Source organism: Microtus pennsylvanicus, chromosome 21 (assembly GCF_037038515.1).
Source record: "Microtus pennsylvanicus isolate mMicPen1 chromosome 21, mMicPen1.hap1, whole genome shotgun sequence".
Classification (NCBI taxonomy): domain Eukaryota; kingdom Metazoa; phylum Chordata; class Mammalia; order Rodentia; family Cricetidae; genus Microtus; species Microtus pennsylvanicus.
In genome coordinates, this window is record NC_134599.1 from 6,378,871 (window position 1) to 6,522,382 (window position 143,512).

The window sequence follows — 143,512 nt, forward strand, 5'->3', positions numbered from 1 at the left end:
GCAAAAGCATGTTTGTCCTAAGCACTGAGCAATCTCTCCAGCCCTGTCTTAGTTAGGGTCACTATTGCTGTGATCAAACACAGGAGGAAAGGGTTGGTTTTGCTTACATTTCATCTAACTGTTCACTGTCAAAAGCGGTGAGGGCAGGAACCTGGAAGCAGAAGCTGATGCAGAGGCCATGGAGGGATGCTGCTTATTGGCATGCTCAGTCTGCTGTCTTATAGAACCCAGGACCACCAGCCTAGGGATGGCTCCACCCACAATGGGATGGGCCCTTCCCCATCAATCACTACTTAAGAGCATTAAGGCTTGCCTACAGCCAAAATTATGGAGGCATTTTCTCAACTGAGGCACCCTTCTCTCCAATGGCTCTAGCTTGTTTCCAGTTGACATAAAACTAGCCAGCACAAGCCTAACATCTCACCACTTCTGAAGCTGTGTTTACTACAAAGCAACTACTGCCATTGCCTGAGGCTGACATGCAAATCTTCCTTGCAAGGCCAAGCCTTCTGTCCCTCCCACCTAGCATGGTTTAGAATCTATTTCAAGTCCTTTATTTTTTAAACAATTTGGCATTGCATTTTTTTTCTGGCCCTTTTACGAATAATATTACTAAAAATACGGATTGAAAGGGCCCTTTCCGGTTAACACATTCCTAAGGAGCTTTGTCGTCAGTGAAGCTTCCCCTTCGTGTCTAACAGTCACTTCAACTTTACTCAGCAATTATTTTGAATTATGTAGGGTTTCCCCATCTGGAGTATTGTCTGCTTCTCTCTATCACTTAAAAGTGTATAATTCCTTTCTTTGGAATGGATTTAATACTGAATAAAGTAGAAGTAATTTATTTTTTTAAAGGTGTTGTCAATTCCTGGGACACAGCTCAGTTGCAGAGGATGTAACATGGGCAAGGACCTGTGCATGATTCCCCAGCCCCGAAAACAGAAAGATCTGTGAACCCAGAGTATCCAGTTCCACCCACAGAAACCCCAGATTGCAAGTGCAAGTCTAGGTAAGGCATCAGTTGTGAAAGGATGAATGTTAGTATCATGGAGAGTGCTTCTCTGTAGGAGCGTGGCATGTCTCTGGTTTAAACGGATTTTGTTTCATGGTTTTCAACAGGGCTGCATTTTTTTTTTATAACTCATTTATTGACTGTGCCCTGTCCAAGTTCCTCTTGGGTTGCCTCAGATTTCCGCTGGTAGCCACGCCCCTCCCCCACCCACCAGGGTGGAATCCCTGCCCATCCACTGTAGTCACTGGGCCATTGCTTTTCTTTAGGTGTTAGTGCCATAGCTATAAAAAGTTTAAACTGTTTACATCATTAACCCTGGCAAAGTGAGAAGGGCTTCTGCTCTTTTGGGAGGAGAATGGCTCTTCCTTGGCTCACTTGGCATGCATGGAATTTATTCACATGGGTGCAGCTCATTTGTGTTATGGCTGCGTATCACTGCTCTGGACAGGCGTGCTAACAGCTTCGACTGTTGTTGGTAAATATTTCGGTTGTTTCCCAGTGTTCAACTGTCCCGAGTCGTCTTCTAAAAATGCTCTCATGTGGACTGATAGGGGCTTCTCCAAAGCACCGTTCTTTACAGCTTTTGTTTGTTTAGTAAAAGAATTTTTAAAGCTAATTTTTCATAAATGTTAATATATATTAGCATTGAAAACAGTTTCAGTGATCAAAGGTCTTTAACTGTGAAATTTCCTCAGAGTATTAGTTAGTGCCCAATTGACCAATATGACAAAAACACATGAGAACATTTGTAAAATAGTTCATCAGAAACTTTCAAGTTTGGGAAATGCACCTATCAATGGCTGAAGGCAACTTCACATAGATATGATGTCATACTGTTCTAGAATGAGACAATGCTTGGCATTAAAGCTATTCCTGTTTTTTCCTCTTGGTTTGGCCAATGCTGGCACGGAGCAATCTTTCCACATAAATAAATCAGCAGGAATGGGAACAATCTTTCTATGGTGATGCCAGCCAGTTCTTTGTGCTCCTTTAAGATAAACGCCCCAGACGGTATGGAGGTCTAGCGTCAATTTTTAATGGTCCATTAGTGGATACACCTGCCTTCCTTTTGTTGAAAAAAGGATGGTGGAAACTGCTTGGCTTGCAGAAGGATTCCCTAGCCAGCCATTCTGCTTCTCAGTATCTGGATGTGTACCCAAACTGTTATCAAATGACTATAAATTCAGCCCTGACTTGAGAAGCATTCTGCTTAAGCTAATACATCTAAAATGTTTGGGAAACTTGAAATGTTGTGAGTTTTAATAGCTTAATAGTTACTGTGAATCTATTTAGAAAATGTCCTGGTTAGGTTTTATTATCAATTTGATTCAACCAAGAGTGCCCTGGGAAGAGGGACCCTCAACTGAAGAACTGCCCAAATCAGATTGACCTGTGGGCATGTCTGAGGGTCAATCTTTTAGATTTCTAAGGATGAGGGGACTGGCCCATTTGGGGGGCAATATCCCTAAGCAGGCAAGCCTGACCCGTATAAGATAGCTAACAGAGAGAAGCCAGAGAACAAGCTAGCGATCAGTGTACGTCCAGGGCCTCTGCTGCAGTTCTTTGGGTTACTTCAGTGATAGACTGCTTTCTGGAAGAGGAAGCCAGATAAACCCTTTCTTCCCCACGCTACTTTTGGTCTTGGTGTTCACCATGTAACAGAAAGTAAGCTAGTACAGAAAGCTTTGGAAGTGGAAAGATGTCCATACCTAGAAGAAGAAAAGATAGTACACTGAATTTGATTCATACATCACAAAATGTCAACAGTTGTCATCTAAACCCCTATTCCTTTTGGTAATTTAAAAGGCAGTTTTAGATACTGTAATAAATTCTCCACATAATACCAAAAAGGTGGGAAATTTGTCCTTTATCATTATCAGTTAAAAGTTCAGCAAACATCTTGTGTTACTCAGTTTGCTCACACATGTAATAAAACATCCAACACAGAACTGCTTTAGGAAGAAAGGAAGAAGGAAGGAAGGAAGGAAGGAAGGAAGGAAGGAAGGAAGGAAGGAAGGAAGGAAGGGTGGGTTTGCGCGGGGAAGGGCATGCACTCCATGTAGGGAAAGGCATAGCAACACTAGCATACTGTGGCGTGTCCCATTGCATCTGCAATCAGAAAACCGGAATTCAGCTGGCTTCCCCATTTTCTCCTCTTTTTATTCAGTTTGTGATTGTGGCTCATGGAATGGTGGTGCTCATGTTCAAGATGGAGTCTCCTCCTTGCTTGAACTCTTTAGAAACACCCTCATCGACACAACATAGACACGTTCTCTGGGCAATTCTAAACGCAGCCAAATGGACAATGAAAACTGAACATCATATATGTCCTAAGTGCAAACATTCAGGGCTCAAAGTGCTCCAGCCGGCTTATATGAGTGCTGGAGGCCCTTTCTTCCAGGGGTATATAATTCTTTCTCTCTTGTCTTGGGTGTATAGTACCGCCTGTCTACCATGCAATGGTTCATGAGTCAGGCAAGGGACTGGAGACTGAAACACACAGAGAGACAGAGACACGTGTCATCCTTGAAACAAGAATGCCAATTTTATTATGTTCCAGGGTAGCTTATATAGGGCTCTCCTTTACTAATGGCCATGCCCTGGCCCTCAGGATTTTTCAGCTGTACCCCCCCCCAGAAACCACTCCCCTGCCATCAGGAAGTCATGAGGATCTCATGCCCAGAGCAACTGCAAGCACAGAAAAACAAACTGTTTACTCCAGCAGGAAAAGGGTCATAGAAAATCCAGGGTCTGAGGGTCTGCAGTCCCCAACACCTGGGGATTACAAAATGATGTCACCTCAATTTTACTAACCCTTCTGTGAGTGACAGACCTGGGATAATCCTATAAAAAAAAAACTTCTGCCCTTGGGGACTCTTTCAGAAAATACGACTCCAAATATGCTACTTTGGCATAAGAAACACTATAAGCTGAAGACATGAAACAAATAGGAGGTGCAAGAAGATTGCTCTGATACTTGTTGCTTCCAAAAGACAAAAAATGAAATTCCCTTTTGGAAGATTCCCACCCCATCTACCCTTTACCAAGAAGACAATGGCATTCTTGTCATGATGGTAGATGAGGCCGAGGAAAAACTTTACAAACCCTTATGTTCCTGTTCACTTCTCTACCTAATTGTGTCTGCTTGTCTTATCACAGCTTCACAGATCACTACTTTCCATCCAAGCCAGTATATGTGTATTGATGCTAACTGCTTCTTTAAGTCTTCAGTTCCTCAGGAAGGCATGCTCTGGATAAAACTTGTATTAACTACATTTGCATCCTTTTCCTCTGCTGAGCTATCTTATGTCAATTTAGTTCTTAGGTCCAGATCAGGTAATGCTACGAAGCTGTCAGCAGTTGTTGCAATAGCAATTATTCCTATGACAGTAACAAAAAGTCATTCAACAAAACATTTTGTCCTTTTTAGTAACCAAGGACTCGTATTAGATGTGATACCAACAATAGGCCTCTCTTCCCAGGGTCTGGTCAGAGTTACAGGTAACTGCAATCCTATCCTAGACTTCAATAGAGTAATAGAATATAGGGACTTATTGAAAGGAATAATATTATTGATGCACATATGCAATTTATAATCAAAATAATCAACACTATCCAGAGTAAGATTAATGTTGAGGCTATCTCTAGGGAAATCATAGGGTAACTTTACACAAGAAGCAATATGAAAGGAGTTATTAAAGTCAACGCATAATTATTGGGACAGGTACAAGTGAAATTACCAGCCCATGTCTGTATAGAATTTAACGCTGGCAGATTTTCTAAGTATGTCATTGTTGAAATTACAGTTAATTTTTAAATCAAATCCTAGGCCTAGGGAGAGCTGGGCCCCCAGTTGCCAAGCCGTGAACTTCGCGGTTCAGAGTGGAAATAGTGCTAAGTATGAATATGCCACAGAGCTGATAATTATAGTTACACCACTGATGATTATCTGAGGGGCAGTTAGAAACACATCTTCCACGAGGACCCTAATCGATTAACATATGCTCACCATGTGGAATGATTTTTCCTTTTTCACGTCAACATTTTCATCTGGACCAAAGACTAGGGATATATTTATAATTTTTATACAAAAGAGTAGTATAAACAGAGTCTAAACTACATGCAGTACTATTGGATGTGGTTTCCATTATCATATTGACCAGAGAAATCCAGAGAATGGCTTGAAATCAGACCCATCTGATTGGTAATTCTGGTGTCTGGTAAATGTAAGCCCATATTTCCCCTCTAATCGGTATGCAAATGTTATAGTGTTCTATGCAAAAACACAGTCCCTTCTTCAGATGGATGAATGAGTCTTTTGCATTTCCAAGATTGAGGCATAAGCACAGAGTCATTAGTAAAGATGACAGAAGCTGAATCCATCTAACCTATGAGCTGATGTAAAGGAAGAAAAGGACCATAAGACATGTTCAGAAGCCCCAAAGGCAGATGCTTAGCATCACCAGAGAGTCTCTGGTGATGTAAGGATTTGTGCTTTATAGAATGTCTTCTCCCTTGGTGCACAGGGCCTTAACTTGGTCCTTCTCATGATAGGGTTAATAATATCTCCTTTTGTGCTACAGCTGGGAGTTTGCTATTTTTCTGGTGACTTCCACTATCTTGTCCTCTGCCTCCTCCTTGTTGGCCTGGGGCCACAGGAGCCAGAGAGGAACCCACAATGCCTCAGTAGATCCATCTGCATTGACAGATATACATCCCCTCCCAATCCCCTCAGCCAGCTGGGCTTCCAAGCCTCCAGATGTTTACCACACAGGCCCATTTAAAGGTCTTTCAGAATGTTCTTCAGAGGAATGTTCTCGAGCTCTTGAACAGGTATCACCTTGAGGCAAATTTCAAAAATTTAGAGTAAACAAGAAAAGTGCAAGAATATTCCTTAGTGCTTCCCCTTTTAAATTTTAAAATAATTATTGTCTTGATAGTCTATGTGCCCTTTCAATTATACCCTGACCTTGAGGGTTATAAAAAATACCTGTATCTATGCAGATGTGCAGGTATGGCATCCAAGGCATAAGAGCAAAGTGAGTGACATCCATTTTCCATAATTATTAGTATTTTAAATCTGGGATTAATTCTAGTACATGATTGTGACAATATAAAGGAACACAAACAGGATACTCTTGCTCAGATTGTCTCTCTTGTCTAAGCAGGCTGTGGTATTGTGTATGAAGTCTGTTAGCACTGGTGTGCAGGTGTTGATGTTCCTGTTCTGGAAAAGTAAAAATAGGGCAAGTTAATGCATTAGCTTGCTTATTTCCTTCTGCAATAAAACCACGGAGGTCAGAGTGTGTGTGAGTACTAGTATAAACAATGTGTGCAGATTGTTGCTGTTCCTGTTAATGTAGGATTCCTCTCTGTATGCTGTGAATATGTTTTATTACCATTGGTTAATAAAGAAGCTGCTTCGGCCAATGGAAGGGCAGAATTGAGCTAGGCAGGAAAACTAAACTGAAGGTAAGGAGAGAGGTAGCAGAGTCAGAGAGATGCCTTATAGCTGCCAAAGGAGAAAGACGCTGGAACTTTATCGGTAAGCCACAGTCTCATGATGATACATAGATTAATAGAAATGGGTTATCTTAGATGTAAGAGCTATCTAGAAATATTCCTAAGCTATTGGCCAAACAATGTTGTAATGAATATAGTTTCTGTGTAATTATTTATGTCTGGGTGGCCGGGAAACCAACACACAGTCTCCATCTACATCTTGTAGTAATAGGAGCATACCAGGATGTGAAGACAAAATTAAAGCAGTTTCTATTGCTGGAACTAATCCTGCAACATAAGGAGAACCTCAGTATTTAAGGGTTTGTGAACCAACTGCAATAAATGAATCAAAGCAGCCAGTTACACTCTTTAGGCTGAGGAAAAGGAGTATTAAGAGATTGAAGAATATCTGGACCATGAGTCCCTCCTATACCATTAGATGAATCGCCAATAAAATAAGGAGCTGCCTGTGGAATGGGAGGGTGTTAGACAATTTTTTTTGTAATCACAAATTCAGAGAAAATCCCATAGTTTTCCGGTAGGATAAATACAGAAGAGGGTAGGTGCAAGGGAATAAAGTAAGGAGGATGCTAAGGTCCAGCCCCTGAGCCAGCCAGCCATTCTGCCACTCAGCCAGTCATGTAGTTAGAATCATGGAAGGAAAAAAAGATAAAATACCAGAGGCAAGAGGTAGATGAGATAATTTAAGAAAAGCTGGCTAGAAACAAGCCAGGCTAAGGCTTATAAGAAAGAATAAGGCTCTGTATGTGATCAATTTGGGAGCTGAGTAGCAGGTCCTCCAGAAGACAAAAGCACAAGTGACAAATCTTTACAGTGTCCAAGACCATTATTCTACAGCATCAGTGACCCAAAATTGAACAGGACCATTTTTCCTTTTCTATATGCCTTCTCAACATCCTTTTGGACTCTGTCCCAAACTTCTTCATCTGAACTTCCTTCTTCTGGAAATAAGATATTATGATCATAAACAACTTTCAAGCAATCTAATAGTTGTAAGTTTAATACTCGTACTCCTTTTTTAAAAAGTGATGCACAAGCTTGACTTGAAGAAAAAACCTCCCTGGTTTCTGTCCCATTATTCTCAGTCACATCCTTCTGTGAGGGTTCATAATCTCTTATCTCATAGACCCAAAGTTGTTCTGTAATGTTGGGCACCCATCTTCAGCCTATAGGCCCGTAGTATCTGGCAGACTTTTCCATAAAGCAGGAAATTTCAAAGATAGTTTCACCTATATTGGCAGTTTGTCAGTCACTTTCTTCTGTGTCCTGCAGAATGACTAGCAGACGGAACCCCAAAGGATCATCTCACCTTTAGGCAAGTTCAGCAGTCATTTTTCTGTGAGTCCTGCAAGTCCAGTCAAGTAGTCCAGGCAAGAGCAATTTCTTGCCCAAATGGCTAACAAACTCCTTAAGGAGCTTCTTCAAGGTTCATCATCCTCTTGAAGTAGATTGGTGCTTCCAGGAGCAGATGTGTTTCATTTCATGAAAAATCTAAGTTCTTAAAACATTTTAAGTGCCGTATTCTGAAGGTCTCTGAAAGATTTGAAGAATACCTAACTAACTGAAATATGTCTTTATATATCTAGAAAACCTAACTAACATGACTACAAGCTTGACTATTATAGATAATTATCTATTAACCTGCATTTCTTAATTATATATTATATTTTTAAATGAGCTGCACAAACACAATACCTTAATCAAGAGCAGAGATATACATAAAACAAAATGGACCTTAAATTTGTATCAATAGACCAAGATCCATACCAATGCAAATCTCTATAGCATATTCCCCTTTAAATGTAAACAAGCATTTTTTAATTTATTTATTTATTAAAGATTTCTGTCTCTTCCCCGCCACTGCCTCCCATATCCCTCCCCCTTCCCCAAACAACTCCCCCTCTCTCATCAGCCCGAAGAGCAACAAAAGTATATGCTCATAGCAGCATTGTTTGTAATAGCCAGAACCTGGAAACAACCTAGATGCCCTTCAATGGAAGAATGGATGAAGAAAGTATGGAATATATACATATTAGAGTACTACTCAGCAGTAAAAAACAATGACTTCTTGAATTTTGCATGCAAATGGATGGAAATAGAAAACACTATCCTGAATGAGGTAAACAAACATTTATAAACAATATTTGACCCTTTCCAGCTTGGCCACAGTCTCTCTCCACCTAATTTTCAAACTTACACTTTTACTTATGAATGCTGTGTTAATATGTTTGTGGTCGAATCTGTGTGTGATGTGTGTGTGAGGGGATTCCATCAGTTTTCTTCTGCTAACTTCCACCTGCATTTGTCAGAAAAGGTGACAGCAGCTGAGGCAGAGCAGCACCTGTCCCAGGACTCCAGGTTCCAAACTGCAACGGGATGGAGCTCAACCGTTAGGCGGTTCTTCAGTGAGTGACATGCTCAGAAGTCATCGACTACCATGGAGTAACTTAAGAATGTGATGACTCAGGATTACAGACATAATTTTAATGCAGATGTGTAGTGGAAAACACTGAAATCTCTCTCTGGTTGGCAACTGTCTAGACATAATTGCTTGTATTTCTTTAAAGTTTCACCAGAGCCTACCCAAAAGAAGCCAGAATTATCCCATGACTTCTATAGATCTCTGCTTTATCTTATGTACATAATGCAGTCCTGAAGTCTTGTAGTCTTACATTATTCCTTATCATGTATCTCATGCCCTAGCATTGTACATATAGTTTTCAATAAATAAAAGATTTGTCTGTGTCTTGGTTGGGGTTTCTATTGCTGTGAAGAGACACCATGACAATGGCAACTCCTATGAATGAAAACATTTAATTTGGGTGGCTTGCTTACAGTTCAGAGGTTCAGTTTGCCATCGTCACAGTGGAGAGCATGGTGGCATGGAGGCAGATGTGGTGCTGGAGGAAGAGCTGAGAGCCCTACATCTTGCAGACAATAAGAAGTTGACTGAGACACTGGGTGGTATACTGAACATAGGAAACCTCAAAGCCCGCCTCCACAGTGATTCTCCTACAAGGCCATACCTACTCCAACAAAGACACACCTCCTAATAGTACCATTTCCTATGAGATTATGGGGGCCAATCACATTCAAACTACCACATTCTGCTACCATGGTCTATCCAGAAATCCTTATTTTGGCCCTTTTCCTCTATTTTTGACTGATGGTTGCTTACAAACAACAAATGTGTGTATTTAGCACATCTTTTTCTCACCTGCTGTCTCCAGGACTACAGCACATATCTATAAGCTCAGACCTCATCCTAAAGATCCGTGCACCTCCATGGTTTATATCTTAATCTTTATTTGGAGTCTCCCAAGGAAAACTAAAGAAAAGTGCCAAGTATCCAAGAGCCCCCACCTAGTCATGAAATCACAGAGATAAAAAAATCTAAATAGGAAGGGATGCTGCCCTTCCGGGCCAAGATCAAATTAGCACCAATCTCTAGAGTTGCTGATGAAGGCAGGGGAGGAACAGAATGTTCAGTGTGGGTCACAGGACACCAGGCATCTGTAAATGTTTTCCAGGAGACTCCACATGAAGATGAATGGACCAATGACATCCCATGCATGGAGCCTAAACACAGGTAAGCATTCATGTTAAAGCAACAGTAAAACGTTCCTTTATGTAAAACAACAACAACAACAAAAAACAAAACAAATAAAAAATCAGTAAAATGCTCCCTCAATTAGAGGAACTAGAGGCCAATGTGTTGCAACTCTGGAATTGTCTCTGTTGATCTTGGAAAGTTTAGATGCCAAATTTGTTGGCATGTTCACTATTCAGCTACATAGATCTCCGCCTCTCTTTCCCCTGGTCTTTGCCAATATACAGTCTTCTCATGATCCCAGGGGCTCTGCAGGAAAACATCCTGTGACTTTTCATGAATCAATGTCCCTTCCTTACAGTCTTATAGAGGCCGCCACAGATGCTGTGAGTTCATGGGGGCAGCAGGCTAGTGTTGACCAGGAGATGCTGTTTATTTCTGACCTCTTGCTCTTCAATCTCTCTGCTCTTCTTTCACAGTGGTCCCTGCTCATAGGGAAGGGAGTGATGCAGATGTCATACATGTGGCTGAGCACTCCACTGGCATTGACTCTCAGCATTGTGAAACATTGTACATTCTGTGTTACCCAGACTACACTGCACAGAATCCTGATGAGGTTGGAGATCGCAGTAATTCATGGGAGTAAACATAGCAATTTGGTTGAAATTCGATACATAACTGGACAGAATGATCATAGAGAAGCACAGTTATTCAGGTGCAATATCCACTGAGGATGGGATGAGGACAAGCTTGTGCTCCCAGGATTCCCTGCATCTCAAGCTGGGTCGCCCTGCAATGCACTCTATTGTGAGTCAGGCTTTAGGTTTATTCATTATTTATCTGTATATGTTCATGCTATTCCCTCTGAAACTAAGGACCACTGGTCTTGCAGGCAAACACTCAACTAATAAACCCAAAATCAACCACAAGCTAAAATATTACTTGTGCACGGAGGTAAGGGAGTAAACAGGTATAGTGAATTTTGTGAACATGGACAAGGAGCAGAAGATGGCACCTTGTAGGTGAGTGCTAGCAATAAACCAAGATACCTATGGAGAATCTGAGATGATGAGGCAGAGGGTGAGTTCAGACATTTGAGATGAGGATGCAGCATTGTCATCTGTGTTCCTGCTCAGAAAAGCCTGAGGGCAGGAACAAGATGTATGTAGGTGATTCCCATGGAGGTGTCTCTGTGAAACACTTCAAGCTACCACCACAAATCTAGGTGTTTCCAGGGATGCCTGACACAGCTTGGGAGAGAACAAGGAGGGATCAAGCTGGGAAGTCACTGAGGCCATGATGCCGTTTGTGATTCCCAGAATGAAGTGAGGTGAGGCTTCTGTGATGTCACAGGTAAATCCCTGCCTTAGCAACAACAGTGTTCTTTGCCTGAGGACAACACAGAATCCACAGAGGAGGGGAGGGATTCAAAGCAGGCCCAAGTGACTTGGTGAGTCTAGGCTGTTTTCTTTGAGGGAAACTAGCTGAATTCAGGACATGAGTGACTCACTCAGTGTGAGACCTTTCTTCATTGGGACCTTAAATATGGAGACTAAACAGAGCGAGGGACTGGAAATGTTCCTGCCTGAGGACAGGTCATTCTAAGCAGGATGTGAAAGAATAGCATGAGAAGTCTCATAGCAGTGGGCCTAGCCCCCAAAGACCACAGGGAGAGAAACCCTCCTCTCACCTGAGAGAGGGGCCTTGGAAGGAAGCTGCACAGGTGTCAGTGGAGCAGGACTTCCACCTCTAGCCTAGGAAAGGAAGGTATTCAGAGATGTGGGCCAGGCTCCAATGAAGTAAAGAAGAGGGCCTGGGCCTAATGCTTAACCTGCAAAGGACTGAGCCCAAAGATGAAGAGATGTGGGCCTGGGCCTAAATTTTATCCTAAAGAGGTATAGGCCAAAGATGAAGAGATATGGGCCTGGGCCTAAACCATTCCATGAAGAGGCCTGGGCCCAATGAAAAAGATATGGAGGCCTGGGCCTAATCCGTATCCTGAAGAGGCCTGGGCTCAATGAAGAAGTGATATGGGCCTGGGCCTAACACTTTTTTTAGAAGAGGCCTGGGCCAATGAAAAAGAGATGTGGGCCTGGGCCTAATCCTTTCCCTGAAGAGGCCTGGGCTCAATGAAGAAAAGATGTGGGCCTGGGCCAAACCCTTTCCTTGAAGAGGCCTGGGCTTAAGGAAGAAGAGATGTCAGCCTGGGCCAAATTCTTACCCTGAAGAGGCCTGGGCCCAATACAAAAGAGATGTGTGCCTGGGCCAAATCCTTACCCTGAAGAGGCCTGGGCACAAAGAAAAAGAGATGTGGGCCTGGGCCTATTCTTATTCCTGAAGAGGCCTGGGCCCAATGACAAAGAGATGGGGGCCTAAGCCTAATTTTTTCCTGAAGAGGCCTGGGCCCAATGAAGAAGTGATGTGGGCCTGGGCCTAATCCCTTCCCTGAAGAGGCCTGGGCTCATGAAAAAAAAAGATGTGGGCCTGGGCCGAATCCTTACCCTAAAGAGGCCTGGGCCCAAAGAAGAAGAGATGGAGGCCTGGGCCTAATCCTATCCTGAAGAGGCCTCAGCCCAAAGAAGAAGAGATGGTGGTTTGGGCCTAACATTTTTCCTGAGTAGGCCTGAGCCCAATGAAGAAGAGATGGGGGCCTGGGCCTAACCTTTTCCTGAAAAGTCCTTAACCCAAGAAGAAGAGATGTGGGCCTTGACCTAATGCTTAAAATGAAGAGGCCTGGGCCCAATGAAAAAGAGATGGGGGCCTGGGCCTAATATTTTTTCTAAAGAGGCCTTGGCCAAAAGAAGAAGAGATGTTGGCCTAGGCCTGATTCTTACCCTGAAAATGCCTGGGCCCAACCAAGAAGAGACAGGGGACTGGGCCGAACACTTCCATGAATTGGCCTAGGCGAAAGATGAAAAAATGTGTCCCTGGACCTAACCCTTTCCCTGAAGAGTCCTGGGCCCTAGGAAGGAGAGTGTGGACCTGGGTTATTCCCTAACACTAAAGTTGCTATGACCCTAAGAAGAAAAATTGTAGACCTGACATATTGATATCAATAAGAAGACTTGAGACCAAAAGACAAACGGATATTGGTTTGAGACTTTCAAACTGAAGAGGGCTTGGCCTTTAGAAGGAAAATGTGACCCTTTCCCTGTTCAAAAAGCTGAAGAGGCGGTTTTTGACCTGGGTCATTCACTAGGCCTAAGGAGACCTTGGCCTGAATAAAGAAGAAAAGTTGGACTGGGAATACCCTTATCTCTGAAGAGGGAATGTAACCAGGTAATCATGACATGGTTTGAAGCCAGTCATTACCTTCATGTCAATTTCTTTGACCACACCACAGCCTCATTTGTGACCAAGGCCATGCCATGTTCACCAAGACAACTCGAATCCTCACCAGTGAGTGACATCAGATCATAGGCCATGAACTCGATCAATAAGGAGATCATCTGACAGCTCCTTTTGGTTCCGTTGCAGTTTGTGGGTTATAGTCGTGATTGTCCCCACACAGGCAAACTTCTCACCAATGTGGCATGGCTTTAAAATAATCTGGACCCCACATGAATGTCAAACGACAGGGACACAGCTTGGAATGGAGGGTGAGCGGGCCGCACCCACGAAATCCTCTGTGTCCAGGTCAAGAAGAACTGTTTGACCTTTTGTCTGATTTGGACATATACATGTTCTACACTCTATAATACCATGAGTTAGTTTCTGAAGAATAAGATAAGATCAAATGCCATAAACTGATATCAGTCAGTCCATGCAAGCTCCCTGATTACCAGTAAGTCAAGTCAATGTTAAATTTAGGGTGTGTCAGCCACTCCCTCTCTTTACAAGACCCAATACTTGTCTGACAGTAAGGGAGCCAAGACCAGAAACCATGACTTGAATGTTACAAGGACCCTCTCTCCTTCGTTATAAGAACATGGTCATAACTAAATATCAAGAGTGATTAAATGGCACATGGTCCTACCGTGACTTTAACTGATTTTTATCCGTGTCTAGGCTCTTTTCACCAAGCATATTAAATGCAGAAATGAGTTGATGACAGACCACACATGGATAGCAATGTGGGCTGTGGCTCACTTTCCACCAAGATACCTGTGTCAGATTTGTATTCTCTTCCTTAAATCCAAGAGATATTCTCACCATGGAGAGGACTCAGGAGTATAAAACATGGCCTTCATCATGTATGATAGACACCAGAGACATAATCTGGACAATTTGGCAAGATGGGTGTATGGGCTGCACCCATCATGTGCCCAGCTGTCTCCAATAGATCCAGGAAAGTGATCTTTTTTGTGTTGGCCAACACCACAGTCAGAGAAAAATGGAATTACCAGAGTTGGTATTGTGGTATGTGACATCAGCCTCACAATCTTCCAGACTGTGGTCCAAATCTTCATTTCCTGATATAGCAGTTTCCCCATCTTCTCATTGCTGACTTTGTCCCTCAGCCTGACCTGATGAGAAACATCAAGTAATCCATTGGATTAAGATGACATGACCCAGGAGTACAGACATAACTTTAATAAAAATGTATAACGGAAAACCCTGAACTTCCTCCTCTGGGGGCATGTTTGGTGGCTATTCTAAGACTAGACATGTGTTTCTGTGTTTCTTCACAGGAACCCACCTAGAAGAAGCCAGAGTTATAACCTGATGACTACAGATCCCTTATAGGTCTAAAGCCTTGTAGTCATCAGTCTTACTATGAATTGCCGTTTCTACATTTTGTATATAGTTCTGAATAAATATGTTGATATGCTATTATGGTTGACCTTGACAATTCTATTTGTCCCTTCCTTTTTTTCCTGAAGATCGGTGAACCTCCATCCATGGTTTGTATCTTTGTCATTTGCAGGAATTGCTTTAAAAAGCAAAAATTTAGTGAAAGGGGCCAAATAGGCAAGATCTCTCACTTAGCTGTAAAATCACCGGGATAAAATTTCTAATTTGGAGGGGCTGCTCCCAACCCCATCTGGTGCCAAAATCTGATTCAAGTTTCTGAGGAAGGTGTTGGAGGCAGAGGAGTAACTGAAGGTTCAGTGTGGATCACAGGACACCAGCATCTGGAAATTGTCCTCCAGTGAGACTCCACATGAGGAAGAATGGACTCCAACTGATGTCCTCTGCATGGGACCACAACACAGTCAGGTACAGTCCAAGTCAGAGCAACAGTAAAATGTGCTCTGCTCCTTCAATTAGAGGCCCTAGAGGCTGACCTGTTGCATCTCTGGACTTGTCCCTCATGGTCTTTGGAAGTACAAATTGCAGATTTGTTTGTGAGTTCCATATTGGAATAGACACAGTGAGGGTGTCTCCTAGAAATGACATGGAACCTACACCCAGGGTACCACAAAATACGGAAGCCAAAATGAAATAGAAAGATGGACAGTCCCATTGGACCTGCTTTTGTGGGTAGAGGAAACCTCATGGGGACACAACCCGAGACAGTGGGCTATAGGCAACTGAGAATTGCTTATAGAGGGAGAACTAGCTGTCCCTAGAGATGAGTCCTTCACCTGGTTATGCAGTATCTAGTACTCAGACCTGACATCTACACATGCAAACATCATTGAACAGGCACAGCCTAGTGGAGTCATACATTTATGCATTTTTCTAAAAATTTGTATCAATAAGAAAAAACATCCCATGAATTTTCAGGAAAGAGAAGGAAAAAGATAAGAGTTAGAGCAAGAAAAATAGTGCAAACGGTGAGTTTTTATTTTCAGTTTACAAATTACAATTGTAAAATTTTAGGAACTATTTAATGGGAGACTTTGGCTGGGTTAGATACTGAATATTGTATCATTTATGCTGTGAAACAGATTTCCTGTGTAGGTATTGTATTTCAACACTCTTGTCTCTATACCTAGATCTCTTTTCTCCCAAGGAGACACAAACACATACATTACAGCATCATGTTAGACAGGCGGTTTCTATAGCAACGGGGGGAGCCATCTGGAGCCTTTAAATCAGCTGACATCAGGGCATAAAGCTCTATCCTGTCCTACAACTCTTCCACCCATACATTTCCACAAGCCCATCTCTCACAGTAAACCAATGGCTACTATGCTGCCTGCATCTGGAAGGAAAGCCACACAGAGAGAAGACCACAAGCACACTCAGCTTCTCACTGGAGCAGCAAAACCCTGGTCTGCCTTTTGTTTCAGATTTGTACAGGTACCTGTGTGAGTCAGACTCCAGAAAGCCAGAAATTGGCCTATAATTTTTTTAAATTTCTTATTTTAGTCACCTGAGAAGAATTGATTGAGATATGACATTCAATTATTTCCCCATGCTATGAATACACTTAAAATGCTTTTTTAAATCTTTTTGTATTTTAATCACCTTTATAACTGTGTACTATATGGTTCTTGTGTTTTTAAATATTTTTTCTGTCTCTGACTAATGAAATTGTCTTTTGTAACTTACAGTCACAACCTCTTTATTAGGCTGGGTCACCTGTCCCTTAGGCTCACTTGCTGGCCAGTATCTTTACATTATATTTTATCTTCTGGCACCTCCTATTGGAAGAGAACCCGCATGTAAATGAGCAGTCAGGATGTATTGTACAAGAGAAGAGTAAATAAAAAGAAAAAAAATCCTGCTTCTACCATAATATATTCCAAAGTTGCAGGGACAGGTCATTCCATGTAGAATCATATCTCATGGCAAAATAACAGCAGTCATAGTCTAATGACTTTTTGATCCAATATTTTTATTTATTTATTTTTAATCCTGGTCACAGTTTCCCCTCCTTCGTCTTCTTCCGTTCCTTCCCCTCTATCTGCCCCATCCACTCCTCCTCTGTTTCTATTCAGAAAGGAATAGCTCCCATAGGTGTCTACAAAGCATGGCATATCAAGTTGAGGTTGGACTAAGCTCCTCCCTTTGTATAAGGCTGGGAGAGGCAACCCAATACGATGAATAGGTTCTCATGCAGTAGTTCAAGTGTTAGGGACAGGCCCTGATCTCACTTCTGGGTGTGGGACCAAGTGTAGAACACGCTACACAACTGTCATACATGTGCGGAGTGCCTAGGTCAGTTCCATGCAGCCTCCTTAGCTGCCAGTGGAGTCTGTGAGCTTCAGGAGCCCAGGTTATTTGTTTCTGTGGGTTCCCTTGTGATGACCTTAACCCCCAAGGCTGATACAGTCTTTCCTCTCTGTCATCAACAGGATTCCTGGAGCTCCTCAGCCCAGGGCTTGGCTGTGAATCTCTGCCTCTGCTTCCATCCGTTATTGGATAGAGTATTTCCGATGGCAATTAGGAGAATCACCAGTCTGCTTACAGTAGATGGCCAGTTCAAGCACCCTCTCCACCACTACTAGGAATCTTAGTTGGGGTCATCCTTGTGGGTTCCTGGAGGGTTCCCTGGCAGCAGGTTCCTCCCCAACCCCCAAATGGACCCCCATCAAGAAGTCTCTTTTGCTGTTCTCCCCTCCATCCTGCCTCCACCCAGCCTCTTGCACCCAGCCCACCAAATCTGCTTCCTCTAGTTCCCATCCGACCATCCCCCCAACCACACCCCTCCCAGTTAGCCCAGGAGATCTCTTCTATTTCCCCTTCCCAGGGAAATCCGTGCATCCCTCTTTGGGCCCTCCTTGCTATCTAGCCTCTCTGCGTCTGTGATTTTAGGTTGGTTATCCTGGGCTTTCCTCCTAATAACCACCTATGAGTGAGTATACACCATGTTTGTCTTTCTGGCTCTGGGTTACCTCTCGGAATAATTACCTGGAAACAACGTAGATGCTCCTCAGCCGAAGAATGGATGAGGAAAATGGTACATTTACACAACGGAGAACTGCTCAGCTGTAAACGTGATGACCACTGTTTGTAAAAAGTATTTCCACATAAAGCAAAAGCATAGCAATTGAAAACTGACTGCTATTTTAACACTACACCATCCTGCCTTCTTATAATAGGATTTTACACTGTTTCTCTCTTTCCCTCTACCCCTTCCTATTCCTCCCTCCCCAACCCTCAGTAAAGAAATTGAGCTTAGGGTCTTGCCACAGCCCTCGCCCCTTTTTTCTTTGGTTGTCCATTTAGTTCCCCACAGAATTTTATCTGTCTGTGATTGGTTTTTTTATTTGAAAGTTTGATTACCTTACTATACAATTCTACATATATATATACATTAAAACATTTTCTGTGAGCCGGGCGGTGGTGGTGCACGCCTTTAATCCCAGCACTCAGGAAGCAGAGGCAGGTGAGTTCGAGGCCAGCCTGGTCTACAAGAGCTAGTTCCAGGATAGGAACCAAAAAGCTACAGAGAAACCCTGTCTCAAAAAATAATAAAAAAAACCCTTTTCTGTGACCATATTTCTTTAACTGTGAAATTTTCTCATATTATTAGTTAATACTTAATTGATCAAAATGGCAAAACTTATGAAAACATTTGTAAAATAATTTGTCAGAAACTTTCAAGTTTGAGAGGTGTACCTCTCAATGGCTGAAGGAGCCTTCTTTAATGCACACACACAGGCACACACACACACACACACATGCACGCACACACGCACGATGTGATACTGTTCTAGAATGAGACAATGCTTGGCATTAATGCTATTCCTGTTTTTTCCTCTTGGTTTGGCCAATGCTGGCACAGAGCAATCTTTTCCACACAAATAAATCAGCAGGAATGGAAACAATCTCTCTATGGTGATGCCAGCCAGTTCTTTGTGCTCCTTTAAGATAAACGCCCCAGACGGTATGGAGGTCTAGCGTCTGTTTTTAATGGTCCATTAGTGGATACACCTGCCTTCCTTTTGTTGAAAACAAGATGGTGGAAACTGCTTGGCTTGCAGAAGGATTCTCTAGCCAGCCACTAGAGCCTGTCTGCTTCTCAGTATCCGGATGTGTATCCAAACCGTTATCAAATGACTATACATTCAGCCCTGACTTGAGAAGCATTCTGTTTAAGCTAATCTCTCTAAAATGTGTAGGAAGTTTGAAATATTGTGAGTTTAGTAGTTTAATAGTTATTGTGACTCTGTTTCTAAAATGTCCTGGTTAGTTTTTATTGTCAAGTTGATACAACCAAGAGTGTCCTGGGAAAAGGGACTCTCAACTGAAAAACAACCTTCAGTTGGTCAGATTTACCTGTGTGCATGTCTGTGAGGTAATCTGCTAGATGGATAAGGATGGAGGGGAGTCCAGGCCACTGTGGGGGGGGGAACCATCCTGGGGTGCATAAGGAAGCTAACAGAGCAGAAATCAGGAGCAAGCTAGCATTTGGTAATCCCCAAGACACTGGGTCCTTGGGTCCTGTGACGGATGCAGAGTCTGGGGGATTAGAAATCGATGCCACTTCAATTTCCCCGACTCTTCTCTGAGTGACAGATTTGGGATGGTCCTACAGAAAAGAAAGCTTCTGCCCTTGGGGGCTCTTTCAGAACATACAACCCCAAATGTGCTACTTCGGCATAAGAAGTATTTCAAGCTGAAGCCATGAAACAAACAGCAGGTTCAAGAAGATCGCTCTGATACGTGCTGCTTCCAAAAGACAAAAATGGAATTCCCTTCTGAAAGACCCCCCCACTCCATCTACCTCTTACCAAGAAGACAATGATGTTCTTGTTGTGATGAACAAACCCTTACGTTCCTGCTCACTTCTCTGCCTAATTGTCTTTGCTTGCTGTCTTATTTAGGGTTTCTGTTGCCATGAAGAGACACCATGACCACAGCAATTCTTACAAAGAAAACATTTAATTGGTTTGGCTCATTTACAGTTTAGAGATACAATCCATTATCATCATGACAGGGAGCATGGCAGCATGCAGGTGGACGTGGTGCTGGAGCTGAGAATGCTACCTCTTACCAGCAACGGGAAAGTCAGCTGATACACTGGGCAGTATCCTGAGCATAGGAAACCTCAAAGCCCGCCCTCACAGTGACGTGTTTCCTCTGACAAGGTCACACCCACTCCAACAAAGCCACACCTCTTAACAGTGCCACTCCCTATGAGATCATGAGCCAATTACATTCAAACTACCGCACTTGCCTTATCACAGTTTCACAGATCACTACTTCCCATCCAAGCCAGTGTATGTGGATTGATGCTAACTACTACTTTAAGCGCCTCAGGAAGGCGCCCTCTAGGTAAAACTTGCATTAACTACATGTGTATCATTTTCCTCTGCTGAGCTATCTTATGTCACTTTAATTCAGGTCCAGCTGTGTGAGGGAGGTCTGAGGTAAAGATTTGCCCCCCTTTACAGGTTTTTTGGACACATCTCCTTCTTTTTCAATCTGTTTATTTTTTCCTTACTTTCTGCACATTAATCTATGCTACAGTCATTGTGTATTGGTTTCCCCTCATCTCTTAGTTCTCCACAGAGTGGACTTCAGGTACCAAGACCTGAGCGTGGGCTGTGTTCACTATTGCAGGACATCTCTTCCCGGAGTCAGTAGACGGAGCTCGGAAATGCATGAAGACCATGTGCGGGCAGCCACACACACAAACCCTGCATTACTTTCTCTCCAGGGCAACAGAACCAAGAGAATATGATCAAAACCATGGGTTTATTAGCATGATCAGAGGAGAGATGATCCCACGGAAGCTGCCTGCAGGCTACAGCTACAGGAAAACCAGAATAACTGTGGCCAAGAACACAGTGCCAGACCCAGGCGAAAGCCTACAGGTGCTACCTGGCCAAGGTGAGGCAGGAGGTGGAGAGGCAGAAGCGGGAGCTGGAGAAGCAGGAAGGCAGCTGGGTCCTCAAGCTCCTCCTCCAAGGCAAAGCGTGGATGGTTTTGCACTCTGGGACTTGTGCTAGTTTTGTATTGGGCATAGCAATCCTCACTGTTATTTTTATGCTCATATATTCTAATGTTTGATGCTTTGTACTTTAGAGAAGTTTCTAAAGTGTCCTGCAGGATTCCCAGCTATCAGCATCACCTTCAGAAAACCACGCTCCAGGTCTGCCAGACTTTGCTGCCCTGAGCCTCTTCTGTTTCCCCTTTAGAATTCTGGTTGGGATTAGGCAGAATTGGGGGAATCCTGCAGAATAGGGGCAGGAAGGATTGGAGGAACCAGTGGAGTCAGGAAACACAGCCCATAGAATCATCTGACGGGGATTCATGGGGGCTCACAGAGATCAGGGAGCCTGTAGGGGTCTGACCTACCTCCTCTGCATATATGTTATGGCTACGTAGCTTGGTGTTCTTGTGGGGTTCCTAACAGTGGGAGTAGGGGCTGTCTCTGACTCTTTTATCTACCCGTGGGACCCTTTTCCTCCTACTGGGCTGCCTTGTCCAGCCTTGAAATGATAGTTTGCGCTCTGGTCTCACTGGAGCTTGTTGTGCCATGTTTGGTTGATCCTTGGGAGGCCTCTTCTTTTCTGAAGGGAGGTGTGTGGGGTGGATCTGGAGGAGAAGGGAGGTGGTGGGGAAAGAATAGGGGGAGGGGAGTAAGGGGCAATTGTGGTTGGAGTGTATGAGAAAAGAATAAAATAAATAAATACAACTCTATGACATACTTTTAGCATACCCCCATATTCCCTATCTTTCTCCTCCCATTAGTTCCTCTGCTCCCCTAGAAAATGTCACTTCTTCCATGTCAGGTAGATACACGTGATTTTTATTTATTATATAAAAATTTAGAATCCACAAAAGAGAATTCAATATGAAACTGACTTAATTTAATGAATGTAATTAACTCCAGTTGCATCTATTTCCTGCAAATGACACAATGTCATTGTTTTTCACGGCTAACTAAAATCCTGCTGTGATGTCCACAGGTGCTGTGTGCAGGTCTTGCTTAGGGAACCGTAGTGTACTAAGAGAGAGGCGGTGTCCTCCAAGGATGAACTTCCCAATAGGTTATCAATCCCATGTGGTCATCCCTAAATACATACACATATTAACCATGATGCATGGACTCAGCAGGTAGTACTTATGTGTGCATGTGTGTACATGCGGGTATATAGGTATAATACAGAATAAGAGGTCATGAGGTTGAGAGGAAATAGGGAAGACACGGAATTAGATGATGTAACTATAGCTGTCATACTAGAAATTCTCAAAAATAAACGTGAAAGGGTTCCATTGTGCTTATATATTATCACATTTATTTTTCCATTCTCCCATTTTAGACCACTTAGGGTGTTCCATAATTGATCTGTTGTTAACAGTGCTGCCATAGACACTGATGTGTGGCTGTCTCTGTGGTGTGTTGACCTGGAGTCTTGGATAAATATGCTATTGTATATTTCATGTTGCAACCTCCACCACACTGTGACACACAGCAACCATTCACATTCCCAAAGGAAGAAGCGGAGGGCAGTATGGAAACACTGGACCCAAACTGAGGAAGTCAGGTGTATTTCATTCTATACTCTATAGCTGGATTACATGCGCTATCTATTTCTAGTGTCTTGAAGACGCTTCATGCTGATTTCTGTGGTAGCTGGACGAGTTTACATCCCCACCAGTATCTGAGGGTGTCAGGTCCCATGACCCTGGAGCTACAGGCGGCTGAGAGTGAGTGCTGGGAAACCAACTCTGATCCTCTGAAACATACACTCAACCTCTGAGCCATCCTTCCAACCCCCAAGAAATTTGCATTTCTCAAATGGTTAGTGATGCAGACATTTTTCTTGTGCTAATTGGTCATTTGTAGCCCATCTTGAGGAGAGTCTGTGTGTTAGCTCATTTATCAGCTGTGCTGTTGGATTTCTTTCTATCGAATTCTAGCTGTTTCTAGGTATTCATCTGATTTCTTCCTTTTCTGAGTTCTTGGTACATCTGGATCTTAATCCTATGGCAAATGAATAGCTGTGAAGGTTTTGCCCCATTCTTAAGGCTGTCTCTACTCACTCAGTGATTGTTTCTTATACCATACGGAAGCTTTTGAATTTCATAAAACCCCATCTGCTAATCATTGGCACCGTTTCCAGAGTGACCAGAGCCCTTGCAGAAACCCCTTACCTGAATCTTGAAGTAGTTCCCTTACTTTTTCTACAGTTTTAGCTCTTACATCAAGACCACGCAGTTTGAGCTGATTTCACAGACTGAGAGGCAGGGACACAGCTTCATTTTTCTACAGAAGAATACCCAGCTTTCCCAGCATCACTTGCTCTCTTTTCTCTGATGTATGGGTTTTTTTTTTTTTTGCTTCTTTGTCAAAAGTCATATGTGTGGGTTTGTGGGTTTGTGTTGTGGAATATTAGTTGATGATGTGTTACATTTGTTTATGCTACGAAACATTTGTTTAATGATGCAAAAATATGTTCTTTTATGTTGCATTTGTTTAACTCTGGGATGCTGTGTTACTTCACTTATCTAAAACACCTAATTGGGGAGCTGGAGAGATGGCTCAGTGGTTAAGAGCATTGCCTGCCCTTCCAAAGGTCCTGAGTTCAATTCCCAGCAACCACATGGTGACTCACAACCATCTGTAATGAGGTCTGGTGCCCTCTTCTGGCCTGCAGGCAGACAGAATACTGCATACATAATAAATAAATAAATATTTTTTAAAAACCCACCTAATTGGTTTAATAAAGAGCTGAATGGCCAATAGCTAGGTAGGACTGCCAGGCAGAGAGAATAAATAGAATAAGAAAAAGAGAAGAGAGTGGAGCAAGAGAAAAGGAGGAGAGAAGATACCCAGGGCCAGCCACCCAGCTACACAGCAAGCCATGGACTAAGAAGTAAAGAAAGTTATATTGAATAGAGAAAGATAAAAACCCAGAGGCAAAAGGTAGATGGAATAATTTAAGTTAAGAAAAGCTGGCTAGGGCTGGAGAGATGGCTCAGCAATAAAGAGTACTAACCTGCTCTTCCAGAGGACCCAGGTTCAATTCCCAGCACCTATAAGGCAGGTCACAGCTGTCTGTAACTGTAAGATCTGACACCCTCACACAGACAAAACACCAATGAACATAAAATAAAAATAAATTATAAAAAATTTTAAAGAGAAAAAAGAAAATCTGGTTAGAAATAAGACAAGTTAAGGCTGGGCGTTCATAAGAAAGAATAAGTCTCTGTGTAATTATTTGGATGCTGAGTGGCGGACCTCCCAAAGAATAAAGAAAAAAACCCCACAGATTTGTGTCTGGGTCCTCTATTTTATTCCATTGATCTGTGTATCTGGTTTTATGGTTTTTTTGGGGGGGGTTGTGGGTTTTTATTATTGTTGTTACTATGCTTCTGTAGGATAATTTCAAATCAGGTTATTGAAACCCCCAGCACTGTTCTTTTGCTCAGAATTATTCTTTAACTCTCTGGAATCTTTTTCCTTCCATAAGAATGTTATTTTTTTCTATTTCTTTGAAGACCACTGAACTTTTGATGAAGACTGTATTGAACCTGTGAGCTGGTTTTGGGAGTATTGACATTTTCACGCCATTCATTCTCCCAGCTTGTGGATATGATCCATCCTTTCATCTTCTGGTTTCTTCAGTTTCTTTCTCTGTTTTACAGTTCTCATTGTCTAGTTCTTTCATTGGATAGCTTTATTCCAAGGCATTTCTCTCACTGACCATGGCGCTGCCTTTTCCATTAGACTGGCTGGCCAGAGAGCCCCGGGATCCACCTGTCTCCCCCCCCCCATCAGTTCTGGAATTACAGATGTGCACCGCTGAGCTTGGATTTTATGTGAACACTTGTTTGGCAAGCACTTTGCTCACCCACCCTGAATCCATCTTCCCAACCTGCTTTTCACATTTTCAAGTTTGTGTGTGCACATGTGAGTGCAGTGCCTGTGGAGGCCAGAAGAGGGCGTGGGATCACCCAGAGCTGGATCACAGGCTGTTGTGAGCTGCCTGGTGTGGGTGCTGGGATTCAAACACTGCTTCTCCAGCAGAGCAATATGTGATCTTAAACCCTGAGTAGTTCTCCAACTCATTTTCACCTTTTTCTAATGGTTGAAGAATTCAGGAGAATAATGTTCTAGTTTCACACATGAAAATTACATGTAATTCAAAATTCAGTGCTCATCAAGTTTTATGAGCACACAGCCTCTTGATCATAGTGGCTTTTGCCTGCATGTGGTGTCGAGCAGCTATACTGTACTCTCCAGTCTTCCAAGCCCAAGACACCCACCCTCTGGCTCTCTGTATTACTGAACTTAGACTTTCTGGTTTCTGTGTTTCTTGACTGATGACCCTGCAATCCCTGGGGTGAGACCCACCCTGATCCTGTAGCCTCTTCACTCCGTTCCCCACTCATGCCCAGGCCTCTTGACTCCATTCTCTTGTATACCTTAGCTCCCCCTGCTTCGTAAACACTGTCCTTATCCTTTCTTGGGGCTGGAAAGAGGACGGAGACCTGGCTTTTACAGCTCTAATGAGATCAGGGTGGACTTATGACTAAAATAAGATTCTGTCCTCAGCTTTGTGTGTTAACATCCCCTCTGTAGGAAGTGGGGCACTAGGTGAGACACACCCATTGCTACACAGTCCAAACACCCTCCTTTTTGAAAGTCCCCAGTGTTATAGTTTGGAAAACAGAAGGAGGGAGAGTCACACCATACAACAGGGCTCACATGGGAGGCTTATTGGAAGAGGAGAGAAAAGGGACAAAAAGGGGACAGATAAGGGGGCAGAAAGTGGGACAGAGATCTGTTTCTGGGGGCAAGAGTGGTGGAAGAGGAAGAGACAGGAGGTGGATAAGGCCTGCCTTTTATAAGGAAACTTAGCCAATGTGCACGGGGTGCTCTTAGTGCCTGCAGCTGAGGGTGCATCCTGTCATGATCCCAAGGGCAGGCCAGTCCAGATGCCTGAATACTAACATTCCTCCTTCTTGTTTATTATAAAAAGGTGAGGAGTTAGAAAGGGGTAGCAGGGATGAGGATGCCGTGTTCTCGAGACTGCTTCCTGCTGACCTGGGGGGGGGGGAGGGTGTCGGTCACCTTTGGGGAACCTGGGATATCTGGGGTGTTGGCCATGTCCTGGGGTATCTGTCTGTTTCACTTCACTTCACTGTCCAGTCTCTGTATAACAGTCAGGCACCACGTGGACCTGGCAAAATGCTGTTTGAAGTGGGATTAAGGCGACTCCCTGGAGCTCACGAGAACTTTTGAATTTACACAGAGATAAGTTTTAGGCACATTAGAAAGCAACCAAAGAGAATTTGAAACCCTGAGCTTGTGGCTGTGATACTATAGTGGTAGAGTATAATGTTTAGTGCTCCGCCAGAGCTAGACTGATAGCTTACCAGAATTCCATCAATTAATGTCAAGATTGTGAACAGTAACAGAGCAAGAGAGAGAAATCTGGAACATGTTTTGTTCTTTTATACATCTCAGATGGCTTTCTCCTTGTCAGCACTTAAGCTTTCCCGTCTTCACATAAACAAACCTGAAAGCCCCTGGTCCTTCCCCATCCCCACAGCATCAGCTCACACCCTCTTTCCATCTGATACCAGGGACAGGTGGTTGATGATTGAGGGCAGTCAATAGTAAAAAGTGGAACAGAATAAACTTGTGCCACACTGGTAAGGCTGTCTCCTAAGAAGACACGGAAAAGGGACGGGAGAGATTACCAGGGCCACATGGAAACAGGAGAAGGGGGCCTGTGAGCAGGGACTGAAGGAGCACAGAGGCCAGCATTGCCCTTGGCAAGCCATGGGGGCCTCTGCCCAAATGCCCAGCTCTGGGAAAAGGACCCTCTCGGGAGACCAGAAACTCCATTATAGAATATATATCTTGTTTATCAAATCTTATTTATCAAACATATGACATCACTTATTTAAGTTCTCTGGAAGCTTGGTGTTGAACACTTGGCAAAGACGTAAGTACTTAGGTGTAAATCTCTAAGTCAGCTTTTGTTAATCTGAATAGACCTTAATTTTTTTTAACTTCTTTTAAAGTTTTATTATTAGCATATATGTTATACATAATACTTGGTTTATTATGCCATTTTTTTATTTTTTTCCATTTATTTATTTATTAAAGATTTCTGTCTCTTCCCCGCCACCGCCTCCCATTTCCCTCCCCCCTCTCCCAATCAAGTTCCCCTCCCTTGTCAGCCTATAGAGCAATCAGGGTTCCCTGCCCTGTGGGAAGTCCAAGGACCACCCACCTCCATCCAGGACTAGCAAGGTGAGCATCCACACTGCCTAGGCTCCCACAAAGCCAGTACGTGCAGTAGGATCAAAAACCCATTGCCATTGTTCTTGAGTTCTCAGTAGTGCTCATTGTCCGCCATGTTCAGCGAGTCCGGTTCTATCCCAGGTTTTTTCAGACCCAGGCCAGCTGGCCTTGGTGAGTTCCCAATGGAACATCCCCGTTGTCTCAGTGTGTGGCATTTTCATGCATTTTTATAATACATTTTGTTCATTTTCAGTCCCCAACACCATCTCTTATCCCTCCCCACTCCTGTTCATATCTTTCCTCTTCTCAAATAGTTTACCTCCTGAATACACTTTTATAACCTTAAATTTTTATCACGATATAGAGTATATTCTAAATCAGAGTTGAATCACATATAACTTTACATTTCTATCATCATACAAAGTCCTTACCAACCCAAAATGTTTGAGGCATGTTGTTTTCTTAGTCTAAAAGGAGATAAAATGAACAGAGGGATCAGGAGTTCTGAGGTGATTGATTGAGAAGGCAGAAGCTGGCCAGTGAGTCATCACCCAAAGGCCCAGGGGCCATGGCGTGCTGAGCCCCAAGAGACACGTGGGTTGCCTGATATCAGGGCTTGTTCCAGAGGTGAGAAACCATGGCGGAGAGACGAATCCTCACTCTTGGGGAATGGCCAGACAAGGGGAGGCTCACCAATCACGCCCATTTTGGTTGGCGGGGCTCTGCAACCTGTTAGTTGGACAAGTGAGGCTGTCATCTGTGGACCGGGATCCGGGGTCTCGGCATGCCTCAGGCTGCCAGTGGGCAAGAGGAAGCCCAGAAGAGCCTGCTGCGGGTCCGGCGCCAAGATTATAGTTTAAAAATCAGCAGGAAGGAGTAAAGCCAAACAGCAGGGCTCACCGTGGAGATTTATTGGAAGAGGAAAGAAGGGTCAGGAAAGGGGGCAGAGAGAGGGCCAGAGACTGGTCCCTGGGGACAAGAGTGGTGGAAGAGAAGGAGTCAGGAGGTGACAAGGCTTGACTTTTATGAGGGAACATGGCGAATGTGCATGGGGGTGTTCTTAGTGGGTGCACTTGAGGAGCAGCCTGTCAGGACCCTAAGGGCTGGCCAGTGCAGATGCCTGAATATTAGCACCCGGGCCTTTATGATGGAACTACTTGATTCACCCTCACGACTTCAGAAATACGTTCTTTTTCTTTCATACTTGATTCAAGGGATTCAGATGAGCGTGTAACTGAGGTACCCCAGTGCAGACAGGAATGTGAACCTTGGGAGAGGGCGCTGATGGCAGAAATCACCTAAAAAGGCTCAGTTCCACTGGTTAACATACAAGATAATTAAAATGCCAATAAAAATCAAACCACACCCAATAAGAAGGGCAGCTGCTGCGATTTGGGAGCACGAGCATGTCCTGACTCTGCAAGGCATCTTAGCCACCCAGCTGCCCTCCTGCTCCTCCAGCTTCCGCTTCTGCCTCCCCACCTCCTGCCTCACCTTGGCCAGGTAGCACCTGTAGGCTTCCTGGTACTCACTGCAGCCATCACTAAGGAGCACATGAGCATGAAGGAAGAGGTCGTTGCTATGGAAAGAGCCCTCACACTCCTGCTCCAGCCCCCTCACCAGGGCCATGAGCTCTGCCAGCTGTCCCTGCTGCTCTTCCCCTGAGGCCCTGTTATTAAAGGCACAGTACCTTCTCCCACACTCGTGGACCAGGCTGCGCAGGCTGTGGTTGTCAGTGTGGGTCACAAACTCATCCAAAGTCTCATTTGCCAGGTCTTCCTTGTGGGTGAAGAGGACGATCATGTGTCTCATGACTCCTGCCCCGAAGATCTCCTTCACCCTCCTCACGGCTAGGGTGTCCTGAGCTGTGAAGCGTCCCAGCTGGGCCACCAGCAGCAGCACGTGGGGTCCTGGGGCACACAGCAGGTAACAATCTCCAATGTCCTTGTCCATGTCTTGGTTCTGGGCCTTTGACTCAAAGATGGGGGGCGTGTCTACCACTAGCAGTCTCCTTCCCTTCCATGTGCCCGTCTCTGCCTGGCTGCTCCTGGTCACTGACTGGGCTCCAAGCCTAGACTCAAATGCTTTTCGGCAGAGGATGCTGTTCCCTGTGGCGCTTTTCCCGCAGCCAGATTTACCCACCAGGAGGATCCTCAGGCAGCCTGCTTCTGCTCCACAGTAGGCTTCCCCGCTCCCTGTGGACGAAAGTAGGTTTGTGCCTCATTCAGCAAGTCTTCGGGCTTTGATGTCCTGGGTCCTTGCAGATATCTCCTGAAATCAATTGTCCTCATTCCCAGAAAAATAGGTGCCATTCAAATGCTCCCAACTGTTTGCCTGTAATTTTAGGTGGTCCTGGGCTTTCATGAAGTCCCTGTTGGGAGCCCATTCTAGGACACATGGGCAGGGGGTGGTACTGCCACAGGAAGGAGAGGCTCTGTTCCATCTGGACCACAACAAATGTGCCATTTCTGAAAAAAAGGTCCCTGTGCTCTCCCCTGGAGGATGCTCAGGGCAGCTCCCCAGAAAACTGGTTGTGAAATAAGTATGCATTAGTTAAGGAGGAGGCAGAGATGAAGTCATGGCTGACAGCCACCTCTTTTACCCACAATGCTCCAGACTTACTGTGTGAATGTGCTCAGCTTATCCCCACCCCCCTCACCCCGAGGTTACTCCAGGTGTAAGAGCTACAGTGGCTCACACTCAAGAGACAGCTGGATTAGCCTAGGAAGCAAAGGGGGCACTTGGATTTGAGGTGGGGGACGGTGACAGTTAACATCAGGGAAATGATACAAAGTGGGTGGGTGCAGAAGGGTGGGAGAGAAGATGGTTAGAATCAGAAGCAGACATCTATTGCTGGGCGTGGCCCAGGGCCTGTAACAAGAGGAGCGATGGAGGGACACCATGAAGACAAGAGCTCAGATCTCCAGCCTTGAAGGGGTGAGGACAGGGGGCTGTCCTGTGTCCAAATGAGTTTTAAGTGCCCTGTACACTCCTAAAAATCTGTCATGGGGGAAAGCTGAGGGTGGCTCAGTGGTAGAGTGCCCATCCAACATTGTAAGGCTCAGGGCTCAATTCTCAGTATTACAGAAAACAAAATCGAGCTGATTCCCTTTACTCTGTGCTGGTTTTAATTTCCCTTAGTGTTATGGGGTATTCTGTAAGACATGATCACTTTAGGGCAACTTCCTTCCTTCCTTCCTTCCTCCCTCCCTCCTTCCCCTCTCCCTCCCTCCTTCTCTCTCTCTCTCTCTCTCTCTCTCTCTCTCTCTCTCTCTCTCTCTCTCTTTCTCTCTCTCTCTCTCTCTCTCAGCTGAGAGGAGATGAGGGAAGAAAGAGAATCTCTGTCGCTGTTTAGTTGCAGGCCCTTCTAACCCTGAACGTGTGTCAGAATCACGTTTCACCACATCGTGTGGAGGAGAGTGTCACCGTGGAGTGTGTGCGCGCATGTGTGTGTTTGCAAGCATGTGAGCCTGTGTGCATGTGTGTCTCTGTGCGTGTGTATGTGTATGCCTGTGTGTATGTGTGTGTGCATATGTGTACGTGAACACAGCAGCGGCTTGGACACAGAGATCTGGAGACACAGGGAACAAACGGCAGTTGTCTTCTCCTTCTTGATCTTGAGTGTCTGAACCTGTTTTGGGTCTCAGTCCCTTGAGGACCTTGGTGCTTTCTTACCTTCAACTATGGCTCCATATGCGCTCTTCCGGAGGCCTTCCATTTCTTCTGGAACCGAAACAGGAAAGAATTAAAGTCATGTCCACGTGGGAACTGGTGAGGCGCTTTGACTCAGGTAGCTCGGGGTAACTGTCCTCGTATGGCCATTTCCATGGCTAACTCTCGCGCCTATGTTGACTGCAAACATCTGTAAGTAACTGGCTGGAGTGAGGCAGGGGCATCACAGCACAGTGTGCTATTGCTCCTCCTCACTCGTGGGAAAGCAGGCGTTTCCTGCAGATGAACGAATGATCTTCTCCACTGTTGGGAGCTGTGAAACCCCAGATCCTGAATTTCTGGTAAACAACTTGTAATGCTTGCAGCTGCTCTGAGCGTGAGAACCTCAGGAGTTCCTGATGGCAGGGGAGTGGTTTCTGGTGGGTTTGGCTGGGGCATCGCTATCAGTTAAGGATCCCTATATAAGCTGCCCCTGAACACAATAAAGGGGGAATTCTGGCCTCGAGGATGACCTGTGTCTCAGTCTGTGAGTGTTGGTGTGTTTCAATCTCCAGGCCCTTGCCTGGCTCGCGAATGGTCCTGTAGTGCGGTGCCTTAAGACAGGTGTAGGGTTTCTACACTCCACCAAACTGGAAGTATAAAATGTCTGGAGCATTCTGTTATGATCAAGAACTAGACTTAAAAAAAACCTGAACCAAAGTAGATGAACCTGCCAGGATAGAGAAAATAATTGCTGTGCTGTGAATAACATTGGTTTGTTTGAAGTATCGGGCATTTCCAGCGTGGGAAAATGTTCCAGAGGCAAAGAGACAAATACAACAGGCTTTCCCTGGGAAGATGGCAGCTCCTCCAAGAACTGACCTGAAAGGAAGGAGGGCAGGAGGATTGGTAAGGCTGCCCAGAGTCACACATTTGCCTTATAGCTAACTCTCCCCAAATAGCTCTTTTTGCCTGTGTCTCTTGGACTTCTCACCCAATGGGTAGTTGAGGGAGATAATCCCTAATAAATCAATAAGCCTGCTGTTCTGGACCCACCTGGGGTGTCTGTTCTGTTTTGAAGGATTTCGTTAGAACCTGGCTTGTGTGCAATGTGGCTGTCACAACCCAACTCAGCAACATGAGTGGGGAAGCTTCTGAATCAGACGGACTACAGGAGACATATGTCCCACTAAAGGACAAATTCGTTGCCAGATATAAGCCAATGCCCACATGCCCAGAGATGAGACAGGGCACATGAGAAGGAGACACTGAAATGGTCACACAGGAGAAGAGACTGACAATAGCCTAGGAAAAGGAAGGGGAGGGGCGGGGCATGCGAGGGACAGGAACTGATGCTGTGGCTGTCAGCCTGCAGAGCACACACAGTGGGGTGATCGAGAATGGACAGATTTCTGCTCCAAAAGGAAAATTCTGCCAGTTTTGGAGGTGGGTGCAGAGGCCACGGGAGATTGGCAGGCGGCGTGTGAGCAGCAGTGGGTGACCAGGGGGCAGGTGTCACTCAGGAAGCAGGCAGAAGCTAACACACGAAATGAACATTCTTGTCTGAAGCCAGCCAAGCTGATTCACCAGGATGCTTTATTTTACCCCGCAGTGAGAACACAGCTCAGGGAGCCACTTTCTGAGAGACGGTCTTTCTGGCTTCCTGATGCGCAAGAACCAGGCTGGCAGCTATGACACAGGGGCAGAGCAAGGGCTGCACAAGCTGAGGACTTGACTCTGAGGCCCAGAACGCTAGTGAAAAGCTGGAGATGCTTGCCTGCATCTGCAATCCCAATGTCTCCCACAGCGAGGCAGCCGGTGAAGAGAGGAGACTTGGCCAGAAGCGGTCAGGCCAGCAAGCCCATGGTGTAGCAGCAACAAGAAAGATGCTGTTTGCACCAGTAGAAGGGCAGAAGTTGCTTCAGAAAGCTGTCCTCCTACCTCTACAAGAGTCCCGTAGCACCAGTGTGTGCTGCACTCTCTGACACAACTAAATTAAACAAAAACATCTTCTGTGACATCTGCTTCACCCATTGGCTTCTCCCCTCACCTTTATATCCAGGTCCTGGAGTCACAGAGCAGGTTGGTGACCAAGAGTCCAGGAAAACCACCCTCTCCCGTAAGATTCAGCTAACAAGGGGAGCGCTCACAGGAGTCTTGAACTCACGGCTGTTGGCCTGCCACAGTGTCTTGGGCTGTGTTATAGGAAAGGTGTGGGCTACGCAGACTGGAAAGAATTAGGGTGGTTTCAGAATGAGGTCAGGAGATAGAATTCACTGACTGGCCTTCTAGGGGAGGACTGGATCATGATGGAAGGAACACGGAGATTCCACCCTGGTCTGTAGAGCCTTAAGGCCCCGTGCTGACCTCTTAGGGGTGAAGCCTTTGTGACCTGAGTGAGCTTTGAGGAGTTTGGGGTAAAAACGGGGAAGAGTTCGCCACCTGCTGGGGGTCTTGGGAAAACCTGGGCCCTGGGACTTTAAGTTTCCCACCTGCCCAAGAGGAAGGAACATTGGTTCAGCTTTGTTAAACCGAGGGTTTCCGAAAGGCGCAGGCAATGGGGCGGAAAGTCCCAGCATCCCCATAGGTCTGGGGATGATGACATGGAAATTTCAGGGCCCTCCCCCACCGTGTGCTGTCGCTGATGCTCACTTCACTGTCCAGGGGACCCAAAGTACCAGAGCTCGCCTGAGGGCCCGCTAAAGAGCAGCAGAACAGGTCCCCGTTGGTCCTCCCGGCCCCCAAGTGGCTGCCAGAGCCTCCTCCTTACCCGGGCCAGCAGGGCTCAGCCTCCAGTCACCAGCGTGAGTCACTTGCAGGCAGGCAGAGAACCTGTGCCTGCTGGATGATGCTCTCACAGAAAGGCCACTCGCAGAGCCATAACTCCAGAGTCAGGAAAAGAAGAAAAAACACGGTGACAGCACACGCCACTGCCCCGCAGGCTGTCCCCGAAAGTCGGGGAAAAGGCCTTGAACGCTGACCTGAAATCCACCAGAACACAGCAGAGCTGCGTGGTAAATGGCCGCTTCCTGTGGAAAGCTGTCAGGCCGCCCTGCCCTACTCATTTCCTCTTCAGAAAGGTCTGAGCACACAGAGCACTGGGAGTCAGATGCTGGGCGGTGGAGGACAGCCCCATCCCCCAGGTTCCAGAAAGCCCTCTTAAGATTGGAAAATGCTGGGCCCTGGATTCCCCCCGTTAGCACCAAAGGTGAGCATCCATCGCCCCCAAGACCCTGGGCACCACGTGACCACTTTGTTTTTAGACGGGTCCCCTAAACGGGGGCAGAAAAGCACTGCTGGTCCCAGAGGGCCTGGACAGCCCCCTCAAAGAGCATCTGAGCTCAGACATGAGACTGGGCGCTGACTGCCTCTTCTCTGCTGTGTGGAGCATTTCTTTACCTGACTGCACCTGTTAAGTATTGAACCTTGAGCATAAAACCCAGCTCTGGCTTATGCAGGTGGTTCTCATCTCAGAATTCCCCCATGATGCTTTCTGTTGACAGGAAGTGTGCTTGGCTTTAGATTATGGATACTAGGATTTCAGGGGAGCTGAGGAGGTGACACGCTAAGAGACTGCAGTGAGGTGGGGTGGTGGGGAGAGTTTAAAACCAGATAGGTGCAGTCCTCTGCATCCATTTTCAAGAGGAGACATAACTCAAGCTGAGCATGGTGGCTTTTTCTTATCATTGTTTGTCAGGGAGCTGAAGCAGGAGGATTGCCTTGAGTTAGAAGGCAGCCTAGCCGTAGCTCTTCCTCCAGAGGATGTGGTGGCCCCGTTATTAGTGTCACTGTCCTTTCTCCTAATTGGTAGTGACCAGCTGTGTCTTTAGCCGGAGGGAAATGAGCTCCCCACGTCCTTCGGGCAAGAGGAAGGTCTGCGATGGGAGGAGAGGGCTTCAACCTAAGTTAGAGCCCATGTCCCTGAGGAGCAGGGTCTGACATTCCCTGATGTTTGCATTCCACCAGCTCCTTCTGCTCTTCACCTGGAGAGGAAAAAAGGATTTAAAAAGATAAACATCTCAAAGCAAAGGGGATAGGAAGGACAAAGGGGTCTAAGGACTTACGTTGTTTTTTTTTTTAAGAAAGAAAGAGAGAGAAAGAGGAAAAGAGAAAGAAGGAAGGAAGGAAGAAAGGAAGGAAAAGAGAAAAACTTCTGAGGGATGGTTATGTTCCTGTTAGAGAGAGTTTTTTCCATTTTGATTTTTATTCACCCCTCGGCTTTTATTTTTTCACACAGTTTCAACCTAGCAGACAGCACTGGAGTGAATTTGGTTCTGTTTGTTAGGGCAGGGTGGGAGGTGGGGAGGAAATCAACAGACTCTGATCCATCCTGGAGTTGTAACTCCAGACAAAGCCAGAATCTATCAGAAACCTAACTGTCAAGAGTTCACACATTAATACCCCTCTCCCAAACTAGAAATTGAACCCAGGGCCCTGAGCTAGGAACACCTGATCCTCCTGCCTCTGCCTCCTGAGTGGCAGGCATGTGCCATCAAGCCCATCGTGAAATAATCCCTTTGTTTAAAGAAAAAAAATGAAAAAATTTTGATAGCTTCCAAACTTGATATCTATTTTCACAGAGAAACAAACTAAGCCCAAAGAAGCCACGTGCCTGTGTTCTCTAGAAAGCAGGCAGTGACCCTTCTGTCCTCATGACTGTTATTTAGGGAGCCAGTTTCCAGACCCTGGACTTTGGTTTGAGCACAGGGAAGAAACTCCTGGCCGCCATCTTGTTAGAGATGTCTGTGGAAGGGAGGACAGGGGGACCCTAAGAGCCTCAGCTTCTGGGTGACTTAAGGAAAACAACTTTCTAGACACAACAGGGCAGGTGCACACGTGATCACAGAGGCTGTGGCGGCATGCCCAGCACCCGAGCAAGTGCAAGCCAGACATAAATGCCCCCTCCAACCAAGAAACTAGTCACAAATCATAACTCCTGGGGGAAGGAAAATGGATTCTCTTCAATGAAGTGACACTGGGTATATCAGCCCAGGGCAGGCCTCATGCTCAGGAGTATTGGCCAACAAATGCAGCTTTGTGCTGTTTTAAGGCATAAAACAAACAAAAACCATGGAATTCTGAGAGGAGGGAGGTGGTGGGGACTTGGGAGGACTTGGGGAAAGTGAGAGGATATGACCCAAATTTATTATATGAAATTACCAAAGAATAAGTTTTAAAAAGAAAGGAAAATGCTTGTTCTCTCTTTGTACTGCGATCTTGTCCCCATTTACAAACTAGCAGGAGTATTTGTTGTTTTAATAGAAGAATGACACACAGGGATGATGAAAAGGTCTAAAGGAAAACTTTAGTTAGACAAATTTTATTTTTTTTTAAACTCTGAATTATGTAGTTAAAGTTGAGACTCATCACCTCAAATTTGCAAAGCTGATACCGTGTTTCCCACAGTACTGCGAGCTCTGAGCAGAGATCTAAGTATTCCTTTTTTAAAATATTTTCTTCCTAGTTAAAACATCTTCTAAGACCAGCATTATCTGCTATTCTGGTCCCCAATGGTCTGAGGCGCCTTTCTGTAGACCAGCAGGTGGATCAGGAAGGCCACACCCAGGAAAATAGCCACGCCCCGTCTCCAGCTCTTCCTGTAAGATTTCTGCCAGTCCCACAGCCCAGTTAGCAGCCTGGTGTGCAGGGGCCTCTGCATGCGTCTTGCCACCATCTCTGCCACCTTGCTGACTTGGTCCTCGGGGTTAGAGCCCCGCAGGGTCCTCACCAGATCATACACTTCATTGGAGTAGTACGCCCCCCCGTGCTCCCTCACCAGGCCAGCGACCAGGCCCAGCAGCTCCTCAGCTTGTGCCTCGCGCTCGCGGGCAGTGGTTCGGTTGTTTAGGGCGCACACGCGGCCCCCGCACTCAGCCACCAGCTCCCGCAGCGCGCGATTGTCTGTGCATCGCACGTAATCCTGCAGAGACTCTCCTGCCAGGTCCTCCTTCCGAGTGAACACCACCACAGTCCGCGCCATCACCTGCTCCCCAAACACCCGCTTCACCCTGGCCAGCATCTGGCTGTCCTGAGTGGTGAAGCGACCCAGCTGGGTGACCAGCAGCAGCGCGTGCGGCCCGGGCGACGTCTGTAGGAAGCAGTGGGCTGTCTCCAAGCACGCAGGGTCGTTCTGTTTGACCTCAGAGCTGAAGACATCCGGGGTGTCCACCACCTCAACATACCAGCCGGCCCATTTCCTGTTGGCCCAGGAGCAGGATCTGGTAACAGGCACAGCCCCCAGCTTGGATTCGAAGCATGTCCGGCCCAGGATGGTGTTACCAGTGGCACTCTTGCCGGTTCCGGTCCTACCTACCAGGATGAGCCTCAGTGGGGGCCCCTTTGGGACCTGTGAATCCTTCTTCAAGCCTGAGGACCAGATAGGGCAACATTGAGTCAGAGACACGGCTTTTCCCTGGGACTTGCCTATGTTCTAAACTTCAGCCCGAAAGGGAACGAACCGCAGTGCCTGCTCCCCTTGGAAGCTGGTGCGCCCATCTGCTCTGGGCTCTCAGAGCTCAGGCTCCTCCCCATCTTCCCTCTCTGCCCTTGTATTTTCTGCACCTGTAGGTGCTCCTGCTGCCTTTAAGAAAGAGTCCATTATAACTCCTGGGTCTACCAGGATCATCAGGCCGACCTGATGCTGATTTGACCCTAATGTTTCCCCCACAGATGCTGGTCATCAAGCACAGGGGAGCCCCTCAGCCCCAGGCACAGGTTGGATGGCAGCCCACCAAGTGCTTGTGTAAGGGCAGGAAGTGCTCAGGCTAGGGCACACCTCTCCTATGGAAGTGGAGACAATGTGGGCCTTTCCCTGGGCTGTTAGAGAGGAGAGTTCACCTGCTTCCCTCTTTCTCCTCTCTTGTCTTAAGCTGGCTCCTTAAAGAGAAAGCCCTGCTTTAGATAATATTTTGTTACATTTTATCTATGGGGACGCCATATCACTGTGTCCTGTGGAGGCTAAAGGTCGAGTTTCAGGACTCAGTTCCATCCTTGCATCGGTGGGCTCAAGGGTTGAAGTCAACCCATCTGTCCTGGCTGCTTGTGCCTTTACCACAGTCATCTCCCCGACCCCCCAAATACTAAATATGCAGTTAGCCCTCTATTCTAACACTGGAGAACTGGTGAGTGAGGCTCACTCTAGTCCTGGGTTTCCCATCCTCTGTGTCATTTTTGTGTGAAGACCAGAGTAGGTTTAGGATCCTCCTTCATGCTGTGGGAACCAGTGATGGGGGAGGGGGGTCAAAGCTGTGAGCTTCTCTCAGCAGGGCAGGGGCAGAGACACAGTCAAATGAGTTCTGCTGTTTCATCCCAGGGGCTCCCAGATCTGAGGAAGCTCCACCCACTTCCTACCCTTAGCGCCCACACCAGCTGGGATGCATTGAGAGAAGGGCTGTTACCATAGGTGCTTTCCTTGTCTCTTGCCATCTTCCTTCCTCCCATGCTTCTCAGGACTCTCAGTCACGATTTCCTCATTCATGCGCTCATTCCTGCAGACGGGCAAAACCAACCACAATGTCAGGCTAAGTCTAAAGAGCAGGGACACTGCAATGCAAAGCAAGGCCTTAGGGGCCAGGTGAGCAGAGACATGGTGGGTGCCTTTGTCCACCACAGGAAAATCTGCTGTTCCTTCTTATTGAGAGCATCTGGATTTTTGAAGAATAGTTTCCGGGGGGACCAGAAAGATGGTTGCAGTGCTAGCTTGACAACCTGAGCTTGCTCTCCTGAGCCCAGTAAAGATGGATGGAAGAACCAGCTCCATGAAGTTGTCTTATGGGTTTCTGAGCCCTTCTCTTTAAGCAACTTCCCTTCCACCAAAGATGTTCTGACTGCACAGTTATTTGATACAGCCAAGCACGCTCTGGTCACGTATGCCTGGTCCCAGGAGTCCCTAAGTACAAAGCACGGTGTCCCCTCAGTCTGCTGCTCCAGCCTCATTTCCAGTGAACAGGCCTCGGTCTGTGACTGCACAGACCCCAGATTCAGTCTCTCCAGCCCTCGCTGGCTTTTCTCTGGCGAGAGCTCTGCTCCCACATTCTCACCTGAGTGCTTGTCTTCATTTCTCATCATTTCAGAATCTGTCTCTTTGTCTCCACTCTAGGTGATGGGTTTCCTCCCACACTCCCCCCTGTGGGCACCACACACACAAAAAAGGAAGAGGATAACTCAACACCCTGTCTCCCTAGAGGGGCTTTGGGAATAGGTTGGGTTAACACCTCTTCCCTCTCCCCAAAGCCTTTAGTAGAACTCACTCTATGGTTCTGTGTCTCTGTTCTGGGTGCAGGAATCAGCAAATTCCCACAAATGATGCAGAAATGAAGAAACAGCCACAAGACTGAGAGCAGCGAACAAGACTTCTGCAGGAGCTTGAAGACCTTGTCCTGGGGGAAATGAGGAAGCGTGTGCATGGACTCAGGGGAGGCCAGGGCAGGCCCCCAGGACTCCCCGGAGCTCAGAGTGATAGCCAAAGAGAAAAAAAAGACAATGAATGAAATCTTGGGTGACAAATGGCTTTTATTATCTGGGAATATAAAACAAGAACAGTTCTACATGCTTAAGAGAGCTCAGGAGTTATCTAGTTTCTTGTCTTGGTGTTTCTCGGAAATATTTAGGTGTTCCCCTGGACATCGCATCTCTTGGACCCGTCCTCAGTGGTTCTGCTAAAACAAGTTCCTCATGAGGTTAATCCACACCCAGCATTTGAAAATGAGCTATTTCTCCAACTCTTCACTGTAGACATGAAAAAACTGTGAGGTCCCTATAGTTGGAGCGGGACAAACTTCATTCAGGAAGCAAAGGTTTAAATGACAGGTGGGGACAGGGCTTGATGACCAAGTTCCATTCTCTGAGGTGTGTTAGAGCCCCTTCCCCATGCACACGCATACAGGTGTGAGATTAAGAGACTTCAGAGGGGTGCAGACTTGGCACATCAAGACTGGCCTTGAAGGCATGGTTTATAGAGACATAGAAGCATCTTCTGCGTTTGTTGAATGTGCAGTTTGAGGAATGGTATCTTCTAAACCGTGCTTTGCTCCTGGAATGGGATCTAGAATAGGTTTCTCATACTGTATGAATGAAGTTTGGGAAGAGACAAGATCTGCCCATCAAAATCTGTGTACTCCTAAGACTTCCTCTGAACTTGCTCAAGTTGAAACCCAGACCACCCCTCAGGCGTCTGGACGCCGGCTCTTGCCTGCGCCGCATGCGCTTGCAGGGTATGCTCCTGCGTAGTGCTTTGTAAAATGCCGGTGTGTAGGCAGCAGACACTTTGGTCTCACAGCCCAGCCCCCTCTCCACCCTGCTCACAGGCTCAGGCTCACCTTTTTTGGTGACAGATTTTAAAGTGGCCAAGAGAAGCCCCAGAGAACTCCTGCCTTCCCTTCAGCCATGAGTAAAGAGGTCTCTTGGTCTTTCGGTGCTGAGCAGAGAGGAAGTCACTGGGCGGCCTGGGTCCCCGAGATCAGGAAACCCAGAGAAAGGCCGGATGATGACGGCTTAAAGAGACAGAAACATTTGCCATGCAGCTGTGGTCTTGGCATTTCCCTACAGAATCAAGCACTGTGACCAAGGGTGTCTGTGTCCAGCGGGGTCAGTAGCATCAAACACGCTGCCATAGCCAAAGGAGGGAAGGAAGATTTAGGACTCCGAGGTCTCACTCTGTCCTAGACTTGGTTCCTGCTAATCTTCAGTTCTCTTTTGCTCTTTAAGGATTTCTCTTACTATAAATTATTTTCCAGGTTGAGACAGTAGGATGACAAATTTAAGAGCATTCTAGGGTACTTAAGAACACTCACCAGGTGTGGTGGTGCATGGCTTACTCCCAACACTTGGGAGGCAGAAGCAGGTGGATCTCTGTAATTTCGAGGCCAGCCTGGTCTACAAAGCAAGTTCCAGGACAGCCAAGGCTACTCATCTCAAAACAAGACAAAACACCAAAGACTAGGGGTGTAACTCACTGATAGAGCATTTACCTAGAATACCCAAGCTCCTGGGTTCTATGCCCAGTACTTAAGTAAACAAAAAAGAAAATTTAAAAAATAGAATGCCTAATATCACTGAGGCTGATATTGGCTATTAGTGATTAATTTTTAAATCAATGCATGCAGACTTCATTCATTCCTATTTCACTAAGTAAACACTTTTTATTCAGAGGTGTGAGCTATTTTTAAATGTGTTTTAATGGTGATTGGAATAGTTACATGATTTTTTTCTTTTGATATATTAGTATTGCAAAATATGCTGTTCCTATACGTGTATTTGTGTGTGTATGTATCCTTGTGCACGTGTGCATGTGCATGCGTGTAAAGATGGGGTTCCAAGGCTTATGGGCTGTTGAGGTGGGAGAGAGAGCGGTGATGAAAGGAGCCACTAGGGAGTCGTCTTGAGATTTATGGCTGAGAAGGGAAGGAAAGAACAGGATTGGGCAAAGACAAGTTAGACTGAGACACAGTCACAACAAATGGTGACTCCACAAGGCACTCTACAGTTTGTACTGATCTTGAGACTGAAGAAGAGGGGATTGGATTTTATAACTCTATCATCTGGTTATTAAATGTAAACTTCCCCTGGAGAAAACGCTTAACCTAGAGGCATCTCTCTTCAGCAAATGCAACCTCTGGGCATGGGCAATAGCCAGACACTGGAGACTGCCAGCTGGCCGGTTGGAGGGAAAGCCAATCTCTGGGCCGTTCCTATAGGTTGGGCATGCTGATATTTCTCTTGTTCCACCCTTTGAGCCTGTGTCTCAGCATAGCTTTAAAGATGTCCCCAACAAACGCAGACGTGTCCAACTCTAGGGAGATTGAGGCAGGAAGTATCATGAGTTTAAGGGCAGCCTAGGCAGCCCTGCCTCAAAATAAAAACTAAAAAGGGGTCTGGGCATATAGCACAATGGCATAATACTTACCTAACGTGTGAGGCCCTAGGTTCATCCTCACTAGAGGGGTGGGAACCTCCTCAAGGAACCTTCTTCCTGGCCCACCCTCTCCACTCTTGCCCCTGTAACACCACACTTAGAAGGAACCTTGACCTTGTGTCCTATAGCACCTGGCCATGTGGCCATGGAAGTCGACACATACAAGAGAGAAGTGAGGAAGAAGGACCAGAGCAGGGCTGAAATGAGTCAGCAGGGCCTCTGTGAACTTCTGATTCACAACAGTTCGTCTTATTCTGTGGTGCAGAGCAATTCTGGGAAATGATTCAGACCACAGACATATTAAGATACTATTGATAACCATCTTGTGGTTTCTTGCACAGCCCTTGTTTGTGAAGAATTTCTGCTTTGCGATGATAACAGTGTTCCCAGGGCTCGTGAGGCTCTGATGTTTGGCTGTGTGACTGGAGTGACAGGAGACTATGCTCTACAGTTTAGTTCAGATGATTAACTATGCATTCATGTGGCCGGTAGCTACCGTCTGAGCAGCAGTTATATTTATTTTCAGTGCTGGGGATCGAACCCTTGGCCTAGCACATAATGCTAGGCAAGGTCTGTAGCATTAAACAAATGTATCTCTGGCCCTCTTTTCTTTTTGGTAAAGATTTATTTATGTATTTATTTATTTATGTATGTATGTATGTATGTATTTATTATGTACACAGTGATCAACCTCCATGTATGCTCGCAGGCCAGAAGAGGGCACCAGATCTCATTACAGATGGTTGTGAGCCACCATGTGGTTGTTGGTAATTGAACTCAGGACCTCTGGAAGAGCAGTCAGTGCTCTTAACCTCTGAGCCATCTCTCCAGCCCCTCTGGCCCTCTTTTTACCTCTCATTTGAAGACAATGTCTCACTGAGTTGCCCAACCCAGCCTTGAATTTGCTCTGTAGCTGAGGCATGCCTTCAACCTGCCATCTGCCTGCCTCGGCCTCTCCAGCTGACTGGCATCACAGGCCTGCATCACAGGCCTCCAGGCTTGGTTAATGCAAACTTTTTAGCAAAATGATACAGAATACTGTAGGAGGGAAGAGGCGCAGGTAAAGATACGATAAAAATTGCAAAGCAAAAAGATCAAATGGATTTAATATTTATTAAAATCCCAAGCTGAGATGGGAAGGCGTGTTGCTGACGAGTTTTCCAGGGCTCCCTTGTAAGCTTCACTAGCCTGCTGCCCCTTGGGGAGGCTTAGACTTGGCATACTTTGTGAGGATTATGAGTTAAGAGGGTGTTTAATCTGAACACACCCCGAAAATATCCAGACTCTCACAATAAGATCAGTTGCTATAAGCTGCTCTCCCCTCACCCACTCTTCCAGAAGAAACGCCGCAGCAGCCCGGCTGGCGGTGCTCTCCAGAGAAGGCGGCTCTGTTGCCTCTGGTGGGAAGAGGACGCAGAATGCACACAGTCATCCCCCTGCTTCCGCTGCAAAGAGTCTGCTTCATGTCAATTTGGACTAAATTTGCTTTGAATCCCGAGACTTTGCACGTTGGGAAGTAAAGCGGTTTTTCTATGAACGGACAGCTTGTTGCTGGCTGTCAAAGTTTCACAGGAGAGACAGGTGCAGAGCCAAACACCCCCAGAGGCAGTTGTGAGAGCACAGTGACATCACTGAGAGGCGGGTGCTGCCAGCACAGGAAGCACAAAGTGTGTCTCTTGTGAGTTTTCCATCTGTGATGTCGGGTGTAGGTCACTGTCCTTTTCTTGAGAGTCATGAGGTAAAGACAGTGGCCACTTCCTTGGATCAGTTCACGGACGAAGCTTGGGCAGGGACAGTGCCATGTCCTGCTCCAGGGCGCCATTCTCACGCTGCACAGACAGCCATCTCCTCCTCACCACAAACCTCTTTAAATGCGTGCTCAGGAGTGGATGAACACATATTCGGTGGTCCTTTTTATGTGTGAGTTAGGGGCTGGAAAGATGGCTCATCAATGAAGAGCACTTGTTACTCTTGCAGACGAGTGGGTTCATTTCCCAGCACCCACATGATGGCTCGGACCTTTCAAAACTAACTATTCATAACTCAGTTCCAGGGGATCCAATGCCCTCTTCTGACCTCCACCCTCTCCTGCCCTCTGCCCTCTTCTGACCTCCACCCTCTCCTGATCTCTGCCCTCTCCTGACCTCCACCCTCTCCTGACCTCTGCCCTCTCCTGACCTCCACCCTCTTCTGACCTCCATCCTCTCCTGATCTCTGCCCTCTCCTGACCTCCACCCTCTCCTGACCTCTGCCCTCTCCTGCCCTCTGCCCTCTTCTGGCCTCCATCCTCTCCTGACCTCAGCCCTCTCCTGCCCTCTGCCCTCTTCTGGCCTCCATCCTCTCCTGACCTCAGCCCTCTCCTGCCCTCTGACCTCAGCCCTCTCCTGCCCTCTGCCCTCTTCTGGCCTCCATCCTCTCCTGACCTCAGCCCTCTCCTGCCCTCTGACCTCAGCCCTCTCCTGCCCTCTGCCCTCTTCTGGCCTCCATCCTCTCCTGACCTCAGCCCTCTCCTGCCCTCTGACCTCAGCCCTCTCCTGCCCTCTGCCCTCTTCTGGCCTCCATCCTCTCCTGACCTCAGCCCTCTCCTGCCCTCTGACCTCTGCCCTCTTCTGGCCTCCACCCTATCCTACCCTCTGCCTTCTTCTGACCTCTTCCCTCTCCTGACCTCTGACCTCCACCCTCTCATGCCCTCTGCCCTCTTCTGATCTCTTCCCTCTCCTGACCCCTGACCTCCATGGGCACCAGGCTTGCATGTGGTGCACATATATACATGAAGATAAAACACTCAAACACATTTTTAAAAGTCTTATTTGTGAGTTAGGGGCTGAAAAGATGGCTCATCAATGAAGAGCACTTGTTACTCTTGCAGAGGAGTGGGTTCATTTCCCAGCACCCACATGATGGCTCGGACCTTTCAAAACTAACTATTCATAACTCAGTTCCAGGGGATCCAATGCCCTCTTCTGACCTCCACCCTCTCCTGACCTCTGCCCTCTCCTGACCTCCACCCTCTCCTGACCTCTTCCCTCTCCTGACCTCTGACCTCCACCCTCTCCTGCCTTCTGCCCTATTCTGACCTCTTCCCTTTCCTGACCCCTGACCTCCATGGGCACCAGGCTTGCATGTGGTGCACATATATACATGAAGACAAAACACTCAAACACATTTTAAAAGTCTTTATTTGTGAGTTACTGTGATGTCATTCTTCATAAGAACCCACTCTCGTATTGAGTCTATTTTCTGGATGCTTGCAGGTGTAGTAGAAAAGATGAAGGCATTTAAGCCATCACCCACTGCAGGCAAACTTGTGAGTTTAGTGCTCATCCGATGGAGATAAGTGATAAACTCTTAGGCTGGCATTTAATTGCTTACACTTTATAGAAACCCTTGATAATTTCCTTATACTTTATAGAAACCCTTGATAATTTCCTTACACTTCATAGAAACCCTTGCTATATTGTTAGAGTTGCTTGAGACTGATTTAGAGAAGTTTGGATGGAATTTTAGGGCTTTGCAAAGGCTGGGGAATGCCATGATGTCCTCCTTTCTTGAGACTACAATGTAGGTCTTCTCAGTCTGGAGTTTTGCTATGTAGCCTTATGTTGGAAGCGTTCTGTTCAGAACAAGGGGTCCTCTAGTGTGAACTGCGGTGTAGTGGGAATGGAGCAGGTTTGGTGGGAGCCGTGGATGGGTCAGGGCTTCTGTCTGCAGGGCTTGCAGACAAGTCCTTAAAGGCACATGCGAGGTGGTGCCTCTTACAGTCCCATCTGAGCACATTCAGAGCCCCTACTTCAGTGAGTCGACATGGCAGAGCTGCTATGACAACGCAGTGGGCTCCTAAAATGACGTCTCCATGCGTCTGTGAACTCAGGGCTCACACAGAATCGGCCTTCTTCCCTGTTATTAGCCCGGTAATGAACAGAGCCGACCAACGTTGCCTTTAGACTCCTCTGACTTTGCAATGCTCTGCTGGTCTTGGGGAAGCAAACTCACCAGGGGAGGAGTGCTTCCGCCTTGGGAAGGTGTGAAAGAGTCCACTCCTGTCTCCACAAGTGCACCTCGGTGCTGTGGAATAATCCTTCTGCATACATGAGTATGTATTACTCTCATTGGTTAATAAAGAACTGACTGGCTGATAGCCAGGTAGGAATTCTAGGTGAGACAACCAAACCAGGAGAATGATGGGAAGAAGGGTGGAGTCAGAGGAGACATCAGCCAGCCATGGAGGAAGCAGGGTGTATAGAAAATGAGGTAACAAGTCATAAGTCACGTGGCAAAGCATAGATATGAAATATCTAATTTAAGTGCAAGAGTTAGCTAGTAACAAGCTTGAGCTATCAGCCAAGCAGTTGTAATTTATATTAAGTGTCTGAATCAATTATCTGGGGAATGGCTGTCCATTATTTGGGAACTGGAGGGTGAGACGGAAACTCCACCTAGACCTCTGAGAACATAGAAACAGGTGACAGCCACAGGCTCAAACATGTCCCCTTATTTAACTGTCTCTACTATCTGTGGTGGTTTGGACCACTCTAGGTGAGCCCCAGCAGAACTCAGTTGTACATTCTGGGCTTTGCTAGAACTCCTGATACAGAAAACCATGAATGTAAACAAGGTATTGTATGTCCTCAGATTTTCGAGTGACTTTCAGTGGAGGAACAGGCGGCTCAGTTGTCTAAATTGACTTCTTCAGGGAGAACAGCTAACAACTGATGCGGGCTGACAAGTGTGGAAAGCATTGCTGCACTGCTTACAATAAAATCATTAGCAAAGCGCATCTCACTGCTCTTGCTGATGTTAGCTTCTCTCAAATCTCTGCTCACCGTTTTATCTTTAACAATAGGTGAAATCTTCATTGTGATTTTCATACAGATTGCTCAATGTGGAAGTAGTGAGTCGTTTCAATATGCTCAGAACAATGTCTATTGATATCCATCTTTTGCATTTTCTGACAATTTCTCGGTTGCACTGTGGTTATTTTGATGTTGGTTGGTAGAGGTGCACTTTTGGCTCAAATGGTGGACAGCTTGTCTTGTCCTCTTGAATTTAGAAAACAAACTTCTAGGTTCTTCTACTGCTAGCTTATTATAACTAGTATCTAGAAGAACATTAATAGTGGCTGTGACAGCGGCCTCCCTATCGTCTTCCTGGTGTCCATGGCATGACATCAATGTTTCTTAATAAACAAGATGGTGACTGTGGTTGAGATGGAAAACTTTGCTACAGTTAGGAGGGTAATGGTTTATCAGGGTTTTAGCCTCTTTAACTACTGTCTGGCAGCTAAAGAGGTGGTCAGTCTGCACTACTTCATGGCTCTGGAATGCTTTAAATTATATGGAAATTTTTTCAAATATTGAATTTTATTTGCCCCATAAGACATCTCAATCGTTTAAGACTCTGCCAGATTCTGTTGGTTGTTAGTTTATTTAGTTTTTGGCAATGGCATTAATAAGTGATCTTGTATAGAGCAATTCTCTATTTTTAAAAAATTCAGTTTATTATTGCTATGTGTTTGGTGTTTTGCCTGTATGTTTGTGCTCCGCACACATACAGTACCCATGGAGGCCGGAAAAGGGCATCAGATCCCCAGAACTAGAGTTATAAATGGTTGTGAGCTGCCATGTGGGTGCTAGGAATTGAATCCAGGTCCTTCACAAGAACATCAAGTGTTTTTAGCAGCTGAGCCATCTCTCCAATGCCCAGTTCCTCTCTCTTTGATCACCTTAGTTGCATCTGAACCTGTTTTAGGAAAGCATAGATTTCATTTCATGTCTAGATATCTCAACCGTGGTACTTTTCTGACTGTTCCTCCACCCTGGAGGGATTCTGCTGCCATCTTTTCAGAAAGTAAGACTTTCTTATCACAACCTCCCCCTCTGACTTTCTTGGCTAGGCGTACCATTGAAGAGACTTCACCATGGTGAATGTTATTAGGAAGAATTCTGGGGTGCTCTGGGAGTTACAGGGGCTCCACTGATGGTGGTGGCAGTGAAATCACTTCTAAGAAGAGATAATGTTGTTTGCAGTGAAGCTGAAGAATTAACAGTGTGTAGGGAAAGGGATTAGATGTGTTTCTAGGAAGAAACAGAGCATAGCCCAAGAGAAGTGGCAGGAAGACTCCCTCAGGTCATCAAAGGGGTCAAAGGGCAGCGAGATCTACAGGCGGATGGCGGACATGGACAGGTCCTGACATTTTTCTTATAGAAAATAAAAAATCACCTCAGGGTTCGTCACGTCCCTTCCCCTCACTGTGCTTCACAGAAACTGGTTTCTGATTCTCTTACTGGGACCCTCCTCCACTTCTCGGCTTCTTTACCCACCTCCTCAGTGCATGTAAACAGGTGATTGTGGTCCAAGTGAGCAGAGGAGCCTCAGCTGAGACCTCTGAGGATGCTCGGGGGGCTTCTCGCCTGCTCTTTCCTCTGTTCAGAAGCTCATCAACAACCACCGCTTCCTCCCCAAACATGCTGTGGGAGCCCCTTCTGTTTTGACTTCTTATCCTTCCTGAGTTCAATTACATTGTATGATGAACTGTATGGTTAGGTGGTTGGCCACACGTGAAAAGTAACTGTTTCCGGTTAGATGTGTGAAGAAAACCATAAGATGGTGGCTACAAAGTCATCATGGATGGCAGAGAACTGTTCTTTTCTGGTGTGAGCAGGGGACAAAAATCCCAGCCACTCACTGGCCTCAAGGTCCTGAGTAAACATTTTCCATGAATGATGCAAAAATAAAGCTCGGGTAGGGACTGCGAGAAAACTCAAAGCAGCTGAGTAAAATGAAAGCAAACTGACCGAGGTTTCAGGGACTCAAGTCCCTAAATGGTGGGCATTGCTGGCCGTCCTGCTGAGACGACCCAGGGCCTGTTACTCCTGGATACACAGCATCACGCAAAAGAGATGAGATCTGCACGCCTAACACTAAGAGCCTGGGCTTGCACACCACCTACTTAAGATGCAGGGCTCAAATAGAACACTCCAAAATAAAAACACTTGGGGATAATTGTTTCTTTGGAAAGCGTGTAATTCTATTCTTGTGTTTCACCAACAATTACTGATGGCCTTGTTTTCGTATTCTAATCAATCTTCACAAAGGACACAGAAACTGAGCAAATACTGAAAGAAAATTCTAACACAACTGTGTCATCTCATCTGGAAGATCAAAAACCCAAATTCACAGGGCAGTGGGCACCTAACACTTTAGTCAAGTGGGATGTGGTGTTCATTCGAGCATTGACCCTCAGACATGAGGTCCAGGGCAGTTTCTCACAGCAAGTGTGGGGAGATGCTTTCTCCTCTCTCCTTATCCTTGTGAACCAACCCCAAACTATGCTCTGTGTGGCAGTAACTCATTTCCTGTGGGGACAGAGACTCTATGGAGTTCAGATTAACCAACCCTGGGAGAGTGAGTCGGAAGAGATACAAAAGAAAGCATGGAGAAGATTCCTAGGGGAGACAGTGATGTGTGGTGGTCATAGTGGTTAAGAATTTGATTCTGAAATCCAGAACAAATGTGTCTGTACTGTCCTAACACCATAGACTCTCCTTTAACAATAAAATCAGAATTACAAACTGATAAAGGATTATATTTTGGCTTTTCTGTTAGTGTGATAAACATCTCACAGAAGCAACTCAAAGGAGTGGTGTTTATTTCGGGTCATGGCTACAGAGGCATTTCAGTCCATCAGAGCGGGGAAGGCAGGGCAGGCATAGGGAGCTGAGTGCAGAGTGTGCGACCCGGTCTGGGAGCCTGACACTGAGTCTTCACTCTGGCTCAGTGAATTCCTGGTTCTGCTATCTCGGAAGTTTGCTGGTGGCTGAATGTTGGGGACCAAGAACCTCAGTCATTTGTCCCAGGTTTAAACTTAACTGTTCCAAGAAAAGATATTTAGAAGAAGGACTAGGGGAGGGGAGGGATGGTGGCTGCTTGTCCAGCTCTGAAACTGTAGGGTCACTCTGGGAGGTGAGCTAAGCTCCAAATGGTGGATCACGTCCAAAGGTGGATCAGGGGGTCTGGTCCCTGACACTGGCTTCCCGGAGATCTGCAGCTTCCTAATTCTCCAAACTTTGTTACCTGGATCAGGATGAAATTAACCACCATGAACGACACTATGTTCCTTTAAAATCCTTTTCTAGCCTGTCAGCGGAAGAGTCTGGCTTGTGTTTTTGATCACTTCCTGTTTCTCTTCTTACAGCGAGCTGCTCTTTGAAGGGCCGTTCTTGAGCTCAGAGCATGCAGAGCTGATGAAACATGGCTTGAAAGATGGATCGGCTTTACAGGGGAGCAGAGTCCATTGGTTCCTATGCTGCGGAAACCTTTTTCTGGCCGTTCTGTTCCATCTACAAAAGATACTGCCTCTCGACCCCACCAGGAGAGCCAGAAATTTCATGGGCGTGTAATGCCACAGGAGACAGGAAACAGCCATTCTTGCCTGTCAGCCAGCCCCGATGTAAGTCCCACTGTGTGTGTGTATGTTTACATGTGTGTATGTGGTGTTTGTCTTGTTTGGATTTGTATGTTTTCACATGTGTGTATATGTACGTCCTGTAAGTGTGTGTTTGTTTGAGGATATGCACTGTTTATAAACATTTGTGTTTGTGTATATGTGTGTTTACATGCCTGTGTGGTGTATGAATGTTGTGTATAGTGATTGCATTATATATGTGCATAAAACTTATGTTTCTGTACATATTGTATGTATATTTGTGCACCATAGGCATGTGTGAGTGGCTTTGTATGTACATTTCTGTTCATTTGCATGCATGTTTACATGTATGTGTATGAATGGGGTACACTGTATTTTTATGGATTGTATGTGTCATGTTTGGATTTGTATATGTGTTTATATGTGTGTATTATTTGTGTGTATATGTGTATGTGTTTTCAACTGCATAAATGTGTGCCACAAGTATATGTTCATGTGTGTTTACAAGTAGGCATGGTGAGTGTATGGTGGATATCATGTTTATATTTTTTACTTAAATTTTTTCCACAGAATATATTTTGATCATTTCCCCTTCTCCTTATCCCGTAATTTACCAATCAAACTTTATGCTCTCTCTCTCTTAAAATATAAAATTAAAAAACCTGAAAATCAAAATAATCAAATTAAAAAACCAGTAAGACAAAAAGAAAAGGCCAAAACAAAATTAAATGATTCATAAAGCCCACAAAACTGATTTTTGGTTTTGAGCCCATGCACAGCAATAGATAGCTAACACGAACTGAACTCAGCATCTTTGGTTGGAGGTTCTTCCTCATAACGTTTGTCAGAGCATTTACGACTTCCGGTTTTGAGTTTTTATGGGATTCTGTTACCGTGTGTGTCTACATCCATGTGTGTTTCTCCTATGTTTTCTTTAGCTCTTCTTCACCTGTTTGTTTGTTCACTTATTTTGTCCTATTCTGGTTTGTTTGTTTTTGTTTTATCTTTTTTGTTTTATTTTTATTCTTTATTTGGTTTCTAAGGGGAGACAGAAAGGGTGTGGATTCTGACCGGAGGAGAGGTGGGGATGATCTCAGGGGGTTGGGGGAGGGAAAACCATAATCATAATATTTTGTATGAAGAAAAAAATTCTACTTTCAGTAAAAGAAAAATAAGGGGTAAGCCCACAGAAAATCATGGAGCTTGTTTTGGATGATACATGTATTTCTATGTATGTCATGTGTGTTACATGTTTGTGTGTTTATGAACCTGTGTGTGTGGCTGTGTCTACACATTCATATATGTGTAAGTGGCGTGACAGAAAGAGCTGTAGCACGGAGCCAGAACTTAGTGCTCTGTGGTGTTCTTCATGCTTGTTTGTCTCGGTGCTGGGGACCTGAAGCCAGGGTCTTGCACACTCCCTGTAAGTGCTCTACCTCTGAGCCATGTCTGCCACCCCCCAGTGGGAGAGGGTCCCTGGGGGCACTTTTTAAATTTTACTCTCTTTCTGAGCAATGTAACCAGGGTGATAATGGCTCTCTCATCTGGGCTGGAGATAAAAATTTGAAGGTACCCTGCGTGTGTGTGGCACTGTCTGGGGAGGGCCGGGAAGACTCGGAGGACACGGCCTCCTTCCTTTGACAGTGCCGTGGGCACAGGGCTGGGTACGTAACTGTCGCCCTGGGTGGTTCCTGGGCTCTGCACCCTCCAGTTTCATCTGTTGGGAACTGTTTCCTGTCCGTTCACTGTTCTCCAAGAAACCAATGAGGATCAGTAAAGACACACTGCAAAGATTGAAGGGTCTGTAGCTTGTAGACCTCCGGGTCATAGAGCAGGGGACACAAAGGCATCCAAGGCAGTGGGAACGCTGCTCAAGCCAGGAGGTGGCTGACCAGAGCTGAATGAGGCCATCGACTTTGCCTGCTTCCTTGGGAGCCACCAGACTTTCTTCAGGTACCTGCATCCACGTGTTAACCCATCCACATTAAGCCAGCCATTTGCTGAGCATTGCAAAGCTGTGTCTTCAGTGGGTCCCACTGGCTTTTTCTGGGATTCAGAGGAGACAGGGCAATCTGCTGGTTGAATAGAGCAGAGCACCCAACAGTGCGGTGACAGCAAGTCCAGGTCCACACTGGGGCTCCCCACCCCAGAGCCTTCGTCCGGATTGTGTAGTCCAGGTCCACACTGGGGCTCCCCACCCCAGAGCCTTTTTCCAGATTGTCTAGTCTGGCTGTGAGGGTCCTGAGAAAGTCATGGATCATGACTTCCCAACCCTGTCGGGAATCTAATAATCAATCTAATAACAGCTCTGCAGGCTCCTGAGGCAGAGATGGTACTGCCCAGGAAGCGAGGAAGCATCAGAGTGGTGTTGGCAGCTCCTGGTTGGGATGCTGCAGCTCTAATGTGCAAAGAGAGCTAAAGGTGATCGGTAACTGTGACTAGACCGTGACATTGCAGAAGCAGGTCTCTTTAGATTTAGCCCGAAAATTCACCCTGAAAGGATACTGAGGACCAGGAATGTGAGCATCCTAGCCAATGATGGTGTCTCCATTGCACACTGAGGCGCCCGGTTCACCCCTTGCACTGTGAAGGTCCCTATGGCTGCCCCCTTCCTTGCCACTACTGAACACAGCCACCAGCTTTCAGCCATGCCAGTTCTCAGTCCTAAAGCCTAGATGGTTCTTTCTGGACTCAAGACCCAAAGTTGCACCCTCCCCAGAACTTCCTGACCCTGCCCATGTAGATCTTACATTGTCTGAGACACAAAATCAAGGCCATGCTACCTCTTTCTCCCTCTTCCTTACCATTCTTCTCCTCCTGATCCCATTTCTCCACCCAGGCCCTCAGTGCACAGCTCTGGACACTGCTTTCCCAAACCAATTCAGTGGCTCCTTTCTCCATGACAAATAATCTCTTTCACTCATGATGGAGGACACACCTTTGGGGAGTAGGGTTCCTAAAGCCCCCAGAAAGTGCCCCATACTCCTTACCTCATATTTACTTACCCCATACTCCTTACCCCATACTCCTCTTTCCCACTCCTTATCAAGCACACACACCCCCCCACACACACACACCCCACACACGTGTGAAATAACTTTCCTCTCACGAGGAAAAGACAAGCATCCCTTCAAACACAATCAGTTAAAGTTTATAGGCTGGAGACATGGCTCAATGGATAACAGGGCTTGCCATGAGTACTTAACCCTGAGTTTGATTCCTGGAACCCACGGGGGAGGAGAGCATCGTCCTCTAATCTCTCCGTGTGCGCAAGGCACATAACCGCCTGTGCATGCAAGTGTTCACGAGCGCACACGCACGCACACGCGCACAAATTTTATTTACATGTATTTAAATGTATTATTGTCTTCTGTGGATGGAAGAAGAAGAGTGTAAACATGGTCCCCGGAAGGACCCCACAAGGCAGTCGCCCCTGGACTCCGATCAAGGGCTGACAAAAGGTACACTGCTTTCCTAGCAGAGGAGAACTGGGAGGCGTGGAAGGGAACACCAGTGTGCAGACGGATGCGAGCCCACACCCTGAGTGCTGGCAGGGGCAGCTGAAGGCCCTCATTACATAGATTTACCCACTGTAGCCAAATAGAGCAAGAGGGCTCCTCTTTACACCAGGGAAAACCAAGGAAAGGGACCCCTGCCAGGTGGACGGCCTTAGGGGTGACAAATGCCGGTTCCAAGGAAAAGAGCCTTCGTATCTAAGCTCCTCCCTGAGAAGGACGTGCTGGTCTGGACGTGATAAGAAGACTGCTCCAGCTCTGGACGTCAGCAGTCCTTGTGTGTGGTTAGCTGTGTCCGATGTGTCACATGGGTTGACAGTGTCATGCAAGCAAGCAGAGTGTCACCAGTGGCCACTGGGAGGGACTGGGCTCTGTCTTCTCAGAGATTCACCTTTGCCACCTAACCTAAGGAGAGGGCATTTGGGGATGTTAGAAACCTACCCGTGTATTCTTTCTAGAAGAAATGATTTGTGACTCATTGCATTTTACCATGAATGATATTTTTCCTTATTTATTCCAAGGGCCAGGACCATCAGGGAAAAACAGCCCAGTTATTCTACCACATGGGAAAGTCACCAACACAAGCTAAGACTTTTTCACTTCTTACGGGAAGCAAAGCTAGTCATTACTCGAAAAGTCCCCTCTCTGCGTCTCACAGTGCATTTAGCTTTTCTGTTTGAGCTCCAGCTGCTGAAAAGAGTTCCTCTCTGGCCCTAGCTGCACCTTAGCTAGGCAGGCAGGAATGGACATCCAACGTCCGTGCTTAATTGAAACTTCTGTGTATCCACTCAGATTCTTTCTATTCCCTTTGAAAAAGCTCAGGAGAGCCAAGATGATTGCAGTTCAGCCTAGGCTGCAGACGTGCAGAAGCAAAACCAGTGGGTGCTGAGGTTTGAAGGCAGAACCTAGCAGTTTTTGGTAGGGTTAGCGCTATGTGATCTGAGACCCATCAGTGTCTCCCATGGGGACCACACTTGGAAACTGTCATTTGTCACTGTATGTGGTTTGGGTCCTAGGACCTGCAGGGCTGAGAGAAGGGCATTTCCTTCCCAGTCCCCAGCCTCAGGCATATTTAAAATTTTTTAGCACTGGATTAGCCAGTGTTTAGTTGACATATGAGTCTCCCTTCTCAGCTGGTGGCTCTGATGTCCTTCTTTGTAGGATGTTCACCTCTGCCTTCCAGGACACAGGCTGAGAATGTAAGCCCAGGGAAGACTCAGGGTCAGACGCCGGCCTTTGTCTCTGCAAGCTCCTCATCCTGAAACTCTGTTTTTCAGATGCGCAGGGGGTTATGACCTCTGATAAGCAGAGGGGATAGGTTCTGTTCCGTTTCTCTCTGATGGTTTACTTTGTCAAATTCTTCTAGGTCTGAAGGAGAAAGAGCTCACCCCAAAGAAACTGCAGCTCCTTTTGGTGGGGAAAACAGGAAGTGGGAAAAGTGCAACAGGAAACAGCATCCTTGGCAGGCAAGTATTTGAGTCCAAAATCAGCGCTAGACCAGTGACCTTGACCTTCCAGAAAGGGAGTGGAGAGTGGGATGGAAAGGAGGTTGAGGTGATCGACACCCCGGACATTTTGTCACCTCAGTATCAGCCTGAAGTGGCAGCTGAGAAGATCTGTGAAGTCTTGGCCTCTCCGGGGCCCCATGTAGTGCTCCTGGTGATACAGGTGGGCCGGTACACGGCAGAAGACCAGCAAGCTGCCAGGCGCCTCCAGGAGATCTTTGGAGAAGGGATCCTGGCTTACACCATTCTGGTGTTCACTCGGAAGGAAGACCTGGCTGGGGGCTCCGTGGAGGAATATGTTCAAGAGAACAACAATAAGAGCCTGGATGATCTGCATGTTGCGTGTGAGAGGCGACACTGTGGCTTCAACAACAGGGCACAAGGGGATGAGCGGAAGGCCCAACTGGAGGACCTTAAGGAGAAAATCGACTTGGTCTTGTGGGAAAACGAGGGCCACTGTTACACCACAAAACTTCCAAATGTTCCCAGCAAAGCAGTTTAACCACAGAGCAAGGCTCTGTGGAGGAATCCCTCTAGGAGTCCTGGCTGAAAGGCTGTCCCAGATCCTGATGGCTTCCGAGAGACCTGTAGGTTCCTGATAGGGAGGGAGGGCATCCTGACGAGTGCAGGACCACCATACACAGGAGTGTCTTAGTTAGTGTTCTCTTGCTGTGAAGAAACACCATGACCATGGCGACTCCTATAAAAGAAAGCATTTATTGGGACTGGGCTTTCAGTTTCAGAGGCTTAGTCCATTATCATCATGGCTGGGAGCATGTCAGGAAGCATGGAAGCAGGCAGACATAGAGCTGGAGAAGTAGCTGGGAGTTTACATCCAGATCCACAGACAGCAGTTTGAGGGAGACTCTGGGTTTGGAATGGACTTTTTGAAACCTCAAAACCCGCTCCCAGTGACAGACTTCCTCCAACAAGGCCACACCTCCTAATCCTTTCAAACAATGTCACTCCCTGGTGACCAAGCACTCAAATCTATGAGCCTCTGGTGGTCATTCTCATTCAAACACCACAAGGACATTCCATCAGCAGCTCTACCCTGTGTCCAGTCCTTGTATTCTGCTCCCTCTGTCTCCAAAGAGAACTTTCCAGTCCTTAGGTCAGACAGTCAGGTGTGGCCATGGGCTGAGGCCTCAGTTCAGGGGAGTCAGCTACATTCTGTGTCCAGCTACGTTGTTTCTTTCTGACACATGGGTCCTCCTTACACTTAGCCCATAGCACAGTGCCCTGACAGGGGACTTTCTGTCCCACTGATACCACATTTTTATGTTCTGTGTCTAATCTCTGAGACAAACATAGCTCTTTGCCATTGCCTGACTCTTTCTTTCATGTAAGTTCCACAGCTGCCTAGCCAAGGTCATCAGGGTTGAATCAACCCAGGGACAGCCATGGGCCAAATGGTTATATATTTCTTAAGTTTCATCCTTATCCATAAAGGGGGACAGACATTATGATTACAAGAGACCTGCCCTGTGTAATGGGTGGAAAATGACAACAAGACAGATGACTAGAGAGGCCGAGACCATCAGTTAGGGTTTTCTTCCACGATGTAAGGTGTTTTCATAGGCTGTGCTCTATAACCGTGTTCTAAGCACAGATGTAAGGTGTGTTCATAGGCTGTGCTCTATAACCGTGTTCTAAGCACAGATGTAAGGTGTGTTCATAGGCTGTGCTCTATAACCGTGTTCTAAGCACAGATGTAAGGTGTGTTCATAGGCTGTGCTCTATAACCATGTTCTAAGCACAGATGTAAGGTGTGTTCATAGGCTGTGCTCTATAACCGTGTTCTAAGCACAGATGTAAGGTGTGTTCATAGGCTGTGCTCTATAACCGTGTTCTAAGCACTGATGTACTTCCAAGCTTTTGAGAGACTTTGCTGCAATGACCACATGTGCACAGTGACTAACTCTGAACCATTTATGTCCTTGCTGGGATGAGGGGGGCAGCTAGTGCCTCTGCCATCTTTTGCGAGCTAAGAACAGTTGGAACAAATGCATGCAAGCAGACCACCATGCAAGTGCAAACCTTGCAACAGATCCGAAGGCAGACAGGACATGGCAGAGACTCCAAGGAGTCAGAAATCTGAGGGTGCCAACCCAGAAACCTTGCCTGTGTGCCGTCTCCCTGGGCTTCACCATAGGCTCCCAATAAAGTCATGTTTCGTGGGTACCACTCGCCTCTTTGTGATTTTTGTCTGACTTGGGAAAAGAACCTTGAATTGATTGGTAAGCACAGTGGCTCTGATATGCATGGCAAGATATATCCTGGGCTATGGAAGAATATGAAGAGGAGCCTAGAGAGAGGCTAAATCAATAAATTAATAAATATGACACTGGCACTTGATCCTCTTGAACCATAACAAACAGGTCTCATGGGCGCTTCCTATGGTCAGAATGAGCGGAGTTGGGCTAAGAACTGCAGATGCCAGCCTTGGCATAGGAGAACCATACCCTGAGGCTGCAGGGGTCTCCATCTGCATGAACTTGGGCAGAAAGGCCGTCTTCCCTCAAGTCACTCGTATTACCTCCCCTTTTTTCTTTGGGTTCTATCACCCAGTTTTAGATCTAGCTTTGGGGATGTGAGAGAGCAAAGTCTATTTCCATATTTCCATGAGCCTCCTTCACCGTGGTAGGTGTGTGGACGGCTGAAGGGAAGGTCTGCCTGTGTAAGTGATCTCTGCAGGAAGATCAATCAGAACAGTGAGCGGAGGGAAGGGAGTCTTTGAAAGAAGGGAACCTGCAAAAGAAGGCTAGGGGCTTAGACCACATGCATGGCAGGAACCTGGTTTTCACAAGATCACTTCAACAGAACAGAGGCGTCTTCCTGGAGAGATGGTCCTACAGATGACGTGCAGCCAACAGAAGAAGGAAGCAGGACATTGGCTTAGACCTCTTTTATTTATTTATTTTCATTTTTCAAGACAGGGTCTCATTATGTAGTCCTGGATGTTTTGAGACTCACAGTGTAGAACAGGCTGGCCTTGAACTCACAGAGCTCTGCCTACCTCTGCCTCCTGAGTGCTGGGATTAAAGGCGTGTGCCACCACCACCTGGCTGACTCAGACCTCTTCAAGGAAGCAGTTTAGCCAACTGTACAGGCTGCTGTGCTTCAGATGCCCCTGAGCATCTGCAAGAGTCAGGAAAGGTGGGAGTGTGGCCAGCTGATGGGAAGTTAACGAGAGGAAGAAGGTGACAGATGCCCGATTCCCCCTGTTTCCCCCTTCAGCTGTGCAGCAGAGGCTGGAGCTCTCTTCCTCACGGAAGGTTCGGGAGTGGGGTAGTAGGGACTGTGTGGATGGACTGTCAGGACTCAGAAGATGCTGCCTTGGGTTCTGCTAGATGCTTATCTGTAGGCCTGAGTCCAGTCTCCTCTGTTTGGCCAGAAAGAGGAAGTCCTAACCTCCCTTACCAGGCAAGGATATCATGAATCACTTCTTTAGCAAAAGGCAGAAATGGCCCTGTTTGGAATGATGCTGGGAAGTACCTGACAAAGCGCTTGCCCTTCCTTGTATTGTTCTGACTTCCTCAAACAGGAAACAGACTGTTTCCTCAGCCCTGGCTCCCAGCAGCCAGAGTTGATCAATACTTTTACTTCCTTGATTCTCTCCTCCCTGAGATAGCTGCATCACTGAAAGCTGGGCACAATGAATCAGGCGTCTTGATATCCCCAGACTGAATCATCCGCCCAAAACAAGTGTTTTTATTAAAGACAAGCCTGGCATCGTGTAATAATATTCTAAGGATGTGAGGGATCTGTATGCAGTGTGGATCTATAGTAAGGCACTCTTTTACTGATCTATAGTCAGGTACTCTATTACTGATCTATAGTAAGACACTCTATTACTGATCTATAGTCAGGCACTCTATTACTGATCTATAGTAAGGCACGCTATTGCTGATCTATAGTAAGACACTCTATTACTGATCTATAGTGAGGCACTCAATTACTGATCTATAGTAAGACACTCTATTACTGATCAATAGTAAGACACTCTATCACTGATCTATAGTCAGGCACTCTATTACTGATCTATAGTAAGACACTCTATTACTGATAATGTCAGGCACTCTATTACTGATCTATAGTCAGAAACTCTATTACTGAGCTATTGTAAGACACTCTATTACCGGTCTATAGTAAGACACTCTATTATTGATCTATATTCAGGCACTCTGTTACTGATCTATAGTAAGACACTCTATTACTGATCTATAGTAAGACACTCTATTACTGATCTATAGTAAGACACTCTATTACTGATCTATAGTAAGATACTCTATTACTGATCTATAGTAAGACACTCTATTACTGATCTATAGTAAGATGCTCTATGACTGATCTATAGTCAGGCACTCTATTTCTGATCTATAGTAAGACACTCTATTACTGATCTATAGTAAGATACTCTATTACTGATCTATAGTAAGACACTCTATTATTGATCTATATAAGACACTCTATTACTGATCTATAGTCAGGCACTCTGTTACTGATCTATAGTAAGACACTCTATTACTGATCTATAGTCAGGTACTCTATTACTGATCTATAGTCAGGCACTCTATTACTGATCTATAGTAAGACACTCTATGACTGATCTATAGTAAGACACTCTGTTACTGATCTATAGTAAGACACTCTATTACTGATCTATAGTCAGGTACTCTATTACTGATCTATAGTCAGGCACTCTATTACTGATCTATAGTAAGACACTCTATGACTGATCTATAGTAAGACACTCTGTTACTGATCTATAGTAAGACACTCTATTACTGATCTATAGTAAGACACTCTATTATTGATCTATAGTCAGGTACTCTATTACTGATCTATAGTAAGACACTCTATTACTGATCTATAGTAAGACACTCTATTACTGATCTATAGTAAGACACTCTATAACTGATCTATTGTAAGACACTCTATTACTGATCTATAGTAAGACACTCTATTCCTGATCTTTAGTCAGGCACTCTATTTCTGATCTATAGTAAGACACTCTATTACTGATCTATAGTAGGTACTCTATTAGTGATCTATAGTAAGGCACTCTATTACTGATCTAGGAAGGCACTTTATTACTGATCTTTAGTAAGACACTCTATTACTGATCTATAGTAACGCACTCTATTTCTGATCTATAGTAAGACACTCTATTACTGATCTATAGTAAGACACTCTATCACTGATCTATAGTCAGGCACTCTATTACTGATCTATAGTAAGACACTCTGTGACTGATAATGTCAGGCACTCTATTACTGATCTATAGTCAGGCACTCTATTACTGAGCTATTGTAAGACACTCTATTACCGATCTATAGTAAGACACTCTATTATTGATCTATTGTAAGACACTCTATTTCTGATCTCTAGTAAGACACTCTATTACTGATCTATAGTAAGACACTCTATTCCTGATCTATAGTAAGACACTCTATTCCTGATCTATAGTCAGGCACTCTATTTCTGATCTATAGTAAGACACTCTATTACTGATCTATAGTAAGACACTCTATTACTGATCTATAGTCAGACACTCTATTTCTGAGCAGGGAGGGAGGAGTCCTGAGCAGACGGAATGTGCTCCACAGCCTCACCAGCGAGGACGCTCTGTCGGGTAATGACTGCAGCAGGACACACTGTCGAAACGTGGAGGAGAAAGATATGCCCTTACAGTTAGGTCTAAAATCCCGCTATGCCAATCATAGCCTCTCTAGAAATAAGGCTTTGAGAAATCTTAATAGGAGCCTCTGTCAGTCAGAGGGTGCCCGGGAAGAATGTAACTTCATGGGCAGCAAGCGGAATGGCAGCATTAAAGGCAGGCTAGGATTGGGAGACCAGGAGAAAGTTGAACATTCTTCTTTTCTAAAAAGAAAGAAAGACAGAAAGAAAGGTAGAAACGAAGGAAGGAAGGAAGGAAGGAAGGAAGGAAGGAAGGAAGGAAGGAAGGAAGGAAGAAGAAAAACTATTCTTTTGTAGTGCTCACCCATTGCATTTGGCAGCAGATCACAAATGAACGTTTGGCACTGTTTAAATCAATGCAATCTGACCTGTTGAGCAGCTCTAGATGGTGGTGGTGTGTCGTCTCCGCAGTGTGCAATCTCTGTAGCTCTTTATGTTGATGTGATGTGGAAAGTCCTTCTGTATATGTATTGCTTTTATTGGTTTTTAAAGAAGCTGCTTTCAGCCAATGGCTTAACAGAATATAGCCAGGCTGGAAAAGATAGATAGATAGATAGATAGATAGATAGATAGATAGATAGATAGAGTAGGCAGAGTCAGTGAGACACCATGTAGCCACCAGAGGAGAAAGACGCAATATATCAGTTAGAACCTTGCAGGTAGGCCACAACCTTAATGGTAAAATATAAAATATTAGAAATGGATTAATTAAGATATAAGAACTAGCTAGCAATATGTTTAAGTGATTGACCAAGCAGTGATTTAAATAATATAGTTTCTGAGTGATTATTTCAGTTCTGGGCAGCTGGGAATGAATGAGCAGCCTTCCGCAATAGCAGTGGTGTGCATTCTCCGCAGTGCGCAGTCTGCAGCTCTTTATGATGATGGTGTGCATTCTCTGCAGCCTACTTATCTCTGCAGCTACATATACTATGGTATGCACTCTCTGCAGTGTGCAGTGTCTGAAGTTCCATATACTGGTGATGTCATTCTCCGCAGTGTGCAGTCTCTGCAGCTCCATATGGTGACGGTGTGCATTCTCCGCAGTGTGCAGTCTCTGCAGCTCCATATGGTGACGGTGTGCATTCTCCGCAGTGTGCAGTCTCTGAAGTTCCATATACTGGTGTGCATTCTCCGCAGTGTGCAGTCTCTGCAGCTCCATATGGTGATGGTGTGCATTCTCCGCAATGTGCAGTCTCTGCAGCTCTATGTGGTGACGGTGTGCATTCTCCGCAGTGTGCAGTCTCTGCAGCTCTATATGGTGACGGTGTGCATTCTCCGCAGTGTGCAGTCTCTGCAGCTCTATATGGTGATGGTGTGCATTCTCCGCAGTGTGCAGTCTCTGCAGCTCCATATGGTGATGGTGTGCATTCTCCGCAATGTGCAGTCTCTGCAGCTCTATGTGGTGACGGTGTGCATTCTCCGCAGTGTGCAGTCTCTGCAGCTCTATATGGTGACGGTGTGCATTCTCCGCAGTGTGCAGTCTCTGTAGCTCTGGTGGTCTCAGGCTTTCTCTGGCCCCGCCAGCTGTCCTGCAGGTCTCTGTGTGGGTTCCAGAGTCGGGTGGACTCTTCTCTGGACCACACTCTACCCCTCTCCACTGAGGCCCCTTATCTCCAGGCTCTGGTCAACATGGAGGTCTCAGCTGAGGTAAATGGTGTCAGTTTCTCAGCTCAGAAAGCATCCTTTGCACTGCCATGGTTGACTTCTCCACATCTGTTTCAACTGCTCTAAACTTCCCTGTGGCACGTGGGGATTGCTCCCCATCAGCCCAAGCAGCACACTGATATTGTTGGCAACACCTCAGGAGATAATTCACTACAGTGGCTTGGCAAACAAAGGGACGATTTGGACATGACGAAGGGAGGTCCTGAGTCTGTTTGGGGCTGAGATCAGCACCTTCAGTCCTGTTTCCCTTTGTTCCTACTCAACATTCTTTGAGAGCAGCCTCCAGCCTCCAAATCCCAAGGAGAAGCAAGAGAACAAGGCCTTTATTACCAAGGCAGAGGAAGTGCAGGAACCCACAATACTTCTGCTTATGTTTCCTGGTCTACATCTGCCTCTAGCCACAGGAAACCCTGTGGAATGCAGTACTCACGTGGACACTGCTTTCTAGGCAATGGTGTGGGTCTATGAACAAGGAAGGAGCAAAGGTGGTAAGGACAGAAGACTAGTGGTGGGTGCCCGGCACGTGACTCAGCTCTGCTCCTCACTCTGGAGCCATTGCGGTCGCATTGCCGGGGTCAGGGTGACTTCCTACAAGGACCCACTGCGCTCTTGTTGATTCTACATGGGAGCCAAAGATGGGTCAAGAAATAAACCCTCAGAGTGGGCGTCTGGTTCCAAACCACACAGAGCTTGTACCTGGCCAGACTCCTACAGAGACACCATGGATAAAGAAAAATCAACCAGACCTAGAGAAACAAAGGCATTTGGGTTCTTGAAATAAGGAAACATGCCGGGAGGTGGAGGCGCACGCCTTTAATCCCAGCACTCTGGAGGCAGAGGCAGGCGGATCTCTGGGAGTTCGAGGCCAGCCTGGTCTACAAGAGCTAGTTCTGGGATTGGCACCAAAGCTACAGAGAAACCCAGTCTCGAAAAAAAAAAAAAGAAAAAAAAGAAATAAGGAAACACACGCAGACATCCCCTGTTGAGTGCTTTTCTCCAGACCAAAGCTCAAGGGGGCGAGAAGGCCTGAAGTCCCTGTGAGGTTTTTATTTCCTGGAAAAACACGCAGAAAGACTAAATTTGAAGTACATGTTTGTTTAATTTATTCTGTTGCGTTAGCCTTTGGGTCTTTTCCTTAAGGGATGAGGGCTGTTCCTATACTGACCACTTACAGCTCCTCTGTATCAGATGTTACCACCTAGTGCGGGAATCTGGGCAGTGTTAATGGCGGTGATTGGAAAAGCCATAGCAGAGACGATCCACGCTGAACAAATGCCCACGCTGAGAAGGCTGCCATCTTTTCTTAAATTTGCGTTAATCCTAGAAGATGATCGCTGCTGTATACTTCCTGCGTATTTTATGACGTGAACACTGCACTTCACAAAAACATTCAGTGTTTGTCACAGATTTTTATCAGGTACCTGGCAATTGTTTAAATATAAAGTGTGGGCCAAGGTCTGATAATGCACTGTCCAAACACATCCCAGGTGTGACTGGTGTGGCATTTCTGTGCCATTTTAGGATGCCTCCCCTGAGACTGAGAGCCTGTGCTGGACCAAAGAAAAGGCATTTCCCCTGCTTCAGATATTCCTAGAAAATAGCAGGATTACGTAGGATTACGCTCCCTGGGGGAGTCTGTAAGGAATGAATACCTATGCTCCCTAAGGGAAATCTATAAGACATGGACACCTACGCTCCCTAGGGGAGTCTGTAAGACATGGACACCTATGCTCCCTAGGGGAGTCTGCAAGGAATGGACACCTACGCTCCCTAGGGGAGTCTGTAAGACATGGACACACACTAAGGACTGGGTCAAGTAAGGAAGAGCGTCATTTTTGGCCACTTTATTGCTCCGCCTAGCATGTGACTCTCAGGTCATTAATGAGAGTCCACAGCAGGGACCCACAGCCATCGTGGGCTTAAGTATCCCATTACCTGTGTGAAGGTTCCCCATAAAGGACCAGCATGATGAGACCTGTAAAGGAAGATCCCGAAAGAGACCTTCACTCGGTCTACAAAATGGAAAGAGAAAGAACGCCTAGGTCTTTTCTTCTCACCAGGGCCCCAAAGTGAGAACAATGGTCTCTGCTTTTGAAAATATAAGCAGGAAATGTGGTTCAGTGGTTTTCATCTGAGCCTGCTCAAGAAAGGAGCAGAGCCAGCACTGAACTTCCCGAGCAAGGAGACATCAAGAATTTCTCACGGCAGAGTTGCCTCTTCTCCCCTGGCATAATTCTTGCCACACTCACCATCTGGCACCAACTAAAATTACTTCCACATTTTATAGTGTTCAATCAGCCAAAGGCTTAGTTTAGTGACTCCAGAGTCTGGAACCCCAAAGACCACCAGGAGACCAGATCTGATGTAAAGATAGAGTCTTCCTAATTACGAGTTCAAATCCAGTCTCTCGTCCATCGGATGCAGTGGTGGGCTGGGGGTCTGCATGTCGCATTGTCACAGTCTCAGGATCGGCATCTCTGGACTCGGTACCTGTCCTGGCTTGATTGGTTATTGCAGCAGTGGGGAAATGGCTGCATCTGGTGCTGTGGTTCCTGCATTCCGACCTCCTCAGTAAAGCGCGTCCAGAGCCCGCTAGCCTCGCCTCTGTTTGCTTCTTTTCCTTATGGGGACATCTTGTGATTTCTTGTCTTTTTGTTTCTGTTTATTTTTTTTCAGTAACTTAGTGCACGGTCGGGGACACAGCACATCCTGCTGGGTCAGGGGCCTACATCCTGGAGGGTCTTTTCTGCAGCCTGTCATGGCTACCATATTGTCAAAAGCAGGGGCCTGGGTAAGGGCTTGGGCCCTCACTGTTTTATATTATAAAGATGTGAGTATTTAGGAGTCAGGTGTGGTGGTGACGCCTTTAATCCCAGCACTTTGGAGGCAGGGACAGGAGGATCTCTGAGTTGAAGGCCAGCTGGTCTACAGAGTGAGTTCCAGGACAGCTAGGGCTACACAAAGAAAACCTGTCTCAAAAAAAACAAACAAAAATTTTAAAAATTATATTTAGTATTTCCTCAAACTCCCCATAACTGAAGCACTGCTGTGTGACATTTCCTCAGTGAGCATTTGACTGCGTAGACTTCTGAAGTCGTAGGCCACATGGATTTTACTCTGTGTTGTCAAGAGTTGGGGTAACAGAAGGATCTGAGGTGACCTCACAGCCAGTGTACAGAAACCTGCAAGGTCCAAATTTCAATCAAAGACTCTGTCTCAACCAACAAAACAAAGCAGAGAGGGTCTGTGAGAGGACTGTGGGGGTAAAGGCATCTCTACCGAGCCTGAGGACTTAGGTTGGCCCCTGGGGCTCACAGGGTGGAAGGAGAGAACCAACTCCCACAAGCTGTCCCCTGCCCTCCATATACACATGCACTGTGTGCACGCACACACGTAAATAAATGTAATAAAAACATTAAAAAGGTAGAGAGTGACTGAAGGAGACTTCGCTGGCTTCCACATGCATGCTTACACACATGCACATGTACTAACTCACACACATACAAAATGCTTGTGGGGGACAAACATCTTAAGATCCGGGGATGTGCCCAAAGGATCAAAGCAAGCATAAAGTACAGATGACCATGGTTATTATTACACTGCTCAGTCTAGGAGCCCGTGAAAGAATGAATGGATAAGGGAAATATGAGATATGCACATGTGTCTGTTGAGGAAAGAATGCGACTTTATTTGCAATAGAATGGGTGGAATTGACAATTATTATGTTAAGTAAAATAAGCCAGACGTAGAAACACAAATATCACCCTTTTTCTCTCATAGGTAGAATCTGGTTATTTTTTTAAAGACATGAAAGGAAAGAGAAATGATTTGGGAGAAGAAAGGAGACTAGAAGGAGGGGAGAGGAAGTAACTGAGGAAAGCGGGAGCTGACTGGGGCTAGAGAGATGCCTCGGTGGTGAGGAGTGCTCGCTGCTATTCCAGAGACCCAAGTCCAGTTCCCAGCACCTATGTCAGGTGCGTTACAACTGCCTGTAATTCCAGCTCCAAGGGATTCACTGCTTTCTGTCTTCTTCAGGTACCTACACACACACACACACACACACACACACACACACACACACACACAAATAAACAAATAACCTTTCTTTGGTTTTTCAAAACAGGGTTTCTTTGTGTAATAGCCCTAGCTATCCTGGAACTCACTCTGTAGACTAGGCTGGCCTCGAACTCACAGAAATCCATCTGCCTCTGCCCCCTGTGTGCTGGGATTAAAGGCATGTGCCACCATAGCTCAGGATAAATAATTTTTTTAAAGAGGATGTGTGTTGTCAAGTCATAACACATATTATAAATTTATGAAAATGTCACAATGAACTCATCTTTAATAATTAACATACAGTAATAAAATAAATATTTTTCTTTTATTTTCTTTTTATTTATTCAATGCATCTTTTACATCATGCACCTCGATCTCATTCAGTTTCCCATCCCTTCGCATCTGCCTTCTACCACTGCAACCCCCCCCCAAAAAAAAACAACATTTAAGAGACAAGAAGAAATAAAGGAAAAAATTAAAAATCTCGTCATGGAAGCTGCCGTGTGACACAGTGAGTCACGCTGCAAACCCCTTGGGTCATATGTGTTCACTCGCAGGTGTTGGCTGCACAGGGTCATTGGTCTGGTTTGAGACCTCTGGTTTCTGCCACCCCATCCATGCTGGGCTCTCGCTGAGACTCTTCTTGGATATTCTGTTGTTGCCCTATGTTGTGGAGATCCGCAGCCTTGGGTCTGAGGGTCTGGTCCCTTCTCAAGCTCCAGCATCATAGATGGGGTGGATGTTGGGGCAGGCCAAGTCATAACCCTGGTTCTGGGCCTGGGCTGCTGCAGGGTTGGTCCACTGACTGTTTCTCCCTGACCTCACCACCAGGGTGAGCTCTCCAGCATTGCCCCAGCTAGCTCCCTCCTGCGTCACTGAACAAGGGCTGGGGCCAGTTCTCCTGTTTTCATGCCCTCTGAGTTGGCTCCCCCCACCTACGCCATCAGGGTCAGCTCTACATGTTGCCCAGAAGTGCAGGGCTACTCTCACCAACTGGTGAAAAGTACGGACAGCCCTCTGGCTCTTAGGACCCAGGGCCAGCTCCTCCACTTTCCTCAAGGGTTGATGGACAGAAGGGGGAGGCCATCTTTCCCTTGTCTCTGCTACCACAAAACAGATGAGAAATGGGGACAGAGCTCCCACGCTCACCACGTTGGGGCTGGCTCACTCACCCCTCAGCCAACAGGGCTGGCTCTGTTGTGTTGCTCCAGCGAGGTGCAGGGCCTGCCCTCCCAACCACTGCAGCGGCTGGGGCTTAAAGACAGCTCTCCCCTCTTCTTACCTCAGGGACAGCTCCCCCATTTGCCTTAGGTGTTAGTGGGTGGAGGGAAAAGGCGTCTCTCCCCGGCCCATGTTGCTCTCTGGCAGATGAGAAGTGGGCCTGGGTCTCTCACACCACGTTCTCAGGGCTGGCTCACTTGTAACAAGGTCAGCTCTGCCGTGCTGTCCAGATGAGCCGCAGGGCTCACTCTCCCGGGTGTTGCAGCCCGTGAAGGGATCAGCTCCCTTGTAAGGGGTGGGGGAGACATCTTTCCCTTGTCCTCACCACCTCACCACAGACCAGGGAGGCTGTACCAGCTTTGTCCCCCTCACATGCTCAGGGCGCTTGTCCTGTGCTGTCTACAGGGTCAACCCTACGGTGCTGCCCAGGCGAGGCACAGGGCCTGTTCTCCTGAGTGCTGTGGCTGGTGAGGGGGAGGGGAGGAGGGCGTCTTTTCCTCACCCATGCCCCCACATGGGATACAAAAGGGGTGTGTCCGGCTCTCCCCTACCATGCCCTCAGGGCCCTCTCATCCTTGCCCCTGATCATAGGGTCAGCTCTATTGGGATGTCCAGGTAGTGCAGGACCCTCTCTCCTGAGTGCTTGAGCCAGTGAGTGGTGTGGCCATTTCTCCCTAGTGCCGCTGCCAGTGGGGTCGGGGCCAACTCTGCACAGTCCTGTCCGCTCGGCTTTTGGTGGTATAAGGGGCCAGGGATATCAACAGAGACCACAGCTGTGTCAAGCCAGGAAACCAGATGTGGGTCCCAGCAGCAGCCCAGGCCCAGATATCAGCTTAGCACTGGGTAGCAATCAAACCCCTCACCTCTGCCCACTCCCTTCCTCTCTCATCTCTTGAGATATGCCTCTGTCCACAGGACATGAACCGCTCCCTCTCTCTCTCTCTCTCTCTCTCTCTCTCTCTCTCTCTCTCTCTCTCTCTCCCCACACCATATCTCGCTCACTCTAATGGTGCCCCTCTGACTAGTGATACAAAGTGCTGGGTGTGCCTGTGTTTTCTCCTTGGAGCCCAGAGCAAAGCTCAGACCTGCACGTGGGTCTCACTGTCCCGCTCAGTTCGCCATGACGCTGGGCACCCTCATCACAAAGAGATCTTTACAGTGCCCGACCGCCCTGTGGGGGCAGAGCTTCTTCTCGAGTCCTATGGCGGGCTGGGGCTAGAAGGTGTTTGGTTGAGTTCCAACTGTCCAGGCAGCATGCCAAGAGGTCAGAGGCATTGCTGGAGTCCTGTGACATGTCCTAGTATAAAGATTATTTTTTACAAAGAAGATAAGTGCATTGTTTACTTTGTTGTTGTAATAAAATACAATGGCCAAAGTAACTTATGGAAGAAAGAGTTAATTTTGGTTTCCTGTTCTAGATGGGAAGTCCAGAATAGTGAAGGAAAGCAGGGTCGCAGCCAGCCAGAGCAGGAAGCTAAGAGGCCACTCCAGCCGTAAGCATGAAGCCCAGAGTGCATGGTGGGTAGGGCTAGAAACTCACAAATGGAGTCAGATTTTCTTTGGGCCGCCAGCTCACAAAAAGTGACGCAGAGACTTATGATTAATTATGGAAGTTCCGCCTATACTTTGGGCTTGTCCCACTAACTCTTATAACTTAAATTAACCCGTTTTATATTTATCTTTGTTTTGCCTTGTGGCTTTTTACCTCTCTTCCATCTTGAACCTCCTGTTTCCTCTCTGTGTTCTCCACCACCTAAATTCATCTCCTTTCCTTTTCTCTCCCCTGGAAGTTCCACCTAACCTTTTCCTGCCTAGCTATTGACCATTTGGCTTTTTATTAAACCAATCAGAAGACACCGTGGCAAAGACACATCTTCACAGTGTGCAGAAAAGATTATTCCACAACACTCAAATCTGTCCCGGTGATGTCCTTCCTCCAGTAAGGATGCGCCTCCCATAATCTCTCCAAACAGCACCGCCAACTGGGAACCAAGTGTTCAAATACCCGAGCCTCTGAGGGACATTTCTCATTCAAACTACACAATATGTAACAAAATAGAGTTGACTGAATTATAGAAAAGAAGAAGGAAATTATGTCACTTGCATAAATGTGGATTGAATTATAGGTTATCACATCAAGGGAAAGAAAGCAGATTCAGAAAAGCAAATATTGCAAGTTTTCTCCCAAATATTGAAGCTAAAATGTTTTAAGGAAAATGAGGCAGGAACAGGTATGTTTGGGAAAGGGAAGGGGAGCAGAAGGTGGACAAAGAGAAGAGAAGGCAGCGTGCAGGTGTGAATGTGATCAAGGCATGTGTAGAAAATGTCAGGAAAACATCACTTTACATATTACTTCACATATTACCTCACATAACCAATACATGGAAAAAGAAACGCAGGGAGACAAATTCTGTCGCTTTGTATTCTTCAGGTTAAAAGAAAGTGAGCATTCTAAAATGCAGATCAGCCCTGTGCTACAGCGTAAATGTCAGAGGAGTTGGTATTACTACAGTCCAGACTCTTGCTTAGCTGGGAGCTCTGGAGGCATCCCCCAAAGGAGAGAGATAAGCCTTACACCACCACTAATATTACCACTCATGGTGATGGTGATATTAACTAACACACTCGGCATGATGAATAAATAAAGGAGCGCATGCTTCATTTCTTTGTCAATTTACACACGCTAGAGTCATCTAGAAGAGGGAAACTCAGCTGGAAAAATTCTCCATCAGCCTGGCCTGTAGCTCAGTCTATGGGGTATTTTCTTGATCAATGGCTGATACAGGAGGGTTCAGCCCACTGTGGGAGTTGCCGTCTGTTGTGGAATATTACTTTAACTATGTAAAGATATTATACATTTGTTTATGATGTGGATATTACTTTAACTAGACAAAAGAAGATGTGTTACATTTATTTATGCTAGTATGTAAAGATATGTGGCATTTGTTTGACCTTGCCTGCCTACAGCACCTGATTGGTCTAATAAAAAGATGAAGAGCCAATAGCTAGGCAATAGAGGGATACATAGGCCTTACAGGCAGAGAGAATAAATAGGAGGAAGAATCTAGGCTTGAGAGAGAAGAGAACAAGGAAGAAAGAGAGTGACGCACTCAGGGCCAGCCAGACACGGAGTAGGACATACAAAATGAACGAAGGGAAAAATCCCAGAGGCAAAACATAGATGAAGAGAAGCAGGTTAAATTGAGTTACAAGAGCTAGTGACTGGACAAGCGTAAGATAAGGCTGAGCACGCTTAACAAATAGTAAGTCTTCGTGCCATGATTTAGGAGTGGCTTGGTGGCCCAAAAGAAAGCCTGCCACAGCCATTCTTGGACAAGTGGTCCCAGGTTATATTTAAAAGTTAAGCTAAGCAAGCCATGGACAGCAAGAAAGTAAGCAGCAATCCTCCGTGGCCTCTGCATCAGGTCCTGTCTCCAGTCTTCAGTCCGAGTCCCTGTTCTGGCTCCCTGCGTGAAGGATTATACACTTTAAGATGAAATGAACCCTTTCCTCCCCGAGTTGCTTGTGGCTGTGTTGTTTATCACAGCAAACTGTGGTCCTCTATACTCTTTCCACCCCTCTTACATAATGCTCCCCGAACCCTGGACGCAGGAGCTGTGGGTAGGTGTACCAGTTAGCGCTGGGCACACCACAGTGAGTTGTTCTCTGCAGTTTGACTACTGACCTTCTGAAATGGTCACCTGCTGCTGGAAGCAGTTCAGAGAAACCAATTTTGAGATATGAGAGTGTTTGGGTTAAGGCTTTGCCCCAGCCCCTGAATCCATTTATCCGAAGAGTCTGGAATGTGGGGTGGAAGTTCCATCCCAAGCCCCCTCCCCTGGGAGTTGCCTCAGTCCAGACAAACATGTGGTTTTCCAGTCTTCCTTTCCCATTTCCTGTCTGGGGGGCTGGAAGGCCACTGGGGAGCATTGGTATCCATTAAAGTTGGTTTTTTTCTAATTCGGTTTGATTTGGTCTGATTTGGATTACTGCGTTGGCAGAGAGGTTTATTGGGGCACAAAAACTTTTCAGGAAGAAGAAAGTGAGCTGTGAGCTGTCACAGGTGAGCACTGGGAAATGTTGGGACGAACACTGAGGAGTCCTAGAAACTAATAAGTGAGGATAACTCGACTGGCTTTGAACTCACAGAGCTCTGCCTGCCTCTGCCTTCCGAGTGCTGGGATTAAAGGTGTGGGCCACCACCATCCGGCTACGGAAATAATTCTTGCTACCTCTATATGAGAGGGACACTTATGTAGCAGGAAAAGCTCACAGGCTTCAGAAATCTAAGGTACATAACATAATAAAGGTCCAAAAGGGTCGTGGTGTTTGACCAATGAGGAACTGAGAACGTGGCTCAAAGATTTCAGAGCCAAAAAGAGGACGGGACTAGGACAGCACTTGTCTCACAAGCTTGGGAACCTGAGTTTGACTCCCAGAACTTGTGTGAAAAGTTGAACGTGATGGCCTGCACTTGCTAGGGAGGTGGCAGTGACAGCATCCTCAGGACAGCCAGAACAGCCTAGCCAGTGAGCTCAAGGCCAGTGGGAAGCATCGCTGAGGGTGAGGCCTGAGATCACCCTCTACCCTCCACATACGCACATGTACCTGCACGTGCACAAATATGCACACACACATACACACTCACACACATATACGCACCTGCACATGCACCTGCACCTGCACAAACATGCACGCACACATACACACTCACACACATATATACACATGCACCTGCACATGCACAAACATGTACGCACACATACACACTCACACACATATATGCACATGCACCCACATGCTTAAGGAAACAAGGAGGTGCCAAAGGGATAGAGTAAGTCTGGTTTTAAAAGTACCTAAAAATTCTACCAATAAAACAAAATTCATCACTGCTATTACAGCAGCACTGTTCTCCAGGACAAAACAGACTCCAATTCTGAACAAGGATGAAGCAATAGAAAAGTTTATTATAAAAACAATAAGAAAATTAGCTGGGCTGGACAGAAGCAATACAAGCTGGATGTATTGGGGTACGGGGTGGGGTTGGAACAATCAGATCAGTTCTCAAGGAGAGAACTGATTTCACCAAACTGGTTAGAAGGTTGACAGAGAGCTTCTAGAGAGGCACACCTGAGCATACCAAACACTGCAGTGTCATCTATTAAATTGCTAATTTGTGCTCATCCTGAGTTAGTTGACTTATAAGATTTGCTTTGCCATCAAAGGGTAAATAGGGAATAACTTGAGTTTGTAACGAAACAAACTGACACTGAGAACTGTACGGTCATCTATTTCCGCCTAAAGATTACCTCATGCAAAGAATTGACCTTCTAGTAGAACATAGAAGACTCTTGTCAAAAAACCTGAGCAGCAGTGTATAGAAGCTGCAGTTGAAGATTATTGTTGAGAATCCAGAGGAGGATGAATGGGAACATCTTACAGTCATCTCCTGGGGGCTCCTGGGTGACTTTCTCTGAGGAAGAACGCAAGAGTGACGAGCATTAATACATCTGATTAGAGCTGTATTAGAGGATTGGTCTGTTTCTTTGCTAAGTCAATTGAACATCTGCCAACTGCCAAAGGTGCCTTTTACTCTTAGTTCTGGAGGACGGAAAGCAGAGCATTTGGCCAGTGAGGGGTGGGCAGGGTTATCAGGAACAAACGCAGAAAGCAGATGAGGTCTAGTCTTACAGACCAGGTCTTAGCCATCTTGCATAAACTGACTGATGATGAAGCAAGCAAGCTTCCATATTTTTAAGATCACTTCAAGTATCTCACTTTGGTTCTCCACTTCCCTCCTAGCATTTTGCTGTCTCTCTGTGTAGTAAGCCTCTGTTCTGGTGAACTCCCTCTCCATCTGTGCCTTTCTCCTCTCCCTCTCCAGCTGATCTTTCAGGTCTCTAATCTGCTCTTCATACTCGTCTCTTATCCGCGCTAGCTCTCTCTCCAACTCCTGTCTGTAATGCTCTTGCTTCTCCCGGGTTTGTTTCTGAATCTCTTTCTCAGCACTTCCATACATCTTGTTGGTAAAGCATCTTCCTCCATTTTCCATCACCATGCGCTGGACCAAGGTCAACAGCTGTGTTCTCTGGTCCTCCTGTTCAGCTCCTGACGCTCTGTTGTTGAACAAACAGTAGTGACCCTCGAACTTACGGATCAGTTCTTGAATGCCTTCAGGAGCTGACTTTAAGTACTCACGGATATCGGTGTCTTCCAGGTCATCCTTCCTGGTGAGCAAGAGAATCATGAATTTTCTAGCCTCATTTCCAAACATGCTTAGAATCTTCTGTGTAGCCTTATGGTCTTCCACGGTGTAGCGCCCCAATGGGACCACCAGGAGCAGAGCATGGGGCCCTGGGGAGGTCAGGGCAACACAGCGAGCGATCTCTTTTTGCGTGTCAACATTTGGTACCTCAGTGTCAAAAACACCAGGCGTATCCACGACAACAAGCTCTCTCCCACCCCAGATGCTCACCCTTTTCTCACAGACCTTGGTAATGGATTTTGCACAAATGCCAGAATGAAACACCTTTTCCCCGAGGATGCTGTTCCCTGTCGCACTCTTTCCTGCTCCCGTTTTTCCCAGTAAGACAATTCTCAGTTGGGAATTTTCCTGGTCTTGGTCTCCAAGCTCTAGAACATCAAGGAAATAAAACCAGTGTTAGACGCAGTCCCCAACAGTTAAACGCGCAGTCCCACCATCCAGTGCCTGCTCTCTTGCTTCTCTGCTTGCGGGCTTTCCCCCTGGCTGCCATCTCTGCCCTCCCAGGGTCTACAAACAACCCCTGGGTCTAAAAGGCCATCTTGGAGGACTTGACAAAGAGGTTCGGGTACCTCCCTTGATCTCTTTTCTTCACTGCTTCTTTTCAGTATTCTTTTGAGCTCTTCCTTCTGACCCTTTGTGGCTTCTAAGCCCCCAGAGGAGGAAATAAAAGTTTCAGAAAAGAACTGTGAGCTGCTTCCAACAACGACCCCACTAACGGAATCCAGCGCAGAACACAAAGGATGAGTTTGGGGCATCTGCCGGGAAGAATGTCTTCTTTCTGATTTATATTTAGAAATGACTTGTTCTCCTTACAGCTGAGAGCCAAGTAGGGGTGATGTACAAGTTTTAAGATAGCTCCTCATACTGGCCCAGGCCCTCTGCATGCATATATATTACAGCTGTGTAACTTGGTTCTCCTGTGAGACTCCCCTAACAGTGGGAACAGGGACCATCTCTGACTCTTTTACAGGCTTTTGGGACCCTACTCCTCATACTGTGTCGCCTTGCCCAGCCGTAATACATGTGAAGGTGCTTAGTCTTACTGCAACTTGATATGCCATGTTTTGTTGATGTTCATGGGAGACCCACCCTTTCCTGGATGGAGATGGAAGAGGAGGAGATTGGGGGTGGGCAGCAGGGAGGGACAGGAAGGGGGTGAGGAGCTGGGAGGGGAGGATGAGGAAGGTTGCAACTGGGATGTAAAATAAATAGATGAATACAAATAAAAATAAAATAAAGACTCAAGGGAATAAGGATAATTCCCCATGTTTGGAAACCAGAATCCTATGATGAAGAAATAATACAGCTGAGAATACTGCCTGAGACGACCTGAGAAGATGAGAGGGCAGCTTCCGCTAGTATTCATTTAGCTGCACAGCGGAGACCCCCATTTGAAAAGTTCTTGTAGGCTTTGGTTCTTTGGCCATAGGAAGGAAGGATGGGAAAAGGTCCCAGTCGTAGCTCCTGTGCCCTGATTGGCCACTGTTGGTCCCTGTGGAGATGAGCCATGGTTGGACTGCAGTGTGTGCCCCAGTCCTTCCCATCCCTGAATCCCTCCTCTCTGGGACGGAGATGTTCAGCTCTTCCCAGTAAAATGTAGCCAGTGGGACTGGCTCTGGAGGACACGATGACATGCTCTGACTCTGGAGGACCGGCATCAAAAGTCCCAAGAGCCTTTAAGCACCATGGGCTGCCCGCTCCTTTGACTCCTCTGCAGCCGCCGTGTGAAGACACCTGGACTAGCTTGCTGGACAGCAGCAGCCGAATGAGACCCCACCATCCTGGCCTGCCCAAGAGCTAGTTCACCACCCAAAGCTTTTGAACTACAGGTCGTGACCCCATGTGGGGCCACAAAACTGAACATGAGAAGCAGGAGGAAAAGCTAACAACAGTAAAGGATTCTGAATACACAGCAACTAAAACTCATTTCAAGATCAAAGGTTTAGTGAACGTGTAATGTCTCTCACCGCCTTCCCTGTGTTTTATGGTGAAACGACAACCTTGGTTCTGACCAAACACCACCAATACTTGGCCTCGCTCATACCATGCAGCACCAATAACCGCTGCCCAGAGCATTTTGGCTCAGATTTGAGACTATTGCCACTTTGTGTTGTGTACTTAGTGAGTGGCATTCTTACAGCTGATTATTGTAAAACTAAAATACCAGCAACCCTGGAAAATGTCCGAGATGCTCTGTCCTGCAGCAGCAAATATTCAGTCACACTCACATAAGCAAAACACGCAAACCTCCTCACTAGTGTGCAGCTATGCTTATTTTTTTGAAGTTGAAGAAAAATAACAATACATTCATTAACGTTAGATTTCTTACTTCCTTTGAGCATGCCATACACTTCTTCAGTGTTGCCAAGGACTCGTTTTTAAACCCAACTTGTACGTAGTCATAGTGTACGATGAATGCTTTAAAGGGATATAATACTGACCATCTCCATTGCTCACAAACTATGTTTTGTGGTGAGAACACTTAAAATCTACTGTCTTATCAACCATAAAATTCAGTATTAAGTATGTTCACTATGCTATGTAACAGGTTTCCAGAATGTATTCATCCTATCTAACTGAAACCCCTTACTACATGGGCAGAAAAAGATATGTTTTAATCTTTAAGAAATGGTAAATTATATGTCTGTCTCTGTGTGTGCGTATCAAAAAATTATTTCAAATTTCTTATCTTTGATTTGTAAACTGTTTTATGTACTTATGTACCTGAAGTCACATAAATGTTTCTTGAAAAGCAGCAGCGGGGGGCGGGGTGGGGGGAGTTTCAGCCCTGAAGTGCACACACCTGTGAGTCTGCCAACACCCTGACAGGAACCAGTAGCTTGCCAAGGTGCATCTGTGAGCCTATCGGGACTCTGATGGGGAACCACTAGTGTGTCATAAGTACATGAGTGACACATCTGTGAGCCTATCGGGACTCTGATGGGGAACCACTAGCTTGCCGCAGGTACATGAGTGAGTACCCAACTTTAACAGGTGTGATTCAGACCCCAGGAATGCCTGACTGACTCCCAACATCTGGAGCCAAAGAAATGGGTGATATTTGAAGGTACTACACTGTAAGGCAGTCTGATAAAACAGCAGAATCTCAACTGACATAATGAATATGGTGGACGAGGAGCTGGGCGTGCCCAGTGACACACTGATTTATTTGTTAGTTGGAAAATGAGGAACCTGGAGCAGGGACCCAGATGGGGTTCAATTGCCCCCACATTGTTTTCTCCTGATCCTCCTTTAGGAAAGGACAGAGATATCACCAGAGAAGCCACAACCAAAGAGGCCACAGGCAGCCTCTCTGCCATGTTCACATTGTAGGAAGGAGGAAGTAAGAGGCTGTGCTGAAGTCAGGCGAGGTGGTCCACTAGGGAGACAGGAGCAGGACGGCTGCCACACGCTCCCAGCTGGCCTGGCCCACAGTGTGAGAGTCTGCGTCCACACAAACAAAAGACGGAAAAAGAAAGAAGAAAGGGAGGGCTATGCCAGGGTGAGGACCACTGACAGGCCCTGTGGATTCTCCTGCTTAGCCAGATGGATGTCACCCTATGAAGAGAGCGAGAGCGCGAGGAGAGGAGGGCAGCGGCTGACAGGGCTTTATCCTGCTCAAGTGGGGACTGACCATCAGGGCAGGGGGGACTGCCCACCTCCGTGCCTGCCTCCCCACTTCTCCACGCCCCCTACCCCCAAACCCCCGCACTCCCACAGCCCCCACACCCCCATGCCCCTGCACTCCCACAGCCCCCCGCATTCCCACACCCGCACCCCAGCACCCCCACGCCCCCACACTCCCACCCCCGCACCCCCCACATCCCCACACCCCCGCAGCGCTCCAGCTCCTCTCACCATAGCCGGCCCTGGGCTTCCCGGTTGTGGACCCCACACCATCGTACTGGGCTGCCATTGTCTCTTGACTCTGCAGATAAAGAAACAGACAATGCATTTTCTGAAGAACACTCGGAACCCAATCTCCTGAAGCCAGCATTGAACTTTCGGCCATAAACTCCAGACTTTTATTTCTCCTGCTCCATACCCTAGACCTCACCTCAACACTCCATTTTCGGGCTATTCTTTTTCTTACACAAACTTAAATACTTGCAGCACCTCCTTGCACTTGTCCTGGCTCGGGACCTCTCTCAAGCGGTTGAGTGCTGTAGCGTCTTTTATAGGAGTTCCTTCAGCATTCCAAACTTCTGCCTCTGCTTCTCATTGTGACTTTTGCTCTTTCAAGGACATCTCTTATAAAGGCTGGCCAGGATAGAAGCCCTAACTACTCCCCACCTCCGGGATGGCTCCCTGGTGAATGACGTCACCATACAGCCAATGGCTCTTGCCGGACTAGGCACTCCATTACAGCCTTTGCTTCCTGCCACACATCAGCCCATCCCAAATCCTATTGACGCTCCTTTCATAAATCTCATTTGTCTCTTTGTCTCTACCTTCACACAGATCAAATCTACTGCCAAAATCTACTTTACTTGTCTTCAGGGTAACAGGCGTTGGTCAGATACCCTAGCATGAAGACTCCTGCCACACTCCTGAAACCTGGCAGTTGTGTCTTCGTGTTATTAGGTCCACAGTCACTCAGCATCAAAGAGATACATTGTCTAGACCCCAATCTCCCCTCATAACTATGTTGTCCTGTCTAGATGGAGAATTAACATCTTTCTTGTCATGTGAAAACAGGAAATAAGCAGAAAAGAAGCTCAAACCTCTCCAAGTTCTAGTACCCCATAAATAATCACTTCCATGTTTTGGGGTAACTGGACTTCTTTTTTATGATTGTGTGCAGATAATTTTTTATGAAAAAGAAACAGTATCACTTTATTGTCTACTGTTAAGATTCAGTGTTCTGCCAGGCAGTGGTGGTGCACACCTTTAGTCCCAGCACTCAAGAGGCAGAGGCAGGCGGATCTCTATGAGTTCAAGGCCAGCCTGGTCTATAGAACAAGTTTCAGGACAGCCAGGGCTACACAGAGAAACCCTGTCTCAAAAAACAAACAAACAAAAGACCTTTTTAACTTTGCGTTTTACTTTTCACTTTGTCAATGCTTTGAGCGCTCTATTCTAGCAGCGCATGGAGCTGAGGAAGAAGGTGGCTGAGGGGCTAAGAGCGCTTGCTGCTTTTACAAAGAGCATGGGTTCCGTTTCCAGACCCACATGGCACTCAAAACTGTCTCTAACTCCAGTTTCAGATGATCTGATGTCTCCTTCTGGCCTCCTGGAGAACCAGACCTGCACATGGTACATATATGCATACATGTACACGTACATATACATGAAATCAAAACACTTATACACATAAAGTAAAAATATCTTAAGGAAAAAATAGACTTGAATTTTACTTTTCTTGTTTGAATTCCCTAGCGACTTTTGTTCATCTTTAGAAGGTGGTTTGGGCTACCGAAATGACCCAGAGGTCTCGGCGTGATCATCCCTCTCTGAAGAAACTGACCTCCCTGTGCGCCAGGGTCCTCTCATCTCCTAGGCTTTGTGGGAACCCCCCTTCCTGGGGTACTGCTCCAGCCCACTGCTTCCTGAGGGGCCCTGTCTAACCCCTCTCCTGCAGCAGCACCAGCCCGAGCTGCCAGCTCCCGAGGTCACCTGTTTCTCACTGCTCAGGAGTGTTTCTCCGTCAGGGCATGGTGGGAGCATGAGATTGTTCTCTAACATTTGCTGTCTCCTCTCAGGCTATGTGACGGGAAACTTCCTGGGTACAGGCACAACACTGGACGAAGGGCGGTCTTGGTTCTTTACCTTCCTCTGTCGGGTGGTGGCCTGTGTGTGCAGCAGTCCCTTCCTCGTTAACCAATACACAGACCTGCAGAAACACCCAGCTCGTTTTGCATGCTTCTTCTACCTACTACCCATAAATATTGTTGAGAACTCTGGAGACGACTGTGTCCAGGACAGGCTGGAATGTCCTTTGTTAAGGAGAGAGTCTCCACACAGAGACCCATCAATTACAGATGTGAAACAGAAAGCCAGATGTTTTTTGTTTTTTATTTTTTTGAAAGAGGCTCATTTCTTTATGTCTGAAGAGGTGGATAGAAGACAGCTTCTCCTAAACTAGAAAGGGAAAACACTCAGCTCTTAATGGAGCTGGTACTGGCGATTAACAAGGAGAGACAGAGGCTGGGGGAGGGGCGGGGGAATATTTAGACCGAGTTCATATGTAAAACCAAGACCTGTGCTTTGGTAGGTGCTGATTTCGTTGACTAAGTTCCCATCCCTCAGGCTATGAGCAAACATCCTCTACTGGCTTCAGAACTGTGGTCCCAGTGAGTGTAACTTAGACCTCCCTGAAGGGAGCTCAAGTCTTCCGTGAACCCAGGAAAGAATGGTTCCCCAGGAAGCAGCTTGAAGGAAAAAGATAAGAGCCAGTGAGGACCCTGACCTGTGTGCCAGCTTGGAGGAGGACACTCGCCAAGCTGTGCCTGTTAGGGATCCCCCACCCCTACCTTTTCTTCTCCTGCTCCCTCCAAGCTCATTCATTCATTCTCTTCCTGGAAGAGCCAAGTTAAAATTGTTTCTGACCAGTGAAGGAACACTTTCTCCATAAAGAATGTACCCTTGCAGCAATGGACCCTGAGGCATACATGAATTTGTAGGACTCAGCCTTCAGAACAGATTACAGCCTAAAATTAGCAGGCAGGAAACACGGACCAATAAGCACAATGGTCTGCCAGGGGTTTTACTAGACACAGCCAACAGAGCAGCCCCCTCCTCACCAAGTTCAACACTCCCACACTGCACCCCAATTCTTACCTGGAAAGGTCCTGTGGCCTTCTCTGATTTTACAGTGGTGCTGAACCCAGAAGAGAGAGCCGCAGAGGAAGCGTGGGGGAGGAAGTGTGGAGACAGGAGCACACAGGGACCCACCCATCTACCCCGCAGCACTGCGGAGCTCTACAGTCTGGCGTTCTGTGCCATCTAACAAGGCTCCCAGGGCCGCTGGTAGCTACTGGACGCTCGAGATAGGAGAAATCAAATGAGAAATAAAGCATTTCAGTGGCTTGGCTGACAGTGACACTGACTCTCCCATGTGCTTACCTATTTACAAATTAGCGGGAGTGAGGGGCTCCTTGCCACTAGCAAATAGTAGAATCTACTTTTAATTGGGGTGCTTAGATAATTTATACTTCAGATAATTCACTGTGTGACTGGATTTCAGCGGAACCTCTCTATCATACCTCCTCCCCTCCAGGACCAGGAAGCACTTCAGAAAAGGGGTTGGAAAGATCGGAGGCAGCGGGCGTCTGCAGGAAACAGTACTTGCTCGGTATGACAAGGCCATTTCACTGTGGGGAGAGGGGACACAACGCCGGGAGGGAAAGGAGAGGGCTAGAGAAGGAATTCGAGGGGGGACTGGGGTGGAATTGATCGAAACACATTACGTGAATTTATAAAGTTCTCTAACGATAAAACTGATCATCCTGCTACCAGCTTCTCTGTCTGATCTGTTCTTTCTCTCCCTTTCTCTACTATTCTGCCTACTTTGTGGCTGATTCTTGGGTGACTTTGCTTTTATCCCTTCTTATTCAGGACAGCCCTTGTTGGGTGGGTGCTTCAGGGTCCATGCAAACCTCTTCGACTTGGACTAGTCTCCTTTCAAATTCTGTGCAGCCCTCCCGCATGTGTAGCAGAAGAGCCTGGCGTCTCCACACTGTTGTTACGTACTTGGCAGCTGCATGTTTTATAACCAAGGGACCGCCAGCCCTGGGTAGTTACTCGGACAGAGATCAGCAGGGAGAACTTAGATTCTGGATCCTAACACAAAGAACAGGAGCGCTGGGGAGGGGGAGTAGTGGGTCAGATTATCCAAATTTCAACCTCCAGGAAACCTATTTATTCGGTGACTTTGATTCCCCAGGTTCACCAGTGAAATCTGGTAACTTGGCACAGAATCACCAAGCAAGCAGGTGGTGCTGACATAGGTCCTGACCAAGTCCCTTCTTCACCGCAGGCCTTCTAAACCTTCCTCTCACCTTTCCACGTCCTGCACTGTGCACTGAAGGGCCCGTGAATGTGTAGCCTTCAGTAACCAGGATGCTGGGAGCCGAAAAGTCCCCATACGAAACTGACATCTTTCTCCAATCTGTGGACTCCCTTCTCCTACTTACACAAATCTCCAGTCCACCTCATTAGTTTTGCGGCAAAGAGACCAGAGGGTGGTTTTTCATTGCAATTCTCGAGAATCTGTGAACTCTATGTCAGCCCATTTCCCAGAACCCTCTGAGAGTAAGACAGTTGGTGTTAAATGTATCTGTGCCCTTGCAACGCTTCCTGCCTGCATCAGCCGCAGACATTTCCTGTCCCATCGCCTTCACCTGTCGTCTTACTCATCACTTGAGTTGTGGCCATTTCACGGGGGAGAAAGGTGAGGATGGAGAGACCATGCATCCTGCCAGTAACATGAGGTGGTACCCAGAACAGGCTGTGAGGAGAGGTTGAGAGAGGGAGAAACATCGCAGGGAGACCTCAGCACACTAAACTGTGCTCAGTGGTCTCCCTGAGTGGCACTTTGGACCGGCATTGGCCTACCAAAGAGCTTTCCTCTGCCTTCCACCTGAAGAGGGGACCTAGCTCTGGCCACTCAGCTCAGTCTTGAGTGGGTGTGTTGTGTGCACAGTGTCTCTGCCTTTTAGAATCAATGTGATAGGAGTTTTAAAAGCCTAAATTATTAATAAAACACCTAGCAAATTCATTATAAACATTATCAAAAAGACCAGTAGTTAAGAGCACTTACTGCTCTTCCTGAGGACCCGGGCTGGATTCCCAGCACTCATGTGGTGACTTAGAACCATCTGTAACTCCATTTCCAGGGGATCTGTCCCCTCTTCCAGTCTCTGTGGGTTCCATTTATACACATACATACAGACAAACACCCATCTATACAAAATTTTTTAAATAATCTACATGAAGGTCACAGCTGGGAAACCCCATTGATGCCATGACTCCCCTAACAGATTCTGGAACTGGTGAGGGTGGGGGAGCACAGTCTCCAGTTTTGTACCCACTGCTGAATGCTCCAGCCTCTAATGTATTGTCTCAACACATGGTCACATGAATAGTACGAGTTCAATTCTGTGAGACATAAAGCAAAACAAAGTGTTATAAATTTGGGGAGGAAAATTTATAGGGAAAAAGAGGGAGCGGGAAGAAGTTGGAGAACCAGAGGAACGGAATTCATTAATAAAAACAAAAAAATCAAAATATTTTTTATTATTAGTTATATTGAACCCACAGCTATTTAAAATACCCTTGAGAATACAGAATGGCCATGAGTAGGTCTGTGTAACCACGTGAAAGTATTTTGTGCATTTTGTTCTGATCTGTTCTATTTCCATTTAACAATGCATCAGAGATTTCAAAGTCAAGATAGGTTGGCTTATGGAAAGTCAATCACACCATAACGCTGTGGTCTAGCACCTAGCCCACGGCAGTGTTGTTATACACCATGGGCAGCCTCACATCTAACACGCCTACTAAAGGGATCCCAGGGCTATCAAGGGTATAAAAGTAAAAGCGCTAGCAGCGATGAGATACTTGACAAACACCTGGAAGAGGGGAAGGTGAGAGTTCACTGGACAGAGCACGGACATCCCGCAAAGCCCAGAAAGTCTAGAGGTGGGTAGCGACAGACTGAAGCACAAAACGCAGCTCAAGTTCAGAAACAACAGCTATAAAGAACCAGGCTACTAGAGGATGACGTTGGGGTTGGTGGAAACAGTGGGACCTATCGTCTCCTCCCTCCCCCTAATTCAGAGAACTGCACTTCATCTTCTCCCAGGAAGATGGTGAGAAGGTTTTCAAAAGATGAGAACCTCGCACAGAAGCCTAGGACATCCCAGCACGTAAGGGTTCATTCTGCAGCCATCTGTGCCTGCTCTGCCACCTGTAGCGGGACTCTCAGGCCCACTGCAGAGCTGCCAGACAGCTTTCCTAGTGACTTAAACGTGTGAGCGTGTGCGCATGTGTATGCGTGCGCAAGCTTATGTGTGTGCGCGCATGTGTGCGTGTGCGTGAGTGCATGCGTGTTCGTTCAGGAAATAGACGCTGCCATCAGGAGCTCACAGCAGATATGGACCTGGGTAGGGGAGGAGCTCATAAGAACCTGTCCACCCTGCTGAGCTAGCAACTGCTGATGGGTTCCGGAAGAGGAAGAGTCATTGTCTTCCATTGTGTTCCTCCTGATCAGCCCACCAGGCTCTGATAGATTGTTCGAAACCTATTATCACCCACACGAAACTAGTTAAACTCAGTGGATCACAATGCAAAAAACATACCAAAACAAAAAGACATGAATTCAATCCGAACACATTATATGCATGTATGTATGAAATTGTCAAAGAACAAATGTCATTAATATAAAAGAATGGCATTTACATCACGATGTCAACTTGTCCCAAATAATTGAAAGCAGTCCACATATCTTCTTGAAAATATACCCAAATATATTCTCTTCAGCCTTTTCCTTCAAATTTTCCATTTTCTCATCATAATTTTTCTTTGCAGAATCAATCCGTTTCTTCTTTTCTTCTTCTGATTTATGAGCACATTCCCTTTTTATTCTTTTGATTTCAGTATTGAGTTCCTGAGCGTAAGTTTCCTCCAGTTCCCTTAGACATTGTCTCAGCCTTCTGCCTATGTCCTCGTATATCTTTTCAAAGAAGTAAGAGCCCCCGTTCCTGTCCACCATTTGCTCTATCAGTTCTACCAGCTGCTTTACTTGATTTTCTCGCTCCGCCTCTACCGCTTTGTTATTAAAGGCCAGGTAGCGTTTCCCACACTGCGTGATGACATTATTTAGCTTGTCATTTGGCTCGCCTAGAAAGGCATCCAGGCTCTGGTCCTCAAGGTCATCTTTGCGAGTAAACAAGACAATCATGTACCTCATGGCTGCCTCCCCAAAAAGACTCTTGATCAGGGAGACAGTTTTTTGCTCTTCCTCCGTGAAGCGGCCCAGCTGCAGAACCAGGATGATGGCGTGAGGCCCAGGGCAGGAGTAGAGAACACAGCGACTGATTTCTGTACATGTGTCTTTCATGGTCTTCTTGGTGTCAAAGAGCCCAGGGGTGTCAACTACAACAAGGTTTTTCCCCTTCCATTCCCTGGATGCCTTCTGGCAGGTCTTGGTAACAGCGTGGGCAGAAATCTTAGACTCGAACTGACGTCTCCCAAGGATGGTGTTTGCTGTGGCACTCTTTCCGTTCCCAGTTTTTCCCACCAGAATGATCCTCATCTCAGTGTTTCTGTGGGCGGCCATGTTGAGGCAAGCAGATTCTGAAGGCAGGGAATGCTCAGATCTTAAGGGGAAGAGAGCAAAGTTGTCGATTAGATAAATGTGAACGGCCCCAATCCTTTCTTTTCTTCCCTTCCCTAAACTTTTGCAATGTTCTGTTATCTTCATGCACCCTATAGAGACAGAAGATGAAGCACTACAAGGGAGGAAATAGAGAAATCGAACAGCTCCTCCATAGAAGAATGTCCCTCCATGGGATTCTACAGGGAAATCCCACTGTTCCTGTAGAAGTCAGGGGATGACTTTGTGGGGTTGGCTCTCTCTTTCCACCTTTCCGTGGGTTCTGGGCACTGAACAGTGGTTGCCAGGCTTGTGCAGAAAGAGCCTTTATGTGCTGAGCCATCTCAGTAGCAACACCCTCCCCAGCACACTTTTAAAACCCTGACAATCTGGATGCCTTTTGAACTGTTTGTAATAACACAGAAAGGATATTTCTACTCCTGCTACCAGCCGACGCGCCATCCCCAATGCCAGGTCTGAGTGAGTGCACCCAAATCTCTGCTGTGCCCAGCCAGGAGCATGCACCAGGATGACCATAATGTTCAATAACTTACTATATATTTTATGAAGAACTAGGAGAAGCAGTCTAAGATGGCAAACATAAAGAAACAGTAAGAAAGCAGAAGGGCTCACTCCCCCGATGTGACCAGTACACAGTTGAATGTATGTCTTTAAATATCACATTGATGTCAGAAATATGTTCACTTATGATATGTTAATACAAAAGAAACACAACACACACAAAAACAAAAGCAAAACAAACAAGCAATAACAACAACAGCAACAAACAGGACAGTTAAAACAACCCTGAATAATGAGAGAATCACTGGGGCTGTCACCGCCTCAGATTTCAAGGCCGTGATGCAGATGCTACAGAAATCAATAAGGAAGGAGAACAGCAGACAGGAAGCCCTGGGCCACCCGCAACTGCAGGTTCGTCCTGCGCTGTGCCTTCAGAGCAGCTAATGTGGCCTTCGTGGCCCCACTCCACCTCACCCCAGGGACACACAGGCAGAGTTCTCTGTTGTCCAGTGGGAGGAGTCAGCACCCTGGGTTCTAACTCTCCTCTGCCCAGGATGACCGGGGGAACTAAGTCATCAGACTTTCTGAGGAAAGAAAAGTGACTTAGACAAATGATCTGAGCTGTCTCCGGGCTCTGAAGAGCCTGCCTTGAGTCAGAACTTTCTGAGAAGAGTGTCGGGCTACACTCTGTGTCCTGCACCACAGCTACCTATGGGCTGATGAAGGCTTCAGCTTGTTGATTCGGCTCCTTGCACCCCTGAACCCCCACCACTCCCACCAGCAGCACCCTCCCTGTGAAGCTGCAGAAACAAAACCTGCACCCCAATAGATGCCCCGTCCCCCATTGCCTCTCACACTTCCCTTCCCCTGTCCAACCAGACTCACCTTCTTCAGGAACTGACGAGGGCTCAAGGCTTCTCTGGGGCCTATTTGAGCTGTGCTCGCGCTTAACTGTAAAGCAAAACTGCTGCATTCCCAGCCTGCCAGGCAGGAAGTTCTATGGGCGGAGTCAATGAAGAGACTATGACCTTTAAAGAAGCAGAAATATTGTCCTCTAACTTATGGGTGCTTCTGCTTTGTCGAGGTTAAGCTTTCTGTCTGAATGTCTGCTATAATGCCAAGAATTTCAAAATCTGTTTTAAAAAATCTTCTGGATTGTTTTCTGTTTTTTGAGACACAGCCTCAGGCTAGTCTTGAGTTCACTGTGTATTGAGAATGGCTGGTGTGATTTATTTAAAAACAGCGAGAAGAGAGTCACACCGTGCAAAAGGGCTCACATAAGAGATTTAGTGGAAGAGGAGAGAGAAGGGGCAGAGACAGGTCCTGGGGGACAAGAGTAAAGGGAGGGAGGGAGGGAGGGAGGGAGGGAGATAGGATGTGGATAAGGCTCACCTTTTGAAGGGGAACTTAGTGAATGTGCACAGGAGGTGCTCTTAGTGGCTGCAGCTGAGGACATACCCTGCCAGGACCCCAAGGGCAGGCCAGTCCAGGGGCCTGAATACTAACAACCCTCCTTGTTACTCATCATAAAAAGGAGAGGAGTTAGAAAGGGGTAGCAGGTGAGGAGGGGACGAGGATGCTGTGTTCTCAAGACTCTGCTTCATGCTGACCTGGGGGCATCGCTAGATTTGGGGGACCTGAGAAAACTGGGGGGTGACTATGTCCTGGAGCAACTGGCTGTTTCACTTCCCTGTCCTGGCTCTGTGGAACCATCAGGTGCTGCTTGGACCTAGCAAAATGCTGTTTGAGCTGGATCCAAGTCAATTCCCTGGGGCTTAAAGCCCAGGAAGAGAGCGGATCTGTTGAGGGTGGAGCAGGTGGGTAGGGTCCCAGCGTGACGTGATTACCTTTCAGTGAGCTGTACCACTGAGCAAACATGTCACAGCAGCAGAGTTAGCCTAAGAGGCCTATTGGGGGAGGGGAAAGCGGAAGAGTGAAAGGAAGAAAAGGTGATTCCTCTTTCTGTCTATCGGGATTGCTGGCCGAATGTTGCAAAGGTCCCATAAAATATCAGGATATAGAGGGCTGGGAAGCAGATTTTTGCTAGGCTTATTCCCCATGAGTGAGGCAGAACAAGATCCAATGGCTTTTATCAAGTGAGGTTCAAGCAAAAAAGGCACAAACTACCCCTGAGAGTCGTCAAGCAAGGGGCAGGGACTGAAGGACAAAGTCAGAAGACCCAGGGGTCGGAGAAAACGAGAAAGCTAAAAGGTACCCAGTGAGTCATCAGGCAAAGGGTGGAGGCTCTGAGCCTGAGAGAGCAGTGGCGGTTTCCTGGTACCAGGGCTTACAGAGATCAAAAGGTGAGAAACCACACCCAAGAGACAAGTCCTCACTTGTGGGAACTGTCCAGAGGTAGGGAAGGGGGCGGGCCTCACCAATTGTGCCAGTATTGGATGAAGGGACCCAGTGATCTGGAAAAGCAAGGCTATCATATGTGTACCTGGTTCCAGAGTCTTGGACTGCCTCAAACGCCTGTGGGCAAGAGGAAGTGCCAACAGAGCCTTTCCTGGTCAGGGAACCAATATTGCAATTTACTAAAACAAACAAACAGTGAGAAGAGAATCACATCATGCAACAGGGCTCATATAGGAGGTTTATTGGAAGAGGAGAGAGAAGGGATAGACATCTGGGCCTGGGCTATGACCAAGTGCCAGGTATTGCCCCGGGCCCTGGAGCAGCCAAGGGGGTCTGAGCTGATGTTTGTGGCTCCTGTCGTCACTGGGTGTCCATGCAAGGGCCTGCAATGGGGTCACATTGGTGTCCAAGGGTCTCCCTGTCACAAGGGACATGGTAATCTGTGTGGCCCGTACAGCCATGGTGGGGGGTGGAATGTTATGGTGACAACCCGGCCTGGGCTGCTCCCGAGGACCATGTCTGGTCTGTGGTCCTGCTGCAGCCTGGGCTGTGTTGATGTTCCTGGTCCATGTTGCCACCAGGGCCCACCTGGATGCCTGGGGTGTGGACCCAAACCTTTGACCATGAGGGCTTCTGAGGGCCATGCTGCCACTGGGACACACTGACCTAGGTGACCTGCACTGTCCATGGTGCTGTCCAGGCCAGGGCTGCCGCAGAGGGCCATGAATCCATCAGTGGCAGCCAGGGTCTGAGTCGATGTCGAGGACCCCTGTCATCACTGAGGGCCATGTGGAGGACCAGAGTCTGGTCTGCCACCTCAGACCATGTCAGTGTCCCGGACCTTGCTGCTCCCAGGGCCATACTGATCGGGTGGCCAGTGCTGCCATATGGGGCCGTGGAGACCTCTGGATACATGCCATTGCCTAGGGCCATGTCTGGACCCCATAGAGCCTGGGATCTAGGGTGGTGTCCATGGCTCCAGTTGCCCCGGGTCTGGCCAGCCACTGGGACAAGTTGATGCCCAGGGGCCATGCTGCTGCCAGGCCATGCTGATCTGAGGGTCTGTGCTACCCCTGGGACCATGGTGACGTCTGACCTGAGCTTCTGCCGAGGCTACGTCTGGGTCTATGGTTCTGCTGCAGCTGGGGGTCTGTGGTGATTGATGTCCATTGTAGTAATAGGAGCGGCGGGGCTGCATCCCCAGCACCCCGGCTGCCTCGCTAGCTTATGCCCCAAAATAACAACACACAAATTGTATTCATTTAAACACTGCTTGGCCCATTAGCTCTAGCCCTTACAGGCTAATTCTCATATCCCGATCAACCCATCTCTAATAATAATCTGTGTAGCATCAGTCTTACCGGGAAAGATTCTAGCCTACGTCCATCCTGGGTCTGAACTTCATGCGTCTGCCCGGGAGAGGGGAGCATGGTGTCTCTGAGCTCACTTCCTCTTCCTCCCAGCATTCTGTTCTATTTACTCCTCCCACCTATGTTTTAACCTATGGGGCCAAGCAGTTTCTTTATTACTTAACCAATGACCTTCCTCCATCAGTCCATGGCATGTATTAGCAATGGGATCATTGGAACCATGCTGTGTTGAGACAGCCCTACCTTTCACCAGTCCTGGGATGGCTATTGGTTAGGCATTGCAGCAGGAGAGTTGGCCCTACCACTCAGGGGAGAGCTCACCCCTGCTCTCGGGAAAGATGGTCCCATATCTCACCATAGGCGTGTACCTCACCTGGGAAGCACACTAAAGCTGAGCCTGTGGTCGAGGACACAGTGACCCAGCCCTGAGGGCAAGAGAGTAACAGAGATGACCTTACCTCACGCTTGCTCTGCCACGTGGTGGGACGGATAAGGAAAAGATACCCTCCCTCCTCCACCCTTTGCTACCATGGCAGTGAAGAGAGCTGACCCCAGGGTCATGCAAGTGAGAGACCAAGTGCTCCCCTACACCAGCTGCAGCACACAGGGGAGCAGGCCCTACACTCTGCCTGGGCAGCACCCTAGAGCTCTAACCCTGTTGTCCGGGAAGGGACAGAGGTTAGCCAGCCCTGAGGGCATGAGAGCAGGAGAGCAGACCCTGTTCCTCCCTCGTGTGCCCCCTACAACAATCAGAATAGAGGACCTTGCCTGGGCAAAACAGTAGAGCTGGCCTGCGGCACCCGCACCACCTTTTACACTACATCTCTTCTCTAGGTCAATTGCTGAGCCCGAAGCATCACAGGTCTATAAAAGGAGAGATGTGGCCCTGGACCTGTCCATAACTCTGTGGAGGCTCAGGGCATAGCAAGAAACCAAGTAAGCTGAGACATTAGGTTAGAATGAAGGTACCCAGGCCCAGAGAATGCATGTTAGCCTGGGCCCATCATTTATCCTTAAGAGGCCTGAGGAGAATGAAGAAGAAATGTGGGCCTAGGACATTCCCTTACCATGAAGAGAAGAGGGTTCAAATAAAGAGATGTGTGCCTGGGTCAAACTCTTTCCCTAAAAAGATCTGGGCCCAGTGAAGAAGGCAAAAGGGTCTGGGCCTAACACTTACCCTGGAGAGGCCTGGGCCCAAATAAAGGAGAGATGTGGGCCTAGGCCTAACCCTAACAATGAAGAGGCCTGGGCCCAATGAAGAAGAAATGAGGTCCTTGACCTAACACCCTGAAGAGGCCATGGCCCAGTATAGTAGAGATATGGCTCTCAGCCTAATGTTTACCCTGAATAGGCCAGAGGTTAATGAAGAAGAGATGTTGGTCTGGGCCTAATGTTTACTCAGAAGAGGCCAGGGCTCAATGAAGAAGAGATGTGGGCCTGGGCCTCACACTTACACTGAAGAAGCCTGGGCCCAGTGAAGAAGAGATGTGGGCCTAGGCCTAATTTTTACACTGAACATGCCTGGGCTCAATAAAGAAGAGATATGGTTGTGAGCCTAACGCCATGAAGAGGCCTGAGCCCAATGAAGAAGAGTTGTGGGCCTGGGCCTTCCTGAGGAGTCCTAGGTCCCATGAAGAGGCAATGTGTTCCAGTGCCTAACACTTACCTTGAAGAGTCTGGGCCCAGTGAAGAAGAGTTGGGCTGGTCCCAAAAAAGAAGATATGTGGCCTAGGTCTTACACTTACCATGAAGAGGCCTGAACCCAATAAAGAAGAGATGTGGGCTTGGGTCTCATGTTTACCCTGAATAGGCCTGGTTTCAATGAAGAAGAGATGTGGGCCTGGACCTAACACTTACCCTGAAGAGGCATCAGCCCAATAAAGAAGAGATGTGGGCCTGGGCTTAATACTTACCATGAAGAGGCCTGGGACAATGAAGAAAAGATGTGGTCCTGGGCCTAACTCTTACCATGAAGAGACCTGGACCATTGAAGAAGAGATGTGGGCCTGGGCTTAATACTTACCCTGAAGAGGCCTGGTCCCAAGGAAGAAGATATGTGGCCTGGGTCTTATGATTAGTCTAAAGATATTTGGGCTCAATGATGAAGGGAAGTGGGCCTGGGCTTAAGCCTTACCCAGAGAAGGCCTGGTACCAATGAAGAAGAGATGTGGACCTGAGCTTAACCCTCACCCTGAAATACCTCAGCACAAATTAAGGTGATATGTGGGCCTGGGCCTAACACTTTTCTAGAAGATACCTGAGCCCGAAGAAAGATGAAATGTGGCCTTGGGTCTTTCCCTTAGACTGGAAAGGCCAAGCCCCAGTGAAGAAGATATATAGTCCTGGTATATCTCTAAATGTAGAGTTGTGGGCTCAAAGAATAAATGTGTCTCTGGGCAAACAACTGATCCTCCTCAGTCCTGGACCAAAACAATGAGATATGGACCTGGACTGATACCTCATATGAACAGTGACCTAAGCCATATAAAATATGTTTGCCTGGGCCTCCCTCTAATCCTGAAAATGTCCAGTCCAAATCAAGAGGAGAGGTGGGCCTGGGTATTTCCCTGACACTGAAGAATCGTTACACAAAAGAAAGAATGGATGTGGTCCTGGGCCTATTCCAGACACTGAAGAGACCTGGGCCTTAGGAGAATAGATGTGGGCCTGGGCCCTTCAATCACTGAAGAATGTTGGGACCAAAGAAAGGAAAAATGTGGACCCCAGGCTATTCCCTAACACTGAAGATGCTTGGGACCAATGAAAAGAGAGAGGTGAACCTGGGTCACTCCCTAACACTGACGATGCTTTGGCCCTTAGAAGAAAAGATGTGGGCCTGACCCATCTCTATCCATGAAGAGGCTTGAGTCACAAAAACAAAGGGATGTTGGTCTGCGCCTATCAATCACACTGAAGAGGGCTTAAGAGGGAAAATGTGACCTTTTGCCTGATCAGAAACCTGAAGAGACCCAGACCCATAGAAGGGTTATGGGCCTGGGTCATTCACTAAGCCTAAGGAGCCCTTGGCCTGAATAAAGGAGAAATGTGGTACTTGCCTAATCTGAAGAGGCCTGGGCCCAAAAAAGAAGATACATGGGCCAAGTACTATTACTAAACATGAAGAATCCCAGCCCTAAAATAGTGAAGATATGAGCTTGGGTGAATCTGTAATCCTGAAGAGGCTTAGGCCCAAAGAAAAAGAAGAGATGTGGGCCTGGGCCCATCCCTAACAGTGAAGACTCCTGGGCCCAAGGAAGAGCTGTGGGTCTGTGTATATACATTACACTGTAGATTCCAGGGCCCAAAGCAAGACGAGTTGGGGGTGAGGGCCTCTCCATGAACCCGAAGATGCCCAGGCCCAAAGAAGAAGAGATGTGTGCCTGGGGCTATACCTGACATTCAACAAGCATGGGCCTGGAGCACGAAGGCAAGTGTGAAAATACAAAATGAGCCAAGGCCAGGATAAATTTAAACAAAAAGGTGTGTGTCGGGCTGGAGAGATGGCTCAGTAGTTAAGAGGTCTTCCAAAGGGCCTGAGTTCAATTCCCAGCAACCACATGGTGGCTCACAACCATCTGTAAAGAGGTCTGGCGCCCTCTTCTGGCCTTCAGGCATACACACAGAATATTGTATACATAATAAATGAATAAATATTTTTTTAAAAAAAAAGGTGTGTGTCCAAGGTTCGTCAGAACCAGAAGTGTCCCGGACCTAGATCAAACAGAGCCCTGGGACAATTGGCTCAGATTCATTCTCCCCAGTAATCCCAGGACATAAGGAAGAGTGCCAAAGTCAAAACTAAAGTGAATCAACATTGTGTTTAGACCATGTACCATGAGGCACACTGGGACTAGGCCTGATTTTCAACTATTTTACATCCAGCTAAGACATCAATGCAGACACATCCCAGCTTGTTCATCCATAATCTTGGCCTCGACCACACTATTCCCTTTCTGATCACTACTGGAAGCTGACATGTTCGGCAATAGGTGTGCGGATCACACACACATGCTTCATTCCATGCAGACCACACCCTCAACATACGTAAGCAAGTACGAACCATTGCTGTAATGTGCCGTGGGCTCACGGAAATGATTTATCAATGTAGACATAGCATGCGAAAAGAAGAGTCATGCTGTGCCTGCAGCTGTCTGAGACAGACATAACCTTACCTTGAACTAAAGGGATCTTAAACTGAAATCTTTAGGAATGAACAGATCTCAAATGTAACTCACACGACAGCCTGTTTTCTAAGAATTGCTGACTAATGGATATTTGGTCTTCTGAGTAACTGACTCCTGGACACTTTATATCTGCCAAGATTCAGATCCTGATGATGACCACCTGATTACTAAACTAGGGGCCAGGCCATGAGGGGCCAGACAGACCTCAAAGGAAATCAGTTGGCTCCTGAAGCGCAGGTAGCCTGAGTGATCATCTTCAAGGGTGTGCAGGCCGCACCCTTGCTCTGTGGGTTCCAGGACACAATCCCACCACAAAGGAGCCAGGCCTTAAAGGGACCAACCCCATCTTAAGGATCAAAGGAAATGGACGCCCCAAGAACCATGACTTGGTCTGAAGTCAGGCATTATCTTCATGTCAATTTTCTTGGACACATCACAGCCTCATTTGTGACCAAGGCCATGCCATGTTCACCAAGACAATCGGAATCTTCACCAGTGAGTGACATCAGATCATAGGCCATGAACTCAATCAATAAGGAGATCGTCTGACAGCTCCTTTTACTTCCATTCTGGTTTGTGGGTTATAGTCGTGATTGTCCCAACACAGGCAAACTTGTCACCAATGTGCCAAGGCGACATCATGGCTTTGAAAAAAATCTGGACCACACATGAATGTCAAACGACAGGGACACAGCTTGGAATGGAGGGTGAGTAGGCCTCACACAACAAATTCTCTGTGTCCAGGTCAGGAACAACTGTTTGACCTTTGGTCTGACCTTGGACATGTACACATTCTACACAATATAACACCAAGAGATGCTTGTCTGAAGCATGAGATAAGAACAAAGGCCATAAACTGACATCAGTGGGGCCCTGTCAGCATCCTGATTACCAGTAAGTCAGGTCAAGGTTAAATTTTAGGTCTTTAACCTAAGACCCAGTACTTTGCTGACAGTAAGGAAGTATAGGTATTAGGTTTTCTTGGAAGTTCTGGTAGAATTCTGCATTGAAACCATCTGGTCCTGCCTGGGCTCTTTTTGGTAGGGAGGTGTTTGATAACAGCTTCTAATTCTTCGTGACTTACAGGTCTATTTAAATTGTTCACCTGGTCTTGATTTAACTTTGGTACATGGTACTTATCTAAAAAAATGTCCATTTCTTTTACATTTTCCAATTTTGTGGCATACAGGCTTTTGTAGTAAGATCTAATGATTCTTTGAATTTCCTCTGTGTCTGTGGTTATGTCCCCCTTTTCATTTCTGATCTTATTAATTTGCATGTTCTCTCTCTGCTGTTTGATTAGTTTGAATAGGGGTTTGTCAATCTTGTTGATTTTCTCCAAGAACCAGCTTTTTGTTTCATTGATTCTTTGGATTGTTTTCTGTGTTCCTATTTTGTTGCTTTCAGCCCTCAGTTTGATTATTTCCAGTCTTCTACTCCTCCTGGGTGAGTCTGCTTCTTTTTTTTTCTAGAGCTTTCAGGTGTGCTGTTAAGTCTCTAATGTGTGTTTTCTTTGTTTTCTTTATGTGGGCACTTAGTGCTATGAACTTTCCTCTTAGCACTGCTTTTATAGTGTCCCATAGGTTTGAGTATGTTGTGTCTTTATTTTCATTAAATTCAAGGAAGTCTTTAATTTCTTTCTTTATTTCTTCCTTGATCCAGGGATGGTTCAGTAGTTGACTGTTCAGTTTCCATGAGTTTGTAGGCTTTCTGGGGGTAGCATTGTTGTTGAATTCTAACTTTATTCCATGGTGATCCGATAAGACACAAGTGGTTACTACAATTTATTTGTATCTATGGATGTTTGCTTTGTTACCAATTATGTGATCAATTTTTGAGAAGGTTCCATGAGATGCTGAGAAGAAGGTATATTCTTTTCTGTTTGGGTGGAATGTTCTATAGATGTCTGTTAAGTCCATTTGGTTCATTACATCTGTTCTCTTATTTCTCTGTTAAGTTTCTTTCTGGTTGACCTGTCATTGGTGAGAGCAGAGTGTTGAAATCTCCTACTATTAGAGTGTGGGGTTTGATGTATGCTTTGAATTCTAGTAATGTTTCTTTTACATATGTGGGTGCTTTCATATTAGGGGCGTAAATATTTAGGATTGAGACTTCCTCCTGATGAATTGTTCCTATTATGAGAATAAAGTGTCCTTCTCCATCTCTTCTGATTGATTTTAGTTTGAAGTCAATTTTGTTAGATATTAGTATAGCCACACCCGCTTGTTTCTTTGGACCATTTGATTGGAAAGCCTTTTCCCATCCCTTTACTCAGAGGTAGTGTCTGTCTTTAAGTTTGAGGTGTGTTTCTTGTAAACAGCAGAATGTTGGATCCTGTTTTTGTATCCATTCTCTTAACCTGTACCTTTCTATAGGTGAATTGAGTCCATTGATACTAAGTGACATTAATAACCAGTGGTTGCTAACTCCAGTTATTTTTCCTGGTGGTAGTGTTTGTGTGTTTCCCTTCTTTAAGTTGTGCTAGTGGAGGGTTGTTAGATGCTTGTGTTATTATGGATGTTGTTGGCTTCCTTGGTTTGTGGTTTTCCTTCTAGTATTTTCTGTAAGGCTGGGTTTGTGGTTAAGTATTGTTTAAATCTGCCTTTTTCTTGAAATATCTTGTTTTCTTCATCGATGGTGAATGCAAGCTTTGCTGGATATAGTAGTCTGGGCTTGCATCCATGGTCTCTTAGTGTCTGCAGCACATCTATCCAAGACCTTCTGGCTTTCATGGTTTCCATTGAGAAGTCAGGTGTAATTCTGATAGGTTTCCCTTTATATGTTACTTGACCTTTTTCCCTTGCAGCTCTTAATATTTGCTCTTTATTCTGTATGTTTTGTGTTTTGATTATTATATGGTGAGGGGATGCTTTTTTTTAATCCAGTCTATTTGGTGTTCTGTATGTTTCTTGTACCTTCATAGGAATATCCTTCTTTAGGTTGGGAAAGTTTTCTTCTATAATTTTGTTGACTATATTTTCTGGGCCTTTGAGCTGTAATTCTTCTCCTTCTATCCCAATTATTCTTAGGTTTGGTCTTTCACAGTGTCCCAGATTTCCTGGATGTTTTGTGTTAAGAATTTGTTGAATTTATTATTCTCTTTAATCAATGAGTTTATTTCCTCTATAGTATCTTTGGTGTCTGAGATTCTTTCTTCTATCTCTTGTATTCTGTTGGTTATGCTTGACTCTGTAGTTCCTGATCGGTTATCCAGATTTTCCATATCCAGCCTTCCCTCCGTTTGTGTTTTCTTCATTACCTCCATTTCATTTTTCAAGACTTGAACTGTTTCCATTACCTGTTTGATTGCTTTATCGTGGTTTTCTTGGGTATCTTTGAGAGATTTATTCATTTCTTCTACCTTTTTTGTTTGTCTTCTCCACTTCTTTACTGCAGTTTTTCACATCCTGTTTAAGGTCCTCTAACATTTTCATAATGTTACGATTAAAGTCAATTTCTTCTACTTCTTCTGGAATAGGGTGTTCAAGTCTTCTTGATGTGTGATCCCTGGATTCTGGTGTTGTCATGTTGCCTTTCAGGTTGTTGGAGGAATTCTTGCATTGACGCCTGCCCATCTCTTCCTTCAAATTCAGCCAGGAGAGTCTTGGTGTCTTGGTCCAATCTATGCTGTGACTGACTCTGGGTGGATCTCCTCAGTCAGGAGCAGGAACTGTTTCCCTTTGGGTGGATAGCCTCAGTGCAGGAGTAGGCACTGTTCCTGGGCCCAAGGACCTTGCAGGAAGCAATAGGGCAGGAAGTCTGAAAGGCTGTCCTCAGCACAGGGACAGGACTCTTGAAGGTCAAAGGACCCCTCAGACAAAAGGCTTAAAATAACCTTTCTCCCAAAGATGATGAAACATTACTCACAGGCCTCAGTAAGATCCACAAGGCAGGAGTTCACATCTCCTGAAAAAGGGAAATAGTTGAAAAACATAAGTGAATGAGCCCATCATCTGACTCTGCGGCCAAAATCCTTTAGTCCAAAGCACATAGAGCTGAGCCGCAGTGACAATAACTTCCACTGCACATAGAGAAAAATTCAGTAACAGTGAATTCTCACCCTGTTCCTTTAAAATATAAAAAGGATATTAGCTGCGTTAAACAATGAATTTCAAGTAATACATATTAGTTAATTTCTGAGAAATTCATACATAAATATAGTGTACTTTTAACATTGTATCCTCAATTTCTCCACATCCTCCTTGATCTCACAACCAGCTATGAGATCATTTCATGTTCTTATTCTCATGTGTGTAGGTCTGTCCACCAAATGCTGCTCAACTTACCCTTGCATCAGCACCATAGGGAAAGCTGACTCCTCCTCCTCAGAAGCCACCAACTGTCAACATCTTTCAGTTAGGGGAGGGGCCAGTGAGCTCCTTTCCCTTCCATGCTAGAACACTGACAGTGTTCCTAAGCACAGCAAGACTCTCATGTCCAGAAGACACAGCTTCATTGCAATTCTATGACCTCTGGATCTAAAATCTTTCCATCCTTCCTCCAGGATGGTGTCTGAGCCTCAGAGGAAGGAACAATAGGAATAACACATTTATGCCTGTGAATTCCACAGACATGCCTCTGAGTTTTGAGGGTTTTTGTTAAACACAGATTCTTACAGTAAGAAACTTCTCTGATGAGGAGAGAGAGCTCCTTAACCTATGAGTATAGAGATGTGAAGTCAGGGGGCAATTTGATATGGCCATTTAATATAGTAATTCTGTTAGATCCACCATGGATCCCTAAGAGTTTGCCAGACAAAGGTTTTCTACAGATTAAAGTTATAAGATTATATAAAATTATGCCTTTCAACAAAGCATCATACATAAAAAAAATTACCAAAACATAAAGAACCAGCAAGAGGAAAGAGAGTTCTGCAGGTGGAAAGATGAAGAACAAGCTGCCAGCATCTGGATTCCAGAGTCTTAGACAATTTGCTGTTGTCCTCTCACATGGTGATTGATAGAAGAGAAGTGAGTGACAGACACCATGTGATTACATGGCACTAAGGTGACAAATTCACTCCAACAGGCCCTCATTACAATGACACAAGTCCTCCATGAGGATGAGAACAGGAACTTATCCTTAAATGTTCACCTCTCAGTACCAATGCCCTGGCGAACACATGAGCAACCCTTGCCTGATTGCGGCTACATTGAGAACATACTCGACACATGGGAACATACCAATGGATCTATTAAATAGTTGAAAAACTCAAAAATTTGTCATCTGGCCTCTTGTTTCCTCTATTTCCAGGATCAGCTGTTCCTGAAAGAGACTGAGGGTCTCCTCAAAACAGCATGGCTTTTGGTGTGTGTGGGAAGCCTGGGGTTTTTGTTGTTTGTTTGGTTTTTGTTTGTTTGTTTGTTTTTTATTTGTTTGCATGCTCAGCTGCTAAAGCACTGCTTTCCCACAGTTTTCCTCCCCTGGACTTCTCAAAGGATCTCCTGTGACCCTCATTACTGGAACTTTCTGGGCCCATGGGTCTTGGTGGAGCTTTCTGACCTGCCCTGTTCTGCAGCTGTTCAGTCCATAGCAACACACAGAGGTCTACATTAATTATAAACTACTTTGCCTATTAGCTCAGGCTTCTTATTAATTAACTCTTACATTTTACATTAACCCATAATTCTTGTCTGTATTAGCCACATGGCTTGGGACCTTTTATCAGTGAGAAATTCTCATCTTTCCTCCTCTGTGTCTGGGTGATGATTACAGGTTGAGACTTCCTTCTTTCCAGAATTCTCCTATTTTGGTCACCCTGCCTATACTTCCCGACTGGCTATTGGCCAATCAGCAGTTTATTAAACGAAATCAAGTGACAAATCTTTACATGGTACAAGACCATTGTCCTGCAGCACATGTGGGGCTGCTATAAAAACATCCCAGGCGGATGGCACTTTTCATGTCTGCTGAGGAGAACGTACTGGTTTATAAAGGGAACGTTTCCAAGGTGTCCTTAATCTGTTCATTTATCCTGTTTATGAGAGTAGTACACACTTAAATTATTTTTCCTTCTTTTTCAAGAAAGTTTCTTGTAACTTTGAAGCCTGTCCTGGAACTAGCTCTTTTAGACCAGGCTGGCCTCACACTCACAGAGATCCACCTGTTTCTGAACTCCCAAGTGCTGGGATTAAAGGCGTGCGCCACCACCACCCAGCTGAGAGTACTGCACTCTTGATGAAATTACCTGCCAAAGGCTAAACTTATCAACTCTGGAGCTATAGATCACAGCACGGGAACTGGGCGTTCACCGTGTTCAAAAAGAGCAGAGGCCCACTGTCTTAGAAACCACACACGTGGCCTTTGTTCTTCTGCATGGTTACTCGAATCGTCAAACCTCCAGCTGCCAGAAACAGAACATTCTGCACTATGTTACAAGGAGAAAAAGATGGATGTTCACAAACCACAGGGATGTGAAGCAGGGGCTGCAGCTACTCCCACCTCTCACACTATACACACAAACAGGCAGAGCTACACACAACAGACTCCAGCCCTCTCAAGTTTGCCTGGTTTTTGTCTCATGTACACCAGGAGAGAAGAAGTGTCCATGACTGGTTTTAGAGTCTTTCCTCATAAGTGCTCCCAGAGAAAGACTTGCATGGGTAGACACATAGGTTGACCATGAGCAGACAGAGGTTTAATTAGAACACACAAAATCCCCACGTACCTAGGAAGAACTGAAGGGAAAATATCAAACTTAGAGTTGATGTTATTAGTCAAGTATGAAGGATTTCTGCCTGAGAAGTGAGAGTGGCCTGAATGAATCACTAGACTCCCATATTCCAGAGAAATCCCAAGTACTAGGACTTTGGACACACTAGGCCCAAAGAAAGACATAGTATGGGAAACCTTCATAGTCCAGTGAGAAAGGTCAATATTGTCAAACCTAGGGTTAAAAAATAATCAGCAAGTTAAACCTGAAAGAGTCTGACCACTGATAGACTCCTGAACTGTGCAACTTTCCTAGCAGGTCCTGGACCCTGGCCTGCAGGGAACAGAGAGCAGTGGGAATGGGCAGGAGGGAGGTAAGGAAGCCGGCTTCCTGCTCACTGGGCCTCAGCTGGACTAGCATTAGTCCACCAGCTCTGTATCCCAGCAACACGTCCTAATGGCCTCCGTCAGCCTCTGGACTATTACCCTGCAGTTCACATGGAGAAAGTCTGTAAATGCAAAAACAGACACAGGTTAACCTGTAGCTCCATCTAGTGGCAGGACGTTGGCTTTTAGGCAATTGTGCAACCCCCTCTTCCAGCCTGGGGAGTTGGTCATGGAAGGGTTGCTGCTTATTGGTTTATCAATCTGGTGGGGGCATTTTCTCGATCAAAGTTCCCTCTTCCCAGACATTTCTGTCTGTGTCAAGTCGGCATTAACTTGTCAGTTTAATCTCTTCATTTAATTTTTGATAAATCTTCTACAATGGATCAGAACTTCTGTAATTAAATATGATCCTAGAAATACATACTATCAACACTTCTTTTTTCTCGACCTCCTTTTTTTTTTCTTGAGACAAGATTTTTCTGTGTAACAGTCCTGGCTGTCCTGGAACTCACTTTGTAGGCCAGGCTGGCCTCGAACTCACAGAGATCCACATGGTTCAATATTTCTTAAAATCAACAATCGCAGTGAGCAAGATGTAGCGAAGTGATGGAGAGCTTGGTCATCAGCATTACCCTCCAAATAAACAAACCCTTTGGCCTACTATAGGCTTAGGATAAAAAAGAAAGAATAAACAAAACTATTTCTTGAGTGTAAGAGTTCCGTTAAAGGGCTGGAGAAATGGCTCAGTGGTTGAAGAGAGGCTGAGTTTGATTCCTAGCACCCACGTGGGGCAGCTCATGGCTGCCTGTAACTCCAGCTCCAAGGAATTCAATGCACTCTTCTCAATTCTATAAACATCTTATTCACACATGCATAAACACCACATGCACATAAACATACACGATTAAAAATAAAATAAATCTTTAAAAAAATCTTGCTGGGCAGTGGTGGTGCACACCTTTAATCCCAGCACTCGGGATGCAGAGGCAGGCGGGTCTCTGTGAGTCTGAGAGTTCAGAACAGTCAAGACTACACAGAAAAACCCTATCTCAAAGAACCAAAATAATAATAATAATAATAACAATAATAATAATAATAGACTATGTCTCTAAGAATCTAATCTAAGCAAGGAAACCCAGGAAAACAACAGCCACTACCTTCTGCCAAGAAGTGAGCCCCTCATGGCAAGTCTCTCTGGGTTCTATTGGCTACTGCCTTCAGGAACCTACTTCATTAACTGGCCAGCTGAGTTCAGTTATTAACTCTACTTAGAATAATCTTTATTAGTGGTCCTTTACAGAAAAACTGAAAGACATTTTTCTAAAACCAACTACTATGTAAAATAGATGATGGCTATTTTACAACTTAAGTGGAAATGAATTGCCTTTGTATAATTATCAAACATCCACAGGGTGGTTAGAAATGACAAACACCACTCAATAATTTTTAAAACTGCATTGCTTTAGCTTGTATTAGATAAAAGTGATGGTTTTTCCAGACAGGGTTTCTCTATGTAGCCCTGGCTGTCCTGGAACTCCCTCTATAGCCCAGGCTGGCCTTGAACTCACAGAGATCCATCTGCCTCTGCTTCCCCAGTACTGAATTACAGGTGTGTGCCACCACTGCCAGCCTGATGAAAGTGATCTTTAAGTGAAGGCTTTATTTCTAGATACATTCTCCCTGTGGTATCTGGAGTAAATAATTGTTCACAAACTCTTACCAAAATCAGAGCTGTTTCTTGATGGTCTGCCACAAAGTATCTTGATATCCTAGCAATATAGGCAGCACAGAGGACCTGAATGTGCTGTCATCTCACAGATTTTAAGACACCATGAGACCAGAGCTCATACTCAGACGTACTTTGCCATAATTAAAGCAATCTCCATATAGAGTTTCTTTGATGCCCATCATCCTTTTATGAATTAGATTGGTGCTGCCGGGAACATATGTGTCTCACTATCAAGAAAAACCTTAGGTTATTAAACAATAAATGCCATATTCTGTAGGTCTCTGAAGGCTTTGAGGATCACCTCCTATCTAAAATATATCTGTTTAACCTTCAAAACATATTGAATATGACTACAAGTTTGATTATTATAGATGACTAACAACTAAACTGCATTTCTTAATTGTACTTTACATTTTTAAATGAGCATAAGCACAGTACCCCAAACAAGAATAGAAACATACATACGGTATAACAAAAATAACTTTAAATTTGTATCAATATACCAAAATCTATACCAACATAAAATATTTGAGGTTAATGCTTGTCTTTTTATCCTAAATTCCTATATCCCCCTTAAATGATGACAAACATCCATAATCCAATGAATGACCAAAAACCACCTACCCCACTTCTTGGGAATGTAGATGATGGGTTCTCTAGACCGCTTCCTGTTATCTTGGGGTGATGGCATCTTTAGGGGGACTGAGAAATTTAAGATAATGGTCAAGTCCTGGGGAAACTAGTTGTAACATTTGTTGTCCAGTCTCAGAGCTGTTCCCATGTCAAGGGATCAGTTCATATGTCACTTGTCTTGTAGTTTTTCTTGGCTTATTTCTTTACGTCTGTAGCCAAGATTTTCAAGAGGTCTTCTCCAATCAAACCTGATCTTTATTAACCTTGAATGAATCCACAGCCTTTCATTTCCTGGGGAAACAAAAACAGAACTTCTTGAATGCAATACAATTTTTGAATTTCATTTTAAAGTTAAGGCATCTCTAAAGGACCTACGCTGGTTTAATTCAACAGTGCCTTTTGCATGTATTTCTCAGCAGCTGTCACTCACTCATCACATCACACATCAGCATTTTAACAGATTACAGTGTGTTTAAAAATGAACATAGACACTTAAGGAAGAAAAAAATGGGTATAGACAGCCATAGGAAAAAATAAATAGTTAAAAATAATAAAGTAAAATCTTTAAAGAGAGAGTAAAGTAATATAAAGGAAAAGGGCCACATAGAGATGGGGAAATGCATAGGGAATCTGGAGTCTGTATTGTGTTGTGATCACTTTGAATTTTTAAATACCACACACCACACAGACATACACATCACATATGAACACAATCCACATACATATACACACACTACTTGCACCATACATATGAACACAAACCACACACACATATAAACGTCACACATACACATATATTACACACACATCATACATGCAAGCACACACCACATACACACGCATACACACCACACATACAAACACATACTACACACATACACACTACACACACATCATACATATAAGCACACACCAGAAATATATACACACATACCACACGTACACCACATATATGAACATATACCACACATATGAGCACACATCCACCATACATTGGAATACATTCCACAGGCAATGCACACACACACACACACACACACACACACACGTCAATGCTACAGAGTGAAGACATACATAAGTAAAACATACATATCACACTGCTTCTGTTGAGCACATGGTAGATGTTCTCTGAGTTCTGGTGAAAAACCAGGCAACCCACCACAACCTTACAATTCTTATCTGTGATATCTTCATGAGGCAGAAGCCATAGCACACATTGATTATAAAAATAAGTTTATTTCTATATAAACATCAATTTCAAATGATAATATGTTGTTTAGGAGACAAATCCCAGAGCTCAATAATAAAAAGAAAAATCACAGATGGAGAATTACAGCAGTCCCTGCCTCATCCATGGCACACGTGTTTTGAGACCCCAAGTGGATGCCTGTCTGGAGTGGGCTGAACCCTCTTTGGTTTTCCTAATGGACATATCTTGGGTGAAATTTAATTTCTAAACTAAGCTTAGCGGTTAACAATAACAATGAACAACAATGAACTAATAAAAGCATGAACATGCACCTTCTCCCAGAAACAAAATAAAAGTTGGAGAGATGGCTCAGTGGTTAAAAGTCCTGACTGCTCTTCCAGAGGATCCAGGCTCGATTCTCAGCACCCACATGGCAGCTCACAAGCGTCTGCAACCCCAGATCAAGGAGATCTAATACTTTCCAGGCCTCTGAGAGTACCAGGCATGTATGTGGGGTACAGACATACATGTAGGCAAAGAACACATATACATACAATTTAAAAATAGTAAAAAATCAAAACTAATTATAAAAATGGGAACTATTTACACATTTTTCCCACTTAATATTTCAGACCAGATGACTGTAGCTCCTGAGACACTTCGCAGTGGAGCGTCTAGAAAATCATTTTGCATATGACGAGAAAGGGTTTAGAAGTTCAAAACACTCACCAAACCTGAATTAAGAGCAAAGATTGAGTTAAAGGAACAACATGTAATACTAATTCTGAAACTTGACATTTTTATGGATATAGATTTTAGAAAGTAAGCCTTATGAAAAAACTTCATTTTTACTCAGTACTGATGTGGGAGTGATTTTTTTTTCTAATCTGTTGTTTTTATTGGTTAATTAATAAAGAAACTGCCTTGGCCCATTTGATAGGCCAACCCTTAGGTGGGTGGATTAAACAGAACAGAATGCTGGGAGAAAGAAGCCGAGTCAGGCAGTCGCCATGATTCTCCCACTCCAGACAGACGTAGGTTAAGATCTTTCCTGGTAAGCCAGTTCGTGGTGCTACACAGAATATTAGAAATGGGTTAGATCAATATGTAAGAGCTAGCCAATAAGAGGCCAGAACTAATGCCTCAAAAAAAAAAAAAGGGCAGGACAGGCAGGCGGTGGGGGGCAGGGAAGGATAGGGACCTGGACATGGTCAACCTCAGCCTCACCTCACCTGAGCACGGGGTTTCTGGCTCCCAGGCTAGTTCCAGCTTCTGTAAGGGACCCAAGGAACAAGGTCTCCAAGGACTAAGGGGGAGAATAATAGCTCAGGACACCAAACACCCTCCTGTGCGTCCCCCCCCCCCCCCCCAGGCGTGTGCTTGGGCACACACAGATTGTTTACGATGGTCATGGCATATGCGCTTTAGAAAAGGCCAGGAGCCATCATTTCATGTTGTCGCTGCAGTTTATGACTTCTATCCTGCGTTAGAATAGGGAGGGCTTGTTGACACACTAGCAGGAGTCTTACAACGCTCTGAGGCAGGGTTCAAAGGGGTGCTATTGACGCTGGTCCAGGAACCACCTATGGAAAACCTCTGCCTAAAACGTCACCAGGGGCTTCATCGACTGTTGTTACTGGCTTTTCTCTGCAAGCAGGGAGGCCATAGTCCTTTCCACAGGTGTCGGTAGTATCCTTTACCACTAGGTGGCAGCACCTGTATATAAATCTCTACACACAAGTCTGCGGTTAAAAAAAAAACACCCAAGCAAGCAAGCTGAAGAAGCGTTGTGAGCTGTGTTTATTCTACAAATTGGGTGATAACCTGAACCTGGCTATTAAAATGTTTGCCTGTGACGAATACCTGCCCGTGTAAACCATGCTGCAAGTGTGAATACCGGGAGAGGAGCGGGCTTTGGGTATCTAGCCTGACAGCCCTGCGTGGGATGTCACTCCTCCATCCGGTGATTCAGAACGTTCCTCTCCGGAGTCTGGCAAAGATGCAGAAAATTGCTCAAGGCGCTTTTGATAACTGCGCAATCCTCTCCCCTGCCCCATTTTAATGAGGCGCATCTGGGGTTAGGAAGCGGCCATTCTATTTTTAACAAGGGTCTCCAGTGGACTCTGAAGCATGAGTCCTGTTTGGATGGGCAGAGATATATTGGATGCTTTTGCCTTTTATAGAGTGTTTCGTGGCTGGTTCGGTCCCCTACAGGGCTGCAAGTGCGGGTGAGATACACTTCAGTTCACAGGCACCAGTCCCAGGAAGCTAGGTGTCCCACGGAAGGTGCACTAAGTCCGAGCTGAACCGTGAGACTGCATTAAGAGATAAAACTTGGAGAGAAAGGATGTAAAAATACCTCATTAATCAATGACTCTTGCATTGGGTCCACGTCGCTCCTCTAATGGACTAAACACATTTTAAATTAATTCCTCCTGTCTTTTTGTTTGTTTGGCTTTTGAGACTGGGTCTCGTTATATAGCTGTGGTAGCTGTTGTTGGCTGTCAACTACATCTGGAATGAGCTAAAACCCAAGCAGCTGGGAACATCTGTGAGAGAGTGTTTGCTTCATGAAATCATTAGAAGTGGGAAGACCCGCTTTTAGTCCAATTCTTTTGAAATGGGAAGACAGAACTCCAACCCAGATCTTTTGAAGTGGGAAGATCTAACTTTAGGCCAGGCCACAGCTTCTGGTGGCAGCCTATATAGGGACACAGGAGGAAGCTTTTGCCCTTTGCCTGCCTGCTCTTTGTTTTGCAAGTCCATCCCTTCCCTGGCATTGGAGCCTACCTCTTCAGGATTCTGGCATATCCTGAAGACCAGCTGGGGCATCCAGCCGCATAGACCGAAAAACTGCTGGATATTCGGACAGTCATTGTTGAACTGGCTGGACTATAGTCTGAAGCCACTCTTATAAATCCCATGTGGGATTTACATATAGATGTATACATATGTATGGGATTTATACGTACACACTCATATATATGTATATATTACACACACACACATATATATACACATATACATATCCATTCTTTAAATTCTGTTCCTCTAGAACCACAGTTCTCAACCTGTGGGTCACAAAATGTAAATATCAGATATTTACATGAATCAAAATGTTATCAAAACATTCATAACAGTACCACTATTACAGTTATGAAGTAGCAACAAAATAATTTTCTGGTTAGGGGTCACCACGACATGAAGATTGCAGCATTAGGAAGGTGAGAACCGCTGCTCTAGAGAGCCTTGACTGGTCTTGAACTTACAGTAATCTTCCTGCCTCAGCTGCCTGAATACTGTGGTTACAGACATGAGGCACTATGTCCAGCTGTTTCTATATTTTAACGGGACTACTAGAAAAGATTAAATAATGCAGGTTCACAGTGTATTTTTCTCAGACAGGTGCCCCGTAGAAGGTGAAAATGACCATGGGAGGAGAGGTGGAAATCAGAGACTGGAAATACAAGGCTCCAGCGGCAGTTGTGACTGCCCAGCATCCTGCCTGTCACTGTGCTGAGGCCTGGCATCTCGGCATGTAGGCCCGGGAAAGAAACACCCACCATCCTGCAGGTCTCACCCATGGGACAACTCCAGCTTGAACACAAGCCAAAGGAAGACTCAGGAAACACCGGCTCTCCAGCGGGCTCTGTCCTAACAGACCAGGTGTTGGGAAGGCATGGTCACAGCAATCACTCATGTACGGGCCACCCACATGGACTTATTGGGCCTCCAGTGCTGCTGAAAACACCAAGAAACACCTACGATATCATCAAAACACCGGCACTGCTTGTGTGGTGTCTGTTTACTGCCCGAGTGTCTTGTCTGTAACACCAGCCCTGCCCTCCCCAAAGCACATTCATCCCCAGCTGTCGTGGTGTCCCATCGCCAGCTTGGTAAGAATGGGTTTGAAGAGACTTCTCAGGCTCCTGCTCAGACATAAGGACAGTAACTCAAGGGTTAGGCTCAGCCACCCAGCTGTACCAGCCTTGCAGGTGACGAGCACACACCGTAAGGCCAAGAAAGACGGATCTGGAGAATGGGAGCCACACGAGGGAGGCCCTAGGGAGTGGAGTTGATGACTCCAGCCTGCAATGTAGAAGTTGCATTGTGGATAGACCAGGTGGAGCTGGGCACTCTGTGGTCCCTTATTCTCTGCATTTTGACCAGTGGTGGCTTTCTGTGTGACAACAGACGCTTCCCTGATGAGGAGAGCAGCAGTCATCCTGGGCATACGCGCCAGAATTCAGAAGGAAGCCAGAAGCAGTGTTAACTTAGGAAGGCGGCAGCCGGAGATCCTCTCTGGGGTCTACCCCTCCTGCCACAGGCAGATGGTTGGATTTTAGGACCATGTACAAGTTCTCTACTGTTCACCTGGCTAGGAGTCCAGCTAGACAACTGTTGAGAGACAGACTTTTTTTAAAAAAGCCCTGGCTAGTTCTGTAGATCAGGCTGGCCTCAAACTCACAAGGATCTACCTGCCTCTGCCTCCTCATTGCTTGGATTAAAGGTGTGTGCCACCACCGCCCAGCTGAGTCAGACTTCTATAGCCCAGGGTGGTCTTTAATTTTCTATGAAGCTGAAGATGACCGTGAGTTGTGGGTTCTGCTTCCACTTCCGGAGTGTTGGCATTGCAGGTGTGAGCCACTCCATCTTGTTATATGGAGCTGGGGATCAAATCCAGGATTGCGTATAAGCCGGGCAGGCCGTTTACTCACTGAGCTGCATCCACGGCCTCTTCAAGTTTATCTCTGCAGATCTACAGACTCAGGTTTGAATCCAGTGAATCCCCTGAGTGTTTTTTGAGGCTCCACTTTGCCTTGCTCTTTACAGTAGGGCTTGGGAGGTTGGCTTATTCTTGTTCACATGGCTCATGGGTTGGGCCCCTGGCATTCCCTCCTAGACTCCTTGCATTTCCTGGTATGTCTCCCAGGGAGCGTTGTTTGTTGTGTGTACACTGCTTTGTCTCTAAGCCCTTGCCTTGTGCACTCTCGAGCCTTTCTCACCCCCACCGACCTGCTATGTGGCATCTTATGGCAGGCACCTTCATCCCGCTTAAACACAATGGATGTCTTCAGGCCTGATGGCAGATCAGGAATAGTAAAGGATCTGCCCAAAGGCCCAGCATCATGAAGGGCAGATTCTGTTTCCTGGGTCTTTGAAGACATGTTGGGGGCGGCACGGGGGGGGGGGACTTCAGGGAAATGTCTTCTAAAGCACCTGAGATGGGCTGAGTCATCAGCGAGCAGGTGCCGCAGCCTCTCCCACTCTGCCAGTCTGGGCAGAGATTATCTAACAAGCAACAGGGCTGCTCAGGATGAGGCCAAACTAGGAATTTGAAACCAAGCATCCCCTGGTCCTCCCCACTCCCTGGTTTTCCTGCCTAGTTGAGCTTACTCATTGCTGACACTCTCCTCTCAAGGCCTGCCCTTGCTGGTGGATACCCTCAAGCTAAGACTTTGTCTCTCACTGGGGATCTCCACTCAGTGCTAAACTCTAGGTCTTGGGAAGGGGAGGGGGCAACAATGCCCTTCCCATTTTCTCAGTGGCAGCTCCAGCTGAGGCAGGGCTTAAAGAGTAGAGGCAGCTGAGCCCAGATTCCCCCCTGGCTCCCTCTGGGCAAGGGTTGACTTTGATGATGGAGAGCCAGGAAGCTGGGGCGAGGCAGAGACAGTGTAGCAAGGGGTAGGGAAATGTGGGATGTCACACGCCAGGAAGAACAGATTCAGCTGTGGGCAGTCCCCCTTGCCTCAGGGCCAGCTCAATCATTTCTTTCTGGGACAGGGACAACAGGAAGAGTTTGCTTAGAACCCTGGAGAAGAGAATTCAGAGGCTGCAGAACCTCCTCCTAAGCATGCTACTCACTGAGGTGGCCTTCCACAGCTCAGTGCTGGTGGCAGAGGCTTACACTCCCTCAGTTCCCACTGTTGGAGGCTGTCTACCAGAGAAACCCCTTCTTCTCACAATGGCCTCACCACACACACACACACACACACTCAGAAATGTCTTCTGCTTGGATGACTGGCAACTGAATTACACCGCGCAAGCACCAGTAGTTGGTACTGGCCAATGTGGAGCCCTGTAGTAATAGGAGCGTTGGGTGCCGTTCTGTTGTATTAGGAGTGGCGGGGCTGCGTCCCCAGCACCCCGGCTGCCTGGCTAGCTTATGCCCCGAAATAACAACACACAAACTGTATTCATTTAAACACTGCTTGGCCCATTTCTATCTAGCCTCTTCTAGGCTAATTCTCACATATTAATTTAGCCCATTTCTAATCATCTGTGTTGCACCCCAAGGTGTGCTTACCGGGAAGATTCTAGCCTACGTCCATCCTGGGTCGGAGCTGAATCGCGTCTCCCTCAGAGAGCAGAGCTATTGCCTCTGTCCGGGAGAGGGGAGCATGGCGTCTCTGCTCCAGAGAGCAGAGCTGTCCGAGTCTGAGCTCACTTCCTCTTCCTCCCAGCATTCTGTTCTGTTTACTCCTCCCACCTATGTTTTAACCTATGAGGGCCAGCCAAGCAGTTCCTTTATTTTTTTAACCAATGACCTTCCTCCATCAGAGCCCTAACTGAAGCTATTTCCCAGCCTGACGGACAAGGAGTGATGACCTGTGATAGCTGCCTGAACTCAATACAGTCACCCCAACTTCTGCAGCAGGCAGTCTTCCCTTCAGCCTCCACACGGAGCACTCGTCTGGTCTGTTCCCCCATATCTCGACAGAACAAACACTAAGCTTCCAGTATGTGGAGTCCTGACGGGAGTATCTGGAGCTGGCTCACTACCGAATCAGCTGTTCTCCACAGCTCATCAGGGATCCCCACAGACACCCCCCAGCCGCATACCACCACGTCCTCTTTGGCGGAAACGTCTGGGTTCCAGGCAAGTGAAGCAGGGCGTCCAAGGAGAGCTGGTGAGGGGTAGGACTGAACCCCAGCCAGCATGAGTCAGCAGCTGCTGCTGTCTGACCAGCACTGCACCGTCATTCCCAGATGCCCCAGTCTCAGGCTACATCTGCTTTCTCCAATATAATAAACACACTATTTATTAACTCACAGAGAGACATGGAGTGATGACGGGCCTGGAGCTCTTATCAGCTCCCCCTCCACCCACAGGCTCGGCACTCCAGGGCCGGGCCTCCCAAACACCCAGCGCTCACACTCAGGGCCTTGCTCTGCCCACCCACCCAGCCCACCCAGCCCACCTTGCAGTGCCAGTGGCTGAAGTCTTCATACGATTTCCTGTCTCCTGCCAGTGTCTGTACAAAATCCAGATTGTTTTCTCTGTATTTCATTTCCACACCATGACACAGCCGAGCCTGATTCCCCTAGGATCCCTTCCAAAGCAGAGAGTGTAGCCAGAAATGAGTAAGAAAATAGTGGATACATTTTAAGAACAGTCAGTGTTAGGTTTTTTTTTTTTTGTTTGTTTGTTTTTTTTTTTTGGTTTTTCGAGACAGGGTTTCTCTGTGGCTTTGGAGCCTGTCCTGGAACTAGCTCTTGTAGACCAGGCTGGCCTCAAACTCACAGAGATCTGCCTGCCTCTGCCTCCCAACTGCTGGGATTAAAGGTGTGCGCCACCACCGCCCGGCCACAGTGTTAGTTCTTAGGGCCATCTGGAGGGCTGGAGAACACACTTTGGGGGCACAAAAAGGTGAAGATGTCCATGTATAAAAGACAACTTGGGTTTTAATTGCAAAAATGCTTATCAAGGCTCCACATGCCTTTTTGTCCATAAAATTACAAAAATGAACATTAAGACAATACAGTCTGTACTAAAGAACTTGCATCAAGGATAATGGGTGTGTATAGGACTGGAGGACAGGATTGTTTGAATCCTCGTGTGCGCAGGAGGTAAAGACGTGGCTTAGTGACTAACTAGCTGCTCCCTAAAGGCTCCTGGTCTCAGCTGCCGTTCTTCCAGGACTCACTCATACAAATTATCAAAACAAATGCAGAGGGAGAGAAGACAGAGAAGGGGAAAGGGAAGAACGAAAAGGAGAAGGGGAAGAGGGAGAAGGAAAATGAGAAGGAGAGGGGGAAGGAAGAGGAGGAGGGGAAGGGAAAGGAGAAGGGGAAAGGGAAGGAAAAGGAAAAGGAGGGGGGAAGGGAAAGGAGAAAGGAAAGGAAGCAGCAGCAGCTGTTTCTGCCCCTAAAACTGTCTGACTAAAGCCCTGACTCCTGACTCCTGGAGAAAGGCTGACATGGCTCTCACTGGGGTGTGCCCATCCCTGTGGATGAGCAGGGGACGGGGATCCTCTTCACTGACACACATCTCCAACTTTCCTCCTCTGCAGAGGCTGCACCTGGCTCTCACTGTCTCCCCAACCTCAAGCTTTGTTAGACTGAGGGCTCAGCTAGATCTAAACTGCTGGAGGAAGTCTCCAGGTCACAGTTAATAGCATCTCCATCCTTTGGTGATGCCCGTAAGCCAGTGAGCTGCCCTGATGCCTCTCCTCCAACGTCCAACTGACTCGCCCATCTAGGCATGTGTGGACTTTGAAGTACACTCACAACCAGCTTGTTTCTCAGTATCCATTACCACCATCTCCTGCTTGCAAAGTCCCCACAGCACTCCATGTATCATGTCAGGCATTTCCCCTGACATCACCTCCTCTTGATAACTGCGCATCAGCGGACATACCAGGCATCTTCTGCTTTAGGACTCCAGCCCTGGCTGGTCCCACTTCCCCGGGACCAGCTTCAGCGACTGCCTGATGTCTCTGTTCATAACGCTTACCTTGTTTTCTGTTGGTGCTGTTTTTGACATAGGATCTTGTATGTTGTCCAGCCTGGGGTGAACTCGAAATTCTCCCGCCTCCACCTCCCGAGTGCTGCTATTACAGGTTGACTTAATTTGTAATGTTCTTATTTACTATGCTCTTTTTATTGCTTGTCTCTCTCTCTCTCAAGAACGCAACCTCCATGATAACAAGAATAGTTTTTCTGTTCTACTCATAGAGTGTCCCAAATTTATAGGGAAGTCTCTAGGCAGAGAGTGGCCATGTATCAGATATTTACCAGATGAATGAACGGGCACTCCATGAATCCCTTGAGTATCAGTCCTAACAAGAGACATAACCAGCCCAGGGTTCTCACCAGAATTATACCACTACCACCCTGCTGACACTTCCCAAAGTCATCTTTGCCACGAAAGTGCGAGGATTTCATTTCTGCCTCTCCAGTACCCAGCCCCCCACTCCAGGCCTACCCTGATCACCTGAAAGCCCAGAGCCACACAGCCACTGAGAAGACAGGACAACCCCCTTGAGCCACAGACACCAACATGCACGGTCACTGACTCCTTAGACTCGTGGCCGTGGATACCCAGAGTTCTCACCCACATCACAGCATTCTAAGAAGTTTTCTTGCTTTTGTTTCTCTTGTTGATGTCTGGTTTGCAAACTGCCTGTGTTTGAATCTTGGCTGATCACAAGTCTCTTACTGCCTCTGTGCCTCGGCTTCTTCCTCTAGGAGGGGAAGAGTGTGGACAGAGCATGAAGGTCACGTGACCGTGTGAAGCTGACAGCTGATACACACGGTGCATGGAATAGTGAGAGGCATAGGGTAAGAGCCCAGGAAATATAAGCCATCACGATCAGCACTTTATTTTCCCTGCCAGTATTAAGCACATCGTCTTATTTGCTCTTTTGTTCTCAGTCTCTCACATAGCAGTGGGGTGCACAGGTGTGTTCAGCCTGATGCCATGGCAACATGTTGTTGTCTACACATGTGGTCGTCTACACATGTTGTCAATGTCTACACATGTCGTCTACACATGCTGTTGTATACTCATGTCATCTACACAGTTCACATTTAAAGCAACACAACTGAGTTATTTTTAAAAAGCGAGAAAATGCTGGGCGGTGGTGGCGCACGCCTTTAGTCCAGCACTAGGGAGGCAGAGGCAGGAGGATCTCTGTGAGTTCAAGGCCAGCCTGGTCTACAGAGTGAGTTCCAGTACAGTCATGGTTACACAGAGAAACCCTGTCTTGAAAAACCAAACCAAACTAACCAACCAACCAACCAACAAATAAAAACCCAAAGCAAGAAAACCAAAACAAACCAAACAAAAAAATTTATATTGTTTTAAGGTTATAAATTTTGTGTTGGGTCACTTTCTTTGCTAGCCTGAGGTGCATGCCACCCATGGGCTGTGCAGCGTACATACCTGTACAATGCACACAGTAAACACATTATCATATTTGAGCCCATGTAGGTAAATGGGTGGAGAGATGAATGAACACAGTGCTGCTGTGCTGCAGAGGCATACATTAGCATACATTACCATTTCCATTCAGAAAAGCATCAGCATGGAACATGGTGGAGGAAGTGGGCTTGGATGGCACGGGACGGTTTCTGCTTTTATTTCTCAGAAGAGACTTCAGAAGAAAAATTTAAGAAGGGAAAAACCTCCATTAGAAAGCACTGAAGGCTGTGGTGGTGTTTAAAAAGCTTGTGTGTGTGGCAAATTTATGTATTTATTAGTTAGTTGATGAATTAGTTTGGTTTTCTGAGACAGCCCTGGTGTCCTGGAACTTGTTTTGTAGACCAGGCTGGTCTTGAACTCACAGACATACATCTGCTTCTGCCTCTGCCTCCTGAGTACTGAGATTAAACATGTTCACCAGCACACCTGGATAAGCTTGGGCAACTTTTAATTTTGTGTGTGTGTGGGGGGGGTGGGAACAACTTTTAAAACTGTTTTGTGGGCCTTAGTGTTCGCTGTGTGCTGGTGCTAAGGTCCTGTGAACGAGTAACTCAGTTCCTGCACAGTGCAGTGTTCAGGGCTCCTGGAAAGTATTCATTCAGTTTAAAGCCACTTACCAAGTATGGCAGCCAAGTGCCTCCTATGTGACCCTGAGAACTCACCATGGAGATGTGTGCTTGGATTTATGACACGAAGTACCCGCATGTTGCCTCTCTCCCTTCCTCTCTCTCTCTCTCTCTCTCTCTCTCTCTCTCTCTCTCTCTCTCTCTCTCTCCTTCCCTCTCTCCCTCCCTCCCTCCTTCCCTCCCCTTCTCCCTCCCCCCCCTCCCTCTCTGAGCATGCCTTGACTGAAGCTCCCCTTCCTGGTCCCTCTTGCTGTGACCCCAGGGCAGTCGAAGGAAGTTTCTGTTTCCATGACCGGAATTGCATTTGTCATGTGCAAGGTATTTCTCTAAAACTATGCAAGCAACTTTAGCCCCGAGGGACTTGGGGGTAAACACTGAGCACTTTCCACCAGCCTCCTCCCTCCACCACAGCCTCTTGCCCCCCAACACTCTCCTAATGTAGAAAGCCAGCCGAGACAGGAAGGAACTGTTGGCTATGACGGATTGGGCAGCTCGCCACAGACAACCTCCATATTCGTGCTTGCCCAGTGCAATGTCGAGCTGTTGTTTAAATTGGCTTAATCCAGAAACCACTCAGAATTTATCATCCCTGACCTCCTGTGAGGTCTGTGCTGTAGTCCTTAAAAAAAAAAAAAAACTATAATTAATACAACTATCACACGTTTTTAACCAATTGACCCCTCAAAACACACAAACACACACACAACCTATTATGACTGACTGATATCTTTATAAAACACAAGCGATTGAGAGAGAAAAATGGAGACAATAAAAAACAGAACTCTTGTCTTTCCATGTTAAAAACTGGAAGCTGCTTTACATTACCAAGCCGAGCAATGAGAACAGCACCCGGCAAGCGACTGTGTTGGTTCACCTTGTAGAAACTTGGAAAAGTCAACTTCAAAGTTCTCAAACCAGTAAAGTGCTTCCCGGGCAAGCATGAGGCCTAGAGTTATGATCATCAGAAGTCACACAGAGCTGTATGGGTGTAGCGGCCTCCTCCTTTTCCCTCCTCCCCCCTCTCCCTGGCCAGGAACAGCAGGAGGAGGGCCACATAGAGGCAGGGGTCCCTGGCAAAAGCTGGCTAACTAGTTTAGTTAAAAGCATTAGCTCTGGGGTCAGTGCGTGGCCCAGCTTCCCCTCTAAAGCAGAGAGTGATGGCGGGAGGCACACAGGTTCCCTGAACAGGTGCATGTCCTGCTCATATATAGGCATGCCCCCACGGGCAGACACATACACACATACCACACCCAGATCTATACAAAAGGAGTTCTCAGACTTAACAACTGGAAATTGTGAAGTGACAAACAACAGTGACATGAGAGGGGGAGGAGTCCTACATTTGGGGAGATGCCCCCATGTTTCCCTACTTCATCCTATAAATGAAAAGAGGTCAAAGGAGGGTATGGCTGCCCTGCACTCACCCCAGCAGCCATCCAGGATCCGCCCTGTGGTGCCTTTGCCATGGTAACTGGGCTAAAAACCGATGTCAGGGGCATTAGGAGCTGAAGTTACCGCACGTGCCTACACAGATGCACCACATTTGATGATTTGCTCTTTAAGAATCAGCTTTAAAATACCATTGGGAGCAAGAGTTGTAGGAGAGGAGGGCAGGAAATCGCAGTTTTAAGATGCGTGCTCGGTTAACACTTGTTGACCATGAAAGGGCATTTCAACAAGCGAAACAGAGCATTAACCAAGACCATAACTAAAGGTGGTGGCAGGGAATGTAATCTTAGGGAAAGGAAATTCAAACAAGTTAATATTAGGGAAAGGAAATTCAAACAAGTTGGAACTTCAGCAATAATCCATAATGTTCTGACATTTCCATTTTGTGGGTAGTTGTTGACACCTTGACATTTGTACCAAATTTTTGTTTTTGTTTGAAACCAAGACAGGGTTTCTCTGTGAACCAGTCCTAGCTGTCCTGGAACTAGCTCTTGTAGACCAGGCTGGCCTCCAACTCACAGAGATCCGCCTTCATCTGCCTCCCAAGTGCTGGGATTAAAGGCATGTGCCACCACTTCCCAGCTCACACCAATTTTTAATCACCCCAAATAAAATATTGAACTTTAAATTTTTTAAAAAAAGATTTATTTATATTATGTACGAGTGCTGTATTGGCTTTATGCCATAAGAGGGCATCAGTTCCCACTATAGATGGCTGTGAGCCACCATGTTGTTACTGGGAATTGAACTCAGGACCTCTTGAACAGTAGCCAGTGTTCTTAATCCCTGAGCCATCTCTTCAGCCCCTTAAACTTCTTTTTAGCACCATTAAAGATATGTAAAGGGTACATGCAAGCCATTCTTCATGTCTATTCGTTTACCTGGCCCCAAATCCCCAAGTCCATTCTTGACCCTTACTCCGTCCCTCCTTGGCTTCTACCATTTATTCTGCCCTTCCAAGAACTCATGTTACAACTGCCTGGTGTCTGAGTGTTGTCATCCAATGGCCTGAACAAGTCTGGTGGCTGTGGGCCGACGAGGTAAGAGGAGACCAAACGGGAAGCCCACAGCATCCGCAGGAGTCAGGAACAGATGGGAGCAGTGACAATACTACAGAGGACCTTGGATGGCAGCCATGAGAAGAACTGGAGGTGTTGAGAGGGAGGGGGCAAAGAGGGTGTGGTCACAAAAGGAGAGAAGACAACTGTTGACTAAGTCAAGGTCAGAAGCAACACCAAAGTCCTCAGAAAGTGCCTGTTGCTGGTGATTAGACAGTGCGGGATATGTGGATGGGCCAGGCACACACTGGGATCAGGAGCTAGGGAATCAGAGTCTGGCTTTCATGTAATCCAGGCCACACACCTCTTCTCCAGCATCAAGTGAGCACAAGTCTCCTTATTCCTACTGAAGAGCCCTTAGGTCTCAGGTGGGGGAAAGCTGTGAGCTGTGTGGGGCTGAGGCAGCAGTCAGGGCCGCAGTAGGGGAAATGTGTATATTGTTAGACCTCACTTACCAAAGCAAAGGGCTCCTCAGATCTATTTCCCCCTAGAGCCAGTTCTCTGAAATTTTGGCTGTATTTGAAAACCTGAAAGAAGTTTCCCAAGGTGACAATGAAGTCCCACAGTTTGAATGACTTAAAAACAGAAAATCCCTGTCTCCACTATGCTGCAAGAGAGAAATCCAAAGTCAAGCTACCGGCAAGGTTGGCTCCTTCTGAGAGATGGGAGGGAAGGATTCAGGCCTCTCTCATGGCTCTCAGGCACCTGTCTCATGCATACCTGCTCTTCCTGTGTCATGACACTGTCTTCCTCTGCATGGATTGGAGGGTCTGAAGTTCCTATTTTTACAGAAACACCAGTCTTCGGTTGGTGCTCACCCTCATTTTAACGAGTAAAGAGCTGTCTCTAACTAAGAACACAGTCTGTAGAAGTAGGGCTAACACTTCAACATCTTAGTAGGGATGTTGTGGGGAAGACATAGTTTCATTCATAAAAGCATAAGAAGGAAGAATGAGGGCTGGCGGAGTCACTCACTCGAGAGGAACAGGATCAAAGTGTGCAGACTTGGCATTCTTGTGTTTAGCCTCAGACCCCTGGAAATTCCCTGCTCTGCTTCCCCAATTCTCAGAACTTCATCCCACAGAAAAAGAGACATCTAAGTGCATTCCCTACATTTCTGATGACAGAGTCATCCTCTGCGTTCTGGGCAATGCGCGAATCGGGTCTTATTTAAACTAGTTTGGCAGATTTGTAAAAGCCAGACCCCTGAAACGTTTCACTCATTCCCTCTGATGAAGTGAACCTGACACTTACATACCAAACAAGTCACAATATTGAAGCACCGTTTCCTGACGTTGGAGACATGTTTCCTTTTTGTCACTATTATAAAACCCTCCGTTGTGTTCTTCCAAATTTCTGGAGGCTACTGCTATCTGAAGCCAAGAGCTCGTGCTCAGACACAGCAGAGTGCATATCTGTGAGGGCCTGGTAGGTACTATGTACAGTGCTAAGCCCCAGGATTCTCCTGCAAGCAGAATAGGCTTGTGTTGGGGAGAAGGAATTCTCATGTACTCAAGGAAGACAGTTTACAAGTGGGGAGGGAAAACCCTAGGTGCTCAAAGACGACTGGGAAGGAACCTACTCTTTTCGGGCAGAATCTTGGCTTGTGGTTGGGAAAACACTGTGACTGTCAGTAGCTTTCTGTGTCCCGCCAATTGTTACATAGTTTTTATAATGTCCTTGCGTATGAACACAGTGTTGGGGTGGCGAGGAGCCTGCAGGCAGAAGATGGTCTAAGCTAAAGGGTTTTAGGTGGTGTATGCGTCCATTTCTCATCATTCAAAGGAACTATGCAGGGTGACCAAGAAGAACAAAGGAGTTCTATTTAGCTCATAGTTTGGGAGATGCTAAGGGTCCAGGAAGTGTGGCACAGGCTCGGCTGAGAGCCTCCTTTGGGTCCCCACATGATGGGTGCCATTGGTAGGAACATGTGAAAGAAAGAGGCCGCATCTCAAAAGCAGAAACCAAGGCGAAGGTCAGGGGTTACTTGTTCTCATAATTGATTCTTGTAAAATCTTGGGGGTTGCAAGAGATCCCTTAATCTCTTCCACGATCAGTGACCCAATGGCCTGAGTACTTTTTCACTCACCAGAGCCATACCAAGGATCAAACTTTTGAGAGAACGAATCCTTACACCATATTCAAACCACAGCAGATAGCTACAAAGTTTAAAGAATTAACTTTAGGAAAACCAACTAGGAAGGTGTATGTATCAATTTCCAAATATTTCAGTATCAGAGGACTTTAGACTCTTTAAAAATATTGAGGACCTTAAAGATCATGTCTGTTTGTTTGCTTGCTTTGCTTTTTCGAGACAGGGTTTCTCTGTGTAGCCCAGGCTATCCCGAAACTTGCCTCTAGACCAGGCTGGCTTCAAACTCAGAGATCTGTCAGCCTCTGTCTCCTGAATGTTGAAAGCTAAAGGCATGTGCCACCACCTAGATGATACTTAAGTGCTAGGGGGATGGCTCAGTGAGTGAGTGCTTGCCAAGTAGGTGTGAGGACCCGAGTTCCTATCCAAAACCTGTGTAAGCTGGGCACAGTGGACACACATCTGACATCCCCACTCTCCTGTGCAGAGATGGGGTACCCTGGGAACATGAGACACACATCTGACATCCCCACTCTCCTGTGCAGAGATGGGGTACCCTGGAAACATGAGACACACATCTGACATCCCCACTCTCCTGTGCAGAGATGGGGTACCCTGGGAACATGAGACACACATCTGACATCCCCACTCTCCTGTGCAGAGATGGGGTACTCTGGACACAGCCAGACACACATCTGACATCCCTGCTCTCCTATACAGAGATGGGGTACCCTGGGCACAGCAGACACGATCTGACATCACCACTCTCCTATTCAGAGAGAGAATCCCTGGAAGATCAGAGCTAGCCCTGTTTAAGAACCTGTGAACCACAAAGACCCTGTCTCAAACAACACCCAAGGTTATCCCCTAACCTCCACACACAAACCTGGACTCACACACAAGAACACACACACCACACAAACATACCTGGACTCACAAGAACACACACACACCTGGACATACATACACACACGTGCACAGGAAAAAAATTTTTAAACATCAAGATTTTAATCCATAATATAACATCAAAATATTAATCTAAGATGGGCGTTAAAGGTGGCACACACCTTTAATTCCAGCACTTGGGAGGCAGAGGCAGACAGATCTCTGAGTTCAAGGCCAGCCTAGTCTCCAGAGTGAGTTCCAGGACAGCCAGAGCTGCGTAGTAAGACCCTGTCTTGAACAAAACAAAACAATGGCCTCTACACTTACTGCAAAGTCTCAACTCTTTTTCCTCACATTTGAGGGTTTAGATTTGCTATGGAAGCTTCCACTTTTCACTTTGCTTTAGGGAGAAAGTCTTAGAAACATAGACGAGAAACAAATTCGACTACTCAGTACCCGTATTTAATCTCCCGTGGCAGTTCTTCTAGCTCTGACAACTTGACATACACTATGCACTTATAAATCATATTAAAACACATATCACGAGCCACAGACAATGGAAAGTATTCTGAGAATTCTTTGAATTTTGGGTTGTGTCTTTGTCTTGGTCTTTCGAGGAAATCTGTCACGTCATGCTGACTGTTGGAAACGCAGAGGAAGATAGCAGAAGCTGACATGTTACTCAGCAGTCTCCAGACCTGTCATGCTAGCAACTGGGCCCCTAAACAAAAGGGGACCTGGCTCTGGTAAGACTCATGGTACGATTGCTTATAATCTACCCTGGGAAATCTCCCATGGGCCAGAGGCACAGCTTCACCTTCAAGGTCATGGTGAAATACAATTAGAAGCCGGCAACTTGCAGAGGGTCAGGACCGTGTGGTGCAGTGAATTAACTGGATGGCTGGCTTCATTGGAACTTGTCCACAGCACTGATGATGCCCAACTCACTGGTGAAATCCAACATGATATGAATCCCCAGGTCCATGGTTCTTGCAGTTCTGGCCCCTGGGGTCAGGAAGAGCACTCCCTCATGCCCTCCCTGCATCTCAGGCTGACCCCGACTACAGTCACTTTTGAAAATTTCTCTTAGCCCCCCACCTTTGGTTTTGCCACCTACGAAGGTCCCTTGCCCAGTGTCCCTAACTGTCCTTGTCCTGCCTGCTCAGGACCATGGTTCCTCCCTGACAATTGCCTTGTTTCAATAGTTTCCGCGTGCATCTCACAGTCCAAACATGTGACAGACTTGGAGTCCAACAAGACCACTGTCCCATCTATGTCCAGCCTGCAGCTTTAAACACACATTTCCTGGGCCTTGATTTCTCCCTGTTTTCTGTTCCGAGTACAGAGTTGTTGAAGCAGTTCCTGCTCCCCAAACTCCTCCAGCGATATTTGCATCTTCAGAAGGAGGTAAAACTGGTGGTCTTTCAGCAGGCTGTCAGAAAGAGAAGTGAAAACACCCAGGTACTATGAGGGGAAATGCTGGGGACTGGGGAGATGTCCCTGTGACATCCTCTACTCTTTCGGTCACTTTAAGCTGCTCTGTCACACTCTGGAGCCTCAGCTTTGCACCACTGACTTGATGTGAACTCGATATATTTATTTGAAGAAAACCCAATGGTGACCGTCTAGCTTCGAACAAAGATTTGTAGTGTGTGACCCATGACGTTTTGGCATTGCTCGTCCTGGGCCTGAGAGCCACAGAAAAGATCAGGAGGTCTCAGAAGGGGCTTGCCTACCCAACCTCAGAAGAGGTTTGCCTAGACAATGCCAATCAATGTCCTTTGCAATGACCAAGTGACAATGGACTTCTGCACTTGCCGGCAGAGAACAGTGGTCTTGCTCCCCACAGCGAGCTGTTGACTCCAGAGGCATGGCAGGCTGAGCCCGCCCTCCAGCACACTCATCTCTGTAGCTTCCTTTTTCCTGCTAATGGTTCCATTCCGTTTCTCCTGGGTTTATGCCTCTGAAGAGTTATGCAGCAATCCAATCCCAAGAAGAACACTGCTCTGGGTTCTAGGAAGGATGGTGTTGGTCATAGCCCGACTGCACACATCAGCAGACTGATGTTCGAGACTGGATCTGACAGAGGAGACGGCCGGCTTTCTGGGCTGGCCAACTGGTTTGTACCATGACTTGTGGAGACATTAGCACCTGCAGAAGACCTAATGTGCCAGTCAGAGACTACAAAAGAAATTTCAGTTTTCTCAGTTGTAGGGGTCGCTTAAGAAGCTGAGTGGGTCGCAGAGGAGAAAGAACCATGTTGGCCTGCTGGGAGAAGTTTAAAGAAACATACTTCTTGTATTGCATACATGGATTTAGCATTCCACAGGATAGGAATAATAGGAATTAATGACATCATGTGGTTTATCTTCAAGTATAAACACACGCACATACACATATTTCATGGAACAATAGAGGAAAATCTTTTTCAAAAGATCATATAATCTTTGGAAGGCCAGACTCACAAATTCCTGTACATGATTAGCTTTTCGGCCTGTGGTTCATTCTGTTTTCTCTTTCCACGCTTGGCTACTGAACAGCTTTCCTTGCTGGGGTGGCTTGTTTCCCTCCCGCACTTTACCAGACATTCATCTTTCAGGGTGCTGGCCCTCCCTTTGCAATGTCCCTGGTGTTCACACTTCCTATTGAGAAACTGCCGTTCACATTGAGGATATCCTGCTCGGTCACTGGTGACTGTTCCGAGTGCCAATTCTCAAGAGGGTGGACTGGCGGCTGCCTGCGCCCACTCAGCTCTGAAAACTGTCAGATCCAGGCCAGATCTTGAATAAGTCTCAATTCAATTCAGTAAGTCTGAAACGGTCTTGAATAAGTCACCGGAGTCGGCTCTGTGAAGGAACTGCTGCTGCTAGCCAAGGAGAGGCATCGGATTCCTGAAGGCCATGCTGTTGGCAGTCCTGAGGCTCTCCATCAGGCTGGGCAGCCAAGCTTCTCTTGGGAGCCTTTGGTACCCAGTGATGCACTGTGTCTGTCACTGAGCAGAAACAATTGCCAGTGAAAAGGTGTTGGAGGAACTTATCCCAGCAGGATTTGTCATTAGACGGCGACTTCCAACAGCATCTCCTATGCTTTGCTGGCTCAGGCCAACATGAGCCATTCCTCTAGGGCTCAGGTCATCAGAGGCTGTTTGAAGGAGAGTTGCTGACAAACTGGGAGAAAGTTAGTTACTAACTACCTTAAAACTCAGCGTCTTAAAATAAAAGCCGTCCTATTGTTCATAGTGTTGAGAGTTAGGAAATCCAGGCTGTGCTCTGTGGGTGACTCATCTCAGCCTTCATGGTGCCTGGACCACATCATCGGGGGCTGGAAGACGTGGACTGGCCTTGCTTTCCTACGTGCCTCTTTCCACCGCAGAGTCACTCATCACTCTGTGGTTGTATTTGTTCGAGGGTGACAGATTCTCCAGCCTGAACATCCGTGGAAGGCCCAAGGAGTCATGCAGTGATCTTCACCCACATTCTACTGAGCGAGATCAAATGTAAGAGCAGCCCAGAATCACAGAGCGGAACGACTCCTCTGCTGTGCAGCTGTCCTGGGCCTTGCTGGAGTCCACGTTCTGTTGTTTATTGTTCCACAGAGAAAGCACGCTAGTGCCAGCTCCTACTGTAATGCATCCTAGCTCCTCCACTGGACGCACTACGAGACCATCACCCTGTCTTTCTAAAATGGATTCCAAAGTGTTGTCATCTGTCAAATGCACACAGTTTTAGCCACTCTCAAAAAAAGGAAAGGGCCACTGAATTGAGTAAGCCACAGCACGGCAGCATTTGCTAAAATCAGTTTCAGAAGAAACAACATATTAGAGTTAATGAGGAATGGTAAGAATACAAGACACAGTTCAGCAGAGATGTAAGGAGGCAGATACCGGGGAGCTGTGGGATATGCTCTTGAACACTGTGAAGATTTGTCATTCATAACGGTTTAATAAAATGCTGACTGGCCAGTATCCAGGCAGGAAGTATAGGTGGGGCAACCAGACTAGGAGAATTCTGGGAAAAGGAAAGGCAGAGACGCAGTCCCAAGTCAGACACAGAGGAAGCAAGAAGAGAATGCCTTACTGAGAAAAGGTACCAAGCCACGTGGCTAAACATAGATAAGAATTATGGTTTAATCTAAGTTGTAAACCTGAACAATAGGCCAAACAGTTTATAATTAATATAAGCTTCTGTGTGTTTATTTGGGATTGAATGGCTACAGGACCTGGTGGGACAGAGACTTCCATCTACACCTGGGTTTAAGACCTGCTTGCCCTTCTGAACACCACTTCAGCCGCACTCAGCAATGTCTACCCCTTCTTTCCCAGCCAAGGCAGAGCACCAGCTAGCACTGATCTCACTCTGACCCCTAAAGTACTATCCCTGCCTCCACAACCTACTCTCACATGAAACCGTGGAGCAAAGTAGCCCATGGGAGCAAGGAGAAGAAATGAGCATTTGTAGCTTAAACAGCAAAGCTTCACTCTGCTGGGAAGTCAGTCTCTGCTTCAGATTACTGTCATTAGGCTCCCCTAGTTTCTCTCAACCCCCTGTGGGCTCCTTCTATTTATTCACTGAATGTTTTTCACGGGAAATAATTCTCGACACTTTCCTAAGGGCCTCCTGGGAGCTGTGGTGTCCAGGAATACACTACATCACGAATGCAGGGATTGCCGTGTTTCCCAATATTTACTGGGCTTCTGTTATCTATCATAGAGTAAGCTGGACGTGGAGAATACAGTGCTCAGCACTGTGGTTAAAGGGCTGGGGCTACAGGTTCATGGCGGAGTGCTCATCCAGGGTGCTTGAGGTGGCTCTGAACCCCAACACTTAAAACCACAAGAAAACAAACACGATGATGGCTGTGGAGCCTGTCTCCCAGAAACTTACAGTTTCATGAAGGAGCAGGCGCTGAATACATAAAACAAACACTTTAACCAAGAGATCCTGAGGTTACGACAGGGGAAATAAAGGAGACAGTGAGGGGCGACAGCTCGACCTCTTTACGTCTGAGGCTGCGGAGGGCATCCGGAAAGGGGATGTTCAAGTGGAGGGTGAGCTAGCTGTGCAAAGGGGCAGGGAGGTGCTCGGGAAAAGGATGAACACAGCAGCTGTGCAGGCCTGGGAGCAGCAAGGAGTGTGGCGCAGACTCAAGACTCAGAGTAGCTGGTATGGCCAGAGCACAGCGAACAAATGTCCTCGGAACACTGTAAGCACATGGAAAGAGCTTTAATAAAAGAAAATAAGACAATAGTAACAAAAACTGCTGGGCCCAGAATTTTACAAGAATGGCAACAATCATTTTGAAAGAAAAAAGAAGTGTGTATGTATGAGTGTGTACATGTACGTGTCTGTGTGCATGTGAGTGTGTGTGTGAGCATGTCTGTGTTTTCTCTTCCTGGTGGCATGTTGAGAATGGTTCTTAAATTTATGATATGATTCATTAAATCAAAGTGTTTTTCTTTTTTGTTTTCTTTTCTTCTTTCTTTCTGAGATAGGGTCTTGCTCTATGGCTAAGGCTGGCTTTGAACTTGAAATCTCTTGCCTCCGTTTCTCAAATAGCAGGGGTTATTATAGGTGAACATTGCTGCACCTAAGTCAATCTTTTGTAAGTATGAAAATGAAGCAATCATTCAATGGAAAGTTTTAAATACTCAGTGTGGGGATTAGTCATTTTAATTACATTTCTTTTGTAAGATTTATTTTAATTTATGTGTGTGTGTGTACCTGAGTGAATGCCACATGTGTGTGGGTATCTGTGAAGGCTAGGAAAAGAAAAGGGATCACTTGGAGCTGCAGTTATAGGTGTTTGGAAGCCTTCGAACACGGGTGCTGGGAACTCAACTCAGCACCTCTTTCTGTGGAAGAACAGCAGGTCCTCTTAACTAGTAAGCCTTCTCTCTTGCCACAATTATGTTTCTGTAAGCATAAAGCAGTTCAAATTACCTATACCCATGGCTTTCATGTGGCTTAGAAACCAAGTTTTATAAACCAAGCATACAAACCACTGAAATAAAAATTATCAACATTATCTTAGATGATGGTATTTGCTGTCGTTGAATTTTTGGCGTGGGATTTAATCGTAGAAAATGCACCACTGTATTTCATGGGTCTTTTTGCAAATGTGGGCCTTCCTTTGACCCATTTTTGTTACCACTATCATTGCTTTTCTTCTTTAAAAACAACCTTCCCTTTAACAATAGATCCATTATCTTGAAAGATCAATTAGATACAATACTGTACACAATACTGATAATCAAAATACAATACTGATAATCAAAAACTCAACTTAAAAAAACCCATTGTTTCCCGCTGCTGCATTCCCTGCTACCTACTTACGTTGAATGTTGGTGACTTTGTTCGTAGATTCACACGCAATGTTCTGGCCACTCATTCTTCTACCACCTTCTCTGGAAATGACTACAAACTACAGAGCGTCTGTCGTGGAGTTTGGGGGTCACGGGAGAGTAGAATGGGGAGAGGAGAAAAGGAGGGGAGTGGAGAAAAATGTAGAGCTCAATAAAAGCAATAAAAATAAAATGGGGGGGCGGCATAGCACATGGGCACAGACTACATAGCGAGTCACAGACCGCATAGGGATGTAGCAGCCATAGGACCCTGGGCTGGCCAGGGTACTGCCTGAGGGCATCCTATCAGGTGACGGGGTAGGTCAGGATAATGTCTGAAGCCTAACAGCTAGGTCACAGGAATTTTGTGGAGCTTCTACCTGAATCTCTTGGAATGCAACTCCATCGATAATTCCTATCCAGAGAAAGGCGGGCAATTTATCTGGCACTGCCATAGACTGCTCCTGCTGGGCACCCAGCCAAGGGACAGCTTCAAGTACCAGCCACAAGAGTGAACCTCGAGGGCCTCACTTTGACTGCAAGAACAAAAGCAACCGCGAGTTACTTTGCTGAACCCGGTCTATGGGCAGAACATGAAAGGTGACAGTGAGCTGTAGCTTCATTTCACAAAGCGTGGGACAGTTTGTTATGTGGCAGTAACATCAAGTGTCCTGACCAATGCTTCTTTTTTCCCTCACCAAGCTCGCTTTTTCCTCTGCGCAAGATACGTCAGGGACAAACCTCACCTTTGTCGGGTCAGAGGTATGGAAGTTCTCCCTGACCTCTTCAATGCTGCACCCAGCCCATAGATAAATGCTCTTGGCCCAGAAGGTCATCCCTGTGACTCCCCGAGCTAAAAGAGTAGCCCCTGCCTTCACCCAATAAAGAATGATACTGCCCTGCACAGCCGCCTAGCAAGCACCCATGGGTCCTCAGCTACGTGTGTGGCCACGCCTCCAGCTGTTTTGGTTTTCCTCTCCATTTTGCCTCAGCTGCCTTTGTTTCTGATTGTAGTGTGATCTGAAATGTCTGGCAAAGGCTTGGTGGGATTTAGGGGAGAGACGATCCTGAGGACCCAGGCAGCGGACCTATCCCCTCACAGAGTATTGGAGTATGGCGGAACACTAGAGACTGGCTGGAGCAAGCTCTCTGAGGGTGTGTCCTGGGAAGACAGTTGTCTCCTGCTCCTTGAGAGATCTGTTAGCTTCTTGTCCTCTGTGAGGTGAGAACAATGCGCCCTCTCTCCTGCCACATTCTGCCTGACCAGAAGCCCCAAAACAATGCAGCCAAGCTAATGGAGCCCAAACCTCCAGCGAGCCAAGCAAAACTTTCCTTCCTTACATTGCCCCTCTCGTGTATTTGTTGCATCAAAAATACCTGTCATTATCTCTGTGAGTTGAGGCCAGCACGGTCTACATAGTGAGTTCAAAGACAACTAGAGCTACATAGTGGGACGCTGCCCTCCCTTTTTCATGTATGTCAGAGACAAACTGCAAAATATGCTAAGCGCTCAGAATGATAACTGCTGTAACGCGCAAACCAGCCCACTGAATCCTCAAGACACACTGTATTGTTGTAATATGAAAAAAGCCAAATTCCATGTTCTCTATACACTCAGCACACTTTTATGACCAGGTGTGTGGGTTTCTCCACTGGACACGAAGTATCCTCCAGCTCTTTTCAGTTCTGGCACTAAGTGGGGTTGGCGTTGCACCTCATGAGTTAGGGGGTCAGTTGCTCAGGTCTGTACCTCCAATTCAGACTTCAGTCACAAGTCCCAGGTGTCAACTGTGTCTGACTACAAGCTAAATGTCAGTCCCTATGATTTCCTTTCTGAGCTGAACCCCTTGATGATAGGACAGCCTTGATAGGACAGTGGGGGTCCACTTAGTCCTCATCAGCTTATTCCACAGTGAAGCACAGCATACAGTGGCCATGGTGGTACACCTATAGTTCCAGCACTCCGGAGGCTGAGGGAGGGGCATTGTGAGTTAGGGACCAGTCTACTACGGAATGAGTCCCTGCTTTTCTTCTCTGTTGTTATTGTTGTTGTTTCTTCTTTTTTAAGGAAAATAGAGAAATTGCATGAATTGATACTTGGGGAGAGGTTTAGAAAGTTCTGGGCACAGGCCCCTCTATCCCTTGGAGCTGGCATGTGCCAGCCATCCAGCATGGCTCCTCAGCCCATGGTCCATGAGGACCAGACGGCCCTCAACCAAGATTGCCTCCAGTTTTCATACTTTGTTTTTTCCTTTCTTTCTTCATCATATGGGTCATTTCAACAATTAACATTTTTATTTTTTTGGCTTTTTCGAGGCAGGGTTTCTCTGTATAGCCCTGGCTGTCCTGGAACTCACTGTCCTGGACCAGTCTGGCCTCTAACTCACAGACAGAGCTCTGCCTGCCTCTGCCTCCCAAGTACTGGGATTAAAGGGATGCACCACCACTGCCCAGCTCATCAGGTAACTTAATTAAGTCCTTTCCCCTTGCCTGAGGATAAAGGTGAAGCTGATCTTGTTTGTGGTGTGTGATCTGGTTTGTGGTGTGTGGGGTGTGTTCCATGAAGACAAGGAAGACTGTCAAATGTCTCCTCTGTCACTTTCTGCTTGTTTGCAGCTTTTCAGCTAGGCTGGTGGCCAGGAAATTCCAGCACCTCCTATCTCCACCAGACTCCCACAGGGATGGGTTACAGGCAAATATGCAGGAATGTCTGGCTTTTCCCTCGGGGCTGGTGATTGGAATTCTCAACTTCTCACTAGCAAGCAAGCACACTTACCTCACTGTTCCATCTCTCCAGCTTCCACCAAGTCCTAATTTTCTAATCATGGCTTTTAATGTAGCAGGCTTTCTTTTGTACCGCCAACCAGCTCATGACACAGAGACTTATTATTATTAGTCATGAATGCTCAGCCTTGTCTTATGCTTGAACCACTAGCTCTAGCACAGAACTTAAATTAACCTGTTTCTTTTCGTCTACATTTTGCCTCGGGGCTTTTTAACCCTCCTTCATTCTGTGTGTCCTCCTCCGTGTCTGTCTGTCTCTCTGGCACTTCCCTCTCCCCCATTCTCTTGGCTCTCTTCTTCCCTCCTCCTGTTTATTCCCTCTGCCCACCAGTCCTGCCTGTCTCTCTTCTGCCTGGCTATTGGCTGTTCAGCTTTTCGTTAGACCAGTCTGGTGCCTTAGGCAGGTAAAGCAACACATTTTTACATCATTAAACAAATGCATCATAAACACATGTAACACACCTTTACCTAGTTAAAGTAGTATTCCACAACATAAACACATGGAACACACCTTTACATAAAGTAGTATTCCACAACATAAACACATGGAACACACCTTTACATAAAGTAGTATTCCACAACATAAACACATGGAACACACCTTTACCTAGTTAAAGTAGTATTCCACAATAGCTTTGCCTTCCGTAAAGTATCCTGCCAAGAGTTAGCTCATTGGAATAAGAGGTTCTCCTATCACTCAGGAAATTCCACAAGGCCAGCACCTCCGTGGCAGGGACCTGGGGAAGAGAACCAGAGAGCAGAAGGGAACACACATCGAATGACTTCGGCTGTGTAGTTCAGGAGCCCTGTGCCAGTACCAACGGCAGAAACCAAACACACTTTTTAAAATGACATGATGATATCAAATAATAAAATAAAATTCTGTTGTCTCCATTTTATAGGTGAGGACATCAGAGCACTATGTTTAGTAAATAACCAAGGTCACTTACCCGGTAACTGGGATTGAAGCCCAGGATCCGTCCACTGAAGGCTGGAAATGACAGCCCATTCTTCAGAGGTGCACATAGTGGCCCATTTCAAGGAGGGGGCATTCCCCAATTTTTGATTTTCCAATTTATTAATATATATTTGGTCAGTGGATGTCATGGTTTATAATTAGAAATATATATATCTGGTCTTTTCTCTATTTCCTGACAGAACTCCTCAAATATGGGATGGGGAGTCTCAGAAAAATATAGTTTTTTATATGTTAATGAATAGGGACTATTGGATTGCCTGGAAAGGAGGCTAGCTGCCAGGGCAGCCAATCACCCTGTGACTAGAGGACTGGAATTCCAGCCTAACCTCTGTGGTTGACTTCATCTCCAATGGCCACTACTTCAGTCAGTCGTGCATACAGAATGAAGCTCCATGTCCTGTCGACAGGACAGGGTCAGAGAGTTTCTGGCGACAACACGGGCACAACCTGGGACGTTTGACTGCGGGAGACAGTCTTGTGGGAGTGAGTACCCCTCTTGGCGTCTGTGCTCACTGCTAGTTAGGATTTGAACTAACACCAGGTGCTGTCTGCAGAGAACTGAAGTATTGCTGGGAGTGGGAATAACCGCCACACATTTGCTGGCCTGAGGTCTCAGTGTGAATCACTGAGAAAGACACGCCTCTGTGAAATGGCCCCACCCTTTATCTCTCTGCTGTTGACACGGGGCAAAGGGTGTTCCTTTCAACCCCATTCCTTCTCCATTGCCTTCCCTCCACCATCAGCACGGGGACTGACCATGGCTGGTACAGGAACTGCTGAAGACGGCCATGCCAGGTGCTGCAAGGCGCTACACCCCTTCCAGGCAACCCTGGTCACTTATCCCGCCTGCAGTTTGCTCTCTAGAGGCACAGAGCACCCATTGCTCCCTCAGTTCTGCCTTCCTTGCCTTGCCTTCCCCTCCTCTTAAATCCAGCTTCTAGTTTGTGCTGTTTGAATTAGACTAACAGAAGTTAAAAAAAAAAAACAAAAAAAACAACGCCCCTTGAGAGCACTTTAAAGTGAAAATTCCTATTTTACCAAATGACTCAAGATCAACAACGAAGAGTGCTCTGACAGACGTCAGGATAAAGTGAGGTCAGTGTTCAGTTTCCCGTTTCACTTTTTACTGTACTTATGCAAATCATCCTCTCGTGGATACCAAACTGTTTCCTAGAGCCAGAAATCATGAGTCATTCAGTGCTCGGTGGCACATTTTGTGAAATCCTGTCCACTCAAAAGCATGCGGCCCCGGGGGCCATCTGTTCTGAGTTATCTTTGGCTTTGGTGTTCTGAAACGCTCCTGCTGGTTTCCGTGGCTGTTCATTTGCTGGCGGCGAGTCTTCACAGCCCCCCTTCTCTTCCTTTAGGCTAGCCTTTGGAATGCTAGTCTAATTTTTTTTAATAAAGGAATCTATCGTTTAATTCAAGTAATATCATATCTATTTACTTTTGTGTGTCTTGTACATGTTTGTGTGGGTGCATGTGCATTATGTGTGAGCAAGCACACGGAGGCCACAGGCTGACATCGTGTGTCTTCCTCGCTTGTTCCCCATCTTAGTTTTGAGACAGGCTTTCCTTGAACCTGGGGCTTACAGAAGTGGCCGTATGCACCTGCTCCTGCCTCCAGCAGATTTAACCAGCTATGTCTGACTTCACATGGATGCCAGGGGTCCACACTCAGGTTTCCATATGCTCGCACTGACTGCACTTGAGCCATCTCTCCAGCTCCTAGGTTTTATTTTTAAAAATTAAACACTTCGCTAACTAAAGTAATCTTTTGGCCTTCATATAATAAGCTAGCCAGAAAATATCCCTGCATCAGCCAGAGCATGCTTCTCGTGTATAAAATGTAACTCTCTCAGAATAGTAATATAGACATTCTTTGTCAAAGCGAAGGAGGCGGATACAGTCACCGGTATTTGCTAGGCCCACCCCAGAGCCGCTGACTGAGCAGGCCTATGGTCGGGTCCCCACTGGCCCTTCTAAGTGTCCAGGTGGAGTCAGCGCTGCTGGTCTGAGGCACAGAGGGAACCACTGTGTAAGGTCAGGGCTCCAAGAGGCCTGGAGGCTTGTTTCTGCCTGGCTTTCAGTTTTCAGGCTGCAGTTCCCACAGTCCCACCCAGACTGGCCTGAACCTGCGAGCATGTGTGAGCAGCCGCTGGATGCCTCTCACTCTCAACTGTGACTCAATGAACTTGATGGCAGGCAGCAACAGGTAAGGAAGCTCTCTCTCTCTCCTCTCTTTCCGTCCCTCCACCCTCTCCCCTCTTTATTTTCTTTCCCTCCCCGCCCCCAAAATCTAACTTCTGGGTTGTTCTGCTCAATCAAGGGAGAGGCATGACGGCCACTGTCCAGACAATGCCGCGACTTCCCCTGGCATCTGTATCAGCTCTGATTTAGTCAGCTGAGGTCTAGGGTACAGAGTCCATTGGTCCAAATATGGCGTGATGAGGGAGCATCATGGAGGCTGCAGGTCTCTAAGAAGAGATGTTGTAGGTCTGACAGAGATGCCGGTATCATTTGCTACGTCACCTGGGCTGCAGAGACAGCTGTGCCGGAGGAAAGGGGGACTCGCCAAGGGCATGTGTCTGGTAAGTAACCAAGCCTGGAAGTAGCAAGTTACAGTTTTGGTTTTGTCCTGGTCAATGATATTGTGGAATTGCTAGTATGAGGTGATGTATGTTTAGCAAAGCTCTGAGCAGATCCCCTTAGCTGATGTGTGTTTAGCAAAGCTCTGAGCAGCTCCCCTTAGCTGATGTGTGTTTAGCAAAGCTCTGAGCAGCTCCCCTTAGCTGATGTGTGTTTAGCAAAGCTCTGAGCAGCTCCCCTTAGTTGCTGGAAGGTTACCATCAGCAGAATATTTACATCACAGAAACTGGCTGCTTGTGTAAACCAGGACTTTCTCTTTTCCAAGACCTGAAATGTAGGCATAGCCTGCTGAATTGCATGTTGGGAGAATTTATGGGCAGCATGGATCCCATATTTCTGATGAGAGGTTATCTCAGTTTGCATTTTCCAGTACTAGCAACCTCAATCTATTATTGACAGATTGCCCTGGGGCTGCCAACTACAGCCCAGTTTGTATAGCCAGCTGAGGTGGCACTTTCTCTCGGACGTATTTTCACAAATAAGTCATGACTCTGGTCCCCACATTCTTCCAAAGCCAGTTCCTGCCTAGTAGGCGGACAGGAGATCTTCACTATGACAAGAATATGGCAGCCCAAGCAAGCCTACTACCCAAGGGATCAGGAGAGAAATGTCTTTAAGAGATTAAAAAAAGAAAGAAAGAAAAAAGAAAGGCAGCCAATAAACAAATTCTTCCTCCAAATATGACTTTCTGGGCAGTTTTTCAACAATGGAAAAACTCATGTGCAAGTTACCCAATGCATCTTCCTCTAGCGTCCTGTTGTTTGGCTTGGCTGTCAGCTGCCCCATTCCCATCAGTGGACAGTGGCCGGGAGGGAAAGTAACCTCTGTGACTGTAAGTGATTCCCAGGCTGGCCGTTGGCACCTGACATAGAGCCCGCTGACGCACCTCCACTGTCACACCGGCAGTACCCCGCCCGTCGTCTTGTCCCATATTTCTTAAGACACACAAACTGAGTGTTCTCTACTGACCACAGCTCTACACTGGGAGCTGGGGCTGGTGGGTGGGGGAAGGTAAAGTCTTTCCATCCAATGGCGCTTCCTGAGCCAGAGAGCCTAAAAATAACAGAGCTGCGTCCAGCCTTTCCAGGGGAATGTGGGGCCAGGCGCTGCTGTAGCCGCTGCTTCTCCTGTGACTTCAGGGTAATTTCCCGGAACATGGTGTTTTCATGAGGATCCTGGACATCGTTTCTCATAGACCTAATATGAGAGGCACGCTCATCTGGATGCTGAGAAATGAGGATGCACACCAGGGATGCCCTGGCTCTTCATCTGTAGAAACGGAAGCATCTGTGAACCTTGATATGCTCTCCTCTTCCTTTCTTCTCGCTTCTCCTCTCCCGTCTTAGTCAGCCCTATACAACAGTCATGGAGTTTACACCGATATACTGAACTGGGTGCCTTGAGAAGCACAGGGCGTGTACAGAGGTGGAGACCACAGACCAAGGATGCAGCTTCCTCTCTCTCAGAGATAACCTGTGTTCATCTTTTCCTTAGTTCCTCAGCAATGCATTGTGCTCATAGGATGCTCATAGTCCTGTTAGCAACATGGAGGATGGCTGCTAGCAACCAAAGTCTGCTTCCTGTTTCTGTCCTCCTGGGACAGGCAGAGACTTGGGGAAAGAGGCCTGAAAATTTTTCCTTCTGTGGCATGGTAGATGCAACGGACTAAGATTTAGTCTGGTTTCATTGCACCTCAAAGTGCTCTCAATAGAATGGTGTGTTATCTGGCGGGAGTTTTACAACAGGTGGCCTGGGCATGCTTCCCTAGTTTTAGGTTCATTTGTGTCTCCTGGCCAGGAACTCCCTGAAGGAGAGATTCTCACTGGTGAAGGAAACAGAGAAGTACTTTAGTACTTTCCCTACGCAGCTCAGGAAGGAAAGCAGAACCGGGTAGAGAAAAGTGAATTCCATCTGACTCCCTGGGTTCTTGCCCCAGCTCTCAGCCATAGTCTGGACACACAATTGTGCATGTGACTTCTTTGTGCCTCAATGTCCTCTCCTCTAATGTTGGTTCCACACAACTCTCTGCCCACTTCACTGGGATGGAATGAGATAGGGTCTTGCTGTGTAGCCTAGGCTAACTTAGTACTCACTAGTAAACCAGGCTGATCTCAAAGTCACTGCAATTCTTCTGCTTCCTCCTCTCAAGTACTGTACATATGAAGCATAGTAATAGATGTGAAACAGGTTGTAAACATCAAAGACTACATCCAATACAATAACGCTTTGTACTTAAGATGGTCTAACTCTAGATTACTCTTGATTTAACAGGTAGTTCTATGGGTACCAGAGTGTGATCTTTTGGGAGGAAGGGGGCGACTTTTATTGGTATCTATGTCACCAGCATTTAGAACAGCGCCTGATAAAGGTTTCTTTAAACACCCCAGACAATGATTACTGGATGATTAGATGGAAGAAATGTAAGTATGACCACCCTGGGGAAGCTTGGAGCATGCCCAGCGCTATCTCTTGGATGACTCGTGAACTTGCCTTCTGAGGAGTTCTTCCACCTCTAAGGCAGTTCCCATTATATGACTACATCAGGGCAAAAGGTCCCCGCCCCCCGCAGCAGAAAGTCACTGGTGTCCGATGGTGTAGCACTAGAGAGTTGAGTAAAGTCCTGCCACTCATTTCTTAAGAGGGCACTTCCAATTTTCCTTTTGTAAACGCTATTCCAATTACATTGAGTGTCAACCATAGACCATTAACTGGTAATATATAGGCAATAATGCTAAAGTGGAGTCATGGGAAACGACTATGGGGTCCCCAAGACCCAGCAGAACCACAGAGACAGGCTTTGGATCCATTGTCCTTCCCTGCTCCCATCCAGATACAGATTTTGCCAGAAACTGTCTAATCTGAGACACTTCCTGGACACGATGTGTTCATTCCCATCAGCCACTCAAACCACGGAATGAAGCGGTGTGTGTGTATGTGTGTGTGTGTGCGTGCGTATAGCATCTATCTATCTTGTGCTTCAATTACTAATGTGGAAATTGTTCTCTAAGGTGAAAAAAGAAGCCTTCCAAAGAGGAGCATGCACATACTGTGGTTTTCGGGGACACTCACACACGGTGAGTGAAAGAGAAGCTGAAAGAGGGGGACATACAGAGAGAGGGAGAGCATGAAAGTGAGTAGCGGGGACTTGAAAATGGTATGACGCAAAAGGCAACAAGGAAGAGCTAGATGAAGTAAGTGTGTGGTGTCTGACGAGTTACGAAAGGAACGCTGATGAAAGAGCAGTAGATGTGATAAGAGAGGGTCACTAGGAAATGCACAGAGGTCACACACGTAGTGAGTCAGGAGCAGAGATCTGGTGACATGGACGGCTCTGCAGACAAGGCTGCGCTGGCTAGATGTCTTAGGTTTTCATTGCTGTGACCTGAACTAATGAGCTTAAATAGGCAAAGATTCTGTTGTCTCGTGTCAGCAGCTTTGGTGCGCGGTCACTGGCTTCCATCATCTCTACGCCATGGCCATGGTGAGGCAGAACACAGCGCTGGGATGAACGCAGTGGAGCAAAGCTCCCTATGTCATGGAAGACAGGAAGCAGAAGAAAGAGACTAGAGACAAGATAAGCCCTTCCTGGGAAAGTGTCCTCTGACCCAGTTTGTCCATCCGAGTGTCACCTCCTAAAGTTTCCACCACCTCCTGGTAATTCCATCTAAATATGAACCCATCAAGAGTCTTGACGATCTGATACCTTCCAAAAGCCCCACCCCTGAACATGGCTACCCTGAGACCAAGCCTTTATCTTAAACCCAAAACATCTGGGGAAAACCTCAGATCTAAAGCACAGAGTCAAGGTCAGTGTTGGGTAACTACTTCACTAGAATTAAAGGGGGAAATGAGATGAGGTAACTATTTAGATAATGCCTTGGAAATATAAGAGTAAGCATTTGATAAGCTGTAAAAGTTCATGGGTTGAAATCAGAGAACAGAAACCCATCCAGATGGGTACATTGTGTAGTGTAGCCTCCACCACGGAGGTCAAAGCAGGGGAGTGGCGTGGGTGAGGCCACAGTGAGGTGATCTGGTACTAAGAATAGTTTTGGTGGTTTCAAAGACAGAGGACACTGAGGCCCTAAGAACATTCACTCTGGGAGCCAAATCTGCAGAACGGACTTGAACAACTTCAGAGTGCTGGGTGACATGTTCACAAAGGCCGAAACCTGCCCCTGTTTCAGAAGTGGAGGATTTTCCCAAGAGGCCTTCTGATGAGGAAGCTGCTTCTCTGGTGGGTAAAGCTTGTGGCCAGAGGCAACGTGAAAGGAAAGGAGAAAGACGTAGGGTGATGGAGGCTGGTGAATGGTCTGCATGAAGAAGGAACACAAGCGTGGAAGAGGCCGGGAGCAGCTAGGAAGGTGCGGTGCCGTTGGAGGTCACAGGAGGTCAGACGGAGTCCAAAAGATAAGGCAGAAAGGAGGAAACTTATTTCCTGACAGCTTAGAGATAGCTGTGAGGAGTAGGAAATCCTGCCCACCTCCCCTTTCTGCTGGGAAAAGAGGAGGCATGGGAGGGAGAGGTCTGGACCAGACCGTTGAGAAAGACGAATGGTGCATCACTTGTGAATGCTTTTTCCCATTTCTTAAGTTTTTTAAAAAAAATCATATATTTGGTGATTTAAATATCAAGAGTATTAAAGAATGATAGATTTATAGGCTTCCCTCACTTCTGCCCCTGCCAGTCCAGCTCTAAGGTGCGGTCACTGCCTAAACAACAGGATAGTTAACTCAGGAAATAGCTGCTCAATGCTTCAGGTATTGAAGGGGTAACTGCCCTGTTTGTTCTTTGTATCATGGTAAAGCAGTCTTTTGCCCTCTTCCCTCCCCGTTTTGGAATGAGGTATATAAAATATAAAAAAATAAACACAGATAAATTCAGTATTCACTGAACTGCCCTCCAAATTCTATCCTATATCTCTGTATTTCTTTTGTATCTTGTTCTGTCTGCCTGGCATTTCTAATACACATGCCCCCTACCCTGGAACGTGCAAACCCCATTGAAGCTGGACCCTAACACAAATGCACAAACATATACTCAAACATAAAAAAAAATTAAAAATATAGATAAAACAAAGAACAACAACAAAAAAATGGGAACAGTCATCCCAGGACTATTCCCTGGGGAAGAATTCACAGACTGAGTAGTCTATACATATTTATATTCATATTCATACGTACATAATGGTGTCTCTGTATTGTTAAACATTCCTTCCCAAGGGCAGATTCTTCTCTCAAGGTCTCAAAGGCAAATGGAGACACAATCCTGCCAAAGCTCACTCTAAGGAAACTTGAATTTATTGGGTTTCCTTACAGAGAATAGGCGAGGGGTTACAGGGTGGTGGCACTCCCCCCTAAACCAGATGCACCAAAAAGCCTTACCCTGCAGGGATGAGGGCTGGCTTCATGGTCATATAGAGGGAGCTCTCCAGCTCAGTTTTCACTGGCCTCAATATACTCCAGAACCTGTGTATACACCCTCTATATACTCTCTATACCCTTCATATACTCCCTCTATATACTCCAGACCCTGTGTATACTCCCTCTATATACTCCAGACCCTGTGTATACACCCTCTATTTACTCCAGACCCTGTGTATCCTCCTTCTATATACTCCACACCCTGTGTATACTCCCTCTATATACTCCAGACCCTGTGTATTCTCCCTCTATATACTCCAGATGTTGTGTATCCTCCCTCTATATACTCCAGATGTTGTGTATCTTCCCTCTATATACTCTAGACCCTGTGTATACACCCTCTATATACTCTATATACCCTGTGTATACTCCCTCTATATACTCCAGACCCTATATATACTCCCTCTATATACTCTATGTAGCCTGCATATACTCCCTCTATATACTCCAGACCCTATATATACTCCCTCTATATACTCTATGTAGCCTTCATATACTCCCTCTATATACTCCAGACCCTATATATACTCCCTCTATATACTCTATATAGCCTGCATATACTACCTCTATATACTCCAGACCCTGTGTATACTCCCTCTATATACTCTATATACCCTGTGTATACTCCCTCTATATACTCTATATAGCCTGCATATACTACTTCTATATAACCAGACCCTGTGTATACTCCCTCTATATACTCCAGACCCTGTGTATCCTCCTTCTATATACTCCAGACCCTGTGTATCCTCCTTCTATATACTCCAGACCCTGTGTATCCTCCTTCTATATACTCCAGACCCTGTATATACTCCCTCTAAATACTCTATATACCCTGTGTATACTCCCTCTATATACTCTATATACCCTGTGTATACTCCCTCTATATACTCCAGACCCTGTATATACTCCCTCTACATACTCTATACCCTCTGTATATTCTCTTTATATACTCTGGTTCCTCTCCCAGGCCACACACAGGATTGCCAGGCCAAATGTTTCATTTTACACATGTCCATGCAGACAAAGTAAATGTATCAAGTTATTATTATCTTGATTATTATATTATATTATATTGTATTATACTATGTCTTGTATTATCAGAGGGTTTCAGTAAACAGAGCTTGGCTAATGTTTTCCCCAGAGGTCCAGACAATAAGTTTAATGCTGCCCACTGCATGGTCCCTCTCAGCTCCCAATAATAACATAGTAATGTGGAAGCAGCCACAGGAAATATGAAACTGAGTGAACATAACCATGTTCTAAGAAAACTTTTTAAAATAGAGACAGATATTTGAATTTTACACCCTTAAAAAGTACTACAAGTTATTACTCTCTTGAGGGAGAAGCTCCTGTCCCTAGGATTTAAAGGGAGAAGGCAGTCAGTGGCTTCTGGACAGGAAGAGACATTTTCTTCAGGCTATAGCCACTGGTAAGTGGCTCTTGCTCTAGTAAATGACCCCCACTCCCTGTTCACGCAAGCGTCCGTCATCTTATCATCAGATGCACGCTCTTTCCCATAAGATGAGGTCTCAGACTCAGCATTACTTAGTTGCCTGAATGAAGTTCTTTGTGTGTGATTGAGGCTAAGGAATATCTCAGAACACGTTCATCATTCCTAGCAGTTAGGGAACTGCAAATCAAACTAACTTTGAGATTTCATCTTACCCCCTTCTGAATGGCAAAGATCAACAAAAACAACCAACGACAAATTCTGGAGGGGGTGTGGGGAAAAGGAAATCACTGTCCACTGCTGGAGCCACTATGTGCAGCCACTATGGAAAGTAGAGTAGTGAGTTAGTAAATAGCTAATAAAGCTACCCCGTGGCCCAGCTGTACCACTCCTTGGCACATTTCCAAAGGGCCTGACCTCCTGCTCCACAGAGAATCATGTTCACTGTTGCTAGGAAATGGTAACAACCTAGATGTCCTTCAGCTGACAAAGGGTTACTGAGAACGTGGTCTATATACACGATGGGATACTATTCAGCCAGAATAAAAATCAACACCATGAACTTGGTGGGTAAATGGATGGAGCTAGAAAGGATGATACTGAGTGAAGTAACCCTGACCCAGGAAGACAAAAGCCACGTATTCTTTCACCAGAGGCTCCTAGCCCCAAATCTTCAGCTCTGGAGTAGCTGCAGACACCAGGAACATCTGGCTTTAAACATCTGGCTTTAAAGGCACTTGGAGGTTCTTCTTCTGTCAGTCATCAGCTCCAATTCTGTAATAAATTTCACTTTAAGTATTAAATTTCTTGTAGGTAAACCTATTTTTCTTTTTTCTTTTTTTAAACAGAAATAGGTGAGGACATACCATGTATGTCTTTCTGTGTCTGGGTTACTTTGCTCAGGATAATCTTTTTTCTAGTTCCATTCATTAGCCTGCAAATTTCATGATATTATCTTTTTTAACAGCTGAATAATACTCTATTATGTAAATGTACCACATTTTCTTTATCCATTCTTTATTTGAGGGACATATAAGTTGTCGTTTCCAGTTTCTGGATATTATAAATAAAGCTTCGATAAACATAGTTGAGCGAGTGTCCTTGTGGTAGGATGGAGTGTCCTTTGGGTATACACCCAGGAGTGGAGCTTGGGAAATCCCGTGGAAGAGAGGATGAAAGATTGTAGGAGCTAGAGGGGTCAAGGACACCAGAGGAAAATGGCACACATGATCAACTAACTCCGGCTCCTAGGGGTTCACAGAGACTGAACCCACAATTAGGCAACCTGTATGGGTCTGACCAAGTCCACTGCATGTATGTTATGATTGTGTAGCTTGGTGCTCTAGTGGGACTCCTAACAGTGGCAGTGGGGCCTGTCTTTTGGGGTCCTTTTCCTCCACTGGGTTGTCTCACCCATCCTTACTTAATATGAGGGGATATGCTCAGTCTTATTGTAACTTGACATGCCATGTTTTGCTGACGGCTCTGGGAGGGCTGCCCTTTTCTGAAGGGAAATGGAGGAGGAGTGGACCTGGGGAAGAAGGGAGGAGGGAGAGAGATGGAATGGGAGGAGAGAAGGGAGGAAAACTGCAGTCGGGATGTAGTATATGAAAGAAGAATGAACAAAAAATAAAAAGATTAAACAGGTTAAAACAAAGCAAAGCGAAACAAATAAACAAACAACAAACAAACAAACATCCCAGGAATAGGAGCTGGGCAGTGGTGGCGCATGCCTTTATTCCCAGCAGAGACAGGTGGATCTCTGTGAGTTAGAGGCCAGCATGGACTACAGATCGAGTCCTAGGACAGCCAGAGCTATACAGAGAAACCCTGTCTCAAAAAACTAAAACCAAAGTCAAACCAAACAAACAAAAAACAGAAATAGCTTGATTTCATTTTCTGTACAATCAATGTAACTGATTGATACAAAATGTTATTTTGCTGATACATTATGTTGATATTATGTGATACAAATGATCAAGTAAATCTAAAGGAAAAAAGTCTATTTATAACCCCATGCCCAGGAAGACCCACTTTTTATGTCCTATGTGTCTATTTTCCTAGTCATTTCTCGGACATTTGTATGTAGACATGTTTAAAAAGTATGATTCACCCAATAGATACATGTGTTATGAGTGTTACAAGGATCATTCCTCATACTACTTTGTAATTTACTGTCTTCTCTTGATGGTGTGCTGTGGGACCATAGTCTTGTACCCTGTAAAGATTTGTCAGTTGTACTGGTTTAATAAAACACTCATTAGCCAGTAGCCAGTCAGGAAGTAGAGGCAGAGCAACTAGAATAGGAGAATTCTGGGTAGAGGAAAGGCCCAGTCTATATTCCTCACCCAGACACAGAGGAAGCAAGATGAGAATGCCTGGCTGATAAAAGGTACAAAGCCATGTGGCTAACTCAGGCAAGAATTAAGGGCTGATATAAGATGTATGAGTTAATTAATAAGAAAACCTGAGCTAATAGGCCAACCAGTTTATAATTAATGTAGACCTCTGTGAGTTTCTTTAGGACTGAATGTCTACAGGACCGGGCTGGACAGAAACCTCTGTCAACAGTAGTGGGTCATGGACATTTTATTCTCAGCGTGTCTGTGCAGACTAAACCCAACTCAATAATCAACAATGCGGTTTCTCTCATCTTCTATAATACATAGAAACACCAGTGAACTGGAGACAAAAGAACAGAGCAGCATTGCAGTGATCAATGAACTCTTTCTCTATGCTCAACTACAGATGCAATTTACCCAGCAAGTATTTATTGAGCTACTGGGTACCAAATGCTATTTAAAATATTGAGACCAGAAAAGAGGTTGAACAAGATCTGAAATCTCATGGAGCTCAGTGACTGAGGCAGAGATTAGGCAAGGCATCTCAGCATGGGGTACGGGTTATAAGAAGATGAAAAGTCATGGGGCAAAGACCCACAGCAGAGATGTTTCAGACTGGGCCACAGAGGAGAGCTGGTTAAAGAGATGCCCAAGCTGAAGCCTAAAGGACAGGAAGCCGCCATTCAGTGGCTCAAAAAAGGGAATTCCAAGCTGAAGAAGGCCAAAGCAGCCTGGATAGGTTATGGAAAAAGAGTTTTGCTTTTCTTTAGAAAAAAAAACAGGAAGTCAACAGAGCACTGACCTTATTGATCTGCATTTTGAAGGAAATTTT

At 46.2% G+C, this 143,512-nt stretch overlaps 3 protein-coding genes and 2 pseudogenes across 13 annotated transcripts; 1 reads left to right on the forward strand and 4 right to left on the reverse strand.

Moving 5' to 3' along the window:
* Positions 1-27,028: 27,028 nt before the first annotated feature.
* LOC142839291 (GTPase IMAP family member 5-like) lies at positions 27,029-33,822 on the reverse strand. 8 transcript variants are annotated; one of them, XM_075955294.1, is made up of 4 exons: positions 33,554-33,822; positions 32,725-32,773; positions 30,808-30,855; positions 27,029-29,327 (listed from the first exon to the last, which is right to left on the reverse strand). In XM_075955294.1, exons 3-4 carry the CDS (start codon positions 30,848-30,850, stop codon positions 28,441-28,443), a joined length of 930 nt encoding a protein of 309 aa, XP_075811409.1. In that variant the 5' UTR covers positions 30,851-30,855; positions 32,725-32,773; positions 33,554-33,822; the 3' UTR covers positions 27,029-28,440. The 8 variants fall into 8 exon arrangements, with proteins under 8 accessions (XP_075811409.1, XP_075811406.1, XP_075811404.1 ...); XM_075955291.1 differs by having other exon boundaries at positions 32,725-32,978; XM_075955289.1 differs by having other exon boundaries at positions 32,725-33,010.
* Positions 33,823-36,100: 2,278 nt separating this feature from the next.
* Positions 36,101-40,208, reverse strand: LOC142839293 (GTPase IMAP family member 1-like). Of its 2 annotated transcripts, XM_075955295.1 has the most exons (4): positions 40,101-40,208; positions 39,033-39,161; positions 38,181-38,270; positions 36,101-37,149 (listed from the first exon to the last, which is right to left on the reverse strand). In XM_075955295.1, exons 3-4 carry the CDS (start codon positions 38,221-38,223, stop codon positions 36,272-36,274), a joined length of 921 nt encoding a protein of 306 aa, XP_075811410.1. In that variant the 5' UTR covers positions 38,224-38,270; positions 39,033-39,161; positions 40,101-40,208; the 3' UTR covers positions 36,101-36,271. The 2 variants fall into 2 exon arrangements, with proteins under 2 accessions (XP_075811410.1, XP_075811411.1); XM_075955296.1 differs by lacking the exon at positions 39,033-39,161.
* A 9,676-nt stretch (positions 40,209-49,884) lies between these two features.
* LOC142839329 (GTPase IMAP family member 6-like) lies at positions 49,885-57,324 on the forward strand (annotated as a pseudogene).
* A 15,411-nt stretch (positions 57,325-72,735) lies between these two features.
* On the reverse strand, positions 72,736-80,942 carry LOC142839409 (GTPase IMAP family member 4-like). 3 transcript variants are annotated; one of them, XM_075955527.1, is made up of 4 exons: positions 80,834-80,919; positions 79,823-79,886; positions 77,912-77,981; positions 72,736-74,421 (listed from the first exon to the last, which is right to left on the reverse strand). In XM_075955527.1, the coding sequence occupies exons 3-4, from the start codon at positions 77,967-77,969 to the stop codon at positions 73,490-73,492; spliced, it is 990 nt and encodes a 329-aa protein (XP_075811642.1). In that variant the 5' UTR covers positions 77,970-77,981; positions 79,823-79,886; positions 80,834-80,919; the 3' UTR covers positions 72,736-73,489. The 3 variants fall into 3 exon arrangements, with proteins under 3 accessions (XP_075811642.1, XP_075811641.1, XP_075811640.1); XM_075955526.1 differs by lacking the exon at positions 79,823-79,886 and having other exon boundaries at positions 80,834-80,942; XM_075955525.1 differs by lacking the exons at positions 79,823-79,886; positions 80,834-80,919 and adding an exon at positions 79,670-79,804.
* Positions 80,943-83,274: 2,332 nt separating this feature from the next.
* Positions 83,275-86,857, reverse strand: LOC142839457 (GTPase IMAP family member 9 pseudogene; annotated as a pseudogene).
* Positions 86,858-143,512: the final 56,655 nt, after the last annotated feature.

Excerpts from the sequence above, each read along its gene's own strand:
- LOC142839291 (XM_075955293.1), bottom strand. The coding sequence starts at position 30,850 with ATGGAAGGCCTCCGGAAGAGCGCATATGGAGCCATAGTTGAAG. Across the intron at positions 29,328-30,807 it reads ATATGGAGCCATAGTTGAAG|GGAGCGGGGAAGCCTACTGT; the intron begins GTAAGAAAGCAC and ends TTTCGTCCACAG.
- LOC142839293 (XM_075955296.1), bottom strand. The coding sequence starts at position 38,223 with ATGGGAGGAAGGAAGATGGCAAGAGACAAGGAAAGCACCTATG. Across the intron at positions 37,150-38,180 it reads AGACAAGGAAAGCACCTATG|GCTTGAAGAAGGATTCACAG; the intron begins GTAACAGCCCTT and ends TCTGGTCCTCAG.
- LOC142839409 (XM_075955525.1), bottom strand. The coding sequence starts at position 79,738 with ATGTTAGAGAACAATCTCATGCTCCCACCATGCCCTGACGGAGAAACA. Across the intron at positions 77,982-79,669 it reads TCCTGAGCAGTGAGAAACAG|AGTCAAGAGACAATGGCAGC; the intron begins GTGACCTCGGGA and ends CTTTATCTGCAG. Across the intron at positions 74,422-77,911 it reads GAAGCCCAGGGCCGGCTATG|AGCTTGGAGACCAAGACCAG; the intron begins GTGAGAGGAGCT and ends TTGATGTTCTAG.